This window comes from Corvus moneduloides, chromosome 13 (assembly GCF_009650955.1).
Source record: "Corvus moneduloides isolate bCorMon1 chromosome 13, bCorMon1.pri, whole genome shotgun sequence".
Classification (NCBI taxonomy): Eukaryota; Metazoa; Chordata; class Aves; order Passeriformes; family Corvidae; genus Corvus; species Corvus moneduloides.
Genome location: NC_045488.1, coordinates 17,484,974 through 17,628,167, shown reverse-complemented (window position 1 = coordinate 17,628,167; position 143,194 = coordinate 17,484,974). Strand labels below are relative to the sequence as shown.

At 41.4% G+C, this 143,194-nt stretch overlaps 7 protein-coding genes across 13 annotated transcripts in view; 2 read left to right on the top strand and 5 right to left on the bottom strand.

The window, feature by feature from the left end:
• Positions 1-34,538: 34,538 nt before the first annotated feature.
• Positions 34,539-47,992, top strand: LOC116450625 (neuronal acetylcholine receptor subunit beta-4). Of its 2 annotated transcripts, XM_032123284.1 has the most exons (7): positions 34,539-34,712; positions 34,814-34,866; positions 39,494-39,639; positions 41,412-41,456; positions 41,582-41,691; positions 44,181-45,153; positions 47,192-47,992. In XM_032123284.1, the coding sequence occupies exons 2-7, from the start codon at positions 34,821-34,823 to the stop codon at positions 47,330-47,332; spliced, it is 1,461 nt and encodes a 486-aa protein (XP_031979175.1). In that variant the 5' UTR covers positions 34,539-34,712; positions 34,814-34,820; the 3' UTR covers positions 47,333-47,992. The 2 variants fall into 2 exon arrangements, with proteins under 2 accessions (XP_031979175.1, XP_031979174.1); XM_032123283.1 differs by lacking the exons at positions 34,539-34,712; positions 39,494-39,639 and having other exon boundaries at positions 34,803-34,866.
• A 4,463-nt stretch (positions 47,993-52,455) lies between these two features.
• CHRNA3 (cholinergic receptor nicotinic alpha 3 subunit) lies at positions 52,456-61,007 on the top strand. The gene is made up of 6 exons (XM_032122993.1): positions 52,456-52,865; positions 54,752-54,891; positions 54,959-55,003; positions 56,159-56,268; positions 57,340-58,351; positions 59,822-61,007. The coding sequence occupies exons 1-6, from the start codon at positions 52,706-52,708 to the stop codon at positions 59,948-59,950; spliced, it is 1,596 nt and encodes a 531-aa protein (XP_031978884.1). The 5' UTR covers positions 52,456-52,705; the 3' UTR covers positions 59,951-61,007.
• On the bottom strand, positions 58,440-77,722 carry CHRNA5 (cholinergic receptor nicotinic alpha 5 subunit). Of its 4 annotated transcripts, XM_032122995.1 has the most exons (7): positions 77,548-77,721; positions 68,973-69,124; positions 68,642-68,686; positions 67,281-67,390; positions 65,496-66,327; positions 63,459-63,488; positions 58,440-58,869 (listed from the first exon to the last, which is right to left on the bottom strand). In XM_032122995.1, exons 1-7 carry the CDS (start codon positions 77,651-77,653, stop codon positions 58,816-58,818), a joined length of 1,329 nt encoding a protein of 442 aa, XP_031978886.1. In that variant the 5' UTR covers positions 77,654-77,721; the 3' UTR covers positions 58,440-58,815. The 4 variants fall into 4 exon arrangements, with proteins under 4 accessions (XP_031978886.1, XP_031978885.1, XP_031978888.1 ...); XM_032122994.1 differs by lacking the exon at positions 58,440-58,869 and having other exon boundaries at positions 61,008-63,488; positions 77,548-77,720; XM_032122997.1 differs by lacking the exons at positions 58,440-58,869; positions 77,548-77,721 and adding an exon at positions 75,417-75,468 and having other exon boundaries at positions 61,008-63,488.
• A 2,869-nt stretch (positions 77,723-80,591) lies between these two features.
• Positions 80,592-88,827, bottom strand: PSMA4 (proteasome 20S subunit alpha 4). Its single transcript, XM_032123001.1, has 8 exons — positions 88,751-88,827; positions 88,494-88,536; positions 87,573-87,735; positions 86,178-86,255; positions 85,860-85,948; positions 84,867-84,997; positions 84,528-84,651; positions 80,592-84,095 (listed from the first exon to the last, which is right to left on the bottom strand). Exons 1-8 carry the CDS (start codon positions 88,751-88,753, stop codon positions 83,941-83,943), a joined length of 786 nt encoding a protein of 261 aa, XP_031978892.1. The 5' UTR covers positions 88,754-88,827; the 3' UTR covers positions 80,592-83,940.
• Positions 88,751-95,377, bottom strand: HYKK (hydroxylysine kinase). 3 transcript variants are annotated; one of them, XM_032123000.1, is made up of 7 exons: positions 95,031-95,377; positions 94,843-94,922; positions 94,208-94,545; positions 93,293-93,435; positions 91,249-91,432; positions 90,126-90,589; positions 88,751-88,833 (listed from the first exon to the last, which is right to left on the bottom strand). In XM_032123000.1, exons 3-6 carry the CDS (start codon positions 94,536-94,538, stop codon positions 90,126-90,128), a joined length of 1,122 nt encoding a protein of 373 aa, XP_031978891.1. In that variant the 5' UTR covers positions 94,539-94,545; positions 94,843-94,922; positions 95,031-95,377; the 3' UTR covers positions 88,751-88,833. The 3 variants fall into 3 exon arrangements, with proteins under 3 accessions (XP_031978891.1, XP_031978889.1, XP_031978890.1); XM_032122998.1 differs by lacking the exons at positions 94,843-94,922; positions 95,031-95,377 and having other exon boundaries at positions 94,208-94,562; XM_032122999.1 differs by lacking the exons at positions 88,751-88,833; positions 94,843-94,922; positions 95,031-95,377 and having other exon boundaries at positions 90,070-90,589; positions 94,208-94,562.
• A 1,510-nt stretch (positions 95,378-96,887) lies between these two features.
• On the bottom strand, positions 96,888-120,235 carry IREB2 (iron responsive element binding protein 2). Its single transcript, XM_032122991.1, has 22 exons — positions 120,129-120,235; positions 119,434-119,523; positions 116,108-116,273; positions 114,853-114,990; positions 112,630-112,851; positions 110,969-111,038; positions 109,757-109,940; positions 109,042-109,181; positions 108,485-108,656; positions 107,281-107,381; positions 106,735-106,851; positions 105,871-106,030; positions 104,892-105,027; positions 104,224-104,308; positions 103,472-103,628; positions 103,070-103,194; positions 102,662-102,766; positions 102,240-102,382; positions 101,632-101,779; positions 101,420-101,542; positions 100,714-100,899; positions 96,888-100,103 (listed from the first exon to the last, which is right to left on the bottom strand). The coding sequence occupies exons 1-22, from the start codon at positions 120,145-120,147 to the stop codon at positions 99,993-99,995; spliced, it is 2,898 nt and encodes a 965-aa protein (XP_031978882.1). The 5' UTR covers positions 120,148-120,235; the 3' UTR covers positions 96,888-99,992.
• Positions 120,236-140,191: 19,956 nt separating this feature from the next.
• The window catches only part of CRABP1 (cellular retinoic acid binding protein 1), a gene marked incomplete at its 5' end in the record, with an annotated part of 13,279 nt that continues 10,276 nt past the window's right edge, over positions 140,192-143,194 (bottom strand). Inside the window, one exon of the mRNA XM_032123195.1 lies at positions 140,192-140,522. Within this exon, the coding sequence (XP_031979086.1) occupies positions 140,472-140,522 (51 nt within the window). The remainder of the gene's footprint in view (positions 140,523-143,194) is intronic.

The window sequence follows — 143,194 nt, the reverse complement described above, 5'->3', positions numbered from 1 at the left end:
CTGGTTTGATATATGCATGTTGCAGTATCCCCACTGCAACATAATGGTGGAGAATTGTGAGCAGAACGATCCCCGATCCCTAAGCGACTGATTTGTGTGAGTAAACCCTGGAAACTTTGGATTCCTCTTCTTGGTTTTGCTTTGCTATTCCATATCTAAACTATGGAGGAACCGTGGGAAGACTCTTGGCTCTCAGAGCCGCATATGGACATTTATCTTAAAAAGATTCTTGAACAACGATTTGTAAATTTTAGCTTGATTCAAGCTCAAAAAGAACTGAAACACTTCCTGGCATGGTTGTTTAAGAACTTTTTTCTATGTTTCTTGGGATTTAATTCTTACGAAGGGCTTTTGGAAAACCGTTTGGACACAGTTAATATTGGAGTCAAAATATATGCCGATGGAAGAATATTTTCATGAATATTATTTAATTACTGAGACTGTTGAGCAATGTCAGCTGTGTCCTGGCGAAGGGAAGCCTGGCGCAGGGACCGTGCGGCCCAGGCCATGTGCACCGAGCGCTCTGCGAGCAGCAGCAAGGCAGTTCCCGCGTGCGGGCGGAGCCATGCGAGCCGCAGTGTCGGTGGCAGAGCGAGGCGCGGCGGGACCCGGCGGTGCCCGCATGGCCCCGCGCAGCACGTGGTGGAGCGAGCCCCGGGAACGCCCGACCGAGAGGGGCGGCGCGCGGGCAGCGGCTGGTGGCGATGGCGGTAGAACGGAGCCATGCCCAGCCGAAACGCGCGCTGGAGCAGGGCGCGGGGGAGTCGCTCGGGGGCCCGGCTGAGACGTGGATGCAGCGCCTGGCAGCGGCAGCGAAGCTGCGACCAGAGGAAGCAACACACGGAGAACTGAGCGGCGCGGCCCGGCCCAGCCCGCGCAGCCCCGAACGCGACCCCGGGAAGAGCGCGCAGGCACCAGCAGCTCCGACAATTCCAACATGGGAGCGACCAAAGGAGAGAGCAAAGACGCAGCGAGACAGAAAACAGCAGCTACTCGGAAAAAGGAAAAGATCATAGTAGCTAACATCTTAGGGATAGTAAAATGGTATAATGTTAAGCAAAATTATGGTTTTATAACAAGGTGTGACAACCAGCAAGACATATTCGTGCATAGAACTGCTATTAAAAAGAATAACCCTGAAAAATGCATCCCAAGCTTGGGAGATGGAGAGGTAGTGGAATTCAAAATTATACAAGGTAGAAAAGGGCTACAAGCATCGCGGGTCACTGGGCCTGATGGTATTCCTGTAAAAGGCAGTATATATGCAAAAAATCGTAGTCATGTTAGACAATATCTCCATTGTCAGCCCTCCCTACAGTCTCCCTTTCCTAATCCCACCTTTCCCTTTTACCCTATGTCCTATTACCCCCAGTGTATTGCCAATCTGTTTTTTTATCCATGGTTTCCCTCACAAAACCATGCTTTTGCCAATTGTTTCCCCTAAAATCCCTTTCCAATGCCGAGTGGGGGATGAAAAGGGGGAGGGAAGAAATTAAACCCTCTCCTGCCTCAGTTTCCCCACAAAGCATGCTCAGAGAGTTCTGTCTCCCTTCTGTCAGCCCTAAGATCTTCCACAGAATCTGTTTGGACATTTAAAGACTCAGGAGGGTGGCTTGTTTTGTTTTGAAACTGTTCTTGTTATGTTTATCCAGTTGTTTTCATTCTCCTTTTATTAAAATAAAACGGGTGAGGTGTTGAGGTCCCTCCCCTGCCGTGTAGCCCTGGGAGAGGGGCCCTGAGGGCACAGACACGGGGCTTCCCTGCCCCTGCTCAGCCTCGTTCCCATTGGTTGGTTTGTGTTCCCTGCGCGGGCAGAAGGACCCTCGGGTCCCGTGACTGTAACAGTTCCTCGGCAGAGCTCCGGCCATGCGGCCGGAGAAATAAATATCTCTGAAACATCTAGCAAGAATCCGTCCATATATATTTCCTTTCCACGGGACTCCTGGTTTGATATATGCATGTTGCAGTATCCCCACTGCAACAGTGTGTAATGGCAGATAGCCAAGCTAAGCCTCTTATCATTGTGTTTTGTTATATTAATGAGTTAAAAAATTCTTCACAGTTCCAATCGTGAGAGGTCCTTTCTCACAATCCCCCTGACGTGCTCACCCCTGCAGGCAGGCATTCAGCCCAGGATGCCTTGAGAGAGGCCCTGAGTCTGGCTCACACACAGTGGCACAGAGCCTCGTGTGCAGCGAGTGAGGAATTGCTGGCAGGGCTGGGCTCACGCCCAGCCTTGGGATCTGTCTCGGTTTTGAAAGACAGGTGTCTGCTAAGGAAGGCAGAAGCCCCCCTTGAAGTGGCAGATATAACCCCTTTTCCCTCCAAGTTATTATATTTTGAAATCAAGGGCCTTTAGGCAAAGATGTGGGAAATAGGAATAACAGTTCTTTACTATATATATATATATATATGTATATATCCAGTCAAACAAAACAACAACAATTCTGGCAGTAACAGCAATCACAAACCCAGTCCCAGCCTTCTCGGCTGTCGGGCCCTTTCCCCTCGGGTGCAGTTCCGCTCGCAGGCGGCAGGGGCGCTGGCGGCTCCCGGTGAGCAGGGCAGGTGCGATGGTTCCCCCGCGGCTGCAGGGGGCGCTCCGGAGCGAGCTCGGGACACACGCGGCACCGGTGCCCTGGGATCCCGGGAAGGGATGGAACAAAGGCCTCACAAACCCCTGGGCAGCCGATCCCGGACTCTCAGGAACAGCAGGCTGGAACGGCAGGCTGGAGCGGCAGGGACGAACGCAAATCCCGGGTGGCAGGCGAGATGTATCCAGATGGGAGAACCCCACGGAGGCCCAGGCAGGCAGGGCGAGCAGGGCTACAGCGTAGCGAAAGCTCGAAGCAGCAGCGGGGCAGGGCAGCCACAGCCCGGTCTCCAGCAGGGCAGGGAAAGCGGCTTTTGGGGTCCCGGCATTGTTTCCAGCAGGAAGAAAGAACGGCCAAAAGAAAGAAGCAGCAGCTCCTTTCTCTGCAGCTTCTCTCTCCGGACGCTCAGAGCGAACTGACCCCACACCCAGGTGTAGACAAAGGAGTAGCCAGGCCCGCCTCACTCCCCTTTTTGTCTTTCTTAAGTACAGCTATTTGTCCCCTAGCAACATGCATATGGGAGAAAATTCCTTTAACAGGAAAAAAACTAAGACTAAACTAAAACCCCAACAGGCCCACACTTGCTCTGCAGCTTAGATGTACCCTGCTGACAGCCCTGAGCCACCACTGTCATTGCAACTTCATTTAATTTATACCAGCTTCATTATACTCTGCTGTAGAGTTGTCAATCAAAATGACAATCGATCCATTAAGGCTGCCACCAGTCAAATGCAATTTTGGATAACTCAGAGGTGGTGAACTCACTCAATATATGAATCCTGACAAATTGGCTATCACCTCCTTCCTTCCTTTTGTGGTTTTGTTTTTTGTTTTTTTAAGTCACCATGTGAGCTATTTCTTGCATTTCTAGTAATCCTATTAACTTCCAAAGTGATGCAGCATGGGAGCCCAGTCAATCAGCCAGTCAGTGAGAATTAATGGCCAGTGGAAAGGCTTCCTGTGATAGATTGAGCTTTCATGCAAAGAAAATGGGAAATGCAAGTGAAAGAGTCAATGGAGTAACCGCAGTAGCCTGTGGCCCTACCAACAACTGAGTGAAAAATATCTACAAAACACACAGTACAGCTCACTGGAATAACCTGACCCTCAGGTCATGTGCCAAGCAGATTGCTCAGGCCACAGAAAAGTAAGGTCTGATGTCAATACATTGTTACCAACCTCAGGTGGAGCTGCTAACTGATCAGTGGAATGAAGCTGGGGGAAGAAGAAGATGAGGCGCTATGTTTTGGAGAAGATCTAAACCATCTCCGAACCTTTTATATAAAGGTGGGGAGGCTTGTGAAAGGACACAGAACACAAAGTGATTCACCACAACTCACTCTGTGTCTGCTCACCTTTATGTCAGTTCATAGAAACCAATGGCAGTTTTTCTAGAAGGACGCACAAGAAATAAATGCGAAGTTTCCCTTCTTTTGGCACCAAAACAGTGTTTCATCATCCGAGATCTGAGATGGAACTTCAAGGCCTCAGTCAAACAGAAGGGCTAAGGCAATTTGATTGCACCTCTCTAGTCCTCTGCATTTGAAGCAAAAATCTTCTAGTTTTGGCTGCTTGAGGCATTCTGCTTCTATAAAAGTTTTTCCAATAGAAAAGCAAAAATCTCCAAATCTGACAGGTGGTTCTGGAAGATAATCCTCCTTCCAATAGGAGTAATGGGAACAAACCTAACCAGTTCAGATGCACAAACTCATACAGGAATGCTTGAAAGCCAGGATTTGGTTGTCCACAACAACAGAGGATAAGGTGTATTGGTTTCCAAGGGTCACGTGTAGGCACACCACAGTCATACAAGAGCTTCTACTGTCACACAAAAGCAAAGAGAAACCCAGCTGACCTCATTCTGAGCCTTCAACACTGTTCTTTTATAATTTGTGATGCTTGATGCTCTGCATTAAAGCAGTGCACATAGTACCAAGAACACAAAGATCAACTTTTTCACTCTCACAAATAAGATTTTCTTGGTCCTGTAATGAAGAGAAGCAGATAAATATGGCTTGTGGTGCTCTTTAGTCCTATGTGCCACCTCCATTATCCAAATGTCACATAAGCTGCTCACTTGTATCAAAATGCATCTGGGGAAAACTTTATCACTGATGTAGTCCAATATTGTTTGATTCTGTAAACCAAGTATACATGGGTGTCTTCTCAGTTACTTCTGAAGAGATACACTTGTATCCAAGGGAAAGTCTTCACCACAAAACAATAATGAACATGTTCGGGGGGGGGGAGGTGGGTTGTTTCTGCATGTTCCACGTGATTTCAAGCAAGAGATGTAAATATTCCACTTCTGGAGTCTAATTTCTGTAGGACTGAATCAAATTACCTTTTGGAAGAAGTGACTTCTGGCTAGCACTCTACTTAATTCATTCTGTCAGCGTGTACTTTAGTGGTCTGTGTGGGAGACTGACTTTGTCCAAGACCGATGCTCTCTACTCTATAAATTGAATCCACTGATGCATAATTGAGCCCTTGACTATATCAAGCATTTGCTTCACCAGACCCTCTTCTTGCTTACTTGCTATATTTGCTCTGTGAAGAATATGCTCTTTTCATTCTGGGGAATGAAAAATTGGGAGGTGTGCTGAGCATGCTGGAGCCCTGCAGAAGTAGGTAACATTTGATATATGTCAAGTAACACCTTTGATTTCTATTTTGCTACTTCTTTTGTTTTTTTACAACATGTTTTTAAGCAAATCTTGTTGAAAGCAAGAAACAGTTAGTGTTTGTGTTGAAACAGCAATTATTCTGGTTTTGGAAAGACAAGAACCAGGCTCACTCCATAGCATCCTGTAAATCTGTGTGTATCTTACAAAGCTTACAAGGCTGCTCTTGGGGAAGCAACCCACAGTCTGGAGCCTTTTGGCAGAGCCCACCCAGCATTCGGTGGTGCCCATTGATTGCACAGCACACATAGCACCCACCCTGTCACACACTTCAGATACTTCATCTTCAAAATGAGGGAACACATTTTTACTTCATGAGTAAGTGTCCCACGGGAAGGCCAGTTTGCTTTTTCCTCTGTCAGTGCTCACTAATAGCATATCAAGATTGGTTTTTAATCATTCAGAGAGAAGCACAGAACAGCAGGATTGCCATTCTAAGTGCCATTTGTCTCTCTGTTACTGAACTTCCAGGCTTTGTTCCAAAGATATTTGAAAGATGTTAGGAAGCAGCTGCTCGCAGCTAATGTTGTCTGACAGGCACAAGTGTCTGAGAACACCAGCCTGAGCCAGGTGTAAGCAGCCCCAGCACAGAGCCCTACCCCACAGGCTGTGCTATGTCCCACGACTGCCCCACAAGGATTGCCTGCACTTGGTTGTAATTCCAGTATCTGCTGAATCTGAACTGTCAGAAAGCTTCCCTGCTTTTCTGTGTATGCTGAAATGTGGAAAGGCACCAAAGTGCCACTAGCACCATGCAAAATGGATAACAAGAAAGGAGGAAGCCAAAATCGAATTTTAGCCAACACACTTATTTGGAGAAGCGTATTTGTGGCCAAGCATCACCAGACCTTTTGACAGAGGGGTCTGTGTGTGGGTCAAGAGGACAGAACAGCTCGAAGTAGTGGTACAGGAAAGTCAGACCATTACTGCGGGGATTGCTTGTAACATTCCTTAAACTCTTTTTGCTGTAACCAGGAACTATGTGACTATGTTAGCCTGGAACAGAGAAGCTTATTCCACAAGCATAACATAGTTGCACCTCACTTGGATATACTGGAAATTCTGCTAAAACCTTTGAGGATATCGTTAATCTTTCCTGGCTTAATTTACAACAGCCTCGTAATTCTGGAGAATTTCAAACCTAGTGTTTGAGAGAGAGGACAGTGCTGAGGTTACCAACTCCAATGCAGTTTACCAGCTTGATTAAAAACTGTATTTGCCCCAGACTCCCTGCATGATCTGGCCAAGCTGCTCCCTGCCCATCTTGCAGAGAGAGAATACTCTTCCTTCACCAGTTGGTGTCCCCATGTGGGACATTACAAATGGATACTCCTTGAAGCAGGGATGGTGTTCCAGAGTACACAGCAGCACTCAGTCCAACAGGGCTCTGATTTAAAACTATCTTAAATGAAACATTGTGTCATAATGTATATAACAACAATCACCTCTGGACTGGGGAATTTTCTGTTTGACAAATCTCTGTTTATCAGCAGCATTAATCCCCACTAGAAGACCTGATCTAGAACCTTTGCACAGGAAATAAAGTAGTAACAGAGAAAATTGAGCAATCAGGAGAAATAATTTCAAGTAAAACAACCTGTAGCCAAACTTCTGGAATAACCGTGCTGGGAATTCTATGTTGCACATAGAGAAGTTTGCCATCATTGTACATCCTTTGTCAGGTTTTATCAAGAATGTATCTGAGGTATTTTTACAACACTGATGTCACTGGCACATGTAAGTTATCTCATGATTGTCATTTATAACAAAATGGGGACAGGTTGTTACAAGTTTAACTTTTTCTGGAAGCCCTTGGCTTTCTCTGCACCAGTTAGGCACATTGCTTTTGACATGTGGGTTGCACTTGCAGATGCCAGTCACAGAGCAGCAAAGAGCTTCAGAGCAGTCTGTCATCCCTCCAGCTCTAGAGGTCACTGTACAACAACGATTACACTCAATACTGGATCCAGAGCCTCTGACTCACCCACAGCTAAACGGACCTCGTGGTGTCATAGGGCAAGACCCACATTCTTAAGTTTTTCAGGTTCTCCCTGCATGTATAATTAATATCATATTCTGGACATTGGTTTATAGTATTCTGCAAATAAGGCATATTAAAATGGCATTCAAATGAAGACTGCTATAAAAAATAGTAAGAGTACTACCTGATAATACAAAGTTTTACATTTTCTGAATTTTTTAAAGTAGTAGTTTTTTCATTTGTTTGTTTGCTTGTTTTTTAATGAGGTTAATGCAGATGAGCTTTCTGCAGGTGTAAACTGTCCTGCCTGGAATAACTGTAGATCAATATGTACCGAAGCAGGACCCTAGGATGTGATTTCCAAGTCCTGAAGCACAAAGGAGTAAATTATTTGCAAACATATTGTGTAAAATTTGGCTGAATTACAGTGCAAAAAATCTGTTCCCAAGCTTTTAAAATCCCAGTAAAGGTCCTTACAATTGATTTAATGCCATCCTTTGCTTAATCTGTTTTCACCTTACAGATATGCACAGGAACCAAAACAGCAGCAGTCGGGGGGTGAAATCAGATGAGACCTTTCCTAAGAAGGCTGAAACATAATCAGCTCAATTCCCCATATTCGAAAGTAGTGGTGAATATGATACCCCACCTTAATGTCTATGTACACATAGGAGAAGAAACATTCATGTGAGTCTCAGAAGCATTTGGAAAGATCCAGAGAAAAAAAAAGCAAGTTTCCAGTTTCCTCAAGTATCTTTCCACTGTCTGCTATGATGAAGATGGACAGTCCTGATGCATTATTTACAATGCTGTTGGGAATGCCCCAGAGCCAAAAGGAAGCAAATTGTAGGCAAGAGAACTGCTGTTGCAGAGCTTCTCCTGTGGAGACACAGTGAAGAGCTGCCCAGGCAGGGCAGCCATGGCTTCCCATGGTACCACAGCAGTGCAGGCACAGGTGAGGCTTTTGGGGGGTAACAGAATTATTCTTTCTGGAAAGAATCTGATACTCATGAAGCAAGATACTTCTCAAAGGCATAAAGAAGCATAAAGGCTCAGCTCCCTCCATTAACAATTCTAACTTTCCATTATTTCCTTTATTTCATGAGCCTATCAGTCACACATTAATTATGACCCTCTTTCTTCTGCAAAACAAGCCTCTTCCCCTGACCGGACTTTCCTCTCCAGCTTTCTTCCAAAGTTGTCCTCTTATCATTCACTTCCTTCCATGCTCCATGCACCAGCTCTCACCTCTTTACTCAAATCCAGCATTACTCTATCTTCTTTCAAATCCACCATGTCAAATACCTCACAGGAAAATGCTTTCAGATCAGCCCCAAGTTAAAAAAGCACTCTAATATCATGCCTATAAGTTGTCTTTTCCTCCATGTTGCAATGCATTAATATCCAGTTGTTTGGCAAGGATCAGATGCTGCAATGGTTTTTGCTGTTAGTGCAACAACAACAACAAACAGCTGAAAGCATCAACAAAGGCTGTACCGCTCACAGAGGTGGCATTTAGATTTTAAACTCAAGACAACAGGAAACATCCACCTCCCTCTGGCACAGCATCAAGAAATCTGCTGGTGCTTGACAAATAAACGTAATAAAAACAGCAACAGCAGCAGCAACTTCATCAATAGGGACCAGCCTGGGCTTTTGTGCCTCTTTCTGCCTTCCCTGTGCCTGAGAACCTGGTGGGAGGTAAGCCCTGAGGCAGCATCACAAACTGTGAGTAAGAGGCTGAGGATTCTAGGGGTAATGCTGAAGGGAGAGCACTTTGTACATGTGTGAGTACAGGCTTAGCACAGAGGCGTCCAGTTCTCAGCCAGGGCATCCAAGAGCTGCTGCAACAACCAACAGTGCAGAGAACTCTCCTTCGAGTGCTCAAATATTTTCAGCCTTGGGCTATTGAGAGAAGATTAATGTCTCCTTCTGTATTTCCCTACTTAATTTCTTATTTTCAGGTGGTTCTTTTGAGGTGCCTTGGTAAATAAAACAATACAAAATATTTCAGTAGGACATTGCAAGGAATGAATGACAGAACAATAACTTAAGGCTAGTACATAGTTACCTCTCAACCATGGCCCCAGAAGGAAAGCTGGAACAAATCACAGCACTGTAATTCATGCTCTCAAACTACTATGGACTGACTGCACACTGAAAGTTGTAAATTATAGACGAATATTTTAATGCCAGTAGCCAATCCAGATTTATTTGCTACTCAGTTATTTGTGGTCTTTTCTGTACAGGTCTGTGAGATGTTGATGCAGAGCTGCAGGGTATTTTGAAACTGGAAATTTTATCAAGCCTATGTATTTGGGTTCTGAGGTTTTTAAATTGGTACTTTGACAGTAAAGAAATATTTGAACTTGTAAGTGGGAATTTATTTTTAAAGACATGCACCGTTTTTATTAAGTGACCAAATGTGATCAAAAAGGCCGACAGATGAGATTCAAAGCCTCCCAAGCATAATCAAGACGTCACCTTTACTAATTGTTTAAAAAAAAAAACGCAAACAAACAAGTATGCAGGAAGACAAACACATTAGATGCTAGCTCTATTGCTACTGGCTTAAAAGCACAAGGATCCCAGCCTTACTGACATTTCACTCCTCAAGATCACTCCAGGGGTTTACTCTCAAGTGAACTACATGAACAAAACCAGCATATGATGAAAAGTCTGGATCTTAGGAGCAGGTGAAACTCCTGCTCTGAAGGGGTCATGTCAAAGCTGAATGGGTATATGAAAGCCTGCAGCTCCAGTGAAATGAAGCTTTAATGTTGCAGTTCGCTCTTAGCAAGTCATTCTGGTGAAGTCTGCCAAAGCTTTTTAAATGTTAGGGCATTTCTGCATGTTGATTAGCAGCCCGGAGCTATAGGCATGAAAATGCCATTTGAAACACTCATAGCATAATTTGCACGTGTTTGTTGCAAAACCTAATCAGGATTGCAGTGCTTGAGACAGTAAATTGACGGCAAGTCATAAACTTCTCCAGCGAGTTGATGTCCAGCATTTTGCAGGAGCTGGGCAAATATTAATGTTAAAATAAGAGTGCAGTCCAATGTAGGTTCTCACATCCACAGAACTAAATCAAGTCCATTTATATTCAGAAAAGAAGTATTGCACTCTGGAGTTTATCTGTTACGTGACATATGAAAATGCTGCCTAATGAGGACTGACCTAGTTTTAAGAATGGAGAGAGCACCCACTGTTTGCTTCTCCTTTCACTGCTCATTAGCAAGTCCCTTCCCCTCTGACAGCCCCTGACCAAACCAGTACAACACATGGCTGATAATGTCATATTTTTCACTATCGCTTTAGGATTTCATTGGGTAACAGTAACTCTAAATTCCCCAGGGGAAAACAGACACCACCACCAGCCTCCCCTGCACCTGAAGCTCAGGAGCTTCTTGATACTCATCCTCATAGCGGGGGCCAGAGCAGTGTTCAGAACTCCTGGCTGGGCAACCTGTTTGAAGAGTAGTTACTTCAGCAACATTAATACACCACAAGGAGGAGGCAACACTGCAAAGAAAATTAAAATATTTCTCTGATTGCATTGAAAATCCAGCTCCAATTAAATATCATTGACACTGGGAAAAAAAAAAAAAAGGACCTGCTTCTCTCAAATGGCTTCTAAATTAGAAGTCTGAGAGAGGCCTCTCGCCCAGGCAGATTTAATGAAATATTATTTCAGAAGCAGAGATCGTGACTGCATAGCAAAAGCACTTCATCAATGGGAATCTGACTCATAAGGCATCTACATCCTAAACAGAAAAGATATAGCCAAGGTCAAAGGGGAAATGAAAGCCAATGGGGTGGAGGCAGTGTGCCCAAACTCATGCTTCAGACCCGAGCCAGTTCTACTGATGCCACGATGACTTTTTGCCTTTTCTTTTATACCTGTTATATACCTTTTATAGCTTTTTGTATTCTTAGTGTTTTTTAGCTTACATTCTTAGACTTATTTTGTTAAGCTAGGAGACTAAACATCTCAGAAAGCCCCAGACACCAAGGTCCTCTCCAGAACACATTTTGTAAACTAAGATAGAACCATCCAGGGGAAGGTTCCTTGGGGAGGGGGGCTCACTCGAGCCTCTCACTGGGGAATCTTTGATAGATGTGCTAATTAGTAAGACCTATAATGATATACCTGATCTATCGTGTGTGGGCATTGTGGTGTGCATTTCGGTGCATTCCACCTGGACGTAGTGCACCTAAGGATCCTTAAATAAATACTGAGGTAAAACCCCTTTTTCCCTTCTAGCCGTGTTTGATTCTTGATTTTAAAACCAGGAAAAGGTATCATTACAATTGGTGTCCTGACTCTGCTCAAGCAGTCCTGAAAGGCTACTGCTCACTGCATAATCTTCCTTTAGCTAGTCATGTGTGGATTAAACTAAACATCTTAAAAGGAATTTCTGAATTAAAAGCCTTTTTTTTGGTCATATAGCCAATGTCCTTCATATATACCAGGAAAGCATACCTGGAAATATACCTGGAAAACTTGCATTTGCTCCTGTAAAAATTCACCACTGTAAATGTATCACATGTCTTTCTATCCTCAATAAGCTTTAAGTTTTTACATGTCTATTTATTTTCTCTACTATTTATATGACTTTTTAAAAAAACACAGATATAGTATAAAGAAAAAATAGTAAAAGCTAAAATCCTTTAGTTGTGAAATGATAAAATTATCAGGATTAGGGAGCTGCTGAATTACCTGAAACTACATTAAGTTCTCTGTTCTGCGTGTCTCAAGTAACTCTCTTTATGGTATATACAAAGAAGCTGCACCGAATCAGACTAATAAATGAATAACTGCATGAAAAGCTACTGGGCAAACAGCCAATATGCAGACCAATAATGCAAAAAGGAACATTATTGCATTTCTCACTGCTTCTTATTACACATGTAAAAAGCGGGGTGCTCTGCTCTTTTGACATCTGGAAAAAAGGAAAATTAACAGTCATTGTAGTATGAATACAGTAATTGAGTAAGACAATTATTCATATTTATGGGCAAAATTAAAAACAGTAAAACATTCATTTTAATCCTGTGGGCATCAGCTCTATAAAGCACAGCTCTGGATACTAGGGTGAGCACTCATGTAATTACTTTTGTAAAAGATTATGTGACTTAAATGTTCTTGAACTACAGCCAGCTGAAAACCCTCAATTCTTTTCTGTAGAAGAGAAGAAACACGTTTTTATTCTTAACTAAGATACACAATGGAAGTCCGTATGCAAGGAACCTCTAATTCTCCTACTGAAACTCCCTGGCCTGCCATCTAAAATATCATGCAATTGGCAGCGGATTAAGCTGCCATTCTTGAGACATTTTCTTTCCCTGCTGCCTGCCCTGCCCAAGTGAACTGACTTTCCCCCCAGAGACTAGCACACAAACCCACTCCCAAACCAATGCCTTCCTCAGTCTTGAACTTCAAGGCAAATCACGTTCAGTTTTGACTCACACTCGTATTTCAGGCTAAAGGTTGTTGCCTGTCTGATGCTGATTTGTGGCCCATTGAGGTTTCTGGCATGGAGAGAAGCAGTGCAAAGGGTCACAACTGGTTTATCCCTTTTAACTTAATGCACTGCCAAGTGCATGTCAGTCCTGAGAGTTAGCTGACATGAAGCTTAGCCCTGAAAATGAACTGTGGCCAGTGCCATGTCACAGTGATAATTTAATCCTGTTTTTATTTACACTGACTACTCAAATCATGGCTTTCTCCAGTCAAGCAAGCTTAGTTGCTTGCAGTCCTGCACATGCAGGAGCAGTTCAGGCGAAGTACTGTGGATAAACAGTGATGAGTTTCCCTTGGTTCATTGTCATCCTCTGCCATCACTGCTAAAAGCACCATCTAAAAACCAGGCTAAGAAAAACAAACCTGTCTTATGTGGGTCAAAAGGCCTCTGGATAGGCAATGTCTGTGGTTTGCACCAGGCAGAGGGGCAAAATCAAGTCCCACTTCTTAAGGTAAAGCATTTAATGTTAAAAAAACCCCAAACCATAAAATGAGCTGGCTAGTATCTTCCTCTCTTCTCTGCTTATTTTATGCTCTTAGGTGGGCTAACCAGAAAGGGAAGCAGGCCAGCATCATGAAGCAGATAATTAAGTCATCCTGCATTATTTCAGGTATGATATTGACCATTCACAAATATAATTGGTAGCTAATGGTGAATTAGTGCTGCCAAGTTGTCTTCTCTCTATTTTTCTCAAATAATTTTCCCTGGGGATGTGCTAGAAAGGAGACATTCCAAACCCCCTTAATAGGAGTTTATTTAATATAGCCACTGACTTTCAAATGAAGTAATCAAAAAGGACAAAGCAGAGACAGTGACTTAGGGAATTAACTTCATATTCTAGAAAATAGATTTGTTCTCACATCAAGTGAAAAAGAACTTGATGGTCTCAAGCAAACCTTCCTGGGCTTGTTCAGGTTACAACCTCACTTACAATGCAAAAAGAAAGCCCAGAGCTATTATATAAGCAAATTTCAGCTTCAGAGAACTCACAGTGTCACAAACTCATGTCATGGAAAAATGACCCAGCCCTGCCCCACAGCTCTGGGCAGCCCCACAGTGGGCACAGCTCCCCCAAGGGAAGAACAAAGCAGGTTTTTACCAGCAGGAGCTGTTAAACATTCAGAGGCTTCACTCATGGCAAAGCTATGTACTTCATATCAAACAAACTCAGGAGTGTTTGGGGTACAAGGTACCATTCACACCATGTCTGGAGTGAATTCCTTCATGTGAAACAAATGGCTCGATGGATGGGTGCTCCCAGGATACGCATTCTGAGCATCCCACAGCACCTACAGGTGGCTATAAACCATGAGGGGCATCCTTCCATTCAATTTTCTTGATTTTGTATCAAGAAAAATTACAGTTATTCCCTCCTGTAAGAGCCTTTAGTTCTCTTTAAAGACATTCATCCTCCAAAGAGTTTGCCTTTTTCATCCAACCCCTGCACTTGCTGAAACCATTTCAAGGTGATAGTCCGTGAGGAAATAGAAATTATTAATGCTTTATTACTCACATTTTATTGCATCTTTACGGAGAGGAGACTTTGCTTTCCTTATAATTTGAACAAGTCTTTTCTGTTCTTTACAATTCATAAAGAATTAAAAACTACTTTCAAGTTCACACTGTGAGGTTCATTTGTGATTGCTCTCCCAGCACTGGTTTGGTTTTTTTGATCAATCTTACCAGTCCAAATACTTGTAGAGCAACTATATTATCAACTGTTACCAAATCCCCTCCTACTGCCGCAGTCAGACAATATTAGGTTACTTCAACATATCGAATTATAGTCATCTAAAGTTATGTATGTAAAAAGCAATACTGCAACATAATTTCTGTCCTTAAATATCTAAAATAAACGTGCTTTCAGCATTGTTTCCTAATTTCCAGAGGAAAATGCATTCATCTCTAAATGTAAGAACTGCATTAACTAAGAACAGAAATTGAGAGTTTGAGTAGATTGTGTGGTCCCTGTGCACACCTGTGAAGTTTGATACTGGACACAAGAGGCTACTCTCCTCGTTATCCACAGGTGTAATTGTATTTTTTAAAGTCCCGGACTTTAGTCTTGGTCATTTTATTTAGACATTTAAATCTAAAAAAAAAAAGCTAGCAATGCTATACTGTCATTAGAGAATTGTAACAGCATGAAAATCTGTATTTGTATTCAAAGCATACACACATTCAGAGTGTCTGTCTCAAAGCTAAATTGCCTCGCAGTCACACAATGAAGTGACTTGAATAAGAAACTTGCTTGATTGGTTCAGTAAGGATAGAAAGTTATTTCAGGTAATTAAATCCTCACGTGACTGCAAGGAGTTACAGAAAGCTCTGACAACGCTGAAGGAGCATTCAAATTCAATACTCTTAAAACACTGTAATGCACACAAGGGTAAAACCGTGCTAACTAAATCTACTTCTTAATAGAAAACTTACTATCCCTCAATAAAGTAATATGAGAGTCATTATGAATGGGTTTATGAAAGTGTTTGATACTCACAGGCAGTAAAAAGGCAGATATGTCTGGAATTCTTAAAAAGAAAATGAAGATAAACAGAAAATATTTGGTTTTTTTCCTAGCAGAAATCTCTGCATTTTGATCACTAATCTGTTTCTTTTATTCTTCTCTAAGTGTTCTATGTATTACCAAAACATCAGCAGAGATCCAGAATTTGAATGCCAGGACCTTTGTTTGCTCAAGCACAATTGTTCTTGAATTAAAACCCCTGTTTTAATTACCAGTCACCTTTTCCTACTCACATTTTCAGTGGGATTATGTTTAAAAAATATACAACTGATTATTTATTTATTTTCATCCCCCTGCATACAGTTGAGCTGTGGTGGCAGAAACTTCTGAGCAGTTATCACTGTTCCTCACAGAAGCCATGTAAGCCAGCACTTCCCCTGGTACCACATGGGGATGTGCCCTGGTATTGCTGCCCTCTTGCTGCCCTGCCAACCCCTCCCTGCCTCCACTGCTGGACAGCACATCAAATCCTCTGCTTGCCAAACATGTCTGCAGGACAAAGATGTGCTGAAGTGGGACTGACGCTGGTTCAGAGAGAACACCTTCCAGACTATCATAACAGAAAGGTATCAGAAGAACTAATAAATAATGAAACCTGACTTTGCTTTTCAATATCTGCAAGTCTGGCATTTAAGAAGTTGTCTGTAAATCCAAAGTTTAAAAAACGTGATGATTCAAGGAGAATAATCAGTTATTGTATAAAGAGCAACTAATTCAATTCAGGATGAAGCAAATTAGTTTCCCTGCATGGGTAGAGCAGCAGAGTAAGCAGTGTTTGCTGAGCACTCCCTCCCACCTGCTGCACCCTTGCAACATAGTCACATTGTTGCTTCATGGATGTGGCAGGACTGAGCTGGCATGCAGAGGCAGCAAAAGAAACACAGCATCCCTGGGAACTCATACATAGACAAGGAGAGCCCAAGGCAGAACCTCAACCCACCAGGAGATAACACTGTTGAAGAGGATTTCAGACACAGAAGGCCAATACGGACACCCAGGCTCACCTGCAACTATCCAGGAATGCAGCACTTCAGTTTATTGGTACTATTGAGAAATCACTCTTCCTGCACAAGAGGAAACAACTGAAAGCAAGTAAAATCTTTATGGTGATTTCTGTGGTCTTTAGAGTAGTTTTTAAATATTGTGTCTTCAAGCACTGCCCCTGGAGACACTACAACTGCTCATGGCTTCCACACATGGAAAGCCCATAGCAGGTCCTTCCTGCGCAAAGTGACTCATCTTCTGCTGTATGTGCCCTGCTCTGCCTTGGGAACTGATAGAGAAAATCTTCCAGTTCCTTAACCTCCTCTATGCTCTTTCATTTCATACAACACAAAACTAATGTGCTTACTCCTAATGGCCAGTTATTGTCCTTCCTAAAGGAAGTCACTAGTGGTGTTTGCACATTTCAGAGAGTTTGGAGTGAGTCACTTGAGTTTCTTCATCAGTTTCTGTATTTATGAAGGGTGGTAAGATCTATATTGTACAGACAGTCCTCTGTTACAAGAGTACTGCTACAGATTACTATAAGCAAAAAAGTGCATGTCATTCATGAGAGGACATTTGGTAAATATTTTACAGTGCTGGTTATATATGGGCTCACCGATTTACCTACAGCCTGGTGCACACACCCCTGCTGGGACACCATTCATTTTTGCAACACTTTGTCTTCAGGTAGGACAGTGTCCTAATACCTAAATGCATTTGTAGAGTGAGTAAATTTCTCTGTTCCCATTACTCATTGACTTTTCATTCAATGTCCTGCAAGTCCCACACATCCTGAAAGCAGCAGTGACCTTTTTAAAAACCTATTATTAGAGCAAAGCAGGAGCCCAAAACCATGAGGACATACTTTCAAAACCCCTTTGCTTTGATTCTGCATTTGCTATGCAGAAATGAACTTTCCAATACAGACAGTGGAGAGTCCTGGCAAACAGGCAAAAGTCAGAGAGATGGCATTATCTGATAACAGGTACTTTTCTTGATGTCAGTTCTTCCATCTCAGAATTTTTACAAGGACAGCATTATAGTTCTACCAGCAATGCTGGGATAGGAAAGACTGAAAGAAACAAAATTTAAAAAAAAAAAAAAAAAAAAAAAAAAAAAAAAAAAAAAAAAAAAATCAACATGACACTTAGTGTGTCTATTTTCTTACTGGTCTCTGGGATAGCATGATCTATTACAGCATGCCTTCAGGAAAAGTGGAACAGAAAAGGCATAGATATTTAAATATTAATAACTTTTACTGCTCTAAAGCATTAGAAACAGCTCTGCTCACTACACACTAGAGAGCTGATCCCAGCACCAGAGGTATAACCCACCATTATCTTCCTAATGTGGGCAACATATTGATTTTTGTTTCTTTTATTCATGCATCAAGGCCCCCAGAGAGTGCATGTGCACATGTGTCTATTTGAGCGAGTGGAGTAAAGACTTGAGATGGATGATATTCTTTGGAGATTTTGATCCATGTCTTTGGACACAACAGCTTTTGCCCTAACATTTTATGTTCCTCTGCTCCTTCATCTAGGAGCTGTTGTTTCCATGCTCACCCTGCAGCTGTGAAATGAAAGAGTCTGAGCTGGGCCTCAGCTGAGAGCAAGCGGTGAAGCATGATACAAACCTGACCTTCCATCCTCTCTGCAGGCAAATATGTTGCTTTTAGACTGCTTCCAGCCTCAGCTGAACCGAAGTTGAAAGGACAGACTCATTCTGGATCCTGCAGCTACTGCAGCATGTTGTACAGTGCACACATCAGATGTCAGCTAAGTCTCTGTCAGCAAATTGAACCATGTCAGAACTGTCTAGAAAAGCAGGAGAAATAGAGAGGAGAGCTAAATAAACTAACTCTCAGCAAAGTAAACTCACAAGCCTGTTTCTTATTACTCACTAGCAGTATTTCTTTCTGTTTAAAGAAAAAATCAGAAGTGTGTAGCAATTGTTGTAGTTCTCCTGGTATTTTACTTATGTGGAAAAAGGTAATAGAAGAGGCTTTTTCATGATACTCCTCACTCCCTGTTAGCCAGTGACCAACCCTGCATTTCAGAATAAACTCTTTTTTGCAAAGGTAGAACTGGCCTTGAGCCCCAGTGCATATTGGGACCTTTGATGTGTCTGTACTTCTTTTTGCAAAAGAACAAGATTTTTCCTAAGGGGAAAGGCAGAATCCCCTGAATGAGTGTTCCCGATGGCTGTTTTTGGGAATGTCTGAACATGTGTGTGAAAGACATTGTTGCTATTACAGGACACACAACATGTGAATGGGAACTCCAGGGCTCATGTGTGGTCTGTCTGCAGATTCCAGCCTGCTGTATTTCTTCTCCAGCCAGGACTTCGGAAAGATAAGAGGAGATATAAATAGCACTTAGCATGCTGGCAAACTGAGCTGTGACAAAGTGCTGTGCTGACTGCTCAGTGTCATCCTGAAGGAATCAGCACTTTTTTGGGATGCTACTTCAAATCTTAATAATTGGAATAGATTGAAAAGATCAAGTGTGCCAAATACACTGATTCCAGTTCAGAGCAAAATTTTAAGTACACAAAAAATAGGGGCATGGAAGGAAAATTCTCTCTAGAAATAGTCTCTTTTCCTCTCATTTATCTAATCCAAAAGGATTTAGCCTAGTACTTAACATACACACCGGTTAGAGAAAACAATCCATCCAGCATTAAGTGCCTTCCATGGCATCTGCTGCAAAAATCCAGTGTCCCAGAATACTCCCGACTTAACCACGCTGTTTTTGATTGAGCTCATGGACAAAGGCAGGAGGAAGACATGAATACATGCAGACTAGACAGAAAATTCACTTCCAGAAATTCAGTCTCATCTTTTCACTGACTTTCAGGGACACTATAACAGGGATAATTCTGCCCCAAATGTAGCATGGTGATGACTTCAAAAGGCTGTGCCAGTTGGTAGGAGAAACAGAGAAGAGTCTAACAAGGAATGGTGCTTGGAGTGTGTACAAGCCCAGAAAGCCCTGACCGCCCTGTTAGAACATGGAAAACGCTGAAGTAAAACCAAACCACTCCTTCCCTAGACGCTTGGCTGGACTCATTTTCAGTTATAAATCATGCTTACCTAGCCCTTGCCAAGAACTGCCTAAGTAAAACCAAGATGACTTCCCCAGCCACCTCACTCTCCTGTTTACACAACAGTATCATGTACTTCTCTGTACTCCCCAAGAACAACCTCACTGGCTGTCAAACAAGCCAAAATATTTCTTTTATTATACACCTCTCTCAGACCCTAAAACAAAGACACTGTGTGATGTCTTTTTGGGTGTGATGACAAACCCAACAAGGGAGGCTTCAAAACATCATTCCAGTGACCTGGATAAACCAAATGATGGTCTTGTCCAGACTTCCTATGCAGCTCTACCTCCAAAGGAGACAGCCTGGGACTTAAGGCACTGAATGCTCCTCCTCAGACTTTGAGGAGGTCTCAGTAGGAGCCGTCCTTGCTGTACCCACCTACACAAGGCTTTCAAGCATCAAAGAAAGGAGTGGAGTCTAAAATGTCCTCTTTTCCTAAGTCTGAAATCAGTAACTATTTGCCAAAATGTTTGTGTCAAGTACTACTCAGAGGTCATGATGTTCAGTGTGAGCTCTACTGCCTTATTACGCGCTGGTAATGAACTCATAAATGTCTGAAGGGGACATGAAGTGAATGTCACCTTGAATTTCTGTAGAGGCCAGTTGATTATTATGGCCCACATAGAGTAAGGTGCTACTTGACCTACTAAGAGGCTGACTGCATGAAGATTCAGGCTCAGGAGCTTCTATGCCTAGATGCACTTTTCATGCTCTGTATACTGTAATTTACTGGGTATTTTTGCCTTACTAGAATTAATTATCTCTCTTTTCTGTCAGTTTAGTTCAATCTCATAGAGCAAAATAATTGGCCTTTACCAAAGCAGGCATCCAAAAATACAATTGAAAGGCATACAGTCCAGCGTTCAGACTTTAGACTTTTTTTTCCATTCCTCTGCCTTTATTTGTGAATTTTTCTGTTAAAAAACAATCACACTCCGACAGAACAGTTTGAAAAAGGATGGCAAAACCTGTCAATAAACCCAGTGGGACTGGGAGCTGGAATGCTTGCTCTACTCAAATACAAAACATCTTAGTTTTTACCCCATTGGTTTGATATTCAAGCTGCTGCAAACAGCTCTTTTTGGTCTTAAGAAAGTGTTCTTTGCATAAACCTAGCCTATGGCAGACACCATAAAGCAATTTTTAGAAACACTTCTAAAGCAACTGAATATCCTGGATGAAGTGAAGCTCGACTGGTACATGAATCAAGCTGAATAGGTAAAATTCACATGAACACATTGTATAATGCACAGATGTGATCCCTGTTAACATAGGATTTAACAGTCTCCAGCTTTGTAAGTCGGTTATCCTCTCAGCTTCCCAGTGAGGAAGCAGAGAGAAGCTAAGGGACTTGTTCAAGCGCACAGAGAAATCGTGGAGAATGAGGAAAAGATCCGACCTAGACAAACCAGGTACAGAGCTCTGTGTGCAGAGCCTGCTCTGCTTGTGCCACAGAGCCAATCCACCTGCTGAACCCCCAATACAGAAAGACAAGTCATGAGGGGAATCATAGGAAACATCACACAAGAACCTACATCTTGGGCAGAAGCAAGATTTCTTTCCACGGCTCTCCTCCCTGACTGCTGGTTGCCTGCTAACAAGCTCCAGTGGTTTCAGCAAGGCTCAGGCTTACTCCAAATGCTCTTAATTAAAGACCAAGGAACCAGCTGAACTCTATTCTCTGTTGCCTTCAGTTATAAAGAATTTTCCTGCTTCTAGGACAAAACTCCTGGATATAGAGGAAAATAATTAAGAACTGTCTCACATTTTGGTTGCTACCATCTTTCTGCTAATTAGATGACTTATTAAGTAAATTATCAGAAATAAAACCCAGCCAATTAATCATCCTTTATAATGGCAGATTACTTTGATTTTTTAATTGCTGCAAGATTTAAAAAAATCCCCAAATTAATGTGCACACTCACGAGCCAAACAGGAGGAGCTCATGATACGACTGCCCCAGAAGCACATAACCCAAGGAGTCAGTTGTGATGCAAGTACCAGAAACCAGCACAATGTTGTGTCCCCTGTGAGCTACACAGTAACAGCAATCTCTCTAGAAGAATACACAGCTGGCCTGGGCTCAGGAACTGGGCTATTTGTCATTTGCCTGACAAAAGTAATCAACTATTGCTATGCTGCAGTCATCAGAAAATTCCCACTGCAGCAACCTGGTGCTGGACCCAAATGGTTCTCCAAGTGGTGAGAGAAGTAAAAATAAAACACATGACTTTTCTTAATTATTTAAACCAATAATCCTTGCAATAAATACTGAGCCAGTAACCAGGAGTTCTAATATTTTATTGCCAGACTTAGAGCACACATTTTTCATCCCACCTGATTAAGGTGACACTGATTGTACACAGGGTAGGATCTGGGTCTGCAGAAATGGCATAACTGACCTCAGAGGGGGAAGAAATCACTGACAGCTAAGCAAAAGTAAAATTCAGCCTTCCTCATGTGGAAAGCTACCAGTTTCTGCACCTGCTACTTTCTGAACCCAGCCTGCCTCCTCCTTTACAAGAGCACTTGTAAATCTACAGGTGAGTAATAAAAGAGGAAAGCTCCCACAGAGCATTTCCCTTTAATTCTGCACCAGCAGAACATGATATCTGATCACCCTTAACTCCCCTACCCCTCTTGTCTACCCAGTGTGCACAAAACCAACTCAAGTGCTGCTCTCAAAGTCATAACAGAAACGAACCAGCTGATGCACAGAAAGCAGTGGGTGGTTTGGATCTCATAGTAATATGAAGTTCAATGAAACTAGACTGTATCTGGATTACCAGCATTTAGTTCTCCAGCTGGGTACTGGCAAACATAGCAAGAACCATCAGTGAAGTGGTTTCATGCATTTGCCAACTTCCTGGTCCCCCAGTGGTGTAATAAAATTGGAAGAAGAACCAGCTGAGGTGTTAAGCAAAAGAGGAGGAGGTGGGTAAAGGCAAGGAAGGAGTAAGGGAGTGCAAAGAGTAAAGTTAGAGAAGGGAAAGATGTCTCTAGAAACTCAACAGTAAAAGGGGTCTTGTGCATAGTTAATTCACAAAAACATTGGGATTAACAAACTGTAGAGATTTAAAGGAGCAAAACCAGAGGGGTTGGGAAAATAAGGTTCAATGTAAGCACCATTTTAATATTAAAAACCATACCGTATGAGTAAAAAGCAAATAAAACAAGGAAAAGCTCATCTCCATAACTCCTGTGGGTAGTGACTTTATGCTTTATATTCCTAGCCTTGTTTCCTGGTAAAACAGGAGTTCTTATTTATGTCACATTCCTGCCCAGTTGGCCCCCAGTCGCTTTGGAATTTCACAGCTGATTGAAGCTGTGCTCACCAGAAGGGCAAGGCTTCGAACCACTTCAATACCTCTGCAGACAGGCAACCAGCAGCAGAGAGAAATCCCAATATGCTCATCTTGATTAATCAGGGGACCTGTACTAGAAACAGTCTTGCAAACCAGACTCCATTTTCAGCCAGTTCTGAAATTCCTGGGTCTGAGCTACTCATAACCTACTCTTGAATGACCCAAGCAACTACAGAGAATAAGACTGGGTACCAGAGTTTCTGGGGTTTTTTGGTGTTTTTTAGGCAGCAGAAGCTGCTTAAATTATGGCACAACATAACATTGTATGTAGTTGGGTACTAGCCCCAAATAAAATACTTTGGCTTACTCTGTATTAAAAAAACCCCACCACCTACCATGGGGGATGAGAGCCTTAATTCATTGCATGGTCTCAGGCAAAGCAGTGTGTAAGTTTTCAGATACTTTGAAGAGTTGACAGACAGTAGACAAAAGATTCTCCCATCGGTACACACAGACATCCCCCCAGGCATTCTGGTATTCAGTTCAGTGCTTCCAGCTCTCACCTACAGAAGTGTCCTTCTTGTCTTGGCAAGCTGGCTGCCTGCAGTTTTGTGGAACCTGTCTCCTTAGACACCTCTCTGACTGGTGGCATTGAAGGGCTGAAAAGCACAAGCTCCAGATCATCTGTACTTCTGGTTTAGATCCCCATCTCTCAAACTGCTCCTGATGGCAGCATGGCCACGAGCAGGCGGCCCTTCAGATGCATTTAAAAGCACTGCATCGTTTCCAGCACTTATCAAACATTCACACAGATTCACTCCAGAGTATTTCTAGTTTTAGGTTGTGGTTCCTAATTAGTTCAAAGCTTTTTTTTGTGAAGACTACAATACAAAGTGAAGTATCAGGCATACCCTTTCCAGCTGGGAGTGGTTTATCCTCTGTACTGCCTTCTACAAGATTCCATCTCTTTTTATTGTAGCTGCCTGAAAACAGCCTGGACACAAATCATATTAATAAAATACTAATCTGCTTTAATTGAAGTATTTTCCAAGTGTACACAATAAGGTAGTATGAAATACCCTGAAGATAATTGCTTTAAAAAGCACTGAAGCCGACATAAACCTCAATAATTGCTTGGCAAAGCATAAGGAAGAAAAAGACCTGTGGGATCTGCAGTTTCCTACAGGCTCACATCCATGCTACCCTCTGCTCAAATACAATAAAAGGGCCAGGATAAATGGGTTACACAGACATTTCCAGTTCAGCTGTGCTCTGGAGAGTACAACTGGAATATAAACAGCATGGATCTTGGTTTAAAGGAAACAGCACTTCATGCTAATGGTGTGCGTGCTCAGATCAATTCTGTTGCTGGAGCTTTCGAGGTGTCCCTGGCAAGTGAACCCATGCAGACATGGAATGGGTAGTGGGAAGTAAGACATCAGGCAGGAGAGTCCTTTGAGCACAAGCTGGCAGAGGCAGAACTTGTGAAAGCTGGGGGATGTGATATTTCCTCCTACCCACCACACAGCAGTTGACTTCAGTCAGAGAGAGAGGAATGTAAGGGGGAAAAAAAAGCTAATGCATGACATGCAAATATTCTGTGCTCCCTCGTGACCACCTTTCTCTGAAACTTTTTACCAAGAGACCCAGCTGGTCACAGAAAGTCTGGAACAATTCCTCTGATTCCTCTGTTAGAAGAGAGCTGTTCCATACAACATGAGTTTCCCAAAGCCACCTCTTGAAAGCCTTGTGCATTAATGAACAGTGCCTCTCTCTCTCCTCCTTCTCTCTCTCCTCCTCAGGTCCGGCTAATAAGCCCCTACAGATCTGCTTTCAGAGCAGTGGGGAAATTCTGTTAGCTTGAAAATCCAATTTCATTCCCAGCACAGATATTTGTATCTTCACAATCCACTCATTTCTGCTCTCCTGTGACAGTCACTCACTTTCTGCAGTCTCCCTGATCCCAGTGGCCCAAAGCCAGAAAGAACCACTAGGCTCAGAGAAACACAAGACAGTTTGATGATAAGTGGATTCTTGTGAGAATTAGGCAAAACCCAAGGGATTCATCTGAAAGAGAAGTTTTTGAATCGTGGAGTGATACACTTTATCAAGGTTAGCTTGCCTTGAGGTTGCTAAAGACACTATGAAAGGCCTTTGGCCTCTTTATTAGCCATTCCCATATACTAAGGGATGATGATAAATCTTTAACAAACAGCACTTTAAAATTCTTTGTTCCAACACATTTAGCCTTTATAAAGAAATCAAGCATTATAAGCTCTCTGAGCAGTTTGTCCCCCTTTCTCAGCCAGTGTAACTGATCTCTGAAGAAGCTGTTTTCCAACACCTTGATTTCCAACCCCGTTCATGTCACAGTCTAAGACTGCTTTATCTCTGTCTTTCAATGACAGCAGCATCAGGGACATCATCTTCTCAAAGTGCAGGGTTAAAGGAACTCAGGTCACCAGGAAGGCTGGGAAGAGGAGTATCCTCCTTTGGACAAATCTCACAGCTCCAATGACAAAGGATTCACCTTTCTCTCAGATGCTCACATTCAGCAGTTCTCTTCAAGTGAAAAATAACTCCTCACTGACAGCTGTTACAAAAATTAATTGCTCTTAGAACTAATTGGAACCTCAACAAAATAGTATTTAGGCAGAAAAGAGTGAGATAAATCATAAGAAGTCAAGACACATCTGTCAGAGACAAGGTAGGGGCAGGCAGAAATATCCAGCCTAGCTCTGAGTTTCAAATGAGGGCACATGCTTCAAACCAAGCATCTTCCTGCTCCAGTGGTAAGTGGCCACTTAAACCAAAAGAATTTTAAAAAGAGGAATGTGATTATTTTTAAAACTCTGGGAAAGGAAATCAGTGGCAATCAGAGACTAGAAGCAGTTCACCTCAGGGTATCTCCAGTTCAGTGCCTGTAATATTTACAACTTACTCAAAATCAGGCATTTTGATTGGAATTATGACAACACAAAATATTTATTAAAACATCTTCAGCAAGAAAAATCCTTACACAATTAGTTTAGTGTTTATCTGACCTGATCTGTCTGGTTTTGTGCCAGTCCCACTAAATCAATTACTCCTACTGCCTCAAATGGGACTGTAACAAGAATATCACAGACACAGTTCTAGCCTAGTCAAAACAGGATGGCTTTTGTTCCCTTGCATGCTGGCATGCTTCAGACTGCCATAAATAAGGAGCAGATGGAATACAGATTGCACTGGCTAGAACTCAAAATAGGTTTTTGGCTATGGAAGACACAGTAGTCTCTGAAGCTTCTCAATAACATGTAAGAAATTGTAAGGTTCCAGTTGAATTCTAAAAATACACCACCTTTACTGACAAGCAAATGTATCCCATGTTTATATTTAGCTCATGGCCACATTCAGAGTGACTGCTGTTGAGTTTTATGTGACAACAAGGCCATTATTGTTTTTGACCACACACTGGCATAAACATATCACAAACCCAGTTTGACAGAGATTTTATGGACTGCTAGAGAGGAATCACACAGACATACATAAGTTAATTATACAGGATAAAAAAAAAAAAGCAAACCAGAACATGTAGTAAGCCAGATGCTTTGTTAATCACATTATGTGTACTACTTAGGAAACAAATAAACGACCCTGTGAGTCAGATCTATTACCTGCTGAATCAAATATTTTGCTACTCAATCAGATACCTCATCTCTTAAAACAGAAACATAGTTTCTTAAACTATAGGCAATATACTGCCTTGTATGTCATATAACATGGTGTCCATCCACTGGGAAAAAACACAGAAGCAATGAGGTGCACATGGAGGGTAAAGATCAGGTCACAGATGCTGCTGGGTAGAGCTCCCCCGGTGAGCTCTGTGTGGCTCAGGGGCACCACGGGCTGGAAATAGAGAGTAGGTGTGCCCCCTTTGGGCACTGCAGCTGCCTGCATAGCATGTTGTGTGCTGAAGGCAGGGCCATGAGCACAGCCCTGGCAGGTTAAGAACTACAAATAACCACCAAATGTCCATCCATCAGTCTGGGCTGTCACAGGAGTTTGCTGCTGGGGAGGAGGACCCAGCCTGTTATTCAGCATCAGCACCTCACTACCACCAACCCCCAAAATATCAAGCATTTGTGGGGGTTTCCTTGCTTGGAAAAATAAACATTTCCTGAGTTCTCATAAGCACAACTGCCACAAAGGATAATAAACCCCATAAGTGGTTAGAAAACTGAGGCCCTATTAATGATTTCCTTTCAGTCATAACTGATTAAATCCACACAACAGAATCCCAAGACGTTGCTAATGATAGTAGAATCTGTCAGTGTGTGAGACACTATAAGACTTTGTGAATTAAAACCCATTATTGCCCTAAATTATATATAAATTTCTCCCTTTCCTTGGTGATATGCAACATATTTTTTCTTCAGGGCAGTTAGATGATGTCAGCACAAATTACTGCTTTCACACAGTGCAGATGATAGAACCAAAGGCATTAGAGAAACTTACAAAAGCCAAATCTGAGGAGACAGAAAGAAGTGCTTCCTTTGACTTGGAAATAACAAATTCTGCTGTGGTATGATGGGCAAGGCAAAAAAAAAAACAACTTAATTTCGGACATTGATGGAGCTTCAAAAGTTTCACATACTTAAAAATCTAAATTCAATTTGGATTCTTGCTCTAAGTTACCAAAACCCCTCATCAAATAGAAGTGCCTGTCTTTAGATACTCATATCTCTCCATTAAATGTATATTGATGTGTAATTGGATTGTTATCTAGCAAACTAAGGAACTCTATTTTCAGCTTGGAAAAACAATGAATATACAATTAGAGTGTTTTTCTAAATGGTTTCCTATTCTTTTAATTTTTCTTAGTATATCAAAGTTGAAGGAAGGGCAGAGGAAATGCTAGAGGTTACATGACAGGTTCACAAGTTCTATACATGGCAAAGTTTGCAGGCAGTAAAACCCCAACAGGTTGTCAGACATATGACTCTATAAAATTTTTTTGTTACTTGAGATAGAAATACTGAACTTTCAAATTCAAGACCTGGGAATTGCTTTATTACCCTGCATAATATCCCTTTATTACGCTTCCATTACTGCCGTGTGTGCACCAGCAGCCAAGCTCTTGGTTGCCATCTGCTGTTCCTGCTTCTACACGTCTAGCACGGCCAGGCCATGACAAGGAGACTCCCAAGCATTGTTAGGAACAGGCACAGCTGCTGCTTTCACACACAACCTGGGGCCCGGCTGGTCACATGGAGAGTAATCAATGCCCTCTCAAACCCAAATGCAGAGCACGAGTAGAGAGCCCAGGTTCAGTAGCAGCAGATCCAGTAGACTGGCTATGGATCATTTGGTGACCATGCATTGGTATGAAAGCCTTCCTTCCCAGGGCTGCCGTCCTTTTGCCAGCTCTGTGCTCACCATCAAGGTGACTGGCAGCACTCCCTGCTGCCATTCGCCCCCGTCCTGTACCTGGCTGTGGACAGAACTAAGAAAGATCCCGCTTAGACTTCCACTTCAGCCCTGCCCCCTGCATCCAACCTGGAGCTCCGTCTCCCAGCTATCTGCTCTGGTATCAGACCTCTGGGTTCCAAGACTCCCAGTGCCTGCTACTTCCCAAGCTAAGACGGTATAAAAGCCCTAAATTTAAAGTATTAATTTTGGAGCCTCTCTCTAGGCAAGAATTAAGGCTGTACCTGCCCCTCCACCTGTGAGACCTTTTCCACCTGTGTTTTCAGTTCCATCCCTCTCTGCAGTGCAGCAGGAACAATCTGACTTGTACCCAAACACTTGTAAATGACCTTGAGGAAAGTCCCTCATATTGAAGATTTTATGCATAGTGCCTTCCCATATTTACAGAATCACATGCCCTGCTAATCTGTCCTGGCCACATTTCTTTACATTTAACATGTTTAATTAATCAGTTTAGAGAGATCAAATTCACTTCATGACAGACAAGCCCAGGATCCATTTCATTTGCTTGTTAAGGAAGCAAAAGCCTCTTTGGTAGTAGAAGTGTGAAAGCCAAAATACTAAATGGCTTCCTTGTGTTTTCATGATTCTTTTTCATTCCCTGCCATCCAAGCCCTCTACAAACATTAGTTAATTCTTTGCAAATCCTTATCTTTGCTTTACACCTGGGGAAAATGAGCAAGGATGGTACTTATCTAAATACAGCCCCAGAGATTCACCGGTAGAGCTGAGAACAAAGCCCATGTATTTGGGCTCTCAGTCTTGTATCCTAAAGCCCTCTTTTTTCAGTGCACTTTTTCATTTTTCTCATTTTGAAAAGTAGCAGTTCCAAATAAAAAGGTTAACCTCAAACAGTACAGTTGTCCTTCACTCTTCTCCTGCTTCTCCATTTGAAGGGATGTGCAGATACAGAAGTTACGATTCCCTCCATCTTGGGTGCAAGAGAAAAACCTTTGGACTGTGCCACAAACAGTTGTGAGTTTATTTATTTTTCTGGCACACAAGTGATCTTAGTAACAGGAGATTAATCCACAAATGCCAATGTCTCATCCTAAAAGCCCAGTGTACAAAAGAACCATTACTACCCTGGCATGGGCCCAACACAGTGAAAGCAAGGAAGGAGGTAGCAGTGGCCAGGTCTGTCTCACTGAAGAGCAATGGTTAGAATTCAAGTAAAACTTTTCACAATTTTGCAGTGAATGTGTTCTGCACCACAGCACTGCTGGGTTTTCCAGATGACCAGGTATGTACTTATCTATTGCTATTAGCATCCTGTAGTATAGAGAGGCATCTTGAGAAGCAAAATCATTTTACTGCCAAAAAAGTGACCCTTCTAATACCAGTCTGTCCAGTACAAAGTTTGCCAACCTCATGGATAAAACTCACATCACCCTATAGTCTGAGCAGGATCTGCAGGTCTGGCCCTGCAACATTAAATTCCAAAAAAGCTTGAAAAGATCACATTTGATTTATTCATAGCATCTACTTTTGGTAGACAGTAGAGCTTTTCTCATTAGCTTACCAATTACTGCAGAAAACACGGTAGTAAATGGTATTAAAATTTCAATCTGCATAGTTGACTGTGCATTTGCCTTAGCACAGGCTGCTTATTCTTTACTCTTGGGATAATGATGTTTTATTTCACAGCAACATTATTATATACATTAAAATTTTTGACACCCATGGTAAAAAGCTTTTTGCTGTAGGTTTTCACTACAAGACTTTTCACGTATTTCAGTAGAAAGGTGTAAACACTGAAAAATGCTGGAAATAAATCCTTAGTAACTGACTCTTAGGCTCTGTTTGATAATAAAGAAAGTGATGAGGATTAAAAGGGGAAATTCTACTGGATCTAGAAAACACTGTGAATACTAAAAATTTACAAATAGACCTTTACTTTCCACCAAAACTGGAAACTGCACAACAATTACAGCGATTCGGCAAGTAAAGAAGCACAGTTTCTTAGTCAGAATAATGTAGCAAGACACATAAACTTAAGAAATTGTTTCCTACTCCTGGAATCTACATTTAGAGTTTTTACTTCAGAAAGTAAGAGCACACAAAAATGCTTATGCTGCATATAGAACACACTGGTATTGCCAAGGATGTGCATATACTTAGCCCCTTATTATTAACTTCATACAAAATACAGGCATTGCAAGAAAGGCTACAGCTTCATTTACAATGTTTTCAAAGAATGCATGACTGTTTGCCAGTCATATATTGGGCACTCAACAGGTTTTTGTGCAACAAATCTCAAAGCACATAAGAGGAAGCAAAAGAGACTAATAAAAATATCAGCTCCAAAACAGCATCAGCATGTCCAGCTGCTGCTTCTGCACTGCTTTAGAGAGCTCTCTGGACTCATTACACTTGTGCACTTTGAAGGTTAAAGATGTTGAAGGTAATCACTGACTGTTAGAGGCTTTAATATTATTGTGTAAGTACTCTACAAACACAACACACCTGTAACTCACAAAGCACATGGTGACAACTTCCAAAATTAACCAGAAAACAAAAGCACTGTTTTTCCAGGAGTGATTTGGTCTGCCATCAGGCATATTCCAGAGCAGAAAGGTGGCTTTTCATTTATCCATAGTAATTCATATTTTAACAATGAAAGCTCTCATCCATCGCTACAGAGTCATTACTGTTATTAACATTGTCCCAGTGCTATGAGTGGCAATTCTCTGGAACATTTTGGGGGTTTGGAGCAGATTCTGATGGGATAACATACAGTATCATCATTTGAAACCCTAAAGGAGTGTTATTCACCTGATTCGGTAGCATCCACAGCTGTTTTGCACTGCCATTTGCAAAAGCTTGATGGTGTTTTGCCTTGCCTGAAGACAGCTTATTACAAATACCTGTACAAATTGGTTAGAACCCATCTGGGAAGGCAAATCATCTACAGGAATGCTGGAGGAAACAGACTTTATGATATGATTACCCACATAGACACAGTCCATCCCTGTAGAGTAAGCCTCTGGATGAAAACTAGTTCTCCTGTATAAAGCATCTACTAATCCAAAAAAAGCTTACTAAATTCCAAAGCTTTAGATTACAACAGACTAGATGTTCCACATACCCCTGCCCTTCCCATTAATTTCTACTAACAGTTGTGAGCTCATCCAGCTGACAGTTATTGGAACTACAGTGCCACAGTTTTGTTTTGCCTTGCAGATTTTAAATCGGGCTACACTACAGCACTGTGAAATGAAGCTGCAGCAATACAATTTAACCCAAAAACATTAGCACCAGAACGACTGAGGCATCACATGTCTCTAATAGGACTGTTAGTGCACTTGTAAGAAAAAAAATTTCAAGAATGCAAGACGTTAGCTCCAGCACTGCTGTTCTAATGAGCTCATCTAGGTAGTGGTCAGTAGGGAAAACCAGGATTTTACCTGCAGGGCCCTCTGGGTATTTGCAGAAGTTACCTGTAAGAAGTTCCATTTTCAACCAATCAGAAAGCAATGTAAGCCTTGCTGCTGATGACACGAGCCAGGACTTTGGTAGATGTCATTAACTTCACGTCTATAAGGGGCTAGGAAAAAGAAATTGCCATTAGTTGACATTTTCTGTAGCAATTTTCAATCAGAAAGGGACAGCTGTTCTGTTAGTGCAACAGTAAGTCAGTCCTATGTGTTCAGAAACATCATTTCAGCATCACAACTACTGGAAACTAACTGTGCCCTTCCACCCAGAAGCGTTTACTTTTGCAGCAAACTCCCTGTACCAGTACTTGTGTCATTAAGGAAGCTGGCTATACCCCAGGTTACTTCCACTTTGAAAGCTCCAGCATTTCTGACTGGTTTTTTCCTAATGCAGACAGGAGATGGAAATCACCATAATAAATCCACAGAAGGGGACTGCCAGTTTCCCTGGACACTTGAACATCTTGCATTCCTCATGCATCTGAGAGCTCTAATACCCTAAGGCATGCAAAACATGATAGTACCAGTAACAACCCCCAGCCAGTTCAGTGAATGGCTCTCTGCCATGCCATTCCCACGCTTTCACAGTGCATTAACATGCAAATCCACAATATCACATATGCTAATGTCTGCTAAAAAGGCTTTTCATTTCGGGACCTCAGCTTAAAGAACAAATGAAATCCTGCAGCATCACTGTGGGGAAAACAGTTGCAGTGCACAAGTGATGAAGGAAGACCTTGAGTGCTGTGTCACAATGAATGAACACAAGTGGATAGCAAAGGAAGGAATATGAAAACCAGCTGTGGTAATTCCTCCCTCCCACCTCAGCTTCAGCAGGATAACCAGAGCAATCAGTGCATGGTCTGTGACCCTTTGGCTCTGTGAGGGGCCACTGCTTTGATGAAGCAATCTCAGCCTGTTTTGTTATACCCTGAGCTGCTACTCAGCTCTCAAGCACCAAGTAGCACAGATGATACAAGTACAGTGACTTCAGGGGCCATACATCTGTTCCTTCTACAACCACCACAAAAGCACAGAGCCTGAGTTGGCAGATGGAAGATTTGCCTTTGGGGAGAAATAGGTCACATATCAGAAAGTATCAACTGAGAAACAGATGCAGTCTTTCTTCCCCAGCACACTGGTACTTTGCTCAAACACATCCTTATTAACTGAAGGCTCAGCTCTGTGAGAGCAATTCCCTGTACATTATGAGAGACAATCTTGCCCAGCAGGCTCAAGAGTGTAGCAAGGTCTCTGATGTACAAGCCTCTGACAAGGTACACGACAAGCACACTGTCGTGAGAAGCACAAAGTGGAAGGCTCGGAATAAAGACTTTACTTGGGACACACCACCTAGGATTTCTGACCGTTGCAAGGGAACAATTTTCCAAGGTCTCTTTTCTACATGCTGTCGATTAAACATGAGAAAACCAGAGAAATGGTGTTATGTTTTCATGCAGTTGGGCTATTTACAGGTATTCACTAGGACTGCACTTGTATTTTAAGTCAAGTAGATTTCCCCACCGTGACCGGTCTGTTTGTCTTACTGAAACCATTCACAATGCCCCTCAGGTCCCACACTATTTAGAATCATAGAATAATTTCAGTTGGAAGGGACCTTTAAAGGTCATCTAGTCCAACTCAACCCTGCAATGAGCAGGGACATCTTCAACTAGACCAAGTTGCTCAGAGCCCCATCCAATCTGACTGTTTCCTTGGATGGGGCCTCTACCATCTACCACTTCTCTGGGCAACCAGTTCCAGTGTTTCAACATCCTCATTATAAAAATGTTATTCCTTATATCTAGACTGAATCCACCTCTTTTAGTTTGAAAACATTTCCCCTTGTCCTATTAAAACAGCTGTCCTTATCTTTCTTATAAGCCCCTTTAAGTACTCAAAGGCCACAGTAAGGTCTCCCCAGAGCCTTCTCCAGGCTAAACAGTCCCAATTTAAACCAATTCTAGCTAATGGATAGTGAATAAGGAAGAAAAAGGAGTGATGAAAGTGGAAAAAAAGACTGAAAATAACAGGCAGTAACTTGCACAGGTGACCTCTGATACCAGGCTCAACTTACCAATTACAATCTGCAGCAAACCCAGCACATTCATGTTGGTATGTTTAACAGTAAGGCAACAGTGTGCTGCAAAATTTTTTTGAGTACACAGAAGTCATCAACTATCAATTCCACTACACAGTCCACAGAACTTTTTATCATCTGAGACATTTGCATAGCACTAAATACAATAAATGCAGCTCTAAACAAAATTGATTACATGCATATGTAGAAAAGTTTAGAAGTTACAGGGGATCAAAGTTGGTTTGGTTTTTTTTCTATCCATGGACTTCAGCCTGTCCTACAGTGCTTGCAAAGGGCACATAAGATCTTCCCCCTTCCTTCTACACAAATCTTCCCATGGCAAGTCCCAAAACACATGACACTCCACACTCTGCTAAACCCTTCAGCACTAAAAGATGAATTCCATAGAATTTCTCTAATGCTCCTCTGGAGTGTCTTTATCCATCTGCTACTTCACCACAGATTGCTTTAGCTTTCTTTAAAAAATCCTATCAGATGCTAATGACAACAAATTTTCTGTTCCTCTCTTGGTGCTCCCAAAAATTTTTTGGAGCTCTAGTTTAAAGAGATCACATGTGTGGGCCTTGGAGTGCAAAAGGGTTGGCAGTAGGTAATAAACTTTCTCTCTTGACACAGAAAATAACCCTCTGCTGGGGCTATAATTTACTGACACTAAGAGGTTTTATGGCACAAAGTTATAACCAGCTCTTCCCACACAGCTATTCCCACCCATTGCACTCATTAATCAGAAAGCTTTTTAAATGTTATCTAGTAGCAAGAATTAAGCAGTTGTCTCTCGCACATCATGTCCCTTAGCTTGCTCTTTCATTTCCTCTTTTTCAACATTATCACATTATGTTCCCTCTTCTTATTTGCTTTTCCTCTTTGCAAAGCTCTTTAAACAGCTGCAAAGGGGGAGGGACCACTATGCTCACGAAAATTCCACTTTGCAGAACGCTTCTGTCAGGTCCTACTGTCTGTCTCTTTCCAGGCATTTCATACCTCCAAGATTCAGGTTTGCTTTTACATCTCTTCCCTGTGCATCCCTGAAAACAGAGCCTATTGCCAGCTGTCTAAGCTGAAGAACAGTAATCCACCTCTCCTTGTTACTGCCAGGAGGAAAATGTACACCCTCGTTCTCTTTGTAGTGGGCTCCTTTTGTCTGAACGGTAAGTGACCTTTTCTTTCACATACAGTTTCAGAACAGTGAGAGCTTTTGGGGGTAGGAGGTAGGACAGTGACATGAGCTCGCAGACAATTTGTAACCATCACCTCAGGAGGTTGCTGACTTTAAGAGGATGTATAAAATTGATTATTTTAGTGTTGTTTTGAGCTTGTTTGATATCAGCAAATGCACTACGATGGATAGGGACAGACAGTTAAGTTGGATATAAAATTACATAACTGTAGGAGATGACAGTGATAATCACTAAATAATATCCCTTTAGATGCTCCCAGGATCATCTGTGATAGGAAAAGCAGATATTGTGCTGAAGGTGAAAAAATGAACCATGACGTGATCCATAAAATAAGACAGATCTCATCCCTCCACCATTATTTGCTCAAGTTCCTATATTTTGCAAAGTTCATACTTCCCAATTTTTTAAATTAGAATGTAAACAGTTTAAATTAAGTTGTCATATGTAAATACATGCTACAAAAAGCAAACGTACTTCAGGAACATTTCCTTCAGTCTGTCAGGATTTCTTGGATATGTTTTAGCCAACATGAACAGCCTGACAGCAGCATGAAATAGTGCATTTACCATGGGAGCTTCTTCCCATGGAGAGGCTCCACTGAAGTGTTCTGAGAGAAACTGGCTGAAATTGAACCAAGACAAGATCACACATTTCCCATTATCACATATTTCCCATTATTATCTCACACTTGTTTTGTTTCTTCAGTCTCTGAAAGGGAACTTTAAAAAACATCTGCTTTGTATCAAAAGAAGAGTGAAGGCCCACTTTAGATTTTTAAATTATACACTTCTAAACTCCTGAGTATTTCCTTTTTTATTTGCATTAATTGCAATGTAAAAATTAAAAGTCTTTAAAATACAATAAATTCACTGCTAGTTCCATTGGAAAAATAAGCATTCCAAATCAGCATGTGTTGTTCTAAAAGGTTATGAAAATCTTTTTGCTTGAGAGTATGTTGAGAATTAACAACATCATGAAGTAAATTCAGAGAAGATAACGGGACTGTTTCATTGCTGCTTCTCATTTGCTCTTTACTAATTACAGATGGGAATTTGGTATGTCACTTATTTGTGAGAGAGTAAAGAACTAAAATGATAACACATGCTCCAATGTTACTTCTAAACAAATACTATTTCAACGCTTATCACAATAACTAAATTAATGGAAACACAGAAAATATGCCTTATGTTAAATTTTGAAATGTAGACAGTGATAACAGTGGACTTGCCTGTATCTCTCAGCATTGCTCCTTATTCTTTTCTGTGGAAATCACTCTTAACAGATTTGTCATTACACTGAAAACAAACAGCATAAGGCAGCATGTCTAGTTATTTCATTTTATGTATTTAAATTAGACTATGTAAAAAGGAAAGTCTCCACAGGGGAGTGAATGAAATCTGTGGTTTAGTTTCTTCTGCTGTGGAATTGGAAGCATCTTGGTGCAATTTTTTTTTAATGCTTATACTCCCACAGAGAAAACAAACTTACTGAGGAATGTGTACTGCAAGTTATGTGGCAATTGCTCTCTTTTTCAAGGAGCAGATGTGTAGCATGTTCAGTGAAGCTAAAATAATTCCCCCAGCTCAGGATCCACCCCGATGGGCTTTATTTATTACTGCTTTCCATACACAAAAATACTCCACCCCCAAATTAGGACTGCTTGATCATTGTTGTAAAAATCATTTGTCTAAAAGCATCAGTCTACCCTCTGCAACATCTCTGCTATTACTGATTACTGCTATTTGATAAAAAAACAGTTTGTGGGGGAAACTGCTCTTCATTTCTTCCAACTCTGAGAGGAAAAAGAGAAGTTTCAAAGGCCTGGCAACTGACACACAGTGCATGTAAAGATGAAACTGGATGCCTGGTAATTTTGTTCCCATTAGGTGCCATCTGATTTATATGCAGATTGTTAATGGAAAGTAGACTATAAAAATTATACAAGAATCACTCATTTTTCCCCAGTATTTACAGAGATTGGTTTTAACAAGTTTTAAGGCAGTGCAGGGCTGACATCTAGTGGTGTAAGATACAGGCTTCTGAGTGAGGTGACAGAGTGGCCCCTTTGAGCTTTATTTCTGATTATTAAGTTACGAAGGCTGGGATGGAATGGCAGTTTTTTAAAGGATCATCCCTAGTGAAGGAATGCCTTCACTAAGAACAGGTAATAATTTCTCAAAGCGATTCATTGTTGAATAAATACTTTTTATAATTAAAGTCATGGCTTGTCATTAATCTGCATAAAGTTTATAAAAGCACTTGGAACTCTGAGCTGTTCTCATCAGACATGCAGACCCCACAGTATGTTTCGATTTGCAGACCAGACGACTGTGATTGCTAAACATGAGTTTCAGAGTAAAAACTAATTACAAATCCAGAATTAGCTTTCTGCAAATATTCTGCAGTTCCGACTTCTTACTCCCTGTTTAGGAAATACTCTCTGTGCTGGAATATTCACAGACAAAGGTAGCAGCGCAGTGAAAATACAGTTAACAATTCAAACAAGAACTTACCATCTTTGCTAACAGCATTCAGTGACCACTAAATGAAACAAACCAACTGACAATTTATTTATATTAGAATTATAGCCATCTTATATATGCAACAGTGGGAATGTCTACTAAAAAAATACTACAAACAAACCCAACAGAAAACTCCACCAAACCACATAATAAAATAACTTCAACCAGGGTTCTCTCTTTAACTACCACAGGACTTCTAACCTATCCTTATAACCACAAAAAGATTCATTCCTAGAATGTGGCCCACTTCACAGTATCAAATTTAGCTTTTCCTTGATTGCTATACACAAAAAACCACCCCAGAATCTGAAGCTTAGCAAGACTCAGCACAGCTCTGGCTTGATAAGCTTTTGATTAGGCACCTTGCATTGAGAACAATAAATATCACACGGTATAGGGCTTTTATAATGACTTGCAGGGAGGTATAAAGCAAGTGTGAATCTAAAAACACACTGACCCAACAAACACAGATACATTCATCCTAATTTGTTTTCCCAAATGCCTTGGAAAGTATTTGAAAAGCCTATTCTGAAGAACAATGTTATATTCAGTAATTGTGAAAAAAATTGGGCTACCAGGCCACAGCACATCCTGGTCTTACAAGAATTAAATCAGGCCTGGTGTTTACCTCAACCTTTCCACAGAGCTTGAGTAAAAGTTGTTCTTAGATGTGAAATCTCTGTTTGATAATCTTTCCTCTTACCTCACTCCACTTTCTCACTGGATCAGAAACAAGAAGGTCTTAGGGTAATTTTTTAACCTGAGCTGGATTCAGAAGAATTTCAGGTTTCAAGAGAGACTTGTTCAGCCTAGCAGCTTACAGCCCAGTTCACAAGGAAACTTGGCACCTTCCACAAACTTTGGCTGCTTATTTGATCCTGGCCTTTTGATGTCTGCCTTTCCCCAGATTTCATACATATGCTACAACATAAAAAAAACCCAGAATAAATTAATGCACCACAAATTTAAAATACTTGCATGGCCAATGTTTTTTTACTGTGTGGAACTGCTCTGGGAAGTAATGAAGCAAGTATGCTGTAAGGACACTACCCTCATTTCTGCAATATCTAGAGTTGAATTAGGTGAGCTGAATTAGGTGACCTTTTCTACAGAAGAATCATTCTATCAATTGCATTGGAACCTGCTTTCACTAACACTGTAATTTCATCAGCATCACAACACAGAACTGCCCGACACACAGCACAATGTCTCTGGGTCAGTTCTGTTGGCAGGATGTTACCGGGACCTTGCTCATCAGTATTATCAGGTGGTCAATAGTGGTTTGAAAAGTCCACTGGGATGACTTTAAAAAGCACACAAAGAACATGAGAACAGAATGAACTACCCTGGGGTTGTGCCAGAAGCTGTTCTGCTCCATGGGGAACGATCAGGCTTGTTTGATAGTAACCTGTAGATACTATATTTTGTAGTCACTGGACTCCAGCTTTGGCAATCAAAGATTTACAGTATTTGTGCTAGGCCACAAATCAGGTTTTACTTCCACATAAAATAAGGCTAACATACTGCCTTAGGTTTTCAAATTTTGAAACAGAAACATCACTAGCTACCAGGGAGTCCTCAGTCATTAAAAAATCCTTTATGACTCCTACAGCTTATCCCCTGGTTTTCTCTATGTAAATCAGAGTCTTTAAAGTTGTATGTGTACCTGCAACTCTTTCTCCTATGGCACTAAAGAGAGAAGTCACAGCTGGACCCCCTGCCTTTGGATCATAGAATAATTCTTCACTTGCTATTAAGAGGGTGGTTTGCTCCCAGTTTCTGAGTGTAATCCCAAAAGTATCTATAAATTTTAGTTTCACATTTTATTGCAAAAAAACCCCCAAAGGGTTCTGATTGATCTGCTTTCATCAGTGCTCTGTGAAAGACAGTCAACTTCAGCAGAGCAGATATTGGTGCAAGCAGCATATCCTCCTGTTCACACAAGCCTACAGTCTTTAGAAAATCAAAAGCTGTCATTATTTCCCAAAGATGATCTGATGCACAGATATTCTGTGATCCCTACACCATGTCACTTTAGTCTCCCTTCCATAATCCTGTTTTGTGATGCTTTACAGGAAGCATGGCAGCAGATGCTGAAGAAAAACTAATGAACCACCTACTGAGTCCTGACAGATACAATAAGTTAATTCGACCAGCTGTCAACTCCTCCCAGCTGGTATCTATAGAACTGCAGGTTTCCCTGGCACAGCTCATCAGTGTGGTAAGTTAAAATTAGGCTATGCCTTAAATTCAATACTACCTGCACAGCACTCTAAGTAAAAGTGATATTAGTATTGCTACATCTCTGTTCGTTTCTCATTTGTGTAATACTATTAATAGGCAGAGCCCATACATGCAATTTACTGGTTTTATACCTCACAATGGAGCTACAACAGGGAAATCAGTCTATGCCTAAGCATTGAAGGACAGGACCATATCTTCATCCGATAAAATTCCATCTAGCTAAAATTCAAAATCATTCCACTGATTTCAGTACAGCTACTCTAACTTACCCCAGGTCAGGACCTATCCTGGACTGTGCAGACCAGCAATGTGCACTCCATCCACCATCAGTGGAATGCTAATCCATTTTCTTCTGACGTGGTTCAATGGCCTGAAAATAAGCTACAAAGCCAGATTCAAATCACATGAAATATCAGGCATATCAACAAAGAACAGTGGAATGTTGTAAAGAAAAACACACATTAGTTCTGGCTGGAATAGGTTAACATGGTTAAAACAATCCTCATGTAAGCAACTCCTCATATTCAATAAAATTATTTCAATGGGTCTGAAAGACATTTTCACCCACAAGATTAGCATATGTTTGACAGTTATTCCAAGGTATAAACACATCATTGCTAGGAGAGGTTAACAACGGCAATGGGAACGAGAGCCAGCACGTAAGCAGGAATAATTTTCTCCACTGGGGCTTTCAAGTCTCTCCCTGGATGACAAAGAAGATACAGATGACTGCCTCCCTGTCAGATTTTGTGTAAGGGCTAGTGACTGGACTGCTGCAAACTTTTAGAGACATAAAGAATTTATGTTCTGAAATTCAAGAGGAAATGAGAGAGACTCTGATGGAACGAAAGGGAAACTGTACAAACAGTTGAGGTTTCATACACACATGCAGACTGGATATAATATATATAGATACACATGGATGTATATACATATACATACAGGATTTAATGCCATGTATACCAGATGACTCGAGTTCAAGTGCTCTCTCTCTCCTGGGGAACTCCACCTGGACACAGACATGCCTCCCTACGTCCTGCACTACCACCACGAGCACAGTGTCCCCCCCAGACTGCAGATTCTGGGCATAAAAAGGGAGACGTCTTGCCCTAGAGGCCCCAGTGATCAACAACCTAGAAAAGGTAGATGAATGGGCAGGGATTGAGAATAGCACAGCTCAGCCCCTATCCCTCTATAGCCTCACTCTTCAAGCAGAACACAAAATTAGGCCTCTTGTAGGCTCTAACAATCTTAAGCATCTTCAGGATCAGAGAATTAACTCATTTTCCCGCAGAAATACTCCTGACAGATCTTCTGCAGGGAGGTTTCTCTTCTGGACTGCTGTCCAGAGACAGTAGTTCATGAAGCAGAGCCTGCCAGCTGAAAGATTACATGGCAAACCTTACACCAACCTGACACAACCTCCTCTAGGCCTCCTTAATGGTCAAATGTCCCTTCTGTTTCAAATCAAAGGTGGAGAAGTGGGGTGGGGGGAGGAAATCAAGCTTGGCAAGAATCATACTCACTCTTCCCATAACTGTTCTTATTAAAAGGCATTAGGAATTCTACATTTATGGGATTACTATTTATCATCAGTATGTGTACAAGAATGGCCATCTTCCTCAGAGAAATGTCTGTCTTGAACTACACTAGACAAAATCATGTTCAAAAACCCACTGAATAAGTCTTATTACTGCAATAAAGTAAAACATTTTAGAGGCCAATTTTTGTCTCTGTTTTTCCCTGCAGAATGAACGGGAGCAGATCATGACTACAAACGTCTGGCTGAACCAGGTAACAAACCCACAGAGAAACGGCTCTCGCAAACCACAAATGCGACTGCTTTCACTCCATCAAATGATTGTTTTGTTAGCGCTGGTCAGGACACTCCCATCACTACTGTACAATTCTTCTCTTAGGAGTGGATTGATTATCGGCTGGCTTGGAAGCCCTCTGACTATGAAGGAATAAATAAGCTGAGAATACCTGCAAAACACATCTGGTTGCCAGACATTGTGCTTTACAATAAGTAAGTAAAATGGGTATAGTTTATGCAGACAATGAACAAAATTTTAACCAAGGTACAAGCATCAGAAACAATGAAGTAGGTCTGGTAAAATTTTAAAACTGAATTTTGTATCTTTTAGATAGTTTCAAGTGTATCTGACTGGGCTACTGGGCTCAAAGATAGTTTTAGTAAAATCAGTGCTCTGGTTAAAGAAATTCTGGTAGAGCTGGAAGATGTCTGCAGTGTGAATGGTTACAGCAGAGGATCCATGACAAGGCTCACAACTGAGACAGATTTATATGAAAATAGACTGTATGGAAAGAATGGATTGTAGGTATAACTGCAGTTGCAAGAAGACATCTGGAATCCTATCAGACATCTTAGGGTCTGAGATAAGAGTTTTGTCTCCTTTCCCCACTCCTTTTTCTACCACAGACCCCGGGACATAAATCTGTTACAAAGTTCACACATACCATAACTCCAAGAGTTCATATTCATGCAGAAAGCCAAATTATATTCTATTTTCATAAAGCATTGAAAAAATCCATTATATGAATACATAATAAATCTGTCAACACTTGACCACGTTGCTTTATAGTACTGAGAAAAATAAACTTGATGACAGATCATACCTCAGTTCCTCTTTCAAACAAATAAATGCTAACTGACAATTTTGTTTCGCTTTGGTTTAAGTCTCTGGCAAAACCTTGAAGTGGATGATAAACAGGGTTCTTTTGAAAAATTATCAAAATTTATACTTTTATGATACTTTGAAAACCAATGAATTCATGAACACATGATGATTTATGAACATATACAGATGGGAAGCTCAGGAAGTTTATATATAACTGAGTTAAGTCCTTGGAATCATACTACTGGAAATCAGATTTGATGCACCTTTAAAACTAGTGTATTAGTCACAAAATTATTCAGTCAGTGGATTAGGATGTACTCTGCCTGCTCTAAGCTTGTTCTGGTAAATTGTGCCTCTGCCCTCTGCTTCTTTTTGCTACTGGCCAAGTAATACCATTTAATGGTTTGTAAGAACAGAAATAGTTTCAAAAGGTTTCTTAAATGCACAGGAACAAGCCCCACCGTGTTGATTTCTATGTTAGTACAAAGCTTCAATTAAATTTTAGCTAAAGGACAGCTCCATGTAATTTACTGCTGCTGGAGCAGAGTTTCACAGGCATCAGTCAGTTCAAGCTGCTCAGGAAAACACAAAGCAGATCCCCACGTGCACAGCTCTGTCTGTGGTCTGTGCAGAGGGCTCTGAGACTGCAGCCCAGCCTTTTCCCACAACTGAGACAGGGCAGCCAGCACTAGAACCCACATATTCCCAGCCCAGGAGTCTGCCCAGCACATGGTATTGCACGATGGCAAAGCTAACTCAGGGAGCACAGATATGTGAGAACTAAGATACAATTAATTTCTCAAAAAAATAGCTGTTTTATTGACAATGAACTAACAACCCCTGTTAGTGGATGTAGCCACTCACTTCTCCATCTGGTTGTTTCACTGTCTGCATGAATTAGCTCCAAAGATCTCATCTCAGTGCCAGGGACTCATTGCTTCACCCAGGTGAGCCCTTTCTAGAGCCAAACCTAACTGATTCAGGCACATGTGCCAAGCTTTAGATATTTGTAGCATTTCCCTGCTTAGAAAAAAAAATCACCCTTAGCACTGAAATAACTATTTTCCACTACGTCTTGTCAACAAACAAGAATACTACCTCAGGATACTTACTGGCTTAAACAGCCCCACCTTGTTTGACCAGAATATTGAGCAGGAGAAGATACTATTGACTGATAATGATCTTCTCCCTGAGTTAAAGGGCCCATCACAATGTAGAAGACTCCCTTGGTGGAAGCTCAGCAGTTGGAAGAGATACAAAGCCAAGATTATTTGTGGGCACTAAGAATGCTGTGGCTTGTCTGTTCTGGTTTTGTAATAAGTAAACATTAACTGGAGTGATGCAATAAATTATAACCAATATAATTACATTTCCTCTGCCTACACTCTCCCTGCATTTCTAACTAATGCTGCTCATCCTTATTTCCTTGTCCAAGTCATTTAGGAGTGTTGCTCTGTGCTCTTAGCAGTGGCTGTGTTCCAGATCAAAGGTACCTCCATTTTCACATGGGATGATCTCACTCTTGCTCAGCCTTCAGAGATGTAGTAAGCTTTAATTACTTGAGCAAACAGTTACAAAACACATTGATGAAACAGAGGTGTGTATTTGGTTTTTAATAATAATTTTATAAATTTTTTTCTCTAAGTATTGGACCAAAAATCAACTCTCTGACTGGGAGAAATGCATACATTGATCTCCCTATCAAGTCATAGTTCTCTACAACATGGATTTCAAAACAAAAATATTACTAAACTTTGATTCTTGGACCAACTGAGGCCCACAAGACCAAGAATATCAAACCTTTTCTGTTTTCAACTGTATTTTTCCTCCTAATATTTTATCACCTTCTCTCCCTTCTCTTCTCTCCTCTCCTTAGTGCGGATGGCACATACGAAGTCTCACTGTACACAAATGCCATTGTAAAGAACAATGGAAGCATTCGCTGGTTGCCACCAGCCATTTACAAGAGTGCCTGCAAGATTGAGGTGAAGCATTTCCCATTTGACCAACAAAACTGCACACTGAAGTTCCGATCCTGGACATATGACCACACAGAAATTGATATGGTGCTTAAGACTTCCATGGCAAGCATGGACGACTTCACGCCAAGTGGAGAGTGGGACATTGTAGCACTCCCAGGAAGAAGGACTGTAAATCCTCTGGACCCCAATTATGTTGATGTGACATACGATTTCATTATTAAAAGGAAACCACTTTTTTATACCATTAATCTTATCATTCCCTGTGTGCTAATTACATCCTTAGCCATCCTGGTATTCTACTTGCCTTCAGACTGTGGTGAAAAAATGACCTTATGCATATCTGTGTTGCTTGCCTTGACTGTGTTCTTGCTGCTGATCTCCAAAATTGTCCCTCCAACTTCTCTAGATGTTCCACTGATTGGGAAGTATCTCATGTTTACAATGGTGCTGGTGACCTTCTCAATAGTTACCAGTGTCTGTGTGCTCAATGTCCACCACAGATCTCCAAGTACTCACACTATGCCCCCCTGGGTAAAGCTGGTTTTCCTTGAAAGACTCCCAGCCTATCTGTTCATGAAGCGCCCAGAAAATAATTCTCCCCGGCAGAAGCCGTGCAACTGCAAAAAGACAAAAGCAGAGAATCCTTGTATGGAGCCATCTGACTTCTACAAGAACTCTACCTATTTTTTGAATACAGCCTCTGCCAAAAGATATGATATGAAAGTCTCTGAGACACTTGGCAATGTCAGCAGTCATCGAGATTTTAGGTTAAGAACAGGTGCGAAATTTTCTCCGGAAGTGCAAGAAGCAATTGATGGAGTCAGTTTTATAGCAGAGCACATGAAAAGCGATGACAACGACCAGAGTGTAAGTAAAACTGAGAAATCCCTGTCCTTCCAAACTTCATCTCCTGCCCTCCTCTGTAACATGCTATTCCTCAGAAAGCATATTTGACCTATTGTCAAATTTTAGAGAGATTCTAGGTATAGCTCATAAGAGGAAATAATTTATGCCATTAAAAGAACTTAATGAACAGCAATTTGGTAACTGCAAACACTCACCTGATAAATAACATGGCTATTTCTACAAAAGGAGTTTGCTGATTGCCCAGTAAGTCATGAAACACTCTAAAAAGCTTTGTTGTCACATTCAAGTGGTGATTGCCAGGGGAAGAAAACAATATTCAGTTCCAGGTTAGAAATAGAATATTTTTCACCACTGTGAATCAGTAAGACTGTGATTCGACCCATGGCCAGGCCAAGTTAACCAGAAACAATGTACCTGCAGCTCAAGCATTTATTTACCTAACTGAGCACAACAGGAGGATTTAGTAAAATTGGTAGAAGGCCTTTGCAGACAGCCTTTCTGGGCTAAGACAACTGTCTGTATATGGCAAACACGATGGGTAGGATTAAAAACCTCAGCAGAGCTGACACTTCTTTCATTTGAGTTAAACCAGATTAATTACTGGTTAGGAGAAGTACTTTATTTAAGCAGTGCTGCTGCTGCTCTATTCCCCCACCCTACTCACAGGCCACTAGCTAGCACAATTGAGCTGATATAAACACTCTGTGAATAATGCTTGGAAAACTCAGGGGTTTTTTTTAGACAAGCACTCACGGTTGGGAAAAATCATCCTCATACCTACCATTGTCCCCTCTCTAACCCACACCCCAGTGAGACTCCAGGTTCTCAATTCCTGTTGTGCTTCCCCTCCCTCAGCCAAGCAGATTAAATAAAGTCTGGTTTCTGATCTTGCAGAAGTCCCTAGAGGAGCATGCTGCTGAGTAGTTCATGTTTTCTATTAACTGAAATTACTGTCAATATAAATAAAGAAGTTCAACTATTAACATTAGACATGAGCTTGTAAACACCGAAGCTGACTGAACAGAAGCCGACTTCATAGTGTAGGAAAAGGTCTTCTAATAGCTCAGAAATTCTTGCAGGAATGTGTTGCACACTAAATGATCTACAAAGCTTTAACTTGATAGTAAGAACAATTTTCAAGAGCATTTTATATATTTAAAATCCACTTAATGCTTTTCACATAGGGTCCTCTGATATTTTACATAATTTTTCTAGATTCATAACTTTATTCTCTGCTTCCTTCCCTCATCACAATGGTCTGAAAACAACTGCTCATGTACATTTATATGGTCTGGCTGCAGAAGTATTCAATTCCCATTAGCAGTGGTGGGAATTAAAAGTGTGCACTGAAGGAAAAATATGTACTATTCTAATATCAGACATGATTCAACTGACAAGGATGATAAAGTCACTGATGTGAGGACATCTCATCTGTAACTAGAATCAATGAGAGAGGAAAAATTATTCCTGAGATGCAAATGAAAATTGATATATTTCCCCTTTACAATAATAGCCCAATTAGTCACTTCAGTCTGAGACAGAATCTAAGGCCATGACTTTTACAGACAACATATGCAAGGCAAAAAGGGATTTTAATAAAAGCAATAGTATTAATATGCATTAAACCCCATGAATAAGATGACTGCTGATAAGAAAAGAACTCTGAAGCTAACCTTAACAGCAGTAAACACCATCTATTTTTGCTCACTGAGATTAATAGCATTTACAAACTAAAATTAAAGAAAAATAATTCCCTAATTGGATTATACTGTGGGTCCTTTGGGGCTGGCACCACACCAGGCAGCCACACTCAGTATCTGATGTATCCAAGAATGCTAAAAAAGATTTACTGTATTTTTCTCCACTGCTCAGAAGGGTTGTAGGAAAAAAATCCCTTACCGAGCCTAAAGTCAGTTTATTCCCTGAACCTTGAGATTTGTTTCCTTTTATTTTCATAAACAGAAACTCAGCACTAGCACGAGGAAGACCAAAAGAATATGACAAATTGCTAATATCTTTAATTGGCTTTTTCTTCCAGGTCATTGAAGATTGGAAGTATGTTGCCATGGTAGTGGACAGGCTGTTTCTCTGGATATTTGTCCTTGTTTGTGTCCTGGGGACTGTTGGATTATTTCTGCAACCACTTTTTCAAAACCATACTGCTGCCATAAACCCTTAGTTGTTATTTAAAACTGTCAATACTTACACAGATATTTGGTCTCATTCTGCTCTCAGTTCCCCTCTGTTAAATCCACAGAGGTGCCAAGTGAGTTGCACTTACATCCCTTAGAGTACAGAAAAGGAAAATAGAACTTGACTTATTGGGATAGGAAAAAAAAGCAAAACAAACACAAAACTATTTTTTTTCCAGTGACTCTAGTACTTCTGGTGATATCTTGCCCTTTTTTCAATTATTTGAAGTCTGAACATTACAGTGAAAGATTTTTACTGTACAAGGTGTCATCCTGGCATAATCATCATCCTATTATTATTATTATTATTATTAATTTTACATATATTGCCTTAGGAAGAATATTTTCTTTCCTTAGAATACTACAATTTCCCTATTACAAAGTAAGTACTGCTGTGAAATTTATTTCCTTCAAATGCATCAAAACTATTTGTGTCTGATTTATAAAGAGCTTTGCAAGTGGGTTTGATACTTAAATCCAAACTGAGAAACAGAAACACTTCTGAGGTAACCTCTGAAAGGTTTGTCACCTCACCATCTCTGGTAGCTGATGGATCAACAAAGGCCAAATTAATGTATGATAACCAAACATGTATATAATACTCTGTTTGATGATGAAATATAAATAAAACATTAAATTTTCCTTTATATAGATTTAGTCCTCACATTTCCTGCAAGTTTAACAGCTCATGTAGTTGGGGCACAAACACACTTTAATGAGTCTAAGGCTAAGAGTACAGGAAAGCAGTGGGAGAAGACAACGGTGAAAGGCAGCAAGAATGAGAAGACACCTGAGAACACACAGACCTGCATGTTTTTCTGGGGAGATTTTAATGTGGATTTAAGTATAACCCACAACAAATCAGCTAGGGAAGCACATAGAGTCTTAAAGTCTTTGGCAAAGGACAGATTGAGGCCCTAGACCTCTGTCACAGGACAATCCCACCACAGTTTGTTCCACATAACCTGCAAAAAGAGAAGTGGGCCCCTGGCACTTTTCGAGTTAAACCAGTCTCAGTTTTTCCTTAGGGTGCTGTCAGGACATACAACAATTGTACCACCATTAGTAAGTACAACTAATGTTGGTGAACAAACTGTTAAAATCCACTGCTACTTGCGAAAGGGATTTGAGGCTCACCTGTCCCTGGGGGATTAGTTGACACCTAAATCTGTGTTCTTCAACAAGCCACAGCTGAAGACAGTTCCAGCTCTAGTTACCTTCATCAAGACCAAGCTACATTTCCACCTAGATTGCCATTCCCCAGGCAGGCCCAGGTAAATACATAGATTTAGATGTGCCAAAACATCTGCATCCACACCTTTTCAGTTGTTCAGAGTAGCTACAGGACTGCATTCACTCCCTCCCAGCCTGTGGCTGAACTCCCCTGCACCAGTGGCACACACACCCATCCCTGAGTCATGGGAGGGCTCCCTGAGGGCCTGAGCACTTCAGCAGGGCCTGGTGCCCAGCAGTGTGGGAAGGAGATGGGGGAAAAGTATCACAAATGGGGTAGGTGAGGCTGTCTTCAGCCCCATGTTAGAAGAAGGAAGGGTTGTGACACTGTCATCCTCCCTTCCATTCCCCTTCCTCTAAGCACTGTAACTGTGTCCCTCAGAAAGGGCAGGGAGGTGATGGATACCTGTAGGACTGGTCCACTGATGCAGGTACACCCTGGGATCACCATATCCTCCTTTCACAGAGAGGGCAGCCCCCTGGCCATCTCCCCAAATATTAACTACTCTGGACACTCCCATGGTGACCAGTGGGTGGTGTAAAGTTTAGGTGGGTCAAACGGGCTTTCCCCACCTTAAATGTTTCCTTCTCCCTTTCAGACCCAGAGAGCAGAGCTACTCTGCAGGCAACTGAAACAACAGCTGTGAGGTGAGATGGGGGCACAGACAGGCCCTGGCAGCAGAGGAGTGCCTTCCCCATGCAGGGAGATGCTGCTGTATGTTAGGTTCTATCCCAACCACAGGTGCACACACTGCCCCAGCTGCTGAACAGCTCTTTCTGCTTACAGAGAAGGCACAGGGAAGCCAGAGCAGCTGCCAGCGCTGCGCAGGCAGTGTAAAAGTGAAGCCCCTTTAAATATCAAAATAACCCTGAACAGGGAATCTGAAAGAGGCAATGCAGACTTAAAAACTGTGAGAGCTGCTGCACACTCCTTCAGGGCAGGTGGGACAGGGACTCACTCAGCCAAGGATGCAGCAAGGCAGCTGCAGTCCCCGTGACTGACACGGGCCTGTGCAGAGCAGAGACCCCTCTTTACTGTTTTCGCCCAACATCAACAGGACTTAGGGCTCTGTCCCCCTCTTACCCTCATTACTCTTCCACCCTTCTCCTTCTTATCCTTCCCCTCACTGCCTGAATGCAACCGTAATGAGGCCTCAGGTGCTCCCGTCTCAGAATTGGCCTTATCTTTATGAGCAGTAAAGACTGATAATGCTTGGCTCTGTAACTGCAGCCTTCAGCTGAATTATCCTCAGCATGGACAAAAGTTTTAGAAAGGATTTGGCAGCTCAGCTAGCAGCTAACACAGAGTGCAGGCAGATGAAGGCCTCAGACTTGACAAACCCAGAAAAAGCTTTCAAGAGGCACATCACTGGCCCCAGGGAGATCCCTGCAGAACCAGAGCTCCTCATCCAGGAAATGGTGGGTTCTGGTGCTTTCCATACAGTGTGGCGGCCTTATTCCTTTTTTAATCTTGAGTGAAACAATATACTCTTTCCTTGTTATGTTCTTGGAAACTACCACTGTATCTTTAACATTTCCAGAAATAATTTAATCCATAGCAAACTTCAGAATGAAAAATTTCACCCAAAGTCCTAAAATGCTGAAAAATCTGACCTCCTAAAACTGCACTTTCCAAGTGGCAAATGCTATTTTTGCCTAACCCTCAGCAGCTCCACCTACATAATACATAGAACTGCTCCCAGTTTCACCTGTCAAAGAATTACAAGGTTTTCTGCTTTGATTTTTTGGGCAAATTTTTAAAACTAAAAGACTAGAGAAAAGGAGTTATCAAAAATGTCGTCTTCCAGGCAAACATGAATATGACAATGTCCCAGCTCATTGAACAAAATAAACTTCAACATTTCTACTTTTCAGGGGTTTTACCATAATGCTTTCCATTAAAACAAAAAAGTGGATATTCAAAATGTATTTTACACTAAAATTGTTTTTCAGTGGTAGCATGCAACCAGTCTTTGCTTCCCTACCAGTGAGGAAAAGCCTCTGTTTGGTCTCTCTCCATTCCGTACCATTACAAAACTCTTTAATCCGGACCCATCTTGCCTTCCATCAGAACACATAGAAATGCCAACACCACCACTAACATGCACCACCTGCACCCAGCTGAGTTTACTGGGGACTGTTTCTGCACCCCTGCAGCCACAGCAAATTGGGAACAACTGGGAGCATCAATACCCCAGACAAAGATGGGAAAATTTTCTTTTCTTCATCTCCTGAGTTGATTAAGATTTGATCTTAACAAATCTTAACAAAGTGAAACCCCTCTAATAGCAGCGTGTTTATTAAAGAACAAAGGCTGCATATTTTGTTACTGCAGATCTTCTTGGGTAGATCAGCTTCTCCCTACCCATACAAATTCTTCTTCTGTGTAGTTCTGCAGTGCAGTCATGGTGACGTGTTCTCATCACATCACCCTCTCTAGCCATAAAAATAATCCTACCACAATTCTGAGCTGATTTCACCAGGAGATCCAGTATGGGATGTTAGAAACAAAATATCTGTGCCATACAAACACGACTTAAAATTTCAGTAACCAAGCAAATTAAGCTAAAATACCTATGTCTCTTGATGCTATGGCTCTCTGCTTCCTCTGCAGATCAGATGTTTCCAAATTATTCAGGTTAAGCATTGACTTCTGGGGAACACAGATTATGATCTGATCTTTGAAGCTTGAACTCATTTCTAGTTGGGATTAAAAAGAAAAAACAAAATTCTCAGTTATAATGCTGCTTATAGCAAGGAGACAGAAAGGGAAAACATTTAGTCTCAATGCCCTGGAAATGCAAAACCAAAAGTATCCACAAAGGGTTAAGCTAAAAGACCAAGCAGCCAAGTTCTCTGGAAAAAGAAGAAATAAAATCAAATGGACAGTAAAGCCTATTTCCTCCAAGCTAATAGAATTACAGAAATTATCATAAGAGCATGTGTCTGGGGACAAAGTGAATGATGCTCTGAGAAACAGGGCTAACAGGATAAACAAGCTCTGTGCCAAGAACTGAACCCAGTCTGATGCTCTTTCTCCCACTGCTACCTCTTAACACAGTACCATAGGGGGTCAGTGCTTATCCTTCCCTAAGGGCAGGCAATGAAGCACCTATTGGTGCTGTCCTACAGGGCTTCCTTCTCATCTGTTCTAAAAATGAGGGTAGATTCCCATATTTTTCTCTCCCTCCTTCCTCCTTTTACACAGATGTGTGCAACGACCACTGCATGAGCTTGCAACACCCGGTCATTCCAGATGGGGAGGGGAGTGCAAAAGGTGACATGTAAGTTAACAAGGAAGCCTGGGACATGCCTCACTTTGCAAATCATGATTTTATGGTTGAATTTCAAACAACTCTTCCTTCTTTCCAGTGTCCTTCCCCATGAACAATTAGGTTTTGTGGGATCATGTTGGGATCCTGTGCTCATATTCCCCTTCTCAAATGTCACCTTTCTAATCTACAAAAGTAGGAATGGTCCAAAGACAGTTATTCTCAAGGGTTTGGTCAAGTTTGATTACCATTCAAAGCCCCAGATTCTTGCCAGATCCCAGCTGCTATGTTTACCACTCTGGGCTCAGATCCCACCAACAGTTGTACATGCCTTTAATTACTCCTTGGGAATAGCACATCCTTTTTACATGGTCAAGCACCCAGCACACGCTCTTGCAAGATGAGACACAAGCAGGAAAAAACCTCAACATTAACAGCATAATTGGAAATTCAGGTCCCATGATCTCAGTTCACTGCTAAATCAAGCATCCCTAATGTCAATAGTCATTTCAGTACAATTCAATTACAAGATTTGTATTAATTAAACTTCCCCTAGTAGATTGGCATGAGCTTCTGATAGATAAGAATTCTGTATAGCAGCTGGCTGGAAAACTCTTCAGCATTGTCAGATTACCAGGCTCATTTATGCACCATTTTAAGGAATCTTGCCTACTATCTGTGCCAGAAGACTGCTCTTTGCCTACAATAACATCTGTTTTTCCTGCACTTTATTTGCCATTTCCAAAGCTCTGACAGCCTGGGTAGCTTGAAAGGGGGCAGCACAGCAAACCTAATGGGATCTCAGTGCGCAGAGCTGTGCTCAGGGTCCTGCCGGCTGCTGCTTGCAGGCATTTCATGCATCGGAGGAGCACAGCTCACCCCGCTCCCTGTGTTCGTACAGTCCTGGCAGTGAAGCTCATCCTCAACAGCCCCTGTCCACAGGCAGTAATTCATAAGACCATGGAGAGCCTGAACACTCTCCTTCTAACTGCTGCTGTTTGCTTTCTCTGTCAAGGTGAGTGATCCTTAATTTGTTATTCTTTGATGGTAAAGGGAGGGTTGAAAAGGGGAGCAGATTATTTTTAAGAAGTGCAGAAGCACTCTCCAGCCTAAGGGGCAAATGGACAGAATCGTGGTACAGCTCTTTCTGTTACATAGTTTGTTGTTCAGTGGGGTTTTTTTTAAGTTTATCCTTGCAAAGTAGTTAGGTAGTCCTGATTAAAGATACCAAACAGGACACATAAAGCCATTTTAACATGAAGAAAAAGCACCTTATACATAAAGGTGTGGTTTCATATATTGCAGAGAAGACAAGAAAGTGACAACATTAAAGAGCTTTAAGTATGTGCTGCAAACAGCATGTCTTCTCTCTGCAGATATGGAAAGCACGAGATATTTAAATGAAAAACCACATAAATGCACTTCTCTAGAGACAGTGGATGCTAGATTTAATTAGAGTGCTGGTGACATGTAAAAAGGCTGGCAATTTGGGATTGACTATAATAGTGTTAACATCTAGATTTAAAATTATTTATCTAAAAGATTGAAGGGTATTTATTCCAGGAAATCTCAATCTATGAGGTAGAAGATATCAACAAATAGTACAAGCAAGACTGGCAGTTAAAAATGTTCATTTTTTAGTTAGCAAGCCAGCTTGAATGATTTCACTAATCTGAAAACAAAATTGCACTCCAAGGGAACAAGAGAAGGCACAAGGGGTAAAAACCAATCAGACAACACCAAACCAAAGACCTTTTAGCTGAACAGTTTCACGTGAGGGGAACCCTCTTGTCTTAGGGAGAGGTGAGGTCTCACAGATTCGAAAGCAACACCTGCTTGGTGCAATCTGTCACCTGCAGATACTTCTGCCTCCCCCCTCTTTCTCTACTAAAAAACAACTGGCAAAAAATAAACATGTCCTTGCAAATATTCATATTTCCATTTCAAAGGAACTGTAGAATATGTTCAACAGACTTCAGTTTGTGACTTTGCCAAATTTGCATAGTGCTATCCATTAATGACAAAACCTTTTTTGGTTTTTCAGTTGGAATTCATGAGGATGTGTAGTTCAGAAGAGAGTTTGAGATAGCTCTCTAAAAATAAAAAGGCCACTGGCTTCTAATAGTGTCAGGATGGTTATTGCCTAGTTTGATAGCAAAATAGTAGTGTAAAATACAAGCTCTCACAGCTCATCCTGAAACAGGTGAAGTACCTTGTTAAGAATTTCAGCTAGCAGCTTTTTTGTTGGCCACAGAGTACGATGAACTGCACTTATGACTGGCAAAAGGACAATAGGAATCTACTATAAATAAAAACTACTTAGAATAATAAAGGGGTAGTTAGCACATTTCTTTGAGTGTGCTGAAAAGTCTGTGAATGTAACAGTTAATAAAATTTTAATCTTTTTTTCTTTTTTTATATTTTAAGAAGCAGGCTGTTATCCTCACCGTAATCATGCAGTCATGACTCAGACTAGAAAGCAGACTTCTCATTTCCTGGGACTCTTCCTAATGCAAGGCGTTCTGACCCCTTACCAGAGGCCTGGTCTGTTGGGTTATACTTTCCCTTTCCTCTGTTCCACAGCCCTGTGGCCTTGCCAGGTCTGGGGGATTGGGACTGTGAGGGAAAACGGTTTTTGCAGCCCTAGTTCTTCAGTAATTCCCCAAAACTATTTTTTTAACTCACTTTGCAGACGTGTGTTAGGAAACCTCTGTCATAGCATTACCTTTCACTGCTTTTCTTCTCGCAGCCCAAGCGAATGTCCCCCATGGCACACTACTCCCCGCTTAGGTGAGGCTGGGGCTCTGCCCAGCGCACAGGGATGCTGGGCAGTCAGTTCAGTAGCGGGGCGGCCCTGCTCCTCACGGGGCTGGCCCGGCGCTCACCCCGTGCCCTCCGCAGGCTGCGGCGGCTCCGAGGCTGAGCACCGGCTCTACGCGGCCCTCTTCGAGAGCTACAACCAGTTCGTGCGCCCCGTCAAGAACGTCTCGGACCCCGTCATCATCCAGTTCGAGGTGTCCATGTCGCAGCTGGTGAAGGTGGTGAGTACAGCCCCGCCGGCCGCCGCGGCAGGGCCGGCACATCTCCCGACACACCTCTCTTTTCCAGGACGAAGTCAACCAGATAATGGAAACCAACTTGTGGCTGAAGCACGTAAGTAGCGCTCAGTGACAGCGCAGACGGCACCGACTCACTTCCCCTCCAGCGAGGGAGTGTTCCCCGCTCCACCGGGGCGACCCGGGGCGGGAGGACCCGCCTGCCCAGCGAGGCGTCTGCGGGCTCCAGGGTCGCGGGGGCGGCGCCAGGCTCGGGTCCTTCGGGGCACAGACGCATCCCGGGACAATATCCCTGGACAGCATCCCGGGAGAGAATCCCAGGAGAGCATCCCTGGCTCTCCGCTCCGTGCCGGCGGCGCCGCCCGAGCCCTTCCCCGGCGCGCTGCTGCCCCCCAGCGGCCGCCGCACCGCCCGGCGAAAGGGGACGGGAAGGGACGGGACAGGAGCGGAGGAAGGGACGGGACAGGAGCGGAGGAAGGCTGCTACACTTACTGCAGTCGCTAAATACAAGATTTTTTCTCTGGAGACTCCCAAACGCGCTGCCTTGGCAGACACCAACGCAAGGGAAGCAGCTCGGCATGGAGGTCCCGCACAGCGCCACTTGGTGCTGGTTAGCTCCCGTAAAGTGAGAACGAACCAAAAATCTGTACTTCACGTTAAAATGGCTTTTAAAAATGCAGTTAATAACTTTTGCAGTCAGCTTAGTAACCAACTTAGTTCCCACCTTCACCTTGATATTCAACCTCGTTAAAATGGGGTTTAACAAGTCCTAGCGACAAAGGCTGTTACCTGAGCCGTAACACCCTGGAGCTCTCTCTGACCCATCTACCCAAGGTCCCTCGACTGATGCTCACAAATTGCTCCACAGCCTCCAGGAATCTCTTTTCATTGTCCCACAGATACCTGCTTTTTTGAGATCAAAGTTATTATTACTCTCTTTTCAGAGAGTGTGGGACTGTATCTTAGTCCCTCTTTCACCTTGTTCCAGCTATTGAGTAGACATTCCTGGGACAGTCACATATATTTAAGTCATATATGCATATGACCAACAAGGTCTAGCTATCTAGGCCCACCTAAAATCTGCATATGAAAAAACACCACACATATGTGTTTGTTAAAGAAACATCTAAACACTGTAGTATCCAAAATAAATCAACCGTGGAAGTGATATGACAGCACTCAGTTCAGATCTAGTCCACTGAATTTCAGTTTCTTCACAAACCTAACATAGACTCATTTCTACCATAATTAGATCTGGAATGATTACAAGCTTCGGTGGAATCCAGCAGACTATGGAGGTGCTGAATTCATCCGAGTTCCATCTGGCCAGATCTGGAAACCAGATATTGTTTTATATAACAAGTAAGGCTCTTGCATATTTAACTTCTTAGTTCAGGGAGAGGGGTTGATGTTACCAGTTCTAAAAAAAATCAGCAGCAAGTTCACAGAATGCACTGAAAAGCTGCTTTTCAACACACCTGTGTCCTGCATCCCCCCACTGCTGTTCTCACCCTCATGCCAGCCACGTCAGCATCACTGGGCAGGAATCAGCTCTAACCTGGAGCTGCAAGTGAGCAGGCCAAAGTGAACTTGGCTTTTCCCCTTCACAAGCCCCTGTGAATCACAACTCTAACTGAAAGAAATGCAAATTCTAGCTTTTTAGCAGTTAAATTCACAATTTGACACCTTTTACTTTAGATGTCAGTTTCTGAGACTGTGAAGAGCCAAACTATAACTAAATGGATCTGTAAGAAAGCAATTCTCAATGAAATGGACTCAGCTACAAGATCCAAAACTCAGGTCTATGGATCAACAGTGATGACACTCCTTTTCTAACTGGGGCCTTAACATTTCAAATTACCCTTTAATTTTACTTTTTCATTTACTCAAGTGGATCATATAAGATAGCAAAGTGGGACTTAAAAAAACCTCTTAGAAAATACACTCATTATGCAAAGATAGACTCCAAACCTAATCCCTCTTTCCACAGTTACTACCTGCACTGTCCACAGAAGAGGTGGAAGTATCAGTAAAATTCTTACCATCCCTTGAGTTCTGATGGGCTTGATCAATCTAGATATAGAATAGAATGAAATAGTTTAGTTGGCAGGGGCCTACAACACTCATCTAGTCAGACTGCCATTTGCAATCTGTTATTTGCCATTTTGAATATTGATTGCACCAAGCCATGCTATTAATAAGAGAGAGTATTTCCTTCCAACTCCTCCCTGGTGAGTTTATAGAGCTTTTGTTTCAGTTTAACTGTGCAAATTTATGACGGTCACTGACTCAGTCTTGCATAAGCAACTGAGCTCCAAGTAAACAAGTAATTGCTGACTTCCCCAAAATAAAGAGTTCATGTATATGATCTGAATGTATGGAACTACCTGGAGTAGATCATTCTAATTTTTGTTATTTTTACTTGCTTTACAGTGCAGTTGGGGATTTCCAGGTTGATGACAAGACAAAGGCCCTTTTAAAATACACGGGTGATGTGACCTGGATACCTCCAGCTATATTTAAAAGTTCATGTAAAATAGATGTAACCTACTTCCCATTTGATTATCAGAACTGCACCATGAAGTTTGGTTCCTGGTCTTATGACAAAGCCAAAATTGACTTAGTTTTAATTGGCTCTACAATGAACCTGAAAGATTACTGGGAGAGTGGAGAATGGGCTATAATTAAAGCTCCAGGGTATAAACACGACATCAAATACAATTGTTGCGAAGAGATATATCCAGACATCACATACTCTCTTTACATTAGGCGTTTACCTTTATTTTACACTATCAATATGATTATTCCCTGCCTGCTGATTTCTTTCCTGACTGTATTAGTTTTTTATTTGCCCTCAGACTGTGGTGAGAAGGTGACACTCTGCATATCAGTTCTTCTCTCTTTAACAGTGTTCCTTCTTGTTATCACAGAAACCATACCTTCTACTTCCCTGGTAATTCCCCTTATTGGGGAATACCTCCTTTTCACCATGATATTTGTAACTCTATCAATTGTCATAACAGTATTTGTACTAAATGTGCACTACAGAACACCCAAGACACACACAATGCCCGTGTGGGTGAGAACCATTTTCTTGAACTTACTTCCCCGGATCATGTTCATGACAAGGCCTGCCAGTGATGAAGAGAATAATCAGAAGCCAAAACCATTATTCACTTCTGAGTTTTCAAACTTAAATTGCATCAACGGTTCTGAAACCAAATGCTGTAAAGATGGCTTTGTATGTCAAGATACGGCATGTAGCTGCTGTCAGTACCAGCGCACGAAGTTCTCGGATTTCAGTGGCAATCTCACTAGAAGTTCAAGCTCTGAGTCTGTAGATCCTATGCTTTCATTCTCAGTTCTGTCACCAGAAATGAGAGATGCTATTGAAAGTGTGAAATACATTGCAGAAAATATGAAAATGCAGAATGAAGCAAAAGAGGTAAGAACATATTTTACTGTTACTCAAACTGCAGATACCTTTTGCCATTAGTGTGTTTGGTAAGAAAAAGATCTCAAACAAACAGACAAAAAAGATAACAGAGACCATTATTTTATGCAAGTAAATTACATAAGCTGTATTACAAGTATGTGCAGTTTTGAACTTACATAATTGAGAAGCAGCTCTGCTGCACAATGATCTCTTTTATTCACAATATGTACTGAGTGAGGCATGTTAAGGCAACCACTGCTAGGGGAACATACGAGACCACCCATCCCACAAGAGTTGAAGTTAGGATTTTCCAAGTTATAATCTTAATAGTGGAATTTGCTGACCCTATGGCCTTTAGAAAGTTACATTCTTCCTCCCACAGCTTACCATCAACAACAGAAATGTAAGAGTGAATGTCCCTCACAGTGATGATGGTGCTCATTCTGTTGCTGCTGCAGAGTAAAGTGCTGTAGCTAAATGAGGCAACTACTGCGAGACAGGGACCGGCATCTTTCACAAAGCTGCATCTTAACACAATAAAGGAGAAAAAAAAATTAAATTTTTTTTTCTATTATATTCCTCAAACATACTATGAGCAGTAGCCACACCATCACAATTATCACAGAATTTAAATCCCCACACTCTGGCACTTCATTCTAACTTCACTTTGTTTATACTGAAATCAGAACTCTATTTAGTTTAGTTGGTACAGAAAATACAGGGTTGCTTTGGGTTTTTAAGTTTCCCTTAACAAACAAGTTCTAAGCTAAAAAGAACAAATTTTAAAAACAACAAATGCATTATTCATTTCTTATCATTCTTGAAGAAAACAAAAAAAAATTGAATTGTAATCTCAATAGTAACTAAAATGATCACCAAGTTACTATTAATATATAACATACAGAATACTTCAGTGTCACTCTTGCTAGAACATTCACTGTAAAAAAAAGAAAATTAGAAAAATCTGTTGTTTTTTGAAACTTGGTTCCCTTTTTACATGAAAGGGACAGAGATGAATTTTGCATTATGCATGAAAACAGTCAAATTTCAGTACTACGTAATTAACATACCAAATAATTATATACCAATTAATTTTTGCTTTTTACATACTACCTAAAGACCAGCAGGAGCAGTCTGTTTCAGTAACGTTTTCTGGACAAACCTGTTCATCTAAGAATCTAAAGCTTTACACTTTCATCTTTGGAATAGAGAAGTTGTATCTCCTCAAGTCCAGTGTCTTGGTGATCAACCTTTTGGATTTGAAGCAGCAGCTTTTGGCTTTGCTCCAAAGAGCATATGCAAATAAAGCTTCTTCAAAATGAATTAATTTGTCAGTGAAAACAGATGTGTAAGTTGTGTATACATAAAGATATCTACATACAGAAGAAAGTGCACTTCCTATATGAAATGGTATTATTGCTAATGCAACTTATTCACCTAATAAACATGCCAACTTGCTATTTTTTTTTTTTTTTCCAGATTCAGGATGATTGGAAATATGTTGCCATGGTAATTGATCGTATTTTTCTATGGGTTTTCATCCTGGTATGTATTCTAGGAACAGCAGGATTGTTTTTACAACCTTTGATGGCTGGAGATGAAATGTAAAGATTAAATAAAACATTGTGAAATCAAATAAAACTGCCAACCAACTCTGCATCCCCCTCCCAGCGCCTCATGTCTCTTCCATGTGTAGTAGAACAAGGATCTCTCTTGGCTTAAACTTTGCTTGACCAAGGCGGCTTTGTTCAGAATGCGGAAAAAGAAATTATTCTGAACCTTTATGACAGCGAATCTCAAAGTAATACGAGCTATGCTTTACAGCTACTTCTCTCAATAACTGGAAAAGATGGAAGCAGTGTGTTAAACTTCATAGCAATTATTTAAGAAGGGGTTAATAAAGAAATGGAAAATTACATGAATATTTGGAAAGTCAAGATGGGTTGAATGCTTTGGCCTACTAGGTTTGTTTCCTAGTCTGGTGCCAAGCCTCTTCAGACCATGACAGGATCTTCTGGAAGGAGTTCATAGTGAGTTCCATGAATACCCTCATGAGGATGGAATGGTGGGAAGCACAAGTACCAAACTGCTGGAATGCAGACATTGCCACCTGCTGTACAAACTGACCCACACAGTGTCAAGAAAGGACCGAGAAGTTTATCACAAAAGGAAAACAAATAGGTAAATAATAGATGATGGTTATAAAGCAGTCATAAAGTAAACTCTCTGTATCCCCAGAATGCAATGTATGTGAAGGCCATCAGAAAAAAAAGCTGCTCAAACCTAATGATGTTTAGAATTGTGTACAAGTGAAACACACACTAAGACAGTCTGCAAGTGATGCAAAGGATCACAATGCTCTGATTGGATAGTTTGGATACAGAGGCATCCTGCTATAGCAAAGTGTTTCATGCCAAGGGAAGGCAGGTAGACAAAATAGTCCTGTAAAGTGTGCTAAAATTGTTGCTTAGGCATACATATTTTTTTTTTTTCATCAGTAACTGCAGATTATTTAAGAGCATGAATAAAGAATGCAACAAAACACTGTACATATTTTGTAAAAATATGAACTGTTCTCTCTGTACCAAACTGAAAACTTTCTGGAAATACAGTGTATCATGTGATATAACATTTATGAAAATAAAGAGAATTAAACTGTTGAAAATTGTGCCTTATTTTCATTTATTTTGAGCAAGTGACAGTAATCTATGTAAGGTACCATTACCTACAGTTCAATACATTCAGCAATAAGTTACAGAAGTAAAAGTCCATGCTTCTGAGTATATTAACATTCTTTTGTTTCAGACACACCTGATAAGCAGAAGACCCCAAGGATTCCAGTGTCAGCTGTTACCTGAATCTACCATGATCAGACTAGAAGTCACTAAAAAAAATTCATGCATTTGCAAAAATTGTGAGTTACTATAACAAAGAGAGTGACTCCACTGGGCAATGTGCTGCCCATCATGATATAACTGGGCAGCCTGGAGACATCACTTAACAAGGGGAAAGAGATGAAATGGAGAGTTAAAAAAATAAAGATATATATCTGATCTACAGTTTTACTCACTTTGCTTTCTCTTCAGGTAAATTTCAGTAATTCAAACCTATGGAAGACTTTAAAAAGAAATGTTGTATTTGAAGAGGAAACAAGCTATCTGAAGTATTTCTGCAACTTGCACACAGAGAAAGTCACTGATGCATTGTTTAACCTCAGTAAAACTGAGAAAGTCAAAGCTCTTATATCTGAATTAAATCAGATAATCTTGAAAATTCACCTTTAAAGTTATGATGGGAATAGAGGAAACATGGATATCCAATGTCAGATGTAACTGAATTGTAACTGAAGAAGAGTGACTCCCTAATTACTATTAAAAAAACAAACAAAACAAAAAAGGCCTGCCTGACATCATTTTCCTACTTGTGAGCCTTTAAAAGCTACACAAAACCAAGAATATCCTGCAAATTAAAACATTTTGAAATAAATATTCAATTATATATGTTATGACGTAAGTAATAGCTATTATAATCAGTACAGGGCTATTATAAAGGAGATCTGGGAGGGGGTATGGGAGAAATAAGTATCTGTTGTTCAAATTTATAATCACTATAAAAATGTAAAATTATTGAAGATACCAGAGTTTACATTAAAACTTCTCACCTAAACATGTTATTATTAATGTAGTAATTTAAACAAACAAAAACTTCCTAAGACTTGCTCTAGCCTGGCATTCCTGTATTAGCCCTACAGGATGCAACTATATTATGAACAACACTAAAACAACTTTGGTGTAGGAAAATACCCAACTATTTTAGAGTCTTTTCCAGAAATAAAGCTATTAAGAAAGGAAGAAAGGTGGCATTGGAATCAATGTAAAGAATGTATTTAAATGGAATAATTGAAAAGTTGCAAGTTCGTTTTCAACAATCTTAGGAAAAAGGAAATATGGAAAACTCTAAGTCCTTGCTGCTTAGAGTTACATATGGTTTTGTAAGTGAAAGAAATAATTTAAGGTAGCTCTCAAGTTCAGTTTAATAAATGTGAAAATCATTAATCATCTGTATTTGGTTCTACAGCATGATAATTCGTTACCCACCTCCTTCAGAAAGATGCTCCACAAATTCCTTCTGCCTGTGCTTAAATAATTCTGAGAAACACCCAAACACAGGAAATAATTAATGTGTCTGCAAACTCACATACTGTATCAAATTCTTCATCAAGAGTAAAGAAATCTGAATGTTCCAGCCCCTTAGAATACAACTTGGGAACTCAGTTAACTGCCTTTGCCTTCCTTTCCAAAGCTGATGGAGACATCAATATACACATATGCTTTAGGCATTTTAAGGCTTGTTAAATGCTCCTGTTGGTATCACAGAATTAACAAGCTTTAAAATTTAGCAGCAAATTCCACTGAAAAGTTATAAAGGCCAATCATGGTCAAACTGCTGTTCTTAGTTGTGTATTAGATATACAGGAAGTTTAACTTGTATTTTTATTATATTTTAATTTACTCTGGCGAAATTTCATACTTCTACAACACACTGAAGAGAGCTGATAAAAATTCTCCTTTGTATACTAAATTGAAATAAGCAACTCTACTGTGTAACTGCAAATATTTAATATTCAGTGTAGCAATTTATATAGTAATTTAATAATTGGACTACAGTGATTATCATTAAAAAAATTTAAATCCTTCTATTTCACAGTAGGTGTCAGTGTATGCTTTTTTGATAAATCATACATGCAATGGCTTGAGAAGGTTCTTTTAATTCTGACCTGGCTTAGCAGTAACTCAGTAGACTGGCAATAAGCAAATTGACTTCTATGTGTCCTGGGAATGCCATGCTTTAAGATAAACCTAATTTTCTAGTTTTGGATTTTTCTTTTTTACTCTAGCAGAAACATGACTACAAAGAACATGCATGGAAACAGAGCTACTGCAAAACTCAGAGACATATCAGTAGGACACGGCTCCGAAAATATTTATGCATTGGTACTGCCTATATGGGTAGGTACTATTATACTTGCCCATTTATGAATAACAGGAATAAATAACACAAGTGATCCAATTATTGAAACCAGAAGAAAAGCCCATAAGAACATTCGATCAAGCACCTGAGCAATGTATTTCCAGTCTTCAACAACCTAAAAGAGAAAGAGCACAAGAGTTGGTCAGTGTGTGCAAGAACAGGTAAAAACACAGTACCAAATCCTGCAATTCTTAGTTATTTCAAAGTACACTTTTTTCAACCATGTCCATATGATAACCCTCTTGAACAACATTTTACAATTACGTTGTGAGTTAGAACAGAAGCAAACTTCCCTCTGTGAAGATTGATAAGCTATGTAGATTTTGATGCAGAAATTGACCCTGACAAGCACCAAACATCCTCATCTACAGAGAGATGAGACTGGTCTGCCATCTTCTAACATACTGCAGGATTCATGGCCTGTGACGTCATAAAGCAGAATTCCCAAGCAGGAGTTGGAAGCAAAAGTTGTAAAGAAAACCCAAACAACCAACAACACCAGCCCACAACAAAAAACTAACCAGAAAACCAAACTAATCAGAAAACCAAAACCAAACCTCCCCAAACAGTAATAATAAAAAAATTTTTTTTAAATCGTTAGTACAGAGCAGCTGTTGTGTTACAAACAAGAGCTGAAAGCTGCAAAGTTACTGCTCCACAGAATTATACACTAGGCAGAACACTCACAGTAGTTTCAAGACTACTTTCCTTTTTGATAAAATTATTCATATCTATACACAGCTTTGCAAGTATTGCAGATATAATTGTGCAAGCAAATTAAAACCTTCCCAAACAATTGTCTTGGATTTGAACTGGAGCTATCTACATTTCCCAAGCCTAATGCTTCCTAAGATGTAAGGCTCCAATAGCCAGACACTAGGTGTCCAGCATTTATTAACAACTTTTGTAATTAAAGCTTGCATTCTCTGGAGCCCAGTAATAATAAAACAAGTGAGTCCCCAGTCAGCTGTATGTTAATTTCCAAGGTTTACAGTCACAACAACATTACATTTGTAAAACGAAATACTTATCACTTGTCACTCACAATCAACCTTTAATTTACAGGAAATTATGTATTTAATAGCAAACTATTCTATTTCTGTTGTTCATACAATGCAGGGCTATTAGATGCTGCTTTAACAGTACAGCAGATATATTTCTTAAAAATCTAGGCCGCATCCCTTGTGACAATGTCAGAATCAAGTCCTGAGAAGGCACATCAGAGGAGGCACATTACTCCTAGTCTAGTATGGGAGAACACACTCTCAGCAACCAGAGACAGCAATTCCCATATAAACTGAAAGAACCTCAGGCTCTGCCATCAGAAACAGACAGTACACAATAAACTTCTATATTTCTACAAACTTCTACACTAGACTGGAAATAGCATTTAAGTCTCTGATGTACCTATGGTGCTAGCGTAAAAAGCATGTAAAGAAAAGAGATTTTAATGCTCTTACACAAAAGTTGTAAACATTTATTAAGAACAATTCAGAGTGCAAATGCACAGACTGAAAAAAGCCTCTGACATCTTTTGGTATGACTTAGAGACAAATAATAGTAAGGGTAGAAGAGAACAGTTATGAAGTCATTGAGTCCATATTTGATCTCAGCACAAAATGACCAACATATGGCTATAGCTTGTATTTAAACTAATACATGTGAGTTAGAGCCCTTATTTGGAATTGAAAACTGCAAGGTAAGTCTTGCCAGTATTTATTTGGAAAATATAAGGCAACTGCATTTTTCAAGATAGTCTTCAGGTACAACATTAAAGTGAAAAATAGCTCCTTCTCTCATCATCTCAGCAGTGCTGTAGGGAACAGTTACAGTACATGCTCTTGTAATAGACGAGTGTCTCACAATGTGTAACTAATGACAAGAACTTACTTCTAGAAGAAAGCAAAAGACTTCTAAAGAACCCAAAGACTGTACTGTATCAGCCAAATATTCTCAGTATTGTACCATAGTTGCACATCTTTTCAGTGGAAACAACTACACAGCTTTCAGTGAAGTACAAAAGCTGTAGCACATCTTTAATATGCAACTGCACAGTAAACCACTATTTGGTTTTCTAATTTCCACTCGTACAAAATCAGTGCAGCAGGACTAGCATACCCACCTCGCGAACTTCATTCTCCTTCATAACGTGTCGTGTAATATAGCGGATAGAATCCAGAGCTGCTTCCAAGGTGTTCCTAGATGATTCTGATCCATTCATATTTGCTGTTTCCTCCTTCTGAGCAAAGTATCTATCGACATGGCTTCTCATGCAAAGCAGCTTGGGCAGTTTGTGAAGAAATATCTTGCGAACCCAGGGTGCCATCGCATTGTGTGTGGACGAGGAGCGGTGGTGGATATTGATAGCAAAGACAGTTATCACAATGGACAAGGTCACAAATATCATAGTAAACACCAAGTACTCTCCTATGAGTGGAATAACTTTAGAAGATGATGGAATAATTTCTTCAATAACAAGAAGAAAGACAGTCAAAGATACCAGTACTGAAGTGCAAAGTGAAATTTTTTCACCTTCATTTGAAGGAAGATAGAAGACAAGGACAGTTAGAAATGAAAGCCCAATACAAGGAATAATGAGAAACAAAGTGTAAAAAAGTGGCAAACGTCTAATTATAAATGAATATGTAACAAAAGGATACCAGCAGCATCCATCAGTCCTGTTTCCTTTGCTCCCTGTTGCAGTGACTATTTCCCATTCTCCATTATCAAAAAAATCTCTTTTGTCAACATCATAATCTTCAAGAATTAGATCAACCTGTGAGCCATCGTAAGTCCAGGAACCAAATTTCATGGAGCAATTTTGAAGGTCAAAGGGGAAGAATGTTACATCAATAGTACAAGAACTTTTGTAGTTTGCTGGTGGAGTCCAAGCAATGGTGCCATCGTATTTTACCACAGTTTTTGTAGATGTTCCCTCAAAACGTCCATCTGCACTGAAAGAAGAGAGATAACGCATGTAATTACAATGGAGTGTGGGAGTGCATTTAAATACGAAATTATGCTTTGTTATTGTCATTTCTATTATTTATGCCTGGATAGATAAAATTTTGTATTGTCTTCATAGTCAACATTTTTCCTCAAATTTGAATCCCACATAGGTAAACAGCTTTGGAAGATAGAAGAATATTTTCCAATCCTGAAAAGATCTGTGCAACTTTCTATGGTCCCAATGACTTATGAAAAGATTGGAAAAATCCTGATCTTTAATAGCATGACCCAGCTCTGGTGTTTCTATTAGTAATACAGAATAAGTACTTTTAAATTTGGCCAAATCATAATTATTGAAGAAAAAGAGTCATGAAACAGGTAAAGTAATACTTGTGTCGAAACTTGAATTTACAGTCACCGCAACAGCCTTTTATCCTGACTCAACAAGTCAGGAAATGTAAAAGCATTGTAAATGCACACAAATTGTGCAGAAGGGTTAATTCAAAAGTTACTGTGTCTGAGATCTGTTAATTTTCAAAAGAAAAAAACCAAGAACAACCCAAAACCAAGGCAACCCCCCCTTACAGTTAAATGTACCTGACTTTAACTCCATTAATATGACCTACAACAGCATAAATTAGTTGCTTCCCTCCCATCACTCTACACTATTTGTACCCAGCACTTTGCAAGACATTTTTTTCTAATTAAGAAAAAAGTTTACACAACAAAATGGAAATAACCTTTTCAAAGGGACTAGAAATTCCATTCAGAAGTAAAGCAAAACATTGGAGCATTTAACATGGCAGCAAAGTCCATTTGGATTCAGAGGCAAATTCTTCCACAGATTCTTAGCCCACTAAACGTACACATTATGTCTATCCAACAAGCCTCCTAGAAGCAGTTTGGCCAGTGAAGTTATAACATAAATGCATTTTGTATGAGAAGATTCAAATCTTACTTGTCATACAGCACGATATCTGGAATCCAAATAGAATCTGATGGGACACGAATAGATGTTATCCCAGCATAGTCTTCAGGATTCCACCTTAATTTTACATCTACCCATTCCTGTGGATATGAGAGACGTAAAAATCATTATTATTGGGAAGTGGATTTAAGCAGGGTGATACTACATGAAAATAGATAATGAGGCAATTAACAACAATCAAACTGGCTTCTTAAATTTGCATAAAACAATGAATTTGCTGAACGGACATGTAGTTACCTCACTTAATATTTGTTTTCTGTTATAAGAGCTACTTGACAGAACTTAAGATAAGATGTTCCTTTTTCAGAGCATGTATTTATAAGTAAGAGCTATTATAATGTAATTTAATTGTATAAATTAAATTTGAAAAAAGCTTGTTCTGGATGAATACCAATGACTGGAAGCTAATCAGAAGCAATTTAGACATTTTCATTATACAAAAAACCCCATCATGGCTCCAACTCTTGAAACTGGTTCAACTTCAAGAAGATCTGCAGAAACTATTAAAGAGGGCACAAAGTATCATCAACCCACACGGCCATCTCATTTTTGCTGACTAGTCTCAAAGTTTTCCTAAAAATAAAAACTTGGCCTAAAATTACAGTTACTGGAAAAGAAGGGAATGGGAAGCAAAAGGAAAAAAAAATCAAATAAACAGAAAGGAATTAGCCCAAACAAAAATAATTCCATAAGCTATTAAGTATAACCAGCATCTGCAAAGATTCTTCTCAGTTACATCAAGAATGATCTGTGAGCAGCATTACCCAAGTAAATAGTGGCAATTAAGTTTAGTACCGGACCCTTACAATTACAAAGCTTGAGGATTTTTCCTGCCCAAACCCAAATATTCTTCAGAGGAAAAAGTACTTCCTTCTAGCAAGCATATTTAATTGAAACTGGAATTCTTCAATAATGTATATCCAATAGTTTCAAACATCCCACAGGAAAAAGACCTCAAAACTATTATACAGAAGAATACACCAACCATACTTTTCTTAATAAAGCTTTTGAATGAAAACTTTTGTACTGAAGCAGCAATTTATGGTTGGAAATACACTCCTTGATGTATTAAATGGTCATGCAATACCATAACAGATTTCTTTTAATTTGGTGAATTTTTACTTACCTTGTTGCTATGGGTTTTTTTAAGAGGTTTGTCACAATTAATCCTTTAAAGCATTTCCAGGGACATTTTATAACGATACTGTGTGAAATAAAATTTCATGCAAGAACTAAGTTTTTTGAATATACAGTTAACTAGAAAAGTTTCTCCCAAATTTTGATTTGCAGTTATGAAGCTTCAGAATTTTTTATCAGTATTTTACACATACCTGTTTCAACCATACATTTGTTGTCATCAGTTGATTTTTCTCATCCTGTAAAATAAAGCATATATCACAAAAAAAATCTATCCATAGGAAACAGTTGCTTCAGTTCACAGAGGTCTGTAACTTGAAATACAAAATACACTGCCGAAAGCATTCCAATCACTAAGTATGTTTATATGAGAACATCATATATCCATCTACAGTGCATTTTTATTACAACTGATAATAATTTTAGACACTTAATCTATTGTGTTTAAGCTAAAACAGCCACAATTATTTCACATGAAATTCTTCTAAAGTTAATGGAAAAATACAACTTATTTCCTGTACGTACCACATCTACTAGCTGAGAGATTGCAAGGCCAAACTTGATTTTTATTGTGTCATTCAAGTGTTCCACTGGACGAACCCATCTTTGATAGTCTTCAAATAAATGCTTAAACAAACGATCTTCACTTTTAGCAATAAAAGAAGGTTCAGATACAGCTATATTAAAAAAAAAAGAATGTATTAACATTGATTCAAATGAGCAGTGTACATCTGCATTCTTGTGTCCAAAGAGCTACAGCTGTGCAGAGTTCTTTCTCATCTCATCCCATCCCCTTCTCTCTAGAAGCATGGCCAAGGTCCTGGAAGTATACTTTCATAAAGTTACCTGGTTTGATTAGCATCCTCATACCATTGTCACACTCCTGAAATGGATGACTCAAGAACATTAAGATAATCTCAGTAGGCAAAAAGCTCTTATATCATTTACCCAATGCCATGCAATTATGGAACTTCTCTAAAACTGAAAGCTGATCTATGAGGGACTGAAGTTCTGTCAGTCTCAAACAGGGTGGTACTTTTTAAAAACCTACATCCACATTATACATGTCTGTAGTATATTGCATAACTTGCAATCCAGTTTGAAACTTCAGTCTCCTCATGTTTTAATGTACTTCTTCTAACGTTTGAGAACATTTATCATGTATAAATTTTGCTGCACTTGTAGAGCACTTTCCCTCACACTGTTTTGCATCTTAGATGCATATGCCAAACTATTTACCAGTTGACTCTACCTATTCTAATGTTACACTGACTGGAATGCACCTTTCTAGTTCTTTTTCATAGTTCTCAAGGAGTCATTCTGGGTAAGATAGAGGGGAGGAAAAAAGGCAAGATCAGTGTCTAGCTAAGTAATTCAAGTAAGAATAGCTTTCAAAGATGGTGTGAAATACCTGAAGATGGCCACTGCCTCGAGAAGCACAAACTACACACACCACCTTGCACAAAAGGGTCTCCAATTCTCAGACATAAGTTAGGGTGACCACCAGAAAACACAGACATATGTTCTAGATAAAGATTTTTACTACTTACCAATGAGATTTAAAAGGAAACTACTGCCAAAAAAAGACATAGCAACTCTTATCATCAGTTTAAGGGACAGCATAAGCAAAAGAACAGACCTCACCACCATCTCTTTTTAATGCAGACTTAAAATATTATGCCATTACATAAATCTATGGCACGACCTCTCTAGAAATCATGTGCTCACTAACAGCATCCATCTAAAAAAAGATGTATCAGAAGCAGAAAAGCACCAGAGAATGTCATAAACAGATTAAAACCAGAGACAGTCATCCATACAAGGAGAGATTGAGAAGATTAACATTACTTTGTTGGGAGAGGAGGTGAATTTAGTCAACACAACAGAAGTAGATCAACTAGGAATGATACAAGCAGAAAAAACATTGGTGGTATTTAATATTTCTCATAAAAGAAGCTAAAGGAAACAAAGTATCAATTAAAGGCAGCACAAACAATGTCTACTTGAAGTTCATTACCATCAACACTCAGTAAATCAGCGATTCATAGATACTGAAGAGGACTAGAATTTTAGAATTGCCTGGGATGACTACACTGTATGTCAGGCAGTGTCACACCTGCATAGAGTATCAGTTCTCATTCCCACAAAACTCGCAAAAGCTACCTCAGAGTTTGACCAACAGTTCCATGAATTGGCATTTGTGGCAGAGGCTTGGCTAACACCATTTAAGCCATTAATTTGAACTGACCTAACCCAGTTCCATATGACTGCAGCCTAGACAAATTAAGATGGGCAGCCTAAGTTTTAAGTTCCCTCCCATCCATCAAAGTGTGACAGCAGTGGATTTCTGCTGTGCTGCAAAAGGCTTCATGTCCAGGTCCTTTGGATGAAACACCCAAAGCACTGCAGAGCCCAACAAGGCAGTTCCCCTCCTTTGGCACTGCAGTTGTGGGGCAGTCCAGCAGAACTATTATTTTAAATACTAACCAGATTTCTCTGAAGTGTCATAGTAGCAGCAAAAGCAAAACGTAGCTTAAGAAATTGGACCCGCAAAATGGGAGCAGCAGGACTCCTTCCTCCTACAAATATTACCCTCACTAACGTGCTGCTGAACAGTTCTTGCTGCGGGTCAAATCAACATTTGGGGTTTAAGACAGGTCACCCTTCAGTTCCAAAATACAAATTATCTGTTTAGAGTGTATTTCATTTGCTCACAAACCTACTGTTCTTTGAGATACATTATTTGTACATGTTCCACAGTTTGACACATCTCCATTTCAAGATTGTTGACTTGTGGGATGTGCAAAGAACTGATGGGCACTTGACACTGTACCACTGAGATACCTCAGGTGCATACAGGAAAACTCACAGGACATAAGAATTGCTGCCAAAAAGGATCCAGCAACAGAATGTTGCACATGTACAAGTTACCTTGTAAATGTACAAGTGCCAAAAATATATTTAAGTGGTTCAGTATATCCTCATTAGCCAAGGATTTTTTCTCATTTATAACTGTATCAAGATTTGCCAAGCCTACATTTTACAGACACCGAAAAGAGTGCTTCCTGAAGACACAACTTAATTTCTCTATTTCTATATCCCTATTTCCTGAATTATTAATGGTTCTGAGTATATTTCAGTCTAATATTTCATAAATACTTGATTTTTATATTAGCATTAATTACATTTTCCACCTCCAGTTAAAACTCTCAACTGAATTTTTCGTACAATTCAAGACTGACTATGCAGCTGGATATTATCTCTCCATTAATTGACCTTGAAGCAATGCAGAGGCAAAGTTGCACTTTCACCATTTCTGTGTTCCTGTAAGATGACCTCCTGAGCATCTTCAGGGTACATGCTGTTTCCAGATTAAGCTTCTCTTAAAAAACAGCATCTCCTCTGCTATGCTAAAAGGGGACATGTTCCTTTATTGCCTTTATATACTAACAGGTTATTTTTCAAATATTTTATACTCAGACCTATAGTATACTCACTGACCTATTACAATGACCATTATTTACTAACAATATAGTTCAATTATTTCTTTCTTTTTTTTCTGATCATGGATGTATCCACACTTTTCAGTATTTCTAGTTTATTCTGTTTATTAATATGCTGGGGCAAACTGGTCTATAAAAGACATCTTAAACAAAGGAGAGCTCCATGAGGAGGCTGGGAATGGTAACAATATATTAAGAGTTGGCAAAAATAAAATAAGTAATCACCTCTACCCTGTACATTTTATTTAATAGGGCCATTGAAATAATTTGTTACACAGACTGCATGTGTTTAATATCTCTTTTCCACATATCTGTATGATTTTAAGATTATAACAAGGGTGGTGATTCTTAGTAACTCCTTGTACTAACATCAATTAAAAAAATTGTGAAGAGCTGGTGACAAGTGGAAAAAATGTAAAGAGAAGAGAACAGGTAAAACAGTTTTAGTGGCTTAAGGCAGCAGACTAGCTATGATGGTTGGAGAAAAACAGAAAGAGGTTAAAACCTATGCCTAGCAAGATTAGCAAACAAACAACTCAGAGCACAATCTCATACTAAATCAGATGGCAAGAGATTATGGAAACACTCACCCCTGCCACTAGCTCAGTGTACTAAAAAATACTTAGAAGATCTGCACCCTTTGTAGGGCAGTTCTAAGCTTGCCTGTATTTGTACGTCTTCATTTTTATTGAGGCCGGATAACCTCTGCAGTTTAAATCAAAGGCAGCTCTCTGCACTGTTCAGTGGTAACTCCCAATGACAATGTTTATTATTTGCACCTTAAACTCTTCTCATAGCCCCTCAGTATGAGTTCATATTGAGCAACAAAAAAAACCCCAAAAAAACCCCACCTAAGTCACATATGATGTTGGATGGCCTAAATTTTAATTCTGCACAAAGGAGACAAATGTTTATGCACAAAGCAGACCAATAATTCAAAATTTTTTAAACTCTGAAGTAGTTGGAGGACACTTTTTACAAAAGACTAGGTAAAAATTCTAATTAAACACTTAACCTTGGAAACATTGTACTTAAAAATTAGTTTCTACCATTTCCTCCATAAGTATTTAACAAACTTTTTTATTAAAGTACTTTGGAAGAACTATTTAGAAAATAGGATGAAGCATTACATGGGCCTCAGATGCATGAACAGCATAATGAAACGCACATGTCTATTCATCTTGTTAACATTCTCAAGTCAAAATTTCACATGAGCTGCTAATGACAGACTTTTAAAATGTTGTAGATAAGAAACAAAAGATGGGTTTCACAAAAGAATAACACTTTCGTAATTTACTGTACCATTATGGGATTAAATTTCCTAGCATCTTAAAATGATTTAGCAACATTATTCCCTTTGTAAGAATTACCAGTAAAATACTTAGTGCTACAGCTTGATGTCAGATGTATTTTTATAAATCTTTGGTTTGAAATAGGAGAACATCAGAGGCCATGTTTCTCCAAATAACAAGCTTTCTTTGAACTGTATTCCTCTGCATTTCCTTAGATAAAGTGTCTAAGAGCCAGATTGGGACTGCAGGTGTAACGCTGCTCCTTACACATTAAACAGTGTAGTTCAAAGCATTTTCTAACTGACAGAATCGAGTGTTAATGATTTCAGGCTTTCTTTGCATCACTACTGGGTGCAGTTTCGAAGGGAAAAGGGTCACTTTTTAGAAGTGTAATGTTAAGATGTAGATTCAGAAGTAATATATATTACTAATGCATGTTTATAATCATATACCATTATAATGAAAAAAACCCCTACTACTGAGGACAATAAACATTGTAAAATACCCATACTTTGTGGTTAACATTATATTATTTAACTCTAGGCTATCATAACACAGACTATTGTCCACAGATCTAACTACTACATACTAAAACTAATAATTTGCTTAGAAATGGAGAAGGTGAATGAATATATACAGTACACCTGCCTCCAGTACTCTAGTATATTTATTAAGACTATCTCCCACCATTACTTCATTAGGTAGAAAAGACAGGTAATGTATTATATGGAAATTTTATTTTTGTACTGATTCCCCTGCCTCTTTGAAAAGCATCATGAGTCATACTTCCAGCATGGTCTTTAATTTTTTGGCCTACTTTTCCTTCTATGCATTAGCAATTGCCAAGAATCCAATCACAGTCAAGCGTTTAATTAACAGCAAGCATTTAGAAAGATCACAATCATCTTAACTAGGATTTCTGTAAGTCAAAGCAGCAATACTAACACTATTCCATTTACTGAACAAAAGTCAGAAAAGCTAACAATTACATTCTGAACTTCCCAGAACTATCTTTTCCTCCCCTGTTTAAAAAATAAAGGCAGACCCCATCACCACAACTACAAGCATGGAAGAGGTGGCTTCAAAGTTACTGGGAGGACTTGTGCCTTCTCTCTTACCTAGACATCAACATCTGGCCAATCAGCAGCAAAATAAAATGACACATATTGGACAGGAAACTATGAGGAATTTTGAACTGCAATACTGCTTAGTAATTACCAATATGCACAGAGGTACAACAGTTGCTCACAGAAAGAAGGGAAGGTGCTTCTTACGTTCAACTCAAATTTGAAAGGTTAAAGTTACAACTTGATAGTTGTAAAGTAGAATGAAGCTATCCCCTAACAGCTTAGCAACAAGGTATAATTATGGCACATATTTCTAAATACATTTACAAGTTTGATTAGTAACCATAATAGACTGCCATGTAGTTTGTAAACTAACCAAGAAATAGATGTGAACTGACAGTCTTTAGATTAAGAGCTAGTTGCACCACAAACCGTTCCTTTCTGCATACTTGTGCTATGGATTCTCGGGTACACACCATGTGCCAAACAGCTTCCTGACCTCTCTAGTGACACGACTGCCAGCAGCAGTGACAGCCACCTGCAGCTGTAACTGCAGGTCTGTGCCGTGCCACAGCACCTTCTCCCGAGCTCACTGACACACTAATGTGCTCCACTCGGCTTCCCACAGACAGAACTGGGATCCTTCTCCCTGCCCAACAGCCAGGCCATGAAAAGGCTGCCTCTCGTCAGCCTCCCGTGAGGAAAAATTCTGTCACGCTGAAGTCAGGAGAACTTCTCTGTAACCAATCCAGGATTTTGTCATCTCTCTTTTGTACCACTTTTAATCACGGCATCATTTTCACTGACTGCTGACTTGTCAGTAAACACTGAAGATGGACTGTGAAGTCAGCACCGAGGAATGCTGAAAGAGAGCAGCAAAAGGGTGTATAGAAGTGCAGATAGCACAAGGAGCAAAAGGAAGAACAAGTATGCAGAATCTTGTCAGAAGAACCATTTATAAATTTAGAGGCTATCTGTCACAGAATTAAACACAAATCCAAAACATACATAAATAAGACCTTACGGAAATAAGAAACAGGCCTGGGCTTCTCACAGGTTGTTGCCAGTGCAGGGCTGGGTGCTGCAGACACTGGGCACTGGACTTACCTTCTGCCTCAGTAGCATTTTGCCCACTCAGCTTCATTCCAGTCTTGGATACACTGGAACATACAACCCTACAGCTCACAGAAATCAGCTACATTGCTCAAAACCAGATAAAAGAGTAGGAGATTTCAAAACCTATAACATCACACAAACCCCAGGTTTTACCATTCTAAAAAGCAGAAAACTATGCAGGTACTGCCTTCCACAGCTCCTTCTACAAACCAATACAGACATTTCTCCACAAATCAATGCTCACGTTTATCCCCCTAAGAATCTCTAAAGAAAGCACAAAATATTTTAAGAGAAAAATCACAAGAAACCCATACAAGCAGGAAGGTTTGCAGCTTCCTCTTGGGTAGGGAGAAGGATTTGATTCATTAAACTGAGTGGAAAACGCTTGGGTGCATGAACTGCCAAGGAACACTATCACAGGTCTGCAGCACAGCACAGCAGTGCTAGAGGTTGCTGTTAACCTCACCTCCGTTTGGGTGTTCAAGTCTCACCTGTTAGTTTAAAATTCAGAGCAAGAACAAAACTTATACTTTGACTATATTTTAAATCAGCAACTATTTTCTCCTGACAATTCAGAGTTATCCAAGCACTATTAACTGAAGGAAACACCAAATTAATTTACAAGCACTCTTACAGCAAATTTAATTTTATTTTAGAAAAAACAAGTTGTGAAAAGAAAATTTTAGCCTCGCTATGTACGATCAGTTGTCTTTTAAGTCAAAACTGCTGGCTTGTGCCAAAAGGAAAAATTTGGCTTAACCTGACTGCAGGTAATTCCATGCAGTCATATAAATCATAAAATGTAACATAATGATTTTGCATCTTCTGTCATGACGAACGTGAAAAGCACTACTTTTCCAAATGTTGAAACAAAGAATAATCTTTTAAATCACATTCAGCAATAAGACTGAGTATTTGTAGGCTGAATTAAAACCAAGACGTTGATACAATCAACCTTCCATAAACCATATTTACAACCACTTTTTCAATTTTCAGTTAATATTAAAAAAAGGTCAAATTTATCTTTCATTAATTTTCTTTCTGCCTGTAATTATTGCAGCTATCGTTTCAAGACATTCTGCAAAACTCTTGGCAATGTACTTACAAATTATGTAAGTGCAGCGTTTTGAAACAACTGTTTCTAAATAAATCTATAGAAGAGCAGTGATTTTGCTCCTTTAATCTTTGTGTAAGTCTATGACCACTCCAGCTTCACATGCTATTTTACATCCTTCAACTCGGGAAGTTAAATCCTGATTGAATTACGAGACTGACTCTTTTGAAGTCAAAGAAATAACGCATGACCAAACTAAAGAGAGCTCTGTTATAAATTCTTAAGAGGGTTGTTTTCATGTGCAGTCATATTCATATGCGAATTACAGTTATTAAAATATATTCTACAAGTTTACCTCTGTACCAGCTGCAGATGCAGAGCACACACTACAACTGCACCTCCGCTCAAAAAGTGAGTGGAGCAAAAATTGAAAGCTATGGCAGCTGAGATCTTTAAAGCATGATATATACTACATTTAGAAAGTGTAACCACTGCGTAATGAAATGTGAAGCACTCAAGACTGCTAACGCACCTGAAAAGCCGTAGTTTGGCAAAGACATTTTCCCCCTTTTCTGTGAGGGGGCAGCCCTGGTGAGCCTGTTCGACCGCGGTCTCCGGAGGTCCCGCTCGTTTTCTTAAAGCCAGCGGAGCTCTACGATCCTCCTTCAGCAGCCACCGCCGGACCCGGCACTAGCCTTACTTTAACCTCGTCCGGGAAAAGTTGATGGCGCGGCAAACGATGCTGGTGCGCAGAGACCCCATTGCCGGCAGCGTTTACCCCCCACACGCAAAATCCCGCCTCATTTCCCCTCACGAACCGCTCCCGCTGCCTACGCTCCCAGCCGGGCCACAGCCGGGAGGGGCAGCGGCGCACCCCGGGCCGCGGTACCACCCGCTCCATCCCCGGCGTCCTTGCACAGCGCCAGGAGGGCTCGGAACCCCCGGCCGGCCGTGCCCTCCCCTCCGACACCCCCCTGGCTCCTCACCGGAGCGCCTTTTACCCTTCATTCTTCTTCCCAGTGGCCCCGCCGACCCTCACCCCCCCGGGGCCGCCCCGAGCCACCTTACCCGCGTGCGAGGCTCCGGGCTGGCCGAGCAGTGGCGCGCAGAGCCAGGTGAGGAGGAGCAAGGAGGGGGGGCGACCGCAGCGCAGCCGCGCTCCGCGCCCGGCCATAGCTGGGGCACGGCCCCCGCTGCCTCCGAGCCCCGCGGCGCGGACGGGGCGCGGCGGCGAGAGCTGGGAGCCGCTGGGGCCGGGCGGCGTTGGCCCCGCCCTTCGGGGGCTGTGAGGGGGCGCGAGGGGCGGGAACCTCGGACAGCGCCGTCCCGGCACCCACTGCTGGCCTCCCCCGCGCCGCCCCTCCGGGCCGTGAGGCGCGGTGCGGGAGCCGGTGTCGCCGAAGGAGCTCCCCGGCAGGTACCGCGGGGAAAAGGCGGCAGCGCTGCACCCACAGGCTCGGCCCCCCGTGCCCGTCCCGCAGCCCGGGAGCGGCTCCTGCCGAGGCCGAGCAGGTGCCCGCTGAGCGGGGCCGGGGCCGCTGTCCCGCGCGGCGGCAGCTGCAGTGCCAGCGCTAAATAACTCCGGCACATCCACCCGGCCAACGCCTGCTGCTTCTGCACCGTGGTTTTGGGAGGGTACAAGTGTAAGTGACTTCTAGCGAAAAAAATAACTTTTAATTTCCATTCCATATAAAACACTCAGTAGGGTTGGGGTTTTAAAAAAGTTTTTAAATCAGTACGATTTTAAAAGTTTCTAAAGCAGAATATTTCGGAACTTTTAATCTAAAATAGATAAACTGATGCAAGCTAAAAAGACCTAGGATATTTCCACATCTTTAGGTATATTATAGATATACAACATATATAATAAATACTCTGTACAAAATACCACTTTTTTCTATATCAGGTAAACAAAATCTGTTACAAAAGACAACTTTCAACACACAAACTGTGAAATTTAATCAGTGATTTTTCCTAAATCATCCTAATGGAAATGTACAGTGTACACGTTGCCACAAAAAAAAATAGAAGCAGCTGGCATTAATGCATTTTTTACATCTAAGATAGTGTTTAATGTTTTATAGAGAGAAAAGACGTGGAAAGAAGGGCTAAATGACTTTACCGTGTTAATAATCTTCTACATGAAAAGTGCAAGATACTGGATTCCTCAGGAAAATGGTCCTTACTTAACTCAAATAATTTTATCAACTTTATACCTTTCTAAAATGAGCATTACCCGAATAGCAATTTCATTAATCATGTTGTCAATTGTCAAAATTCTTTCATACCAATTGTTCATTTTACAGAAAAACAGTGCATCTCTCAGTGCAAATGGTGATTCTTTTCAATGACTAAAACAGGATACTGGAGCATTTCAACCCCTTTCTTAATTTTTAAACTAATGTTTTTCTGTATTTTCTTTTTCTGCAGCCATGTTTGGGTTATGCATGTCTGTGCAAGACATAATGCAGTCTGTACAAGCACACAAAAAAAGGGTGCTTACACAGGAGTTTCTTCCAGCATATTTGTAGTGACAGGATGTATTGATTTGAATGCTCTGCAGTAAATATGGTCATTTTATATATTGAGAATCCACTTGTATATGCCGTATCTTCCACAATCAAAATATTTGTGTAAAGGATGCAGCATGACTCTTATTTTGAAATGCTCAGTGTACATGCAGTGGTCAACCTAAGATTGTGTAGTAAATGAAAAATGTATTTTAGCCTAAAACAGGGCATAAAGCCCCAGGTTTTTGTTTTTTTTTCTTTATGTGAACTGTAGTTCTGATGTTTTCTGAGTGCTTCAAGAATTACTGGGCAATATTTGTACTGAAATTGCAACTCTGTAGTTTTTGATGGAAGCTGGTTCACTGCTGCGCTGCACCTGGTGTTCCTAACATGAGGTTATCAGGTAAGATCTGTATTTCTGAGCACTGCAGTAGATGCATTTTAGAGCCATAATGTGCCACTACCAATGTTGAACATAGCTGCCACTAGAACGTGCAGGACATAGGAAACTGGTTTTATTACATAACTGTGGATTTGTGTGCAGCTGGGTCCTAACTAGGCAAAACAGATGCTGTAAGATATAAAAGGATTAAACTGTCTGGGTTACATGCCTAACATTTTGCTAAATATTTTATGTAGCATCATCTGGCACACATTAATTATGTTGTATTACTACTGTTTTAGAAAACAGTAGTTATAAATAAGTAGCTTTTTTTCCTGCTGCTTTGAACTTGGAGCAAAATGTTAATAATATCAGCAGCATGTTAAGTTTAATATTTATCATTAAGCGAAAGCCTAAACAATTACATGAGTAATGCTGTCTTTCAAAGGGCCCTTGTCAGCAGGAGGTGACATCTGAAGGTCCCCGCTAAAGTATGCTCTGAGAATCTCCAATAAATTGGCTGATGGCAGCTTTTACTGTGCACTGAAGAGTATTTTAACCGGAAAGCCAAATGCCAAATTAAACACAGATAAAAATAGCCAGCTGCTCAGTTCTATTTGTAAAATAAGAAGGATTCTAAAAACTTTGTGAAGCTGAATTTTCTCCAGATTAAAGCCAGTGAAGGGTACTCTTAGATCCAGTAACTTTAGCGGGTTTTCATATTGTAGTAGAAATAACTGCAATTAAAACTTGAAAATGAGGACAATTTTTACTACAGAAGAACTGTAATGGAAACTACTTTAAAGAAAATGAAAGACATTTAAATAAGTCTTAGAATCTCATCCAGTCTGAAACGAGGTGATTTCTCTCATGTATGAAGTATTTGAGTGCACCAACTTCTTGCCTTACATGTCTTGTATACTTATCTGTGTTACCTATGTATCACATACAGTCCTGTGGCTTCTAAAACCATTGACATCTTTCAATCATTATATTCATTTTCACAACACAGTGGAGAAGTATCATCCCTAATTTTAAGGTTATGAACAGAAAGAATAAATAATTACCTTGGAAATCCATAAAAAAACAGAAGTAGCTGCCAAATTTAACATTGGTAGTCTTTTGTTTTTCATCTTAGTTTGGGTGCTTTTGTATCTGACAAGTAAAATATTTGGATGAAGAGGAAAGCATACCTAAAAGAGGTCATATAACAAGCAGTCTTGGAAGTTAATTTGACTTTATTTGAACAGAATACAGTCACCTAGAAAACAAGCTAACTATTTTTAAACACTGACAGATGCAAGAGACAGCACAGGTAATTACTGGAGAAGCGGTAGTTTCATTATCTCTAAACTACTTAGAATAACAAACCACATTACAATTCCTTAGGACAATCTATTTGTGAATATTTGCATACTTGCCCTAACAAGTTCTATCATGCACTCAAGTGAGATATAAGCTATCCAGTTTTTTAAGCTTACAAACATCATATTATGCAAACAATTTTAAGTAAATACTTTTTACCTAATTTGAAAAATCTGTCACCTTCCACAGCACCACATGAAGTTCTTGTTTTAAAATAACATTAAATCCACAGCAATAGCTAAATATTTTAAATACTTATGTAATACACTGTAAACTCTATGTAAACACTACGTACACCAAAAAAACATACAAAGAACAGGAAGATCATTTTGATTAGCAAAGATACCTCAAATGTATCGCCAGAATCATTTTTTCTGTTCTTACGACTTATCCCCAAACCACTCCCAGAAAAGGCACAGTTGGTGGTGATTTTTTTTTTTTTTTTTTTAAACACACAAAGCCAGAATCAACACAGTAGGCCAATGCAGTCAAATACTGCTCTTATTTCCAGGAGGAACAGGTAAGGAACTTGCATTAGTGTCCGGATGGCTCAGGAAGATTCTAATCATGAAAGATCTCCAGCATCTGCTTACTGCCCTAGGCTCAAATGCAGAAAAGAATCACAAATTAAATTTAGGTTCGGAGAACTTGGCTGTACATCTTGGACATGACTGCCAGCTAGAGTTACTTGCCTATTCCAAGGCAGTACTGAGGCTCAGCTCACAATCAGCTATTAATGGCACTCAGGAGAGATGATAGTTTTTAAAATTAAATTGGTAATTACTGTTCAAAGATTATACTCATAAAGTATTAGACAATACTTCCACTTTGTGCAAACAAAACCTTTAAATAAATAATCTTTTAAAATTTATCACAATGCTTCAATACATTATGCAGTACAGTTCAGAATATTAAAGTCATTCCAACTTTTTATTATGACAGTATCTAAAAAAGTTCTCCTTTACCAGCAAATGGTGCCATATTTGGCAAAGAAATGGTATTGTTAATTCTTTAAACCAAGATATGCATATATGAGTTATCCCCATTTTGTTAGAAAAAGATGCATTTAAGAAAAATATTTTAGTAAGTCTATATTCTAAGCTATCTGATAATACTTACACTACTACACTAAACGAACTGCCTTTTATGGACTATATACATTGATGAACACAAGTTCAGATGCTCTTAAGTTTCCTAGAAGACAGAAAGCATTGCTGGAATCTATCACTTATTGTTGCAAGTAATCTTTGAAAAGTGAGAAGAAACTCCATTTTGGGATTGCTGCTTTTAGAGCATATTCCAAATACCTGTATAACCATCATCCAGAAATCTGCAAAAGATGCTGATATATTGCATTCATGGTATCAAAAAATAGAAAGATTGAGCACTGGATTTCTACATAAAAATGGAGCTTGAGGTATTTATACAATCCTTTATAATGGAGATTAAATATTACCCATTGCATGTTGTCTGCAACTATTCAGGACTTGTTACACAAAATACCATTCCTATGTTGTTATTTGGAAGACCTACTGTTGCACAAGGTGTAAGTTAATTAAAGTCAGTTGAACTTTCATTAGCTATAAAATTTGAGTATTAACAAAGTGCTGTCTAAGTTCAGTGCAAAAGACTAAAGCAATTGGTCTGCACCAAGACTTAGATAATGACCAAGCAGGTCCTGCAAAGAACCCACAGCCTCCCTCTCTGTACAGAGGCTGCCAGAGTGAGTGCAGGACAACTACACAAGCTGCAGCACAGACATCTCCAGTCAGATTCCTTCCCTCTGTTCTCAACAGTGACTCTTCAGCAGTGAACTCAAAAATGGGTTTAGTCAAGAGAAAGGGTCATTTCTGGCCATGTTGACAAAGTACATTTTAGTCAAAAATGTCTGAGATGGATTAAAACCAACAAAACACTGTTTAGAGTCACTCAGTTTCTTTAAATAGTCATATTAAATCCTGTATACATCAGGTATCCTTTGGGGTAAGAAAACCAAACCAAACCAACCAACCTACAAGATCAATACAATCCAGGGTGGGCACAAATGGGCTGGATCACCACTGTCATAGTTTGAAATTCAGCAAGACCTCACATTTAAGCATGTCACTCAGGCTTTTCACTTTGCTTTTGGTATCTGCATGGGTGCACAGTAATTTTCAGTAACTTGTTTTCATTTCTTTTGTTCACTTCAGATGATTTTTTTTTCAGAAAGAGATTTTTGCTAATCTGACAATCATACTGTTTTGCATTCAGTATAGGGGCAAGCTGGACAAAAACTACTATAATTTCCAATTCATACACAATTATGATTTCTTGGTGGTTAACTGATTAGTTTTCTTGACTGGTGCATCAGAGAAAGGAACCAGATTCACTGGGGAAGTATCAGCAACACTACACTAAATATAAAACATCTCAATTTCCTTTCAGGATAAAATGTGAAATAGTCAACATGGTCTAAAATCATGCACTATTTTACTTACCTATTTGTATTTTGACAAGATAAAACATTTTCACGTGGCCTTTGTAAAATGTCTTTCTAGTTTGTGTGAATATAACTAGTGTTGTATGATTAATTCCTTAGAAAACACATGCACTTGTGAAGGCTATGATAAACTGAACACATTTGCTACAGGGCATTTTTAAAACACTACTGCTTGCAAGACCATCAGTTTGACAGAGCCTGCTATAGAACAAAATAGGCCAAAACTAAAACTTGGCATGCCAGCACACTTTAATTCCGTATTTGTGAAATGACTTTTCAAACTTAGGAGCTCTTTTCACTACCTTAAAAGGAAAACCCACACATACACATGAAATTCTAACAATTCTAACACCATATTTGTTCTTTACCAACTAGCATATACCTTGTTTTAATGGTTTAAAGCAATTAAATTCCTCAAGATTGTGCATATCCAGGCATTACTGAGGAAATAAAGACACTCATCACTATTCTTCTTAAATTTTATTCCATAATAAAAAATAGAAGATGAAAGAAAGAGTGTTCAAGAATTAAAGCAATTATTGGTCAATGTAAGGAGCAGTAAACTAATTATCTAAATGATGACTAAGGACCTGGTTCATCAAAACTAATTCTGGGTCCTCCATGGCATAGTTGTAGGTTGTAGGCTTCTACAGAACAGAAATCCAGATTATCTTTTGCTGAAGCAGGTCCTTTATTATCTAGAGAACACTTGATTTCATATACTATTTATCCTTCTCTTTTTGTTCTTTCTCCTTCTTTTCACGTTCAGCTTTTGCTTCCTCCTCCTCATGTTGTTTTATCAATTGTTCCACCTCCTTTTGCTTCAGAACCCTTATTACTGTCTTTCCGTTCTCTCTTGTCAGTGTTGCAATTTCAACTGAAACACATGGAACAGACAGCAGCATTTAGGCAGAGCAATCATCAGCAGGGCAAGGTTTGAGATTACAAGTGACAGTGAGGCAGAAGGCTCCAATCCTCCCTCTGCCAAGCAGCCTGGCTGGAGGCAGCCACCTGCAGTCCCCTCCTGCAGCAGAACACAGCAGCAGGGTAGCTCCTCTCAGGGGTTCTGCTCCCAGACACACAGGCATTTCAATCCCCAAACTGCAGCCTCACCTCTGCAGCTGGCCAACAGGGATCATCCTGGACTAAGCTATCTGAATGCCTCTTAGGCTAAGGCTGAGAACTGCTGCGTCTTCTAAAAATGGGTTTTTTTGTGACAACTAAAACTCCAGGAGCCACATCTGGAATATGTGCACTCACTGTTCCCTTTGTTTAAGCAGAGGGTGCCGTCCCATCAGCGAACGCTCACCTTTCTCAGCAGAGAGCTTGCTGACATCCATGGTTTTGTTTAGAACCTTAATGGCCAATGCCAGGGCAGTCTTTAAGGTCATTTCCCCTTCTTTGTAGTCTTGCTTCAGCATTGACACAGCTGCCTGTAAATGTCACAGAAATTAAAATGGTGTCTTTGGGCAATCAACCAAACAGTTGGGGTTCTGCCAGATAATACTAACACATGAGTTAACAGCAGCATTTCTACAATTACCTATAAATCTCTCCTGCACTAATAATCAACAATTCAGCTTAATTAATACAGTACAATTTACACTTTTTAACTTGTCTTTTTGAGAAGAAAACACCCAGAACTTACAGCACTGTTATTCCCAATGCATGTGGCTTTCCACCCTCCATAATTTCCACTAGGATCACTTTGATACAGCTGAAATCCGTAATGCTTATCCCAGCCAATGTAGAGCAATGAAACACCAAAAGGACGTTTTCCTGTTGAAAAGAAGGCTATTAGCAACCTAAATATAGTAACAAGATTGGTCGTGAGTGACAATTACTTTCTTTGATTTCGTTTTTCAATCTATTCCTGTGAACTAGGATTTAACAGAGAGTTCTGCACTTCTGTTGCTTGAGATAAGCACGCCAGCATTTCTTTCTAAGTCACGGGGTGGGAGGCAGCGGAGGTTTATTCCATTTAACCTTAAGAGCAGCTCATTTGTGTCTCCACAAATTGTAATTTATCATCTCAGGACTTCAAATCACAATTTAGTATTTCAAGTATGTAGCTTAGCTGTTAAAGCATTTAACTTAGCAGTGTCAAAAGCCAGGTAGTTAAAAAGGTAGTTAAAATTCTCTCCCACTACATATATGTAAAACAACAGAATCATCAGTTCACATACTAAGGAACACTACTTACAATATCATTTTCTAATATGTTGCTTGAGCCACAGAAATAGTATTTTTTTTTAAGTGTACAATATTGATATCACTGCATACAGCCTTGCTTTTGATTCATTGTGCCATTATGCTGGATAGGCCCAAAATGTTGAAAGGTTGCCTAAACAATTCTCTGCTGGTCTTTTGAAGGTATTCATTAAATGGAAGAGCAGTCAAAGCATTCTATGCAATGGCCCAGCATCTCAGCCATCAATTTCCCGAGCAATAAAAAGTAGAAGCCTCAGCAGCAAAAAACAGTAACCATGACTACCCATTCCCCTCTTAAATTATTTTTTTCTAAGCATAACTTTTTAAACAGAATTCACTAGGACTGTCCACAGACTTAGATCCTTCATATTATGTAAGAGAATTGTTCTTGAGACATTTAGTAACACAATGATTCATCACACTTCATTACCTCCAAACTGTGTATAAGCCTGCTTGATATCACACAGTGCTGTTACTAGTTGTTCACAAGGAATGGGCTCTTGATACTGTAACAAATACCTAATATCAAAGAAGAAAAATACCAGGTTTCAAAACTTGTTTTGCTGACCATATCCTGTATCACATTTAAGAGGAAACAAGTTCCTAAGTTAAAGCCTCTTTGATCTAGCTGTTCTATTTCAATCTACTTCTGATCTACTAATGCATGTTCATTCTGATCAAATGCATAAAGAGAGCGGAATGTGACAGCACAGGCAAGTGAAACCATGTTAGCTGTCAGCAGACCTACCTCTGTGCAATCAGTCTCAGCTCATTTGTTAGAACATTGGCATCTGAAGTTATTCCTGCAACACTGCAAGCCATATCCCTGCAAGAAAAGCATACAAATTAACTGAATTCCTGTCAATCTCCAACCAACAGTCAGGTCTTTATACAGGGATTCAAGCAGAGCACCTACTGTCGGGCTTTTCTGATAAAACTACACAGCTGCCATACAAAACAGGTTAATCAGCTCCTGCCTTTAGGGTACACCAGAAATATCCGTAACCTTTTGCTAAAAGCAAAGGTGGACAGCAAAAGTCAGCGAGTCAGTATATTAGTTATACATACAGTTCTGAGAAGAGGGTTGTGCCAAGGATGATTAAATTCTGAGTGGCTTTACAAGAGCTATTAGGCACATACAGGTGCCTCTCAGGAGGCCACCTGACACAGCACACCACAACACCAAAGGAGCCACACAGATGTGACAGGCCTTCAGTGGGAGTTGCTGGCTAACACATGGCATCTGTGTAACTGAAACTTAGTGGTCTTGATAGGACCCTAAGAAAAATAAGCACTTCAATGTTTGATTGTTTTGTTAGCTCTTAATTTAGAATCTCTTTAGCTCAATCTGATATGCTACAAAGCTTTCACTACACAAAAAGGATTCGTGAAATTACGAATTTTCCAAAAGATGGAAGGGCTGTTTTAGGTGACTGCTCCAGTGTGCTATTACACTGCCTCCTTGAAAATCCAGCACTTCTTCCTGCCATTCTAGATGCTTTCAAGATCAGTGTGGAATAGGAAGCTGACAGGATGGAAAACTATTTGTGTTTCATGTGCAGCTTTTGTCAAGGATGAAGCTCTACCTCCCTTGCTACAAGAAAGCACAATCCATAAAACTCCTTGCTCTGACATCACAAATTTAACTTCCAGGAGCTAGAAAGGAAATGGTAATAGAAAGACATTTTATCTCTGCAACAATTATGGCAAAGAAGCCTAAGGCATGTTTTACCCAGTTATCTTGTTCTTTTTGAGTCACCAAAGAAAAACAGAGACATAGAAGGTGAGCTGAAATAGCATGGTAATTTTTGTGGGCATTCTTTATTCTGCCTCCCAATGGCATTTTGTAAAACTGGTATTTCCCAGTTTTCTTAAATGCTAAAATACCATTACTTTGTATCGTGTAGTACCAACAAACAAGCTATTCCACCTAGAAAATTCTCCTAGAGATAAAAAAACAAACCAGCAATACTTCTACTTTAGAAGAACTACTGAAGTGAACAATGACGAAATAGTCCTACTTGTCTAAAACGCCAAACAAAAAGATTATTAACAGTTCAAATAAAATAAGACCAGGTTACGTGCTAATCAGTGCTTTGTGGCTAATAACATCACTGGACATTTAACCATCATTTCAACTTACTCATTAAGTTTGTATATTTTCTCTGAGAAAAACACTTCATCAAGAAGCTTGTGAATGTTGCGCCTCTCTGCTGCCAGCAGAACTCCATCATTTGCTAGAATTCCCAGGCAAGTGCCTGCATGCCCGATGGCTTCCATTGCATATTCAACCTGGTACAGGCGACCTGGGAAAGGATTGAAATTCCTATCATCAAAAAATGACACTGAACAAGACCAACTACACAAGGTGACTTAAAATTACAAGAATCTGACAAGTGCTCATTGTACCGTCTACTCTTACTTCTTCAGTGTGTTACCAGTCAATAGAAAATTAACTGGCTGAAAAGGAGGGAGTCAGAGAAGGAAAATAAGGTAATACTGGACATGGCCACTGGGGAGAAAAACCCTTTCTATTAAAAAAAAAAGAAAAAAGAAAAAATTTAAAGAGCTCTCCGCTGCAGTAAAATGAGCCAAGACAAATTTTCAATAAACAAAGAAAATATTTAATATTGGACTTCTTGAGTTTATCCCATCTAAGAAGTAAGAAAACATGGTTTGTACGTACTTGTTTCAGCATGTGCAAGAGTAACAAGGAGAGGTGTGATTGCACCAGCAGGTTATTATCCATTCTCAGGGGACCATACTCATAACCCATACTCATAACCATACTCAAACAAAAGATAAATGGTTATTTCAAAAACATGGCAGGTGATATTATTAATGGTACACGGTCTCATTATTGCTTCAATTAGAACGAATTTGAAAGTGCCCACTTTGGACCCTTGTTGTTCCTACAGAACTGGGTGTGGGTAAATATGATTTCTGTAACTTATATTCAGACAGAAACATGCTTCAAACCACCCTTTGTGCAAGTGTTTTGATAGTTTTGAGAAGATGGATAGAACAGTCAGAATTTACTTAAAAGTGTCGGGTTAAAAAATACCTTCCGGAGAAAATATGGTAGTTCTGGAGTCATATCTTCGAGACTGTAAAACGAATAGCTCAGTAAGTATCACCAGTCTCCCGTCACCAACGCTCGAAAGCCCCTGTATAACAGACCCACCCACTCGGTGACCAGGCTGGTCAGTGATGCCCGCAGCCCAGCCCCTGCAGTGTGACCGCCGCCCGCCGCCCCCGCCCGGGCCGTGACTCGGCAGGACCCGCGGCTCAGCAAAGCCCCTGGGAAGGCGGGTCACTCACCATGGTGCCGGGGACGCGCCGCGGGCAGAGAGCAGCGGGCCGGCAGGAGGGCACGGGAACCGGCACGGGAACCGGCACTGGGTCTGCAAGAGAGCACAGGGCACGTGAACCGGGAACCCCGGGAGCCGGCACCGAGCGCACCCCGGCACAGCCTCAGGGGGCGCTGCCGCCCGCCTCCCGCGCCCGCACTGCACAGTCATCCTCAGCGCGGCGGAGTGCGAGGGCCGCGCCGCCTTCCGCACCGCGCAGAGACGCGTCCGCGCCCCATCGCCCACCCGCCGCCCGTCCTCACTCACGGCGGGCCGGAAGGAACCGATAGGCCGGGCGGGGGAGGGGCCGAGGCCCGGCCGGCGGGCAAGAACCGGGCGCTGCGGCCGCGCCCGAACCTTCACCGCCGCGCCGGAAATGGCCGCCGCGCCTGCGCGGTGCTGCGTGCCGGCCTGGGGCGGGGCTTGCGCCCGTCCCTCTCGCCGCGGGGCGGGGCTTGCGCCCGTCCCTCTCGCCGCGGGGCGGGGCTGGCGCGCATCGTCCGCTGCGTGACGTGCGCGTGCCCGCGCTCCCCCGAAAGGAGCGGGAAACGGCTCCCCCGGACCTGTGAGGGCAGGTAGTGGTCACACCACACCCCCGGTGTGAAGGCAGGCAGTGGTCACACCACACCCCCGGTGTGAGGGCGAGTAACAGCCCTGCTCCCGCCCTGTGAGGGCAGGTAAGGGTCACACCACACCCCCGGTGTGAGGGCAGGTAGTGGTCACACCACACCCCCGGTGTGAGGGCGAGTAACAGCCCTGCTCCCGCCCTGTGAGGGCAGGTAAGGGTCACACCACACCCCCGGTGTGAGGGCGAGTAACAGCCCTGCTCCCGCCGTGTGAGGGCAGGTAAGGGTCACACCACACCCCCGGTGTGAGGGCGAGTAACAGCCCTGCTCCCGCCCTGTGAGGGCAGGTAAGGGTCACACCACACCCCCGGTGTGAGGGCGAGTAACAGCCCTGCTCCCGCCGTGTGAGGGCAGGTAAGGGTCACACCACACCCCCGGTGTGAGGGCGAGTAACAGCCCTGCTCCCGCCCTGTGAGGGCAGGTAGTGGTCACACCACACCCCCGGCGTGAGGGCGAGTAACAGCCCTGCTCCCGCCCTGTGAGGGCAGGTAAGGGTCACACCACACCCCCGGCGTGAGGGCGCGTAACGGCCACGCCCCAGTGCCCGCCGTGAGGGCGGTAATGGCTTCCTCTCCCGCTTCTCTGCCAGGGGGACGAGCCTGGCCCGGCCCCTGCCCGCGGAAACAGCGCGGGGGACGCGCCCCATTCAGCCCGGGCAGCGCTGCCTTTATTGCCTTTATTCAGTCCAGTGTCACCCTCAGCACCTCAGTGGCCACGGACCTACGGGGCAGGTGCGTGGTGCATGTACGCCTGGGCAGTCTCAAACCACGTCTTCTCCACAGCTTCCTGGCCCACTTCGAACATTGTCATCAAATGTTTCCAACCAGTTTTGGCTGTGATTGTGAGGTACTCCTTGTTTTCCGGGTACAGCAGAGCCGTGTGGGCAGCAATGACGAGGGACTGTGCAAACCTCCCGCTCACCAGGAGGAAGAGGGCACCTCTCTCCTGGATAGTGAGTGGCACAACACTCTCAAACCCTGCGAGAACATGTCCCCCAACGCTCAGAGGGTCTGGGCTCTCAATCATCATGTACATGATGGCTATCGCAACCTCAAACACGTAATACCCATAACTCATGTCACTGAAGTCCAGGATGCCAGACACTCTGTACTGGGGATTCTCCAGGGAAGCAGAACTAGAGTCTACTAGAATGTTGTGGTCATTAAGGTCGCCGTGATTGATACCTAAACACAGAAGAAATAGAAAAAGTATTTAATAATTATTAAACAGCTGAAACAGCTTTGAGAAGATGCACATCAAACTAACACTCGAGTACAAAACCACACTAGTCCCTTGCAGCATCAAGTGCTGCCTTTCACACCTTTACTGCTTCCCATGAACCTCCACTGCACTGCCAGATGACTGACAGCAATGGGTAAGAGGGAGTGTTACAAGATCTCACTCCAGGCTGGTGTGACCTGCAATACACTACATGTTTGCAAATGCACAATAGTAGTTTCCAACTGTAGAACTGTCACATCATCATCATCAGTATCAATGTCAATTGAATTCCAAAAATATGATTAAGTACTTATATGGGCCTTTTTTACAGTAGTACTGTATTCCATATGTATTTAGAAAGCTGATATAACAGCATGAAAATCATAGCCTTAAGTGGGAGCAAACTCATCAGAAACAAAGAATTGATCCTGACTAGACGGAACATTCCTCTTGGCTTACTCTGTGCTGTGCACATTCAGCACAATATTTGTCCAAGTCTAAGCTAGGGAAAAGAGATATACTTTGTTTGCCATTTTTGTTTTCCTTTTCCACAGACCTAAACTCCTGTAAGAAATTTCTGTGTCTCAGTACAACATAATTACAATAAGAATAAAATACTCACAGGCTCGGAAACTGCTTAGCTTGGGTATTACTTTGCCTTTAAACTGCTCAATAACTTGCTCCACCACTGCACGGTATTTGTTCTGGCCCAAGGCATAAATGTACTGATCTAGAAGAGGAACATTTGCCAGGTTCCAAATGAACTGACCTCGATGCAGACTTTTGACTGATGGGTGCTGGAATTTCTTTGGAAAAAGCACACAATAATGTAGGCCGTAAGAAAAAAATGCTGACTTCATGATTAAAGGGCTTGATTCAAAACCCCTATTAATTATAACAGGTTTCTAATAAGACTGAGAAACACTATGACTTGGACTATTGCTTTAATAGTAAAGAGTAAAAAATAACCTGAAGAATGATTAAGGCAAGCATCTTAGTATCTACATACAGCTTGAATGGCTTTTTCCCCATGTTTTAGGTACAAAGGTTATCTTAAGTAATTTGTCACTTCAATAATCTAAAATTGCTGTTGACTGTCCATAGGGTGACATTATGTGGCAACTTTGAGCCTCTGCCAAGGTCAGAGTCCCCCTCTGGCAGAGCTCAGCCTGCACAGCTGGTGCTGCAGAAAGCTGTGGGAGCACCAGAGACAGAAAACCTGCCAGTGTGCTGGGAACAGGCATACTCTGTGCTTTTAAAGGTGAGACCTTTGGGGGACAAGCCTTAGGAACAGCTGGTGTGTGAAAAATCCTGAGCACAGTAGTTTATGGAGACACTGACCATGGCTTTATTCTTATGGAAATTTGCCTTTGTACATCCAGGTCTCGCTACTTTAAACAAACAAGGTCCTTGACCTTTCTCTCACTAGCAAATGGAAGAGATGGTTTGGAAAGTGACATTCAGAGGGGAAAAGCATCTCTCCCACTGCACATCCCATGCTTATCTTGGACTCCTCAGATGCTTATTAAGGTTACCTCTGGGCCAGATTTGATCAGTGCATAGGGCAAATAAAAAAAAGCTTCCCACAAGAGTAGCTGGCTTCCTTTTAAGAAAAAACCCAAAAACTATGCTTGTAATTAAGGCTCTTAAAGATCACTAAATGGTAGTCAAAAGTGGACAGCGTATGAACAGGTGAAGAACAAGATTGAGCCTAAACCACCTTGGTGGATGATAATCCATATGTTAAGGGAATAAAGAGCCTTTTCCATCAGAATTGCTTCTCATTAACTACTTCCTCCTTGGCAGGACGAGTCACAGGCATATTTTGAGACTTATTTTAATTATAAGAGTGTGACCAGTGTGTAAGAAGGCAACAGTAAGTTATCTTCCCCAACTGAAAAATGCTCCTGTAATTTAAGAATATGGTTAGTAAAACTGGCAATTCACATTTCATAACTGTCTGAAGCTGGTAGCCAGAACATGAGAAGAAAAGGTTAATGAAAGGTTAATAAATAATGTGAGTTCTTTCATGAATCAAACTTAATTACTGGCTGATTGATCAGCCTTATTGTCCCGTATAACTACAGAGTAAAGACAGAACTTATTTTGCACTAAAACTATTTAAGTGGAAGCAATGCAAATGAGAAGTGTCACAGATCCCTGTTTGTTGGCACAGCTGGCACTGTAGGGAGGGTACCAGCTGCTACCAATGTGAAATGGTCACATTGCTAATGATGAGGAGAAAGTCAACAAGTCAAAAGGAATTCAAAGTAATAGATCAGCCAGCTGTGCACTATGCAAAAATCCTTTAAAACAAGCTTGGCATTCTTCTAATACAAGATCCCTAGGGTTCATTCTCCTCTATTTGCCAGGTTTGAAACACTAACAGGTGAGCTTTGCATAAGTAAAAAGAACTCCTTATCTCTCTGTGGTACAAAAATGCATTGCAGAAGGATCATCAGTACCAAGTCACTTGCCATGTACTTGGAGAAAGGCTTTAAGTAGCAGCCAGCTCGGAGGCTGGCACCTGAGCCATGAATCAAACTGACATCTGCAGTCACCAACTTACATTGTGCAGGCCAGAAAAGCAGGCAGCAAGCACGTGAGCGAATACTGAAGAGACATTGATTAAGAGAGAAGTCTGAGGCTGAAGCATGAGAACTCACCTCTGAGAGCACTTTATCCACCCTGGCAGCGAACTTCCCGATCTCATACAGAATCTGAGCACTGGTAGCAATTTTTGCTACTGGTGTACCTGGCAGGTAAGTCAGCAGTCTGACCATGTACTTCTTGCTCCCAGGTCTAGTATCTGACAAGGACACATGCAGTCAGTCACTCCGATATGTGCTATTGAGTATTAATTAATGCAAGAGGCAAAAAACGTTTATCCCAGTATAGAAGTTGTCAGATGTAGCTCATAAAACAGATTTCATGCAAAGATTTGATTTACCAGAATGTTGTATAATAATGTACAAATCTTAACACACTTACAAAATCTATGCTGGATCTTTAGTTCTTGTGCTTGGACCCAACTCAGCACTAGGCAGGGTTCCTACAGTGCCCGCGCACACCCACGTAAAGTTTTGCAGCAGAACAGGTCTCAGGAATCCCAAATGTTGTATGGAAGTTACAGTGACAGTAAAAGCTAAATGCCAACACAATTTTTCTTCCAAACACTTAAAGCAATTTACTCTGGCTTCAGAGATGGGCTAGAACTGTATTTTACACCACTCTGCAGGCAAATAATTTCGAGCACCATGTAGTCAATGAAGCGTTTTTTAACATTTCTTGTGCATGGACACAGACATCAGATAAATGTTTTCTCCAATTTGTTAAACTGAAGTGTTTTCCTAGTTAATTATTACTCTCTCTGAGTTGCTTTGCTTCTGGTATTTTAAGTTTGGACTATTATGGCTGGAACACAGGTCACCTGATATATATCCCTACTATTGAAACACAAGCCTAGAGTTTCCCTTTAGCACATACATGGTGTGCCATATAGCAAGCTACTGCCGAGCTAAGGGTGAGAGTGGGCACCTGCTCTCAGGTGCCCACTCTCAAAGGTGCCCACAATGGCTCACCTCCCGACTCCAGAGACATTATGTTACCATCTTTTGTGAGATAAGGAGTAGGTGAAGGGAAGCCTTCAGCACTGAGAAACATCATGGCCTGGGTCTGCGCTTCAATGAGGTCAGGCTCCTGGCTGTCTTCTGAATTGGTGATTTTGAGGACATACTCATCAGCACCTTCAGCTGAGACACGCACATGGAAGTTCTGATCATCATAGCTGGGGAGTGGCCTGACCCAAGATACCTTCAATCCAAACACCCTGTCAACCAATTCAGCTGCCTCTTTCTCACCAAGTGTTGGTTTGGTCAAGGTCTGGAGTTGACAATCATTTCCAGAAGACATTGTGTCTCTAGGAGAAAAAGAAAAGCTGGATGATCTGATCTGTAATCTGACATCAGAAGCAGTAATCACTGCAAAAAAATACATTCAGCTACTGGAGAAGAGTTTCCCACATTTATTAAACAAGTAAAGAAAACCAACCCCCCTTGCCAGCTCGGGTTTCTTACATCGTAGCTTATGAACTACTTAGGCTGCAGCCACTCCAAAGAAAGACTGTTAGAGAGATGCACTCAGTCTGTTCAGAAGAGCAGGCATGAAAAGCTTATTAACCAAGCTTTTATTATCTCATTTCTAGCAGCAGCCTAACCTGGTATTGTTGATAGGTAGGAATGACTCCCTAAGGAACAGAGTTGCTGAATCCCTGATCAGGAAGTCTTCAATTCGTGCCTGCAAAAGGCAAAAAGTACTTTAGTACATCATAACGTTAAAGCAGATTAAATCTTTCCGCTTGGTCACGGCCTTCCACATTCCTATGCTAAGAAAGGCAGCACAAACCTGCAGACGCTCGCTCGTCTCCCGCCCGCCCAGCTGCAGGAATCTCGAGCCTCCCCAGACGAGCAACCCTTGGACTCGGCGGGAGCCGCGCCAACCTTTGCCCAGCCCGGGGAGGCCGAGGAGCTGCAGAAGCTGCCGTCAGCCGGGGGCCCAGCCAGCCCAGCCCCCACCAGCCCGGTTCTCGGCCGGAGCGCCTTGTGTTCAGCGGAAGGCGGGGCTGCGCCCGCCCTTGCCCACCCCGAGCGCGGGCAGGGAGGGCCCAGCGCTGCAGCCGAGCCCGGCCGGAGCCTCCCCGCGGCGCGGGAGCGCTGCCCCATGGCACGGGCTTTGTTTTTCAACAGCACGAGAGGGAAGGAAAGCTACGACTTCCTGTCACAAAGGCAGAAGAACACTTAAAAAACCCTGCGCCCACAGCGAGCAGGAGGGAAGACATCCGTTTTATTCTTTTGTTTAAACCCTTTTATCAACACACCAGATAAAAATCTCTGCCAAATGCTTAGCCTGAAGACCACATCTATAAATATATGTAACAAATCTGAAGCATCTTGCTCAGGACGTCCTTTAGACTGTCTCAGAGATCAGACTGGGACAATGGATCCAGTCCTAGAAAACTTTACACTTAATGAAAATAATGACAAACTTCAAGATTAATATAGAAATCTCTTCTGAAACTCCGAATGAAAAAAAGAAGTAATCTGTCATAGTTGACGTTCTGCTATGACAGAATTAGGAACCTGAAGAAAAAGGAATTTAGGAAAGGCATGCTGAAAAAAACCCAAAACCATCTCTACACGCCCTCCCCCCCCCCCCCCCCCCCAACAGCACCCTAAAGCATCTTGGGTTTAGGTAAATCAGTTAAGAATCTTCTATAACAAAATTTTAGTATTGTTTGTAATATTATGGACACAAAACTAAAAACATTATTTTAAGCAAGTAGGGAATTTAGAAAAGAGAAACTATTTCCCCAAGGAACATTTTTTTCCCTCCAATTTCAGAACAGATATTACTAAAAGTAATCAACCAACTCTTCTCTCTAGAAATCACAAAATTAAGGTTTTTTCAAAAAGAAAAGAGCTCTGTAAAATATTTAGGGTTCCCTCTCTTGGTTTCTGAGGCCCTGAAGCTTTAGCTCATTGGAACAAAATTGATTCAGTGGGGAAGCATTCTTGCTGTGCTTTAACATAGTTGGTTACAGAAATGTACTCCTGCTCTCTGCAAACAAAATTACAATGCACTTTGCAGACCTCTTTACTCTTGCTTCAGTTGGCAGACTAGAGTGCCAAAACTGAAGACCTATCTCTGCTTCTCCTGTCTGCCTGCTACGCTGGGGGAAGCCCACTGTGGTTATGAGCCAAGGCAGAGGTTGAAGGTTGTACTTTGGCCTGTCTTATTATCTGTAGAAAGATAGACTTGAATAATTTAGCATCCATGAGATGAACTCCAGTCTAATGCCTGTGCTGAAAGTGAGGGTTGAAGTAGGTTAGTGTTGGACATCCCCAAATCTGAGGATCTTGTCACAGCTGTAACCTTGGCCAACAGCTTGCTTTAATACAGGATTTCATCTAGATTCTAAATTAGACATTTTTCAGAAGGGAAAGAAAAAGTTATTCAAAAAGCATTTGATATAACATCCAGACTGGTGTCTGGAGCACAGCTAATCCAGAGAACATCCTTCTACATCAGCTAAGCATGCTTTGCGAGCCCACCTCAAATACTCTTAACAAGAAAATGAAACAGGCATAATTATATGATATATAATATTACCCCTTTCTTTAGTCACCCCGCCCCTTCACACACAGTACCATTTAAAGTGTATTCCATACTATCTATTCAAAATAGACAGTAACATATAAGAACTGTGATACAATTTTCTTTATTAAAAATAATTTACAGCATTGGTAACATTTTATGCACAATTTTCATCAATTGAACTTAAGATATATCTATACAATACTTACTGAACTTAAAACTTACACTATTCTGTTGGCTTTAAATATCAGACAATGATTTGCAGTTGCTTAAATATGATTAATATACATAGCTTCTTGTCCTTATATTTAGGTGTAAAATGTATAAACATCAACACTATCCCAAAGCTTTGTAGTTTGGGATGGGGAGGAAGAGGGAAGCAAGAAGAGAAAACATTTACAAAAATTTCAACATGATTCTCCCCCCAAATCCAAATCAAGAGAGGTCTAGGTTAAATACATTTAACACACTGAGTCACTTCTCAAGCAAGGACATGTCCTCCTATGTTTTAGGATACTGAAGAGAGGTCTAACTGAACGGCGTTCGGTGTGTGAGCACAGCAATCCTGACTGTCCCCTGCCCTGCCCCTGCCAGAGGGCTCCTGTCACTCCTGCCCACCTAAGGCTCTCAGAGTCCTAGCAGTGTGTCCAAAGTTAAATGTCTTCCCATTGCTGCTGGGCTCTTGAGGTGCACTTTGTACAGGGGAGAGGGAACAGGGCTGTTCCCATGGATCACAAGCCAGTGCAGTTCCCCACCACTGCGCAGATGGTATGTGGGCAGTGCTATCCCACACAGCACCCCCACACCACAAGGTAGGGTAGGAGTCAGCCTGCGCACCTTGGAGATGCCACTGACTTGGGCTTGTTTAGAGCTGGACCTGCTGCAGCAACAATAGGAACCTCCAGCTGAGCAGCCCCCGTGCCCAAGCACTGCTCAGAACTGCTCTCTCATGGACATAAGACTCCATAGAGCAGCAGAATTAAAGTAGCTGCTAAGGTAATGAAGCCCCCTGTGTCTCTAAAAAGAGCTGACTTGCTTTACTGGTGACAACTTGCAGGTAAGTCGCATGCCTTGAAATTGCACTTCACCTCATCAGTCTGCCTTGACATGGCTTGGATCCCTGTCTCCTGAAACATGGAGAGAGGGCAGGGGGCTGTGTTCCCTTCAAGCATTAGTAGTTACACAGTTATAAATAGCCATGGAGTTGCAGTTTTATTATCTGCACGAGGCATCATTATGTACTAGCGCTAAATTCCCTTTTTTTCCCCAAACACTTGTTTTCTTGAACTAAATCAAGAATATACCTTCAAGCTGGGATAAAATAGCAATCAGACACTGTTGTACAAGAAGTAAGATCTGCTCAGTCAGTCTGGATAGAATTAATGGAAGTGTACCACCGAACAGGAACTCATTCAGCATTCAGTTGAATATAATATTCAAAACCGCATTGACTTATCCCCCTTAGAAGTGGTAGGAGTCACCGGAATGGTTTTCATCTCACCTAAAATAAAACCACATCAAACTAGTGAAATATAAAAACGGATTATACAGAAGTTAAAACTTTAGTGAACTTTGTCTAACGAAACAGAAAAATATGTATCAAACTTATGTCAATCAAATTAGTTTGGCCTTTGAACTGTCAAAAATACATTGTATTGATATAATTATGCAAGAGGTTTTGGGGCTTTTTTTTAAGGAATGTCAAACATACTATTTAAAGATTTGAACAGTGCATCTGTTAGTTTACAAGTCAGCTATCTTAGTGTCTGGTTATAAATGAAAAGCACATGTAAATAAAGCTAATATAGTCCTCTTGAATGTTTTGATATTTAAGACAACATTTATCAAGAACAAAAAATCTTAAAGCAAAATCTTGACAATTTATAGGCAAGTATTGCAGTTTTGTTCTCCAGCAGAAATTAATCTCTACACAAACTGTAAGTGGAGTTATGAAGCTTTTCAAGACACAGGAGCACAGGAAGAGCCTGCTGGAGCTGCAGACTCACTTGCACAGCTCAGACACCACCAGAGCTCAGCGCAGTGGGAACACAAGCCATTCTGCAGGAACTCTGCATCTCCTGCCAATACAAACTATGGAACAGGGGCTTTACCCTCAGTGTGCTGACAATTCCATCCACAGCTACTGCAGTGCCATAAGAGAAAGGTTTGTTCAGTACTCTGGGCTATTCCTCAGAATGGGACACTTTGTAAGAGCTGGGAACTGCCAGCACATGAGGAAGCATTAAAAGGCAGTATGGCGACCTGGCTGGCTCTTGAACATCTGACAAGTGTAACATTAGACATAGGTTGTATTTAAAGCAGAGGAATTTAAACAACCCTAGTAAATGTTTTAAAAGGTTTTTAAAGGTTAAAACATTATGGGGAGGTACTTTGTCTAACGATATTGCAGAGAGCACAATAAAAATAGATGTCATAAATGAGAAAGTGCACCCTTTGAAGCAGATGTGACAAACTTCAGTTGAAGAGCATGAAGAAACATGGCTTAACCTGCATGAATGAAACAACTGTGAGATTTTTTTTTAATGCAGAAATGTTTCCCATATTTCTAGGCACACAGTGTTTCATATATTTCATAGCTTGAGGAGTTTAAATCTGGATCCAGATGAAATATAATCCCGTAACAAAGGTAAGGAAGTCATCATCTGTGATACAGGATACCATGGGCCTCATGGGGACTGCTTTTGTTCAGCCCATAACCTAAAGAATTTGAAAACTCAGTATCTTTTCTAAGTTCTGGATGAGGAAAAAAAAATTAATGTTTGGCCTTTAAGATTCTATGCCATCTGCTACTCTTAAACCAACAAACAGCAGTACGCAGATTTACAGGTGCAAAAACTGAGTGGAAACAACTGCAGAAAATCTTCTTACATAATAATCTTCAGCACAATCAGTTTCAATTTCGCATAGTTTATTTACAAAATGGTCTGATAAAACATCCCCTCCATACTTACAGCTCTCTTGTCACAATACACATGTTGATTTTAGCAATGTTTAATAGCACCATTAGAATATTATTTAAAATCAGAAAGGATCTCGTTGCAGTTACAATGATTCACAATCTTTTACATCCATGGACGAAGTAACTTTGAGCATACTAGGACTGTTCGCAGTTCCACGGTACAGATTCCTGGGTTCACACAAGGCATTTGCTGAGTTACCAGTTATGCAGGGTACCCAGAGAGTCAGTAGCTACTATAAGAATCTTCGAGCCACGAAGTTTAGACTTCCACCATTCTTGTATAAAGTTATCTCCATATTGTTTTCAAACAAGGCAATCACGCTGAATACTTTTCCAGTGCTTGTCTTCAAAAGAAAAGCAAAAAAGAGAAACCAATTAAGCTTTGCTTTCACTTCCCCTTGCTTATTCTCAGTCAACATTCTAACCCCAAGTTTTGTTGAACACAAGCAAATTCAACCCTCTGACATGCCTCTACAGCCCCAAGCCTGCTGGGGCTGGATGGAAGGAAGGCTTGTTTTAGGGCACAGTTTAGATGCAGCTGTGAGCAGGCCAGGGGCCTGTTGGTAACCAAAAACCACCATGTCCCTAAGATGGCACCAATTGTGTTACGGGCTTGTTTACAGAAAATGGAGAGCTGAAGCCTCTCTCAAATCATCACACCTATGAGAGACAAACTCAATTCCACCCTAATACTGAGCCCATGAGGGGCAAAATACCACTCTGATCAAAAATATTAGGCTGCATACAAAGTTGTGTACGAAGAACATGTGTACATGTACTTTGGGAAACTCCAACTGCCATGACAAACTTCAGGTAGGACTATAAGCTTACCTTCCAAGAGAATTAAATTTTGTTTTTTCCTGCTTTGCTTCCTATCATCAGAATTAACTTCTCTTTCTCTGTTTTCAATCATCAGAACATTCAATAGAGAAATTAAAAATATTGCAAAGATACCTTAATATCCAAAGTCATTCTGGGCAACAGCTCTGGAGGGAACAATATAGAAAATTGCTCTCTTCCAGTGAGTCCCAAAGTACTTGGATTTTCCCCAGGATGAAACTGAAGTGGAGCGATGCCAATTCCAATCAGCTGACTCCTATGAACCTTCTCATAGCTCTCAGCTAGGACAGCTTTAACACCCTGTGAAAATGCAAGCAGAGTGAAACACAGAAGTAACCTTTGAACAGAGATTATGTCCAACATCTCGCAATTCAAACTCAAGAGTAAAGAGAGTGCTTTGCACAGAGTCCTTTAAGTACCCTGGTAACATCTTTTTAGCTTTCCAGGTAGATGGAAGCAAACAAGCCAGAGCAGGCCCATGCAGTGTGAAACAGTTTGTTACAGACAGTGGCCATGCTGGAGTTAACAGGACATGAATCAATGGCTGACTCGGAATACATTCTCAATATAAGTGGAAATTAGTCTCCAACAGTGAGATACTGATCACCCCATGGAGACCAAACAGAGGCCAGCATAGACAAATGCCTGATTTGTCTCAGTCTGGTATTCAAGACAGTAAATTACATAATGAGGAAATTCAGATTTATCCTGACTAGTGATTCTCCCCCATGAAGATTCTAACAAAGAAATTATACAATGTGTTTTTAGGTATTTCTAGAAGAAACAAAATCACCCCCAAACCCAAACAAACCAGCAGTACCAGTAAAAAAGGCCCTTTTGCAGCCCAGTCTCTTGAGCTACCCAGTCCATACTTCTTTCCTGCTAGAATAATTACAGGAATGCCTTCCTTCTGGTACAGCTCTGCTGCTTCAAACACATCTAGCTGTGGAATGACAAAGTGACACATTTTGAGTGAGTTCTAAACCTGCAATCCCCATTCCAGAGCAGCTGTACAAACAAATATATTCCTACCGTTTGTCCTGATGGAAAATGAATTGTTTTAGGAGCTGGTTTTCCTATGAACTTATTCAGAAGCTTGATATTTGCAAAGGTACCTCTTGTCATCACAGCATCATTACCTCTTCGAGCCCCATAAGAGTTGAATTCACGAGGTGTGAGTCTGGAATAAAAAGCAAATTGAAAGAAATCAGTTAAAGATTATCTGATTTAAAAGGATATCATGATTTTTTTACAATTATTGCAGCATATCTTCAGTGGAAGATGTAAACAACTAGACCTCCAACAAATGTAATTATTATAAATCATGAACAACATGGGTAAATCACTGCTAGGTTATTCATGAGGAAAACTGCAATTTTAAATTAATTTTCTACAACTTCGTTATGAAGTGCTACAAGCAGTGTGGTACTTACAGAAGACTTATGGGGAGATTGCTCTAGGAAACAACCCACCTTACTAATCCTCTTGCCATTACCAGCATATTTATTAACATTGATTAATTATTTTGCTTTTCCACATATAGTCTCCCCTTTCTGCAGACAGGCATTTCTAGAGGAAGGTGACAGTGCGAATCAATTATCCAGCACGTGCAGCAGTCCTGTGCTGCAGCAAGTGCTCACCCTTTGCTGGTCAGGTACTTGGCAGCAGCACTGCTCCTTGCGATGCTCCCAGCAGGGGAAATGTGATCTGTGGTGACAGAGTCCCCCAGGTACAGCAACACATGGGCATTTTCAATTGCCTGCGGTGAAACTGGTTCTTTGGCCTAACAGGGAAGGGTGGGGGGAAAGAACAACAGAAGGGAAGAAAAGGAACATTAAACATTTTCTTCCAAGAAACAGACATATAAACTGTATCTGCAGTATAGGAAGGCCCCTTGATGTACAGGCTCCACTCACTCCAGAGACATAAACAGTATTTAAAAGACTGAGAAATATTAGTGATAATTAAATTTGTTAGTTCAACATTGAAGCTTTACTGGAATAGCTATTCCTTTACTTAAAAGTAATCCATATAATCTGGTGGATAGATCCACTGTACTTACAAGTTTATCAAAAAAGGAAGGACATCTAATATAAGTAGATTTTAAATCCCAGGGAAATAAAGTTGACTCTGGTGCTTCCAGTAAATTCCATCGTTTGTTTCCTTTCTACAAGAAAGAAAATTAATTGAAAAGAACAGAAGTTAGTTTATTGTATTTTTATACTCAAAAACTAAAGTTGTACTGGTGATTTTATTAATTACTATTATTTAGTAATAATTTTCTATTACATATTCCAAGTTACCTCACTGGGTATTACTTGGGAATTGCTTTTAAATACAAGTACCCCTCAGTTAAGCCCTCCATTACCATAACAGAAATAAATGGCAAAACAATCACATTCAACTGCAAGATATTATAAAGCTACAATGAAACGCAACCTTTAAATTAGGTAGAACAGACCATTCTTACCTCCATCTTTTCTTTCAATTCCTTAAACATGGATGATATCACACACTCTTCTTCCACTGTATGAAGTTCTTGTCGGGTGGGCCAAATATCTCGTAAGTAAATACTTTTGCCGTTAAAACCAGTGCCTAAGATTTTAAACACAACAGTAGTTTTGAAGAATAAAATACTAGACTTGAGATTTGTATTAGAACATAGATGTGTATATATTCAGGCCTGCAAAGATGGTACCAGATAGGCAAAGAATTTGATCAGTTAAGTGAATGCTTTGCTTTAGCCATGAGCAAAGCAAATATGGCTGTGCTTCCTCTTTGAATATATTGGCTCTGGGTGTTGAAATCATGTGCAGGAATCTCTGCCCATGTGCACCAGCTGCAGAAACAGAAGCTGTAGGAAAACACTCACCCAGAGGCTCTGTGTCAAAGTCTATTCTGACGGTGCCCGCAATGGCGTAGGCCACGACCAGCGGAGGGGATGCCAGGTAGTTGGCACGGACACAGTCACACAGGCGGCCCTCAAAGTTCTTTGTGCCAGACAGTACCCCACAGGCAATGATATCACCCTGAAAGGCAGACCCAGACATAGTGTTGCAGCAGTTTGGGGTACTTAAACAGCTTATGCTATTTTTGTTGACTAAGTCAGATGTGCTTTTAGCATTCCCCTTCAAAAATTAACACTACAACTGAAAGGCATTTTGCTCTCTCCCACTGCCCTTCTCATTTTCCCTTTTGACCCTCTGATATGCTCTCCTGTCAATTCAGTCAACTCCTCTCCTGCCTTTTATTTCTCTTCTGCTTCAGAAGAGAAAAAAGTTGTAGCTTTTAGACACTGCTGGTTAAAATGACTTGAGCCCATAGCTCTTTAAAACCCTCCTCTTCACTTATGATACAAAATCTACACATTACATCCTCTGCAAGATTAGATCATATGTATTTATCTTGTCATTTATAACTGTATTCTAAAAATACTACTTATTACATTTATTTTACATAGCAATGAATTGGCATGGTCTCCCTCTAACAAGCAAATATGCCAACAACATCATGCAAAGTCCAAACCAAAAAGGAAGTGTATTTTGCATGAATTACTGTATTTCTTGATTGCTTAACTGGGTGAGAAATACATTTCTGTGTTCAACAAGCCAGACAGAGCTTTACCTGTTTTATTGCATTCCTGATGGCTTCTGGCAAAGGGGCCGTGTTCCCAACACAGGTGGAACACCCATAACCAACAATCTCAAACCTACGTGGGAAAAACCAATCAAGTCACACATTACACGGTCACGAGCAATTTGTTAACAACTGCATTTTCTTTTATTAACAATCTCCAATAATTTTTTGTCCTTCGACAGTTCTTTTTAGAGAATGCACAGCAGACACTACATGTCACTGATGCAAACCACAGCTGAGTACCGTTACAGAATATTGAACATAATCCCACGGTTACTGCTACAGAGCAACCAGAAACCAACTAAACAACCCTTGACAGCAGCAATGATAAGAAAAGACTAATACAGACTGTCCTGATAAATTTGCATCCAGCTTCCACTTTTAAAATACATTATCAAGTACATCCTGTCCTGCAAGTCACTTAAAATGAAGTAATTTGTGACTGGAAAAACAGAGCTCTGATATATTAGAGCTACACATCATAAATTTTAAAGAGGGAATACAATGAAGCAAAATAATTTTAAGTCAGTAAGTAAGATGGCAATCTACTAAGTTAGGAATTAGCCAACCCAAAATGAACAGCAATCCTATTTATCAGCCTGTACAACCCCGCTATGTACTACTTGCCCAAACTCACCAACAGAAACAGGCCTTACCCAAGCTTGCTGAGGTATGGCAATACTCCACTGGAACTGAGGTAATGTGTAACCATTCCACTCCCTGGTGATAAACTTGTTCTGATGTAGGGCTTCACCACTAGGCCAGCCTCAACAGCTTTTTTGGCCAGGAGTCCTACCAAACAAAAAGGAAAAAACGACACAGATTATGATTTGTATATCCCTTAATAGGACATCTGTATGCTTCTGCCTTAGTTAAAGCAAGCATAAAAAATTCCAGAGGATTAAACAACTTTCAGTTTATTAAACTATTACAGCTATTACTAGCCTGAATAAAGTTTCTTAACTCATAACAATACCATGCATGGTTTTATTCCCATTCCTGGAAGGTAGACACCCATTTTACTTTCTCTAAGACAAATCTCTGCCATGTTCTAGCTGACAGTGCCAATCCGTTCAGTCTCTAGAGACAGGCCACACAGCCCTAAGAGGAAGCTCACCCTGGCCACAGAGGATCTTAAAAAGAGAGCAAGGTCTGACAGATGAGCTGTTCCAACAAAATCATCTGCAGCTTGTGAAGGTGTGACAGATACTCCTGAACCAGTGACAGAACAACTGCTCAGCAATACAGAGTTTCTGTCCTGGCTGTGGCAGCACAGCTCATCATCCAGGACAGGCTGGAAGCTAAAGCTCACCTCCTGCATCAGCAGTGCCACTGTGTGCATCCACCTGACAGGAGCCCTAGAACTGCTTACCTGCTGTAATACTACCAAGTGTAAATATTTTATAATTACTCTCCTTAATACTTGCTTTTATGGGACAAACTAAGATTGTATTATGGAAAAGCAACTTTCCCTATATAACCTCCAGAGCCTACAAGCTAAGGCTACAAGTCTGCAGTTTCAAACCTGTAAAGTTGCAGTTTCAAACCTGTAAAGAGAACCTACAAAATTGAAGGTGAGGGCTGTGCAAACATGAGTGCACCATTAAGACCCTGAGCTGTCTGGTCCCAACATACCTGCAGCAAGCATGACAGATGGATTGCAATTGTTTGTACAGCTGATGACCGCAGCAATGACAACACAGCCGTGGGACAGCTTGTATTCATTTCCTTCATACTGAACAGGCACAATGTCATTCTGCTTCTCAGCTGCAATCTGAAACCCTTTAACACCAGACTGGATGACAAAAATACATGTTACCAGTTGTTACAGAACAGAAAGGATGACATTACATCAAGACCAAGTGAACACTGGTTTTGAAATAACACTCAGCTGTGCCACTAGGAACCGTTATAGATCTAAAAGCAGCCCTCAGTTCAGGTCCCTCTGTCTGTACACTGGTCTCGGCCTTCTTCCTTCACAACTGCTTTAACTTTGCAACAGTTGTGAACAAATGCCAGTCTATGTGTGGCTGTTCCACAATTCACTTCCTTCTGTATATGGAAGAACATCCCTTTAAGAGTACATGTCTAATCTACACAATACTGGTTCCTGAATTAGAAGCATGTCCAAGATTTTAATTGCAAGAGGGTGGTAACTAAACCAGAGTAGGTCAATTAGCATTTTACACCCTCACCTGAGTGCTCTTCAGCACTCAAACATCCTCCAGAGGTCCCTACCTAAAGTTCTTTCTCCCTAGCAATCCAAATTAGGACTAATTAATAAATCCCTAAATTAAGGATTTTTGGAAGGTCATGTTCCTGCCAAACACACCAGTGATTTACCCTTGGGATGCCTGTCAAGCGAGAACAGAACACCCTGGATAAGCAGTTGTGTAGCAATAAGGAGGGCTCAGCAGGTACACAAGGAATAGGTAATATAACATTTATTCATGTGAATTACAGGAAATACCTTTTGAAGAGAGCATCAGCAATACAAACCTTTTCACTTAAGCAGGCTTGGAAGTCACTTTTCATGTTATTAACAGCCACTCTATCTTGGGATCTCTTGGGGCCACTGACATATGGAATTATAGAACTTAGACTAACTTGCACTACCTAAGAAAGCAAGAAACAGAAAGTGCAGGCATTACCAACCCCGGACCAGTGGTACATGGAATATACTCCTGAGACACCCAGGAACTCTTGTTTCAAATTTGAATGTTCTCAGACATTTAGAACTCTGGGATTCCATTTTCAACACCACTGACTGTAAGAGGCTATTCCTCTTATTCCAAGCATTTTTTAACATTACCCATAACTTTTCTACCATTCACAATCCTTGGGATGACTGGAATTCAGTATAATGTTACCATACTCCCTTCTTTTCCCCATCCCCTCCATGTTTTACAGAAAAGCTCTGCTTCTCGAAACTGTGAGTTAATAAATACAACTTTGCTGAAAGCAATGAAAATTACAGTGGGAGACGAGACTGTGAAATCATCAGTAGTTATTTATGAGAATCAAACAAACAACTTTCAAGCATACCTGGGAATACTCGGGCTCTCCAGAAGAACTCGCATCATTTCTAAATAACTTCACAGCTTTAAGATACGCTTCCATGACTTCAAGCTTGGCCTTATCAAAACCTAAGGAAGGTTATTTCAAACATGAGAAAAGTCACATTAAAATACATAAATAAAACAAATCACACAACTTTCAGACACTCGGATTGTTTTAAATGTAACATTCAAAGTACTTTTTTTTTCTCCAAGTATACCACTTCCATATCCCAAATTCTATTCAGGAATGATACACAAATGAAAACATTTATAAATTATTACATTTTTTTCTAAATTAGCTTAACTTGTCTTTCTATGTCAAGAAACAAAATAAGCTATTCCAGCTCTAGCAGTGGTAACTCTAACTAAATTGACAGTTGTGTCCCTGAAGTCCATAAGGCTTTTCTGTGTTAGGACTTCCTTGTTTAATACAGACCCTGTGCTTAGCTGACAATAGGCAGTACTGCTGGCTACTCTTCCAAACCCATTCATTTACTCTGCACTGATCAGACAAACATGTTTGCTATTGAAAGCATTTAACTCTCATTTGAAAGTGACAGATTTCAGTCTCAAAGTCTCACTCATGAACGAGATTTTTTTGGCATCTGTCACCCTGTGGTTCTCTGTTTGCAGTAGCTTGATAAGGAATTGATATCCTCCTTGCTTAGCTTGAGATGCCAGTGAAATCACACACTTCAAAGGGAAACAAACCACTGGGAAAAATCAGAGACATGTTCAGATTTATTCTGCAGTTTCACTTATTTCTAGTAATCATTTTAAATTTCGATTTTGTAGGGAATCTCCAGGTGGTTATGGGATTCATTTCAAATCAAGAAGACTTACATTCCATACATATTTCAAAATGTAAGTGAGAATTTCTTTAATAGTTTTCTTTTATAGGCTTACATATGCTTCCAAAAACTAGGATTCTGGATGTTGAAAAGTAGTATCGTGTTCGTAAATCGGGCATTAGACAAATGGACCAGACTGGACACAAACCTCAAGCAAAAGCCTAATTACATGTTAAATCCATATCAGAACTCTGCAGAAAAGCGCCACGTAGGAATTGAGGAGTTTTAAGCAAAAACTCTATAGTTCTTAAGCTGGGTTTTTCTGCAGAGCAAAAAACATGTTTTACCACAACTGAAAAACACAATTACAATAAATCATTGCTTTAGTTTAATCTTTACCTGCATGCTTTAAGTGCTTCAATGTCACATTATCAACAGGGAAAAAACTCAGAATAGCACCATATTCAGGACACATATTTGCTATTGTGGTTCGGTCTGCGACGGACAGTTGGGAAACACCACTCCCAAAAAACTCAACAAATTTTCCAGCGACATCAGCTTGTCTAAGATGCTGTTGGAAAGAACACACAATACCTGTTATGTGAAGAGGTACAGTGCAAGTTGTGTTTGTCACAATTCACAAGTCATGAACATTTAAAACAAGAAGTTGAAACCCTAAGGCCTATGTTTGCAAAAAAAAAAAATTATAAAATTATTATGAATTATTTTTAGTTAAAGAGGGTCTGTAAGTAAACCACTATAGAGGAGAAAGAAAAAAAACCCCATTACTTCAAAGGGCTTGCAAATATAAATGGTTAGAGATTATTTGTACCTTTCTGCACTGCCATGATTAAAGGTATACTAAAAACACTTCCTGCATTTAGTTCATTTCTCAAACACCACTGGCAGTACTTGCAACAAACTCTCTTGTGTTTGAAAAGGCATTGAACTCTTACCTTTGTAATGCTTAGAACAATATCTATGGATGTGGCAAACGGGCTGACTGTGCCTGTCAGCTCACAGCCCACAACCTCAGGCAGAGTGAGAGTGACTGGCATTCCCAGCATCACCGCTTCCGTCTCAATGCCCCCGACGCCTGCAAGGAGAGTGGGACATGGCTTTTCAGCACCTTAACTAACCTACACTCATTACATTAAGGTACTAAAACATAATAAAACCCTTTATATTGAGCCTAAAGACCTATGACAATAAACATACTTCTGCTTTTTCTCTCACAAGTGGAGCGCATCACTCCATTCCCCAAAAGGACACAGCAAGAAATGTAGAAGTTCCGTTAAATATTTGCACATTAAAAATAAAAATCAAGCAAGACTTATTACTCAAGTTAGACATAACAGTCAACCAGAAAATATTTTATATCTGAAACTAATTTTCTGAGAGAAAAGAAACCTTCACGCAAATTTCTGCTGTACAAACGGCACTTATTTGAGTATCAGCTAGTTTTTGGCTGTTTTCTCTTTAAATTACAAAGAGTGGTTTCTCAATGGAAAGAAATCTTCATCAAGATTACTTGTAGACAAAAAACATTCAGAACAATAATTCAAGACAGTCTCTTATGCCTGAGATACAAACATCCAGTGGGAAGAAATATTTTTTAGTCAACTTTAGTTGCCTTTCTAAGAGCAATGAAGTTCTGGTGAGCATACTTACCCCAGCCCAAGATACCCAAGCCATTTACCATGGTTGTGTGCGAGTCTGTGCCAACCACGCTATCGGGATGCAGGAAATCTTTAATGTCAAAAACCACTCGGGACAAATATTCCAAGTTCACTTGGTGTGCCGTTCCAGTCTCGGGTGGAATTATGGATATATTCTCGAAAACTTTTGAACTCCACTGTAATTTTCCCAAAATGAAAATAAGAGTTGTATTTTTTTCAAAGGTATATTCAATTCTTAGAACATTACTAAAAAGACAAAACAAGACACAATAAGAGTTTTTGCTATTCACCCCAAGTGGCTTTTGCCCCTTTGTCAAACAGAGGTGTGTGATCTCCTTGGATACACTCTTAATCATCAACAAAAGCTTTCACTCAATTCCTCTGAAGGCTGAATCAGTAATTCATGCCTACCTTTCAAAAGCAGGGCTGCAGAAATCTCTTACCTTCCAGTTCACACAACTGATTACAAGCTCACCTAAGACTGGTATTCAGACAACAGAACCTAAGCACTTGTATTTATAGCAGAATTTATATTTATAGTAAAACTGAGTTTGACACTCCAGGGTGAGACTGCTTGCAAACTCAGGACAGGACATTTAATAGAGCAGACATGGAAACTTGTAACAAGATCCAGCCTGGCCATTTTCCTTCCTTAATAATGGAAAAGCTAATTTACAACTTTCAGAAAGAAACGTCTCGTCTACATCCATGAAAAGAGCTTTAGACCATTGCAGTGAATTCCTAAACCATGTCAAATTAGTGCATGAGGATCAAATAGCAATGTTGCAGAGCCCTGCCCAGGAGCAGAGAAACTGATGTTCACCACAGGACTTCTGCTGCCCAGTTTGAGAGCAGCCATGTCTGAACACTGGTCTCCACTCAACACTTCCAACTTCAGCATCTTTTGTAACAGAGGTATGGATAAATGACCCTTTCAGCCAGAAACTCACTGTGACCTAAAGCACTGAGTTCATGAAAGGCATTAAAAAAACTAATGCTTCATAAATCCCCACTGACAAGAATCAAATCAGAGCAAACTTTTTCAAGTTAGAAAGCAAATTTTCTGTTCTTGTAATTAATTCAGATTTGAGAACCTGGCATTTCCAAATAATTTCATTTAATTTATAATTACACCTGAATACTGGTAGACAAATGACTCTTTAATAAAACCCAAACCACAAAGCCTGCAGGTACACAGACATACCTTAAAAAATTGAAGCCTCTCTCTATTTCTGCCAAATTCCATCTCTTGATTTTTCAATACTGTCTCAGGCCTAGGAAGAAAACAAGTTTACAAGTACTGTCATAATTTATTTCAAATTATAGAATAACAAGTTGTAGTTTTAGTTTGTTTGATGAAAGGCTTATTTAAGCCTGCAGGACTCTTTGAAGTGGTTTATTAGAACAAAGATAACTGCTTCCCTGCAGCAAGCTTTCTGTAAACAGTGAAAAATAGCTGATTTCATATGTGCTGTGTCCGAGAACCTGTTTATTCTAGGTATGGTTTGCCTGAAGTGTGCGATCTTGAAAATACTAAGAGATCTATTCCAAGCATGTGCTACAATACACAGAAGCTTTTTTACCCCCCTATCAGTTGTCTCACAAGCTGCACATCTCAAAACTCCATACATTAAAGAACCACAATGTTCACTAGTTCAACTGTAACTATCCTCCATTTTTCCCTCCAAGCCACAAGATTTTGTCACAAGTACTCATCAGTATAGTCCCATAAAATGAACTATTTTTTCTTAGTAGGTGTAATTTATTAAGACGCTGATACTTGTTGTAACAGAGTAATCCATAATTTAAGAAGAATAATCTCTGCTTTGGGCAGCTGAACAAGGAAGGGGACACACTTGCTTTGTACAAGGAAGGAAGTCCTCAATTTTTAGAAGTGTATTTTACAGTCATGACCCTTTCCTTTCTTCTCTGCAGCAGCAGCAGGTCAGCAGCTCTCCTGCTTCACCAAGTCCCGAGGGACAGTCAGTGTTCACACTGCAGCTTCATAAATACCACTGTTGGTGTGCTGCCAGAACACCAATATTGCTGAAAACATCACTCCTTCTGCATTCCTACACCTGTACTGAGCAGGAATATTTCCACATCTATTACCGTTACCACAGCATTCAGCACAATATCACTGTGGGATACAGATTTGATCAGCTTTCTAATTGTACACCTGTCCAGCACAGGCAGATAGGGATCTGAACAGTCCATCAGGCAAAGAGGCAGCAGCTGAAGGAGGAGGATTACACATAATTGGCATAGATGGAACGGTGCACAAAGACCTGTTAATAACACAGAAGTCTGGGAGAGGCACAGACATGAGGCTCCCCATGGCTACTACACAGGCAGGATATTTACTGAATTTCAACTCAGTGACAGATGGACTGTGAGATCCTGTACAGGCTGGGGGATGATGTATAGGCTAGTTCTTAGTTCTTTAAGAGGCAGAGGCTTCTGAAAAGTTATTACACAAAAGCTGTGAATTACTTCTAGAAATAAATTAATGCTTCATTGAGTTACTCACTCAGGCTTGCTCTGGAGCAAAGAATGACTCCAATTTGTTGTTGTGAAGAAATGAGAGAAGTACTAATATTTAATTTAAAAGTCACAGCCATGAGCCAATAGGTGGCCATCTTCAGGGTGTTCAGTAAGGCTCTTCTTGTAAAAAGAAAAATTTATTGCAGACCAATTCGTATCTGCTACATCCGACCTACTTCTAGATACTGATACAACTTTTCTAGGCATGGGTGAAAACTACAAAGGATGTTTAAAAAAAACCCAACCCCGTTTCCCTGAGCTGTCACAGGCAGTGCTCAACACACAAAAGTAAAAAACAATTTAGCACAGGAGCTTTCATACTCAGGCACGGGTTGAAGGTGGAAGGGGCAGAGGATGGGGGTGTTCTCAATCTGCGCAGAGAAGGGTCCCGAGCTGCGGCTGGACTCCCCTGTGCTGCACGAGCCCCTGCAGCCGCTGTGGCCCCGGCACGGGGGCAGCTTCCGAGGCTGCGCCTTCATCGGGGACAGCTTGGCTGGAGGCTTCTGCTCACCCCCACCGGGGTTGGGAGCATTCTGTATTGCACTGCAACATTAAACACAACATGCATTGAGACATTGGGAATCTGGTTACACATACAGACACACACCCCCTTGTTTTTGAGCAATTCCTTCAACAGATTATAAAATAGTATCTGAAAAAATAGAGTTATTTTATTACAACCCTGTTGCAAAGTAAACTACCACCGGATGAGCTTAGTTAAGTAATGTGGTGTGGTAAGAAGTGAGCAAAACTGGATTGTCTGAAAGATTAGCACCAAACAACTCCTTCCATTCGTTCACAATAGACCAGAAATCTATAAACAGCATTGCAAAGGCTGAACTCAAGAGTTTTAAACTTGGAAGGTGTGGGTAGAGTCTCATCCAAATGGTAGACTGAACTTGTTTCTTTTTTTAATACAGTGCTGTACATGTTCTGTTAAAACCACTGCTTTCTCAAGGAAAGAAACATAACTTGATCCTTTAATTAGGCTTTTTATACAAATTCTCAAAGGCTCAGATAAACTGGCTACTCAAGCCAGTCAGAAGTAAGAGAGAAAAGCCAGAGTTTTCTTAAAAGAAAAGTCCATATAGCACACTACCCTCTATTTGTGCAAGATTCAGTATCTGCAGGACAGCAAAGAAAGCTTATTGTGAAAAACTAATGACTTTTACCTCTCTCAGTAATAATTAAATCACAAAATTGCATTAAAGCCACTGCTTTCTTCTGCCTCAGTAACACAGCCAGATACTTAGTTATCAAATTGCAAGGTATTGCCTGGCCTCAGAGGATACCTTGTCTAAATCCCACCCCAGCCCACCAGGCTGTGGCCCACAGATGGGAGCTCTCTATAAAAGCAGCACAAATCACCCTGCAGCTAAGGGCTTCTTATCACAGGCCAGCAGCTGCTGAGCCCCCACAGCTTTCCAAAGTGATGCTCCAGAGGCTGGATTTATCATTACAAAGCAGTATGTTGAGACCTCTAGCCAACACTTGGTCTGCCTGATAATTTTAGGCTGGCCTAATTGCAAAGGAATCAGCTGTCCCTCCGGACATAGGCATGGACAGAGCACAGAACTGACAACGCATACGCAGCACAACAGATAATCTGTAGCTTCTTGCTCTTCTAACACTCAGCAAACTGAAATTCTGTGAGCATTTGGAAGGTTGACAGAAATGACTCACACATCTGTGTCCTATGACCACAGGCTTTTTCCCCATGAACTTTTAAGATTTCCAAAGAACCTGCTCAGTTTATGCAATTCTGCATGGGTTTTGGAAGGCTCCACAATCAAGAGGCAGGGGAGAAGGTGAAGGGAAACTGCACTATTTAGTATTGACTTCAGCAAACACTAAACAAAAGCTCCAAGTTTTTCCTCTGGGGCAGTATTTATGTTTCTAGCACAGGCAGCCCCAGGCTGTGTTCATCACATAACTGCCTGTCAGACAAGGAAAACCACGCTGGTAGCTTTCCAGTCCCTTTACTTTTCCAGACTTCTCCAAGCACACTTCTCTCTTTGAAAATATCCACAGCCTCATTTATCTGGTGTTAAATCAAAGGCCATAAAAAACCCAAACCAGTCACAAGCAATGGACTGCAATGACAGTCTTTTAATATGCCCAGTAGAATTGCAGGCCCCTTCTCTGGAGCTGTGACGAGGCAGCCTGTATGGAAAAAACAGCTCTGTTAAACTTGAACAATAAAATCAGAGCAAAGCAAAATAACAAACGCCCTCTGCCTCATTCTCTTGAGACACATTATTTTCTGGAAACCATGCCAGATCCCGTTATTTCAGCCCAGAATTTGGATTATCAGTCAGCTTCACCCATAAGGCCTCACAAGTATTCTTCCTCTCCTTCAGGAGTTCTTATCCATTTTTATCCAGCCCTTTTTCAGATACCACAAGGTCTTGTTTCAGGGATCCACGCATGGCAAACGATTAATGGGATAGTAACAAGACGTGAATGAATCCACATTTCAGTGTCAAGACAAAAATGTTTGGCTTGTTAAAAAAAAAAAAAAAAAAAGGTATGTTGGTATGTTACCATTTGCTGAAATCAATCTGCAGAGAATGGTCAACAGTGAGATCAGTTGGGCAGGCAGGATTGACTTTCACCGGATCTCCTCCAGCATTTCTCACAGCTTCCCTCATGGCAGCAAAATCGACCATTGCTGGTATTCCACTAACAGATGGAAAAACAGAATAGTAAAACAACCTGAGACATTAACTGACTGAAATGCACAAACTTATTTTTAATTTTATTCAAGTCTAGAACTAGCTACATCCATATTTCAAAAAATATACCTGTTATTCTCTAATTTTTAAAGGACTGGAACCATTCTGAAAGTCACTGGAGTAGGTACACCCTCTCAAGCAACAGCATGTTTGAAGACAATAATGGGCCCATCTCAAAGATGACCACATTTCTCTCATGTCTTGTTTTGCTTCTCAAGTGTGATGGTACTTCAGCACAGAAAGGATCTTTAGATACTCCTTACCTTTACAACAGAACCTTGCTATGCAAGTGAAGCTTGTGCTATACATTTAACACCTCAACATGTATTATTTGTCTAACAGAGCCATTTCTAAGCTCATAGCATTTCACAAGTATATTCATGTTGCTGTACAAAACAGAGAGGGGCAATGTTTATATAACACAGTACTACATAAATCTTACTGGCTTTGCCTGCTAAGCAGATGTTACCTCATTTTTATTATCATCATAATTCCTTTTTTTAATTACCTGACTGCTTAATAAATATACAGAGTCAGCAAGACAGATTAAATTTAATATTTGCAAATTGCTGAAGGACTGCCCTTTTAGCTATGCCATAGTCAAATCACAAAGGAAGTTAATATCCTAAGAGGCTGCTTTTTCAATATATGTATTATTCATGGTTTCAACTGGATTACTTATTGTGGAGTAAGCAATATTTAATCTTCAATTATCTCAAGGAAGAACTGTCAGTGACAGTGTGAACTGTCAACCATCTGGCTACAGCCAAAACATCACCACTTCCATTTGTGTTCTGGCTCTTATCTATCCTGTGAAGTGTTCCTTGCAGGCCAGCAGTTTCAGCCTTGCCAACCTGTCCCAAAGCCAAAGTACCCTACGGAACAGCTTCTACCCTTGCATCATATGGAATTATCATGAGGAATCTACTGAACAGCAGAGGCAGTGCACAGGTTTCCACCTGGGTATCAAGAGGGAGGTGTGATTTATTCTCAAGCCAAAGAATTGAACACAAACTCAGTGAGTTTGCACAGGTTCTTTTGGGGGTTTTGGCACACACACTCACGTGAAGTCTTGAAGAACAACTCTGGCAGGACAGAAGGGCACTTCAACATGGTTCTGTTTTGTTTTCCAGTCCAAGATGTTCATAGCATCCGTTTCTTTCACTAAGAAGCCATCGCAGTTACGGACACTGGACTCAAACAGCACTCGGATGGAGTAAGGCAGAGTACCTGGGGTGAGGCAAGGGACAGACCCCATGAGTGCAGCACTTGCAGCTTACACAGTTTTTTTAAAATTACAATCTCCCATTTCTAAGGAATTCCACTTTTCTACGGTTTGGAAGGGTGAGAGCTTCAGGAGCCTGCTTTTCCAGTTGCCTTTGGGTTTGATCTTCCTTACACAATATGGAATGGTGAGTTGCGCAATGTACGAATTGATGGGTTATCCTATGGGATTTTAATGGGAGATACCAATGGCTTGACCACACTGTTCAGACAGTGACATTTAATAAGGTACCTTATGCTGGCAGGGGAGAGATGCAAGGAATATAGACCTGGGATTATTGATCAGAGCAGGTCAAAAGCAACTACTACTGGAATACTCAAAGTCATTTTAACTGTAAATTTCACCATTCCGTTACTCAATATACCAAGCCAAAAGCAACCAATGCCAGAATATTATTTTCAATTAACAGTGATACAAAGACCAGAAACTATTCTGCCATGTGCCCTTTTAAAATTATCACATTTCATAAAATATAAAGAAGAACACGTCATTAAATACAACTTGAGTTAGTTTGCTACTGATACGAATTAAGGTACTGAAAACCAGCTGTTTTCTGCACAGAAAAAAAAAAGGGAAATGGAAATGAGAATGAATAAAGAGGGAAGAGGAAAAAAAACCCCAACATAATTATTCACTGCAAACAAAACAAAACAAATAACCACTAAAGAAAAAACATCAAGATTTATTGACATTCCTTCCCCAAATCCCAGTGTTCAGCATCATTCAAGCAGGCAAACAGCTTCATAAGAACAGTGAGAAATACAAAAAAAGTTACCTGGAGGAAGGTGAAACAATTAAGTTCAGGCCTCAATTAAAAAAAAAAAAAAGGTTTGGTGGTCTCAACCTAATACAGTGGTTTGTTCACAAACTATTAATATAGAATTTGCTGACTCTGTTCTCACTGTGTCTTTCACAGATAATATCCACTGTTTTCTAGTTAGACAAGTCACTATTTTGAGTTTAAGATTTGAGTAAACTTGAGTATAAAGATGTCATCAAAAAGGACTAACAAACCATGCCACCACTCACTCAATTAAAAAGCCAGGCTCCCAGAGGAGAACTGGTTTGCTTTCTTGTGGGTTACAAACCCCACTGCCCCAGGGGCTGCTCAGCACCAGCTCTGGAGAAGCAACTGCTTCCTGCAAGGCACCAGCAAGCTCCTGTCTGCAACACCATGTGCAGTTCGGGGCTTCCCAGGGTACAGGATAGCTTCAGAAATGAGATCACATCCAGCACATGCCCCTCTAGGAGGCTCTGTACCATGCCTGACACACAGTAGCTGCAGGGAGAGCGGGGCTGGCTCACCCCCAGGGGAGATGGTGACCTGATTGTAGTGCCCAGCACCTCCTGGGGACTGCAGCCAAGGGGAGGCCTGACTTAGCAGAAGTGCCCAGTGAAAGCACAGAAGTCCCAGGGTGCAGGGAAGGACACTGGGAATGGGTACAAGGGAAAAGCAGCTCACAGGGGGCACGGTTAAGCACAGGACCATGGGAGGCAGTGGAATATCTGTCCTCCCAGACTGGCACAGCTTAATCACGAAAGGCTCCCCGCATCAGCTCCAGCCCCTGCAAGAGCCTGGTCTAGATCTCCACATGTCCTCTCTGCCCTAAATCCTTCTGAGCTCTTCTCATTTTTCCCGTAAGTCTTAAACACTAGAAAATTTGCAACTAAATCAATTAACATTTACATTAGTAATATGATTAATATCAGCTAGCAATTAATGTCAAATTACAGTCAGAAGCCCCAAGGCAGAGGGCAAACAGGTAAAACTCAAAACTATTCCAGCAACAAATGCAGTGAGCAATTCCAGATGCTGGATTTGCTACCAGTGTTGTCCCACACTGTGTCTAGACATTATTTAGTATTTTGCCATCTTGAAGTTAACATGAGGCTTCCAGCTTCTGCACAGAAGTTTCTGTTGGAAGAGAAAGACCCTCTTAGTGCAGTCTGTTTAGACTCCTGAGAATATCTTCAGGAATACCAATTACTGCAACAACCTTTATGGCACATTTTAGCAGAAAGTTGTATATTGTTGTTTTTTTCCACTGCTGTCATAAGGCTTTTCAAAAAACTGCCATGGAACCGCCTGGTTTTGTTACTACCACAGCACTGCTTCTCCCTGGACCAAGCCACAAACTGAAGCAGTTTCCTCCATGTGTGCTTATCTGAAAGACTGACTTTGTTACTACATGCAGGGGAAATTTGCAAGAGCACACAGCTGTTGCACAAAGTTTCAGCAGACACTGTGCCCTCCTCTCTCTTCTCTTTAAACAACAGGGCATTAATAACTGTGGCCAAATATAGATTTAAAGTGAAATATCCACTGGTAATTTTTTTCATTCAAGAAACGTATCACAAATTCCATGAATAAAGAAGAATTCAGACCTTGCAAAACTGAAAAATATCCCAAATGCCTTTACTAAGTACCCCATGTAAGTATTTCAGTTTAACATGAAAACAAACGGAGAGACTATTGCCAGTATGCTTTGATTACCTGCAAGACTAAAGCCTGTTCCAGCTGACACAGAGCAAAGCACCCTCCCCTGCATGGACTTCCCTCCCACCACATGTGCAACACTGTGAGTTTTTAAAAGGCACTTGGACACAGGGACCCAATAAAGGTCTTTTTGGCACAGACAGCTATTGCATACTAATGACAAGCTGAGATTAAGCAACAGCATGAGCACCACAAAACCTCACCCTGCAGCAGGAGCCATGTTCCAGCAAACAGGGACCCACTATGTGAGGCTGCTGGGGAGATGAAACCAGGACACCTCGAAGATGTACAAAACTACACTGAAAGCGGTATTTATTTTTGAAGTATTAAATAGGAGTTCTTTGTCACTTCATTTTTTTTCAAAAGTGTAATTCTTCTGATTTGGAATACTGTTGAAAACTGCAGAAACACCTGTATTTTCTTCCTTACTAAAAAAACGCTACAAGTATTGCCCCTGCCAACTCCATAAAGTACTAAGAAATTGGGAAATGATCAGCTTCCAAACACACCCATTAAGAATTCCCAACTGCGTCTCCTGCCACCGCAGGGCAGCCAGTGGTGCAGTCTGCTGCTGGTACCACCCCAATTACACCCAGAGATCATCGTACCATACTTGGCGCCTCCGAGCTTCGACACATTGTAAAACTTTTTCTCGGGGTGGCTTTCCAAAGCTTCAACGGTGGGCTGGTAAGGGCTTCCTGGGAGACGAAACAAACAAAGTTACAGCCACGAACGAACCGGATATTTCAGGACTGACTGAGGACTCCCAAAAAGAGATCGTATTTCTGATTCTGCCCAAAAAACCGTTCCTCTAGACTGTAAGTAAATGCAATATGGAAAGGTTTCTAAATGGATTGAGACACCTCGTGATGTAGATGTGTGACTAAGGTGAGTTTTAAAAGCATCAGTAAGAGTAGGTACATACAGGTCAATGCAGGTCACTAGCACAGCCTGAACACACCTGACCTTTGTTGTCTCAGTTTGCCATCTACACACAAGATAAGACACCTCACCAGAGCAGATAAGAGACATGGGTTTTAATACAGCAAGAAGCGTAGCGCGCTGACTGCCAAGGCAACGTCAAGGGAACAAGGGACAAAAATAAACCTCGTAGCAGCCATTAGGTGCCCGGAATAAATAACCCACGGGAGGGAACAGACAGAGGGGCGGGGACGGGGCCGCTCCCCCCCGGCGGGACCCCTGAGGCCCGGGACACGGCCGTTCGGCGGCGCAGAAGGCGACCTGATGGCCAGGGCCACGGTGTCCTGGCGGACGGGGCGGCCCCGTCCCCGCAGTGACCGACCTGTCCTGGGAGGGTCCATCGCCGGCGACCATGTCAGCGTGAGGGAGCGGGCCGGGGGGCGCTGGCGGGCCGGCAGCTCTCGCGAGACTGCGCCCCACGCCCCGCCCCTCCTTAGCGGGAGGTGCCGCTCTCGCGAGACTGCGCACCCTGCCGGGGAGGAAAGGGCACGAGATCGCGCGAGGCTTCGCCGAGAGGGCGGAAGTAGCTGGGAGAGGGCAGCCGCCTGCTCTCGCGATAGCAATAACGAGAGCGTGGGCGGAGCTGCCCGGTCAGGCCGCGCTGGGGGCGGGGCCGCAGGGGGGCGGGGCCGCGCCGGGAGCGGGGCCGCGCCGGGAGCGGGGCCGCGCCGGGAGCGGCGCGGTAGCTCCGCCTGGTGGTGCGGCGCGGTACCGCAGGTGGGCGGGGCGGCGCCGGCCGGGCCGGGCGGTGCCCCTTGGGCCGGGCTTGCCCCACCCCTGGGCGCGGCCCCGCCCTACAGCGCATCATGCGACGCTGAGGGGGTGGAAGGGGCCCCAAAGATCATACGCTCCCGCTTCAAGCCCCATCCGACCTGACGTTGAACTCTTCCAGGGATGGGGCGTACACAACCTCCCTGGACAGCCTGTTCTAGTGCCTCACCACCTTCACAGTAAAGAATTTCTTCCTAATATCTAATCAAAATTTTCCCCTTTCAATTTGTACCCATTCCCCCTTGTCCTATCACTATAGTTCCTGCCCACCTTCCCTGTAGGACCCCTTCAGGTACTGGAATGCGCTGTGAGGTCTCCACACAACTTTCTCTTCCCCGGCCTGAACAGCGCCAACTTTCTCAGCCTGTCTTCATAGGGGAGGTGCTCCAGCCCTCGTGGCTTCCTCAGGAGTTGCTCCAACAGTTCCAGCGTCGTCCAGCGGGGTGGCACTAAGGACAGCCGGTGCTGTGGGTAGCGCTCGCCGGAGCCCTGCGGGCACACGGGCACAGCAGCAGCGCTCGGAACACAACAAAATTCATGGTGGCCCCACCTCCCACTGCTCAGATGACAAAGAATGACCCTTAAGGAAATAAACAAATGCTAGCAAATCTCTCCCAGGGCAGGCCATTAGAAGTCTCCATGAGCTGAGTCCCAGTGCAGGGCATGGACATTACCACAGCCCACAGTGAGAGTGGAAAGGGGTGTACTCAGTGTTCTGTCCCACAGCTGGGCCTGACCTGGCTCTTGCTCTTAGTCTCTGACGCTAGATTTCTTCTGAAGGCTTTTTCCGTTTCATATCTTTCTTCTTTTCTTCCTCTTAAATAAGAGGTTTTTTTCTTAGCTGGACGGTGGAATTTTATTTTTATCTTAATCTTTAGTGCAACAGTAGCAGTACATGAGGCCACACTCACAGTGGTGAACAAGTCAAGCAATAGTCGTTTTTCCAGGCTATAAGACAGAGATAATACCTAGGGTTTAGACACTAATGCAGCCAGAACGCACCACCAGGCTCAGGCAGAAAAGAAGATTACCAAAAAGATATCTGCATCTCAGCCTCTAATCAATCAGTTTTCCCTTTTGCCTGCATCTCTTTTGACCTAAACTGCCATTGCCTTCCTGAACAGTGACAGAGGGACTTGACACACATTGCAATTATTGTACTCAAAACTGCATGAGCAAGCCTAATTCTGGCCTCTTTTTCCCTGTTCTAGGTTACAGTGATGTCTGGCGTATCTCTGATAGACTGCGGGCAGAGGGAACGGGATGGGTGGAAAGGTGGTGGAGAATGTGGCCAAGATGTGTCTAGAGTGGCTCCCCAAATTCTGCTGTGTAAAGCATGTTCAGGGTCTTTGAAGAAATCAGTCACGTGTGACATCTCAGGTACAGCTCTTACCCTTGTTGGATCAGTGCAGTCCTTTCCCATGCTAGAGCCCTGACAAGCAGTGAGGGCTGCAGCCCAGCCCAGTCCCTTTGCCCCAGCACATGTGGCTGCCTCTCATGCTGGCCACGCACAAGCTCCCACAGGAATTGGGCAGAAGTGTCTGGGTCAGTGCTGGGTGACAAGCAAATGAAGTGTTGGCAGACAAATGCTGGAGCTCTGTCACTTGACAAATTCAGATAAGAAGCGTCTCCAGGGATGTGCTGCACCATCCCTCACTGTTGTTTTCCTTCGCCAAAGATGCTCCAGTCCCGCAGGGCTCAGTACTCAGGATGCCAGTGACAAAACAGCTGCTGGTTATCTCCCACTGTTGGCTGAAGGCTGACTTTGGTGTGTCAGGTACCTCCAGGGAAAGGAATTTTAGGCAGCATGGAGTATTTCTTGTTCACATGAGAAATCCTTTAGCCGCAAATGTTTAGGGGTTTGTGCCCTTCTTACATACCAGACAGATTCTTGGAAAGCAAATTCCATATATATTTGGTTTTAACACAACGGTTGGCTTCCAATTTATGCTGAAAATTCTCTTTCTTTTCTCTTATTACCACCTGAGCTACTGCATTGTTCTGCTTACTATTTTTTTGTATGATTATTTTAGAATTAAGTCCCTTAGGGAAATGTGTGACCGTCTAGGAAGAAAGATGGTTTTGCAGCTTCCAGAATGTATTTTCCATTTCCCAGCTGGCATCCAACATCCTGAAATAAGTCAAATTCAAGGGAGAGCTTATCCAGAAGAAAGTGGGGATGAGCATTGCTGGTTTGTAATTAGAGCTGACAGAAGCAGGCTAAGCAGAATCTTAGTGAAGATGAGAATGTGAGTAGAGGGAATTACGTTGTGGTACTTGTGTGAAAGGCAGTCACTCCACAGAGAGAATTTCAATATTGCTGTTCACCATATTTCAGCCTTCAAACAGAGAAAGCAGTTTTGCTGTGGAGAAAGCTGAACTAAATATTGCTCTCAGGTCTGTGTTCCACAGCACTATCATAGAAGAGAGACCACAGCAAGATAGAGAGAACCCAGTGCAATGCAAGACACTTTTTTCGTTGTGCCCTTTTTTGTCTTCCTCCCTTTTCCCTTTAAAGACAGATGAAAGGCCATAGCAGTGACAACCAGGCAGCACCCACACCATACAGCCCTCTGCAGGAGAAGCAGGTTGACCCAGGAGTTTGAAGTACAATCCTTTGAATCAAATCGCTTCTAATCCTGGCTTCCACATGACTGCTGTATTTAAAGCTCAGATGCACTAAATCTTATGCTGTTCTTGTAAGGCAGTGAGAGATCTTTAGAGGAAGGGAGGGAAACTGTTTATAACTACCTATAGATGTAAAAAATAACACAGCAACCTGGTTTTATTCTAACCGAATGAATACATGAGATTTAGAAAGAAAATTTGGGAAACCTCTTTATAATATTTACTTAGGAAATTTAGGTCAGTCCAAATAATTGAGTCTAAAATCCACAAGTGAATGTACAGAGTGGGTAAGTCACAGTAATTATGCATAGTGAAAGTTGGGGCTAATTGGGGCAGCTGAATAAAAAATCACAAAGACATTTTGACATTGTCACATTTCAGTAACAAACTGAAAAAAGGGTTTGTAAAATTCAGGTTGGACAATTTGTAAGAAGAAAATCAAACGGTCACATTCTTCTATGTCTTGTGCCACAGCAGCAAAGCCCCAGGAATTAGGTGAGCTGTAAACTGAGAACATGGCAGGCTGGATACTTCAGTAAGAGCATGACTGAATATTTTTTTTGACACCGCATGGTCTGAGATACAATCTTTACTTCTTTAAATTTTTTTTTTTTTTGTAATACAGTATCCTCAGTGCTACCACATCATCTTCAAGAATATGAATGTAAGTTTTGCTTTTTATTGTATATTGCTTATAATCACTATACAAAATCACTTATGTCAAAGTAAGTAGATTAATAACTGCCAGAGGAAAAAGCATTTCTTCTTGACACAAGGTTATGGCAACACGTCTGTGCTGAGTGAGCCGGTGTCACAAAAGACACTGAAAGTCAAGTTCCTTACCCATGCTAAGGCTCCACTAAGAAATAACACTCCCTAGATTTCTCATACCTGGAATATTTGTTACTTCAGACTGGTGTTTATTAATTGATTCACTGCTGGCAATTCAAGTTGCTGTCATAATTTTTCCTCTAAAATGCTGGCACTCAGGAAATAAAAAATTCAGTTTCAAGCTCTTCTTACAAGAGCAGCCATTTAGACAGATGTACACATCTCTAACATCCCTCTAAAAGTCCCTCCCTAGCATTCAGCAGACTGTTAATAAATCAGGTGACAATGCTGTCTTGTGAATATCTAGAGATAGCACATGAACTGTTCTAAGGTTCAGGTTGGGTATACGAAGAGGCTCAAGTACCATGGAAGCTGGTTTTCAAAACTTATTTCTTGGGCTCAGTACATTTGATTGTCCAGACAAAAGAAAAGAGGTGTTTAAGATGATTTTCACTTGTGAAAGAAGTGCTTGTATACAGGATCCTGCAGAAATTGTGTTTGGGAGAACAGCCTTGCTGTAAAGAGTTTATTAGAACCAAAAGGGAAATTCAGTAAACATGCTTACTTCCAAAGACATCATCTAATAGAGGAACAGGATGGTGAACTTTTGCTAATCTGAAACCAGGCACCTATTTTCAGGTTGCAGCACTGTTGGGCCTCCTGTGTCATTAGAGAGCTTGAACAATTGCCTTTTCTAGTTACTCAACAGAGTCTAAGTGTGTGCAAAGTCTTTTCCCAGAGATGTCAAGAAGAAGAAGGACTCTTTTGTGCTGATGGCAGATTAACTGAACTCTGAGTTGTGAGCCTGAGGTCTTCATTTCAGGAAGTGCAACAAGCAACTGGGGAACCTCAAGCTACACTGCCCAGCTCTTCTGTCTGTGAATTATCAGGCTTAACAGCCCTAGAGATCACATCTGGTTTGGTTCAGGCTGTGGTTGTTACTGACATGCTTGTTTTAAATGGATGGCATCTGTTGCCTTCTTTCCTCAATGCTGCTGGAAAGAGAGAGGGGAGGCACAGTTCAGCTTTCTTACCTCAGAATTTTTTGCAAGCTCAGGCACTGCTGGCCTCTGGGAACAAGTGTTTTCCTTCTCAGGAAGGCAGTGCTCACCTGGAGAGCCAAATTGCTTTCTTTCCTGACTCACTGCAGGCGTTTCTCACACCTGCAGGGAAGAAGGTGACAGGAGGGTTGGCAAAAACAGTCATTAAGTAACACCCTTCAGCACTAGGCACTGCAATTCCCTAGTGCATAAGGGCAGTGTGGATGGTGTTAAAGCTCTTCTTAACTGCTGATTGCTATTAGATGCTTCTAATCTGATGACAGCTCATCCACACCTGACAGTCCTTAGTCATCCACAGAAACCTCCCCAGCGGGACAAGCCACTTGCTGTTTTTGTTTTTTGGAGAGTTAGGATGTGGCTCACAAGTTGTTGTGAGTTATTGCTCAAAGCAAGTTGTGCTTTGAGCTCAGTCACTGTGACCCAAACGACAGAGAGATGTTGGGGGTATACTCAGGACTTTTTAATATATTGCACTGTTTGAGGCTTTTAGTAAGATAACCCCCAACTCCTAAAGTTAATGACCACTCAAAACCATATCTGTCCTTCCTACAAACTGTTAACAGTCTGAGCTAGAAACATTGTATCATCTATCTTAGAAAATGGTCCTCAAGTCAGCACAGGGTAAGAGTCCCACAGACCTGTGTATGAGGCTTACTGGGAGAGAAATCTGCTGTGGGAGCAGACAACTCCAATCTTTCTGTCTAAATACTAAAACACACTTTTACTGGAGGTGGAAAGCCCCTCGCTCTACAATGAGAGGAATCTACAACTTAAAATAGGAGGGATGCCTGAGCAAACCAATCTCCTCCACCCCCGGACCCTGGCTGAGAGAGGCAGTTTTTCTGCCACGCATCATTGCAGCTCTCTCCACAAAAAAGGCTTGTGCTTCCTTCCTGGGGTGCAGGCAGGGAGGCAGACGGAGTCTCTCTTCTGACACTTCTTTGACTACTAGAATTAGATCTTCCCTTCACAGCTATTGTAGCTTGCAGGAGGCTGGATCCAGTGGCTCCTGCAGATGGCATCTGCATCCTAGGGATGGAGTGAAATCTAGGCTAGAGCACGGCAGTGCATTAGAGAGATATCAAAGGAGCTTAGGCAATTCTGAACCCTACTTCTGTCACTCTATTGTTCAGCATCCCACTGGGGTCACCCATCTGCAGCTCTTTAACATAAGAGGAGCTGTTCCAGTCCTGCTGTCCTGGCTTCTTCTGCACAGACACTCTGAACTATTTTCTCTTAAATTTACACTCTCTGTTACTCACTTCCAAGTGCAGTTTGAGTCTTCCAGCCCCTCTTCATCCCTGCATTGCTACTAGAGATTTCTGCACCCCTTTATCCACAGCAGAGACAGAAACACTTGTTATTGCTGGCTTTACAGTCCTCACCATCTGAAAGTTCCACCTTCATGTGGCCTGTCCAAGGAAATAGCTGTCCTGCCTCTGCCGAGCAGCCCCCTGGCACACAGGGGGTTGGCTGGCCACAGCAGAGCTCACCTATCTATCAGTGCAGAAGAGCCAGCTAGAGCATCCAGTCCTGGTGCCCAAGCCCAGTGTAGAGGGGAGAGCAGAGCAGGAGTAACCTGGCATCTCCCATGCTCACAGCCTCACTTGTCCATGTAGGCAATTTAATTTCCTTACTAGTAACCCCCACCATCCCACTCATCAATGTTGTGCTGAAGGTTGTTCCTGGGAAGTGCACAGGATATAGAGATGGAGACTGTTATGTCTAAAGCAGACACACAGCACAGGGAAGGAGGAGGAAGAGGAGGAAGAAGAGGGAGTAGAAGAGCAAGTCTTTGAGCTAAGCTGAGCAGGATGATGCAGCTTCCAGAAGGAGGGACAGCAACAGCAGGAAGTGGCATTTACTGGAAGCATTTTTGAAGTCAGTTGGGGAACAGCTGTGCTGATTTTAATCCAACTGGACTGAAGTGGCTCCAGAAGAGCCAAAAAGCCCTTTGATACCCACCACCCAGGCAATAAAATGTTAATCACAGTTGAAAGTCTTTGTTCTCCTAGTAGCAGTATTTTTCTGCTTAGCAGAAATGTACTGCTGCCTTCAGTCCCAGACCCCACTGGGATATGGACCATGCACATGTAACAGAGACTGCTCCCACTGCAATGGCTTCAGCATCTGAGAGCTGGCAGGGAGCTCAGAGTACCAGTGACCATCAGGAATAGTGGCATGGCCCTTCCGCTCCCACAGCACTGCCCTGTGTGTCAGACACTGCTTGGGACAGGCAGGTTTTCTAAAGAAGGGTGATATTATGGCTCTGGGGGTTTTTGCAAATGTGTGAAAGTCCAAGAGAGCTAGCAGGGCAAGTTTAAAAAGGCATAGGCTGAGGTTTCAAGGGCAGGTGTGAAATAGATTGTCAAAAGTATTTGAAATGATAAATTAGTAGAGGAGAGGCCTTGAAGGGCCTCATTTCTAACGCATCCTAGTGAAGTTAGCAGTCAGTCTCCCTCTAGGTCACAGACTCCCATGATATATGTGCTGTTCTGCCTGGGTAACAGATAAGACCTTATTAATATAGGCTGCCAGCTGTTCTTTCAGCACTGATCTTTAAGTACAGCTATTCCAGTGGTGCATGTCCCTTACACCTACAGCCTTGTTCTTACCAGACCTTAGTGAAAACTTTGTATTTTTTGTACATAGAACAGGCCTACCCGGCTGCTCAGGGCTCACGAGGGCTCAGGCAGTGCCTGCGTTATCATCCAGGAATGCTGTGAGGAGTTTGACAGAAATGAACCAGGCTTCCTACTTCCCCATATGGTTCACCCCATCCTTGAATTTTCTCTGTTCCCACTCTCGCTCAAAATATGGTTTTTTTTTTTTTTTAATTCAATTTCATTTAAATTATGCCCCAAATTTTCTTAAAAATCAGAGGAAGTAACACAAAAAGACACTCCAGCCTTGCTGCATTATCAGATAGCATTAAGTGTGAACTGATAAGGTGACCAGTATTCTGTTTTAGAAGTGCATATAGTTTAGTTTTCTTTCTCTCCGATATTTTCATCACTTTCAGGGATTAGGAGAATCTCCAGGCATGCCAAAAAGCTCATACCAAAAGCAGGCATCTTCTATATCATCTGGCTGAAGCTAATGGCATCATCTAAACAGGAAGAGGAACCTGGAATAAATTTTCCCGTGTCTCTTTTAATACTGTTGAGTGCCAAAATTACTGGGATGTTTTATATAAGTGGCTGCTTTTTCAGTAGAAATCCTACCCTAAACCTACAGAGTTTTCATAGTTTATCTTCCATCCCTAACAGGAGAGGTTTGGGGCCTGACTGACATTTCTTGACAAAAAGAAGTGTATTTCTGAAAACATTCTGACTGGTTTCCACTTAATACTGTTTGCTGAGATATCTCATTTTGCAGAGGGCACTAGAGATGCTACTCCTGCTATCTGCAAATAAAGGTATAGAGGCCAAAATATACTTCTGATATTCATCATGTCTGTTCATGCTTTCATGATCTCAGTGATGATTTCCTGCCTCAGAGTCTTTGGTACACATCCCTTGGAGATTTTAAGTAACCCTTCATCCTTGTAGGTTTTGTCTATTGCTGCCTCTTACTACATTAATAGGCTCCATTATGCTGTTACCTTTATTGCCATCAGAATCTAAAGCTGAGGTAAATTCTAGGCATAGCCTATTTCCATTATTACCTTTATTTTGAAGGAATCATTTGTTTTCATTATCTGCAGCTGCACCCTGAAGGATTTTAAAAAGGTACATATGGTATTTTCCTCCTATGAGAGCTTGGGTTTTACGCAGGGCTTTCTCCCCTCCTCCTGCCTGCTAAAAAAAAAAAGTTTCCACTCCACTGCTGGCGTGACAGTGTAGAAAGAGTCTCACAGACAGACTGTCTCTCAAAGAAGCAAGAATCCTAAAATCCAGCAGATCCTAGTCTAAACCCCATTCTTTCCCTGCTGCATTATGAATCAGTGTACCCTGCTGCAGTTTCTTTCCCTCTGCAGTTTTCAGCTTACTCTACCTTTTTAATTTCCTCTGTAGCTCTGCCTACAGCTGGCAAACTAATCAGTGCCTGAGCAGTGCACCTCAAAATATTTGTTTATGCTGAATGTGTCTAGCTGCATTTTCTGTTTCCCATCATCTGCTGGTCATCTTAATCTCTTTCAATGTTTGGTTCATGTACTGAGCTCAAAGAACAATAGTTTTATTCAGGGCAAGGAAGTGAGGCAGCAGAAAAAAACATAGTATGAGCAAGCTGTGAAAATGAGTGTTTGGCACACTTGTAGCATGAAGAGAAGCAGAGACTTTTAGCAATCGTACAGGTAGGAGAGTTAGTTGTGTGGACTTACAGAAATGTACAATTCAATTTCTTCCCACTACAGGGTCTACGTGGCTACAGACCTCTGCTGCCACAGAATATTTAATGTTGCAAACATCTGGCTTAGACTTAGACAGCTGTTGAACTTAGGTAATTTCAGCTTCGCTCCTTTTGCCTTCAGTCAATCCCTCCCATAGCCTTTGTTGCTGTGACCTACATTGTGAGCAAATGCTTTCTGATGGCATTTCAAAGGAAACTAATCTTGCACTCAGACTGAGTCATGGCTGGATTCATCTGTACTCCATACTCTGTGCATATGTAAGTTTATTTCTGCCTCCATCCTGGAGCAGCAAATCCTTAATGATCTGTCCTTACACACAGGCTCACCTGCAAGGCACAACTGCCTGGAAGGAAGACTTCCAGGGCTTTTCTTTCTCCAAAAGCTAAGCTGCTGCTGGCTACAGGGACTAGAGATTTATTAATGCTATTCAATGTTTTTCAAAATTCTAATGTGCAAAGGAAGATAAAAGCTTCAATTAATAACTCCAAAAACATGCCATAAGACTAATAATGATGCTCCAGTAATTACCACATACCCTGGTTACACTGTGCTAACCAAATTCCCTATCTAATTGTACTGTCAATAATACACCATGTGGAGAGCAGGATACTCTCAGTGTTATCCTTGGAGTGAGGCATTCTCACAGCCTCCAGAGCTCTGGGACAAATAATGAGAAAGAGTGAAAGAAAAATACAAGAAAGGCAGCTACTCAGAGAGCTCTTTTAAGTTAAAGTATGTACTGTTAGATTTCTGCATGAAAATGGTGACATTGAAATGCCCCTTTGAGAATGACATATCAATATTAGTCTCCTGTGTCATGTACCTATACCCTATGAGGCAATTTTTTCTTTATTTCTCCAAAGTACCCTGCCCATTCCCTTCTTGTTAAAAGTGCTGAAGCATCTACTGTTGCAAACCATAAACTTGTCCTTACTGTTTTCACACAGACAGTGCAATTGTCCTGTTCATGCATTATTAAAGCCTTGCTATTAAAGGGGACAGTCTGATTCAGGCCTTGCTGGGACTATTACAGTTACACAAGCACTCACTCCATAAGAGGGACTGCTCCAGAGAAAGTGCTACATTTATGGACTTGAAACATGCACTCTCACACTCCCAGGTGTGGAACAGTTTGAGTTTGCATCCCTCTGAAGCATCCTCATAGACTAAGTGCAATAGAATAGAATAGCACCTTTCCAGTCTCTTTCCAGTCCCCTCCCAGGACATCACTGGGATTATCTCTGCACCCATAGACTCCTTTACCTAAGTGAAATGCTTCGTGCTGCCACTGAAGCTACAACACAGATGCAAAGGGGAATGAAATCAGCTGCAGTAATTTCTGGCACTGAGGCCCAGGGCTGATGGGCTTCCTTCCAGGGACATCTGGTCATTAACCCTCACAAAATAAGGGCTTTTAGGTCCTTTCAGTCAGGACAATGGGCTATATGCTAGGAAACGCTAACTTCGTGCAGCAGAGACTTAATCACACCTTTTGGGACTTTAAAAGCTGGTAGCTATTGATTGAGGCAAGGGTGATGAAGCGAGGTCACAGCTGCCCTCATCTTTCATATGGGGTCCATGGAGACCACACATAGTAGCATGCAGAGTTCCCTATTGATTCAAGTGGCTTGGCAATTAAAATCCCTGTTTTCATCTTTTCAGTCATTTACCTTTCACCAGATGAAGCCAAGAGGCTCAGCCAGTTATCATGGCTGCCCAACCAATCTGGATGCACTCAACTGTAACTCTAGATAAAGCTGAGCACAGTTCCATTTCATGCAAGTTAGAGTTGCCTGAGACACAGACACCCCCAACAGATGGGGCAATGTTTCCCAGACACTGGCTGAGGCCAAAAACCCAGTGAAGTGAAAATGGTGTGGCTCTGGAGAAAGGCCTTGCTGTGGAGAGAGTTGAGAGGGGAGGCACTGAAGCAAGGCTGTGTGAATGATTTATTTTCTATGCTGCTTTAATCCGCCTCCTGTCCCTCCATCTCACCACTGAAATTTAAGAGATGACAACCTCTGCGTAGATAATTTGAACCTCATGAAGAAGAGGAGTGTGCCTTTCTGTCCCCAGGACTATTGTCCCAGGGCATTTACAAAGGCTGAAGCTTGGGAGGGCCTCAAACCATCCTAGTTCAGCACATAGCACAGTAGAGTTGGGGGCAGTGGAGGGGCTCAGTCCTCCTGTGCACTCCAATAATACCAATGGTAACAACTATGGCAGAGGCACAGTCTCAGCCCACAGTCTGCTCTGGGCCTTAAAGCACACACGGACTTCCCGTCAGGGAAGTGGATGCGTCTTTTCATAAATCACTTTGTTGCCTAAATAAAATAAAAGGGCACTTAATTTTCTTAGCCACAGTTTTATAAAACAATAGTCAAGAGTGCCCAGTTTATTGTGCACATGGATGACAAGCAGAATAATGCATTCAAGCTACAAAGATTCCCAGAAACAATGGAGGACTTTGCCACGTGTTGTGGAGAAAACATCTCTCATGAAGGCTCATGCAGGCTGACTGCCTTCTGGCTATTCTTGCAACACTAAGCATGAGAAGACAGTAGTTATTATACCAATATAAGACAAATTATGCCCTTAAAGTCACATATACAAAAGACACTGTTGCTATTTTTATAGTTAAAAATGCAGCTGGCGCTCTCCAAATGAACTCTGAAAGAAATCCCTTATGCCTACACCAGTAGTTCCCCTGAGCAGCCTTGCACGAAGATCTCCCAGCGCCGAAGTGTGTTTGTTCTTGGACAGCACATCCTAAGCAGCTTCGAGCAAGGAACCATCTTGCTGTCAGGTGAGCAGCACTGAACACAGCTTGCAGGACTGAAACCTTAGCTAGTGGAAAAGACATGTAATACATCCTTAAATATAAGGACACCCTTGCATCCATTTTCAAGGGATAGAAGTGTGTCCTGAACAAACACCTTCTGTTCATGGCTGCAGTTCCTGACCATTCACCTTCCTGTCATTTCCTCCATTCCTGAGCCTTATTCCTAGACTCAGCCAGAAAGGATGACTCTGTTCAGGCAGGGGCAGAGGAGGAGCGAGAGCTGCTTCCTTGGCCAAAGCCAAGTTTTGGGCTGCTGATTGGCGCTGGCTCTGTGTATTGCATCCTCTACCCGGTTGCTCCATGAGGTCTTCTCACATTTTATTGCCATGGATAACCCTCCAAAGTCAGTTAGTTCCTTCTATCTTCTGTGCAGCAATATTAAACTCTGGACAGTGCAGAAAGTCAGTGGACTCCGCTGGGAACATCTGTCCAAACTACAGAAAGAAGACTTTATTTTAAGGGCCTTTACATATATGTGGGTAGCTATGGCAGTAAATCCTTGCAAAGCAACAATGCAATTTCATAGGAATAAGTTTAAAATTGCTGCCCAGAGTGCAGTATACCAGGGTGATTATGTGCCTCCAGCACTGGTTAACTGAGAGGGAGATTCATGCCATTCTCAGCCAGTGAACATCGTGATGTTTGTAGGTTCTCATAATTTCCTTGAGTCTGATCTCATCTGATTACGACCAGCTATGTGAACTGTTCTCTTTACCAGCTGGATGTTACTGGGCTGCCATCAGATGCTTGTGCTGTGCCCAAGACAAAGAGTGGTGGGCCCCCGCCATCCCCACGGGCTGCCTCTGCCTCCAGCCACCCAGCTGTGATGGCTGCTGCCTGCGAGAGGAATGCTGGGACTGTGGCACTGTTGAATTGGCTCCAGAAACTTAACAGTTAACTCCTGCCTTGCTTATAGAGAAATGAATTTTAAATTCTTATGCCAATGTCGTCTTCTTCAAAATACCAACCTTTTCTCCTCAATTTCCCTCTGTATTTACTTAGCGTTATTAGACGATGAAATTTGGCTATTGGGTACCCTAATTATTGCAGCATCCAAATGACGGGCTTCAGGCAAAATTATAATTACTTATTCAAAAGTATTCACAAAACAAACATATCCTGAATAAATTCAGGCTTAATTTAACAGGCCACTGCACTTATTACAAGCATTTAGCACATGCAATTGTTTAAACTTAGCACAGAGCAACTGACTCTTTTAAAAAATATCCGGGTCAGAAGTAGAAGTAATCATAATTTGCCCTAACAAGAGCAAATGTCAAACAGTTTAAGGAGCTATACAGCAATTTGTTCAAATACATGTAAGTTATAAAAGCCTACAAAGAAGCTCTTCCCAGGCTTTTAATTATGACAAAGTATCCAAACCCTTCCTTAAATTTTGTTTCTCAGCCAAAATCAAGAAGGAAAAAAGTGATAGAAAAAGCTATACATTTCCTTTCTCTCCTTCTCCTCCCTACCTTGGAACAGATTCAGGGCTTTATGCTGAGATCCCTCTACACTTCCAAGTATTATATTTGAGACTTTAAAGACTTTCATATACAATGCAGAGTGTTCCCCACTGACATACTAACACACTAAGTACTATCTATGGCGAGAGGGGAAAGAGCTATTTGTGTTCATATGAAAAACCTCATGTGCTACAATGTCAATGCCTACAGTAAAATCAAAAAGCTTTGGGAAAATAATGGAATGGTTCATTTCATAGAACATTCACCCTACCTGCAGGAGAGTACTGTATTCCTTCTGTCACTAAAACTGTGTCACCCGTACATCTTTCATTGTATTTCATCCCGGTTTCCCAAGACTGGGGGGAGGTCTTTCAGTCATGCCATATCTCTATCTTTCAGTCAGGTAGAAGTGAATAACTTTTGAACAAAATGGGTCACTTTTTAATAAACTGAAAGAAAAGCAAGAGAGCATTGTGTTCATCTTTATCTAGGGCTGCTAGAGCTGTGTGAAAACCAGGTCCTGTGACATGATGGCTATTTCACACACAGACAAACATACATTACACCTCTCTTGCCTCCTTCTTCCCTTTCTTGAAAACACAGTTTTGTGTCCATACTGCTTGGGACCCTGACTATGACGTCAGGAGAAACATTGCAAGGTGTCCCCCATCCCAAATCCTGGAGTATATTCTTAGGTATTTTTCCAGCAGGATGAAATGTTTGCAGTAAATCAGTGAATTAACTAATTCTCCTGTTACTTTAACAATAGCAAGGAAGACCTGAAAATGGTCCTTTTACAGGACTCTGACCATTCCCATAACTGCCCTGTGACCTGTTTTGAAGATTTCTTTTGTTGCTGCAACAAAATCAACAACAGCAACATTTCTGTATAACTTGTACTAATGGAAAGCATTACAGATCCTTACTGTTTATTCTTCCTATTCATCAGGTAGTATTGATACCAAGTTCATTAAAGGAATTATGAAATAAATCACACTTGAGAGAACATGATGCCAGTCAGGCCCAGATGCTTCCAATTTACTTCACTAAAATACTTCTGATTAAAACATATTACTGGTGACGTGCCTTAAAAGGAACTTGGACTTCAGGCTCCATAATAACTGCAATATGTTCGCAGTCTCTAGCCTTGCCACATGCCTAAGCTCAGTGTTAAAAACTCCTGCAAAAAGAGTTATTAGGTGCTTACTTCAGAGATGGACTTTCTCACTACAGTCATTGCTGATGTCCTGGCACACCCTATGGAGGATCATGCAAATTAATATCATTATTTAGATATTCCAGACTGACTACGCATCATTATGGCATAGTGTCAATTCTACATAAACTTCCACACATGGAACATTTTAAAAATCTCCCAACTGCAGCAAGAGAAATAGAAAGCAATAGCTTCAGCAATCATCAATCTCTTAAAAGCAGCAGAATCTCAGCACTGACATGGACTATATATTAGTGCTCAAAAGATCTTTCCAAGTAACTTTGATATGCAGGCTCCCAAGAGTCTCAGGGAAGAGTCTTAGGCACTGAATTCTGGAGGAGAGCAGACCTTTACACTGACCCACTATAGCTATTCCTGTCTGCAATTCTGTAAGATCACTGCAACTCCAATTGCACCTTTATCTCCCAGCAGCAGCAGCTACTTAGACATGAAAGCTTCAGCCCTTTGAAAACTTTCTGTGAACTCATCAGACTTATGATGAAATCAGTCCCCCAGTTCCACAGGAATATCCTGTGAAGATTAATGTTGAGATACATATCTGCAGGGCTTTTAAGAAATCCGTAGTTCAGACACTCACCTAGGCTGTCACATCCTTTCTGCTTGAGCAACTGAGCTGCCTCTCCTTGTGAGCAGCTGGTTTGTGCAGGAGAGAGCAGTGTCTGGTAGAAGGCTGTGGTATTGTCTGCTGCAGAAACCATTTCAAGCCTCACCACCTTCTTCTCTGGTTGCAGGAGTTGACCATACAGCAAATTCTAACAGAAATCTTAATCAAGCCTGTAAAAGAGTTTAGCTGCCATGTTCCTCTTTGTTCTGAGAACATGGCAAAAGAACTGTGTGCCTGCCACATGTTGGTGGAGCATCAGGTTGTTCCACTTCTGGCATGGAAGTGCTCAGAGAGCATGTATTTTAAAAAGATTCAAAGACTGTGGATTCTGCAGCCATGTGGGGTTTGGGGCTTTCTGTCAGCAGAAATAGTTCTCTTTGCACTCAGTGTGCAAGAAGTGATCACTTGAGCTAAAGCAGCACTAGGTCTGCAGAGCACACAGCATGCAATGGGACAGCTCTGATCCACACAAAAAGAGCTTGTGGGACAGATATGTATGAACTGAACTGTTCAATGCAGTATCATATTTCTGGCTGAGAATTTTTTTCATATTTTGAGTTTCCCACAGTGGATTATTTTGAATCCTACTTCACTGTCTGATCTGTTTACTGGTTCAGATGTTTATTTTTCCTGAAGAAAAACAATAAATGTTTTATGAAAGCAGCTTAAGAATAAAGTATGGAAAATCAAAGGAAAATCCTAAAATGAACCCTTCTTGCCTTCGGGCAGAGAATATGGCCGCTGGATCCTAGTGTTCCACTCATGTGGGCAAGTCTTGTTGTTGTGAAATGTTACCCGAGTGCCAAGTTGCTGCAGATATCTGTATAACCCTTTCTTTGTCTCTCTGTAGCAGTTGGTTATTGCAGCCACAGCATGGCCTGTGCAGTGTTCAGTCCCAAGCCTGCAGGCACAGAGGCTGGCAGTCACTTGCCCAGTCAGATCCACCTCAGTTATGATGCCCTCAGGCTTTGTCCCGGGTTTACTGCTGCCTTTCCAAAAAAAGGCACAGCTCTCCTGAAGACCCAGTTTCGTGTAGATATCTTGGTTACATAGGATATCTAAAGTAGCTGTAGAAAGTTGTGTTCAGGCATAATACTGAATACTCACTTGTACTTATCCATTCAAGGACTGTTCAGGCAACAGCAAGACAAAGCCTTTATACTTCAAGGAGGAAGACTTCTCACCTTCTTAGCTGGCTGTATTCTGCTGTCTTTGTGTGGAGAAATGCTCTCAAACATAAACAGTAGCACGTTATAAACTCACAAGGAAGGTTCCCTCATGCATTCATTTATATTGTCAGAAAGTCCTTTGGCCATGAGCATTGAGCACTGCAGAGCTCAGGAGTCTGGCTTATAGGGCACAGGGACATGCAAAACTGCAGATGGGGGAGATGCTTATGCATACAGTGGTCAGCCAGCAGCCATCCAGACAGAGGTGGGCCATGTTTGTCACCAGTCAGTGCTTGGAACCACAGAGGGTTTCCAGCCCAAGTGACAAAGCGTTAGAACATAGCAGCATGAGGGGAAGCTTCTGCTTCCTCACTGATACACATAACTGTGAGCCAGGTTCTGTCCTTGGCTGATTATCTAGAGTTCCAGACAGTGTCTCTTTGACTTGAATCTGGAAGACAATATCTGTGAAATCCCTGGGGCCCTTTTCACACATCCACATGCTATCAAATAATCAACAAACCACTTACGCAATCCTAATTTCGTGCTCCATTGTTCTGGCACCTTTGCTGAGAGAAGTCCCTCCCTCCTGTGAGCAGAGAGCAGCCACCTGAAGCTTTCAGGACCCTATTCTGCTAAGCAATGATTTAACCCTCAGACACCATGAGACTTAATTTTTGTGGATGCAAACTACAGTAATTCTACTCTGCTTCCACCACCTCATCTGGAGGAGGGGGTAGGTGTGAATTCATGACTTTTTACACAAAAAGTCGATAAAACGGTCTCTGTTGGCCACCACAGCATTATTCAACTTCCACGTTCCCAAAGGATCTTAATATCAGCAATGAAAAGAAAAGGCAGGAGACAATTGCAAGGCTTTTGGCCAGTAAATTCACTCCAAATCCTTGAGTGCCTAGATTTGAAGGCTTTTAAATCCAAGAGGACTCACAAAATGCAATTTGGCCTTTGCACTTTCAACAATGAGCCATGAAACTAACACCCTGGACCAGTTCTAGTCTCTGTTCATAGGAATTTACCCATGCACCAGTAACTTTATTATAACTTCACAAATGTCAATCAAGTGGTGAAGCTTCCACACTGAAATTATTAAAGAAAAGAACTTCTGTCATGCCAGACTGCAAATGAAGCATTGGGGAACAGCTTCAAGCCTGGAAGAAGAAAGTTCCCACTTATTCAGGGTAGCTCATATCTCCAGAGCCTGTTTTTAATCATAACTCCTACAAGCTCGTTACATAGCTCATGCTTTACTACTTGGATAGTAGTTGCCAACTGGATGGAAACCTGACTTGGTATTTTCCAGTTGATGGGAAAGTTTTCTGAAGGGTATTTGCTTGAGCAGCACAACACATTAGCTTGAGCCTTCCTAGAAATGAAACACAGAAGTTGTTGCTTCCATTAAATGCACTCACTCTCTTTAGACAGTGTGAGGTTCATGCCAATACCTTGCTGAACCCTCACAAACTGTGTATCAGGGCTATTTTAGACACAGGTGGAAAAGGTAATTGCTAAGAGTGGCATATTTTCTTGGAATGGCAAAACAGCCCTGCTACTCACCGGCTTTGTCTCTACTACTTGCCTCCTCAACTTGTACCAGCCCCCACATCCACCACGCGCTTCTTGGAGGTGGAGGCAAAGTCTCTGTGGTGTTGATGGGCTCTTGGTGCTCTGGAACCTGACTTGTGCCAACATGCCCTGCAATACAGTGCTATTTACTGCTCAGCCTTGATGTGGCAGGACAGTTTTGTGTGCACCCCTGAGCAGCTTTGAGCTAGCTCAAAGCCTGGCACTTTTTTGTGGAGTCCCTTTGGCACAGCTGATAGCACAAGCAGATCCAGATACTCCTGAAGAGGAACTTGTTTATAACAAAACACCCAACTATTTTAATTTGAATCTTAAAAGATAGAAAATAAATATAGATCCCTGTCATTCCCTCTCATGGTTTCATTCTTACTTCATTCTTCAGCTCTATCTGAACCTCAATGAACTAATTTCGGTCCCTGCTTCAATGTGGGCCAACATGCACTGTATTTGATTGATACCAATAGAACTGAGGTCTCAGAAATAGGATTTGGCTTACAGTTAGAGTGTGGAAGAACCCTCTTTTCAGCTGCAATATGGTATCTTGAGTGCTGATGGCAGAGAGAGCAAGCATGACCTGTCAGAGCAGAGGAGACAGAAAACATTGTATGTTTCTCTCCTCTTGTGCTTCTGTAGCCACACTGCAATAAACAGAACAGCTGGCTGATTTCTCCATGGCAGTTTGACAATCCTGTCAAAGGGGATTTCTCTGCATAGCTGTGTGAGGGCTGAAGAGACAGAGTAATTTGTCATGGATGTCCCAAGACGAGTAAGTTTTGGTCCTATTTTCCTGTTCTGAATAGTGAGCACAATCCAGTGAACAGGGCATATATTCTGCTAACACTGAACCTCTTAAAAATCTTATATGATTGTGTGACATGAAGCAGAAAAATTATTCTTGCAAAGATAAAAGCTGGTCACATAAGCTTGTGTATTGCACTAAAATAAGTAGTGCTTCTAGTCTCAATCTCCAGATACTTCGAAGGCTGAAGAACTGAAGACTATCTGGTTCATTAGTGGAATGTCTGTTCAGCTTGATTCTAATACTTGATAGTGCTGGGGCCAGAACTCTGAGCCAGAATAAATACATTAAATTTGGTGTTTCTTTCATTCTTGAACTATGGCCCTGGTTTGTGAAACACTTAGTTGCTCAAAGAATGAAACGTTGAATCACCAAAAGTGAGAGTTGTAACATGGAGGGGGAGTGAAGCCTCTTTGTCACAGGTGAGAAAGTAGAAGAAAAGCAGCATACCTCAGCTATATTTTTTTATGGCCAAAACAAGTAAAGTCTGTCAGATTCTTCTGGCTCTCTGATCATGCCTGAGGGTGCTTGGATGTGATGACAAAAAGTATTAATCATGATCACAATGTTATTTGTCCTGTAGTTACAGCTGGGTTTTGTACTTGGATAATGCATGTCTCAACAGGGAAGTTTGGGCATTCTTCAGAGACGCTGCAGGAAAGAGGAGAAAGATCTCGTCTTGTCATATCTCGTTCAGCTGAATCACAGTCCCAGCAATCACGGGATACACAAATTTTTCCTCAACAGGGAGGAAGAGAGGACAAGAGAGGGGAGAAAGGAGGAGAGAAGACAGAAAGAAGGAAAGAAGCAGAGCTCTGGGTTCGAGAGAACAGCTCTGTGAAAGGCCTTGCCATCCACTTGCTCTCCATCCCTTTGTGTTGCCCTAGGAGGTGTTCCCTGACAGCACAGGACCTGCCAATGGCAGGGAAACTACACACTGACTTCAGCAGAGGGTAAAAAGTGTTTCAGTCCTAACCAAAGCACTGCTGGGTTTTCAATTAAAAACACCCCCAAACGGCTGTGAGTTATGCCCAATAAGTTTAATAACTGAGGAGAACATAGCAAGTGACAACTACAAAATACAAAGCAGACATGAAAATTGATGGCATAAAAAAGTGGAAAGGAATAGTGTCTGAAATGAAAAATGAAAGCAAAATACACTTAACAGAGGATCTGGGTTCAGATATAACACACACAGTCACATACAACACCGCGTTAGTAACAGCACACACAGATACTCGTTATACTGGGGGTTTTCACAGTTCTCCGCTTCATCCCAGATGACAAGTAAATCGATGTTTTTACTCTCTTACATAAATTCTTGTGCACACAACATCATCAGCACCAAAGGTCTGGAAAAGAAATAAAAATCAATCAGAAGAGGTAGAACCAGCAAACATTTAACACCACTTCAAAGTGTTATTTTTACTAAAGTAATTGGTTCTACAGCAGAAATATTTTTTCTTCTGTCTTTTGACAGATGAGAGTAAAGAAAGAAGACATTTAGAAAGAGGACTGCAATGTAAATGACCTGTTTCTCAAGGCAGGATGGATTTTGTCAGAATGATAAATGATGCGTAGATTCTCTTTTTCTGTAGTTTCTTGGCATGAATTGATAAATAAACATGAGAAAAGAAAGTGAATTTGGAATGTACTGTTGTTATATTTAGAAAGAGTTGCAGCACTTTGAACTAGAAATGCTGAGGGTGGAATTCTGATGGCATGTTCCAAAGGTATTCTTTGATATTTGCAGATATAAATCCAAGCAGGCAAATGAAGTCAGTGGAGGAAAGAGGAAGACCAGGAGAATGTATGCCTATAAACAAAATGCTGCTGCAAGCTGCTGACACCCCATGCTGGCATACCAAATCCTCTCTTCTGGGCTGGGCTGTGGGCAGTGTCAATGACAACCTTCCTTCAGGACACTGTGACCTTAACCAGTGAGTTTGTTAACGATGATAAGGATCTGTAATGCCGTACAGATTATCAGGACATGTAGGCAGGACAATGGTTGTGGCAGCTGTCTGAGAAAGCCAAAGGGTTTGCATGTAATTTCAGGTCTGGCAGGCTAAAATTTAAGCAATTAAACAGGAAGGAAACAATGGGGGCAAGAGTGAGGAAATAGAGACTGCAAAAAACTTCATGTTCAGCTACCCCGACAGACGGTTTTGCGCTCAGCACTAACAAGCTCTGAGGTGGGATGTCTGGTTGTGGTCACTGCCAAGGTCTCACTGAAAAGCACACATTAAGAGCTACCTCAGTGTGTTATGAAAATTCAGCCGGGCTATTTGTTTTAATGCTTTCTACACCTGTTTTGGCCGACACTTTGGAAGGACTTGGCTTTAAAACTGACTGGCTCAAATTTTGTTCTCTTTGTTGGGGTGACAAGTCTGTTAGTATTTTGGATATACAGACTTTGGTTTTATGCATATCAATATCACATCAGTGCTTAATACATATTTTTAGCTTATACATTAATACATCTGAAAATTAACATTAAAGGACGTGGATAGTTCTCTACTGTCCATAGCACCAGCTGTAAATACCCTTATTATGGCTTCCTTCAACATTTCCAAAGTATCCACAAAGGCAAAATTATGTCAGCAGGAGCTTTGCCAGAGAAAGGAAGTAAGAGTCAAGACATCCAGGGCTCAAGGTTGTCTGTGGAGACTGTAAGGTCCCTGCGACAGTGATTGTCTTTCACATTCAGGCACTGCTAAGCACAGTGAGGTTTGGGTCCCCTGCTGCTATTTCAGCACAAATCATAAACAGTAGTAAAACAGTCCCTGTATAGTGTTCTTCCAGAGCTGGCACAGCCCCAGTCTGACAGCTGGAGCTGCACAGCCATGCAGCCACATCTTGTGATGTGAGTGGGTGCCACATCAGCCAATTCTAATGAGAAAGACTGCAGCAGCTGTTTGCCAAAACTCATGCAACCTCCCTGATAAATTTAGGCAAATTGAGAGAGAAACTCCTTCCCCTAAAGCTGTGCAACAGCAGTTATTCTCAAAACAGATGAGCAGTTGTATTGAGAAGGAACACTACAGGGAAGAATAGATTGAAATAGATGTGATTCATACTTCAAGGGAGCCAGTGTAGATCTGAACGTCTAAAATTGCTGTGTCCAGTTCTAAGACAGTGCTCCTGGGCAGAGCTTGCTCCTAAGACATCAGTGTAGTCTGACTGGCAGCTTCCTTGGAAGATTCATAGGTGGGAGTGTGGAAATAAAGATAAAAATTTGTGGAGGAAGAAAAAAGACATAGGACTTTCTGGGAAAGCTCAGTAGTATGGGTGAGTACCAGCACCGGAGACTGACCGCTGTGCACTCAGAGAGTCACAGCTCAGCCTGCTTGTGACACAGGTCACAGGCTCCTCATTTTGTACTTCCAACATCCAGCTCCAGATAGACTTCTGGACTTTTGAAAATTTCAGGCAAAGGACTGCATTCAAGTTACTCTAGACAAAAATCAAGTGCAGAAAACATGGACATAGTCAGGGAACTCAAAAAAAAAAAAAACAAAACAAAACAAAAAATCAATTGCTACACACAAGGACTCTGCAACACACCAGTCCCACAGTCTGGAAAACCACTATAATTTAACACAATAATGTCTTTAAATGTAGATTGTAAAGAGATAGAAATCATGCAAAGCACAATTACAATTATTCTGGAGCACCATGTAACCACTGGGCACTTCTCAAACAACCAAGATATCCTTTCCTTGAAGACCCAGCTTAGGTTATGTGGCCTCTGACCTGTTTCAGGAATAAGCTGCATTTTTTAGCACTTAGATTTCATACCTTATACACATTCAGATGATTAACAATATAATTGAAGCACATAAATAGAGAGCTTTATTGTCACAGTTATGCACATGACTTACACAAAAGGTGTTTCCCTATCTTATTGCAACTTACTATCATTGTTGATAAAACTCCAGTCAGTGTTGCTAAAGAAAGCAAAGAGGAACATGTTCAAACTTGTTGCATTCTTTTTCTTGTGGTAACTCACAGAAATGTCTAA

What these genes read in the sequence shown, in the direction of transcription:
- LOC116450625 (XM_032123284.1), top strand. Translation starts at nt 34,821, where the DNA reads ATGTACACCCTCGTTCTCTTTGTAGTGGGCTCCTTTTGTCTGAACG. An exon ending in GGGCTCCTTTTGTCTGAACG is followed by an intron (nt 34,867 to 39,493) that starts GTAAGTGACCTT and finishes GATGCTTTACAG; the next exon opens with GAAGCATGGCAGCAGATGCT. An exon ending in CAAACGTCTGGCTGAACCAG is followed by an intron (nt 41,457 to 41,581) that starts GTAACAAACCCA and finishes TTCTTCTCTTAG; the next exon opens with GAGTGGATTGATTATCGGCT.
- CHRNA3 (XM_032122993.1), top strand. Translation starts at nt 52,706, where the DNA reads ATGCATCGGAGGAGCACAGCTCACCCCGCTCCCTGTGTTCGTACAGTC. An exon ending in TGTTTGCTTTCTCTGTCAAG is followed by an intron (nt 52,866 to 54,751) that starts GTGAGTGATCCT and finishes TGCCCTCCGCAG; the next exon opens with GCTGCGGCGGCTCCGAGGCT. An exon ending in TGTCGCAGCTGGTGAAGGTG is followed by an intron (nt 54,892 to 54,958) that starts GTGAGTACAGCC and finishes TCTCTTTTCCAG; the next exon opens with GACGAAGTCAACCAGATAAT.
- CHRNA5 (XM_032122994.1), bottom strand. Translation starts at nt 77,653, where the DNA reads ATGGCCGGGCGCGGAGCGCGGCTGCGCTGCGGTCGCCCCCCCTCCTTG. An exon ending in GCCCGGAGCCTCGCACGCGG is followed by an intron (nt 69,125 to 77,547) that starts GTAAGGTGGCTC and finishes TTTTTAATATAG; the next exon opens with CTGTATCTGAACCTTCTTTT. An exon ending in CAAATGTATGGTTGAAACAG is followed by an intron (nt 67,391 to 68,641) that starts GTATGTGTAAAA and finishes TCATATCCACAG; the next exon opens with GAATGGGTAGATGTAAAATT.
- PSMA4 (XM_032123001.1), bottom strand. An exon ending in CTGAGACTGATTGCACAGAG is followed by an intron (nt 85,949 to 86,177) that starts GTAGGTCTGCTG and finishes CTTTGATATTAG; the next exon opens with GTATTTGTTACAGTATCAAG. An exon ending in CAAGCTCTCTGCTGAGAAAG is followed by an intron (nt 84,096 to 84,527) that starts GTGAGCGTTCGC and finishes CATGTGTTTCAG; the next exon opens with TTGAAATTGCAACACTGACA.
- HYKK (XM_032123000.1), bottom strand. Translation starts at nt 94,538, where the DNA reads ATGTCTTCTGGAAATGATTGTCAACTCCAGACCTTGACCAAACCAACA. An exon ending in TGGATAAAGTGCTCTCAGAG is followed by an intron (nt 91,433 to 93,292) that starts GTGAGTTCTCAT and finishes CTTTTTCCAAAG; the next exon opens with AAATTCCAGCACCCATCAGT. An exon ending in GCTAAGCAGTTTCCGAGCCT is followed by an intron (nt 90,590 to 91,248) that starts GTGAGTATTTTA and finishes TTCTGTGTTTAG; the next exon opens with GTATCAATCACGGCGACCTT.
- IREB2 (XM_032122991.1), bottom strand. An exon ending in CAGATTGATTTCAGCAAATG is followed by an intron (nt 112,852 to 114,852) that starts GTAACATACCAA and finishes TTAATGTTGCAG; the next exon opens with TGCAATACAGAATGCTCCCA. An exon ending in AAGCCTGCTTAAGTGAAAAG is followed by an intron (nt 106,031 to 106,734) that starts GTTTGTATTGCT and finishes TTTGTCATCCAG; the next exon opens with TCTGGTGTTAAAGGGTTTCA.